Source organism: Perca flavescens, chromosome 18 (genome assembly GCF_004354835.1).
Source record: "Perca flavescens isolate YP-PL-M2 chromosome 18, PFLA_1.0, whole genome shotgun sequence".
Taxonomy (NCBI): domain Eukaryota; kingdom Metazoa; phylum Chordata; class Actinopteri; order Perciformes; family Percidae; genus Perca; species Perca flavescens.
In genome coordinates, this window is record NC_041348.1 from 28,611,345 (window position 1) to 28,755,523 (window position 144,179).

General features: G+C 41.7%; 7 protein-coding genes across 14 annotated transcripts in view; 3 read left to right on the forward strand and 4 right to left on the reverse strand.

The window, feature by feature from the left end:
• Positions 1–5,170: 5,170 nt before the first annotated feature.
• On the reverse strand, positions 5,171–23,291 carry flvcr1 (FLVCR choline and heme transporter 1). 2 transcript variants are annotated; one of them, XM_028605509.1, is made up of 11 exons: positions 22,208–23,291; positions 20,149–20,293; positions 18,949–19,089; positions 15,897–15,964; positions 13,357–13,460; positions 10,959–11,069; positions 8,050–8,155; positions 7,843–7,954; positions 7,543–7,610; positions 6,710–6,821; positions 5,558–5,633 (listed from the first exon to the last, which is right to left on the reverse strand). In XM_028605509.1, exons 1-10 carry the CDS (start codon positions 22,922–22,924, stop codon positions 6,756–6,758), a joined length of 1,638 nt encoding a protein of 545 aa, XP_028461310.1. In that variant the 5' UTR covers positions 22,925–23,291; the 3' UTR covers positions 5,558–5,633; positions 6,710–6,755. The 2 variants fall into 2 exon arrangements, with proteins under 2 accessions (XP_028461309.1, XP_028461310.1); XM_028605508.1 differs by lacking the exon at positions 6,710–6,821 and having other exon boundaries at positions 5,171–5,633.
• Positions 23,292–30,018: 6,727 nt separating this feature from the next.
• Positions 30,019–44,288, reverse strand: tatdn3 (TatD DNase domain containing 3). 3 transcript variants are annotated; one of them, XM_028605786.1, is made up of 11 exons: positions 44,110–44,288; positions 43,800–43,832; positions 43,301–43,374; positions 41,733–41,817; positions 39,732–39,794; positions 37,232–37,341; positions 32,932–32,987; positions 32,733–32,845; positions 31,615–31,695; positions 31,107–31,164; positions 30,019–30,313 (listed from the first exon to the last, which is right to left on the reverse strand). In XM_028605786.1, the coding sequence occupies exons 1-11, from the start codon at positions 44,164–44,166 to the stop codon at positions 30,126–30,128; spliced, it is 918 nt and encodes a 305-aa protein (XP_028461587.1). In that variant the 5' UTR covers positions 44,167–44,288; the 3' UTR covers positions 30,019–30,125. The 3 variants fall into 3 exon arrangements, 2 of the variants coding, with proteins under 2 accessions (XP_028461587.1, XP_028461588.1); XR_003694909.1 differs by having other exon boundaries at positions 30,265–30,313; positions 30,921–31,164; XM_028605787.1 differs by having other exon boundaries at positions 30,221–31,164.
• A 26-nt stretch (positions 44,289–44,314) lies between these two features.
• Positions 44,315–50,524, forward strand: nsl1 (NSL1 component of MIS12 kinetochore complex). The gene is made up of 6 exons (XM_028605788.1): positions 44,315–44,575; positions 45,924–45,996; positions 46,161–46,294; positions 47,244–47,298; positions 49,511–49,578; positions 50,084–50,524. Exons 1-6 carry the CDS (start codon positions 44,387–44,389, stop codon positions 50,321–50,323), a joined length of 759 nt encoding a protein of 252 aa, XP_028461589.1. The 5' UTR covers positions 44,315–44,386; the 3' UTR covers positions 50,324–50,524.
• Positions 50,525–53,507: 2,983 nt separating this feature from the next.
• batf3 (basic leucine zipper transcription factor, ATF-like 3) lies at positions 53,508–56,755 on the forward strand. The gene is made up of 4 exons (XM_028604412.1): positions 53,508–53,677; positions 54,523–54,624; positions 55,612–55,656; positions 56,474–56,755. Exons 1-4 carry the CDS (start codon positions 53,594–53,596, stop codon positions 56,627–56,629), a joined length of 387 nt encoding a protein of 128 aa, XP_028460213.1. The 5' UTR covers positions 53,508–53,593; the 3' UTR covers positions 56,630–56,755.
• Positions 56,756–72,842: 16,087 nt separating this feature from the next.
• Positions 72,843–78,954, reverse strand: atf3 (activating transcription factor 3). The gene is made up of 4 exons (XM_028605104.1): positions 78,817–78,954; positions 76,704–76,962; positions 76,208–76,315; positions 72,843–75,781 (listed from the first exon to the last, which is right to left on the reverse strand). Exons 2-4 carry the CDS (start codon positions 76,959–76,961, stop codon positions 75,470–75,472), a joined length of 678 nt encoding a protein of 225 aa, XP_028460905.1. The 5' UTR covers position 76,962; positions 78,817–78,954; the 3' UTR covers positions 72,843–75,469.
• A 52,684-nt stretch (positions 78,955–131,638) lies between these two features.
• On the reverse strand, positions 131,639–141,716 carry pex3 (peroxisomal biogenesis factor 3). Of its 3 annotated transcripts, none has more exons than XM_028605755.1 (12): positions 141,509–141,716; positions 139,672–139,803; positions 139,235–139,316; positions 138,571–138,614; positions 136,806–136,927; positions 135,994–136,060; positions 135,782–135,836; positions 135,317–135,455; positions 135,151–135,221; positions 134,340–134,462; positions 132,528–132,624; positions 131,639–131,729 (listed from the first exon to the last, which is right to left on the reverse strand). In XM_028605755.1, the coding sequence occupies exons 1-12, from the start codon at positions 141,579–141,581 to the stop codon at positions 131,646–131,648; spliced, it is 1,089 nt and encodes a 362-aa protein (XP_028461556.1). In that variant the 5' UTR covers positions 141,582–141,716; the 3' UTR covers positions 131,639–131,645. The 3 variants fall into 3 exon arrangements, with proteins under 3 accessions (XP_028461556.1, XP_028461557.1, XP_028461559.1); XM_028605756.1 differs by having other exon boundaries at positions 141,639–141,703; XM_028605758.1 differs by lacking the exon at positions 141,509–141,716 and adding an exon at positions 140,059–140,099.
• A 364-nt stretch (positions 141,717–142,080) lies between these two features.
• Positions 142,081–144,179, forward strand: part of adat2 (adenosine deaminase tRNA specific 2) — a 2,956-nt gene continuing 857 nt past the window's right edge. For 2 of the 3 annotated variants that reach the window (XM_028605656.1, XM_028605657.1), the window contains exons 1-4: positions 142,081–142,380; positions 143,275–143,379; positions 143,792–143,942; positions 144,052–144,158. In XM_028605656.1, the coding sequence (XP_028461457.1) occupies positions 142,285–142,380; positions 143,275–143,379; positions 143,792–143,942; positions 144,052–144,158 (459 nt within the window). In that variant the 5' untranslated portion in view covers positions 142,081–142,284. The remainder of the gene's footprint in view (positions 142,381–143,274; positions 143,380–143,791; positions 143,943–144,051; positions 144,159–144,179) is intronic. The other variant, XM_028605658.1, reaches the window with a different exon arrangement.

A 144,179-nucleotide genomic window follows, 5' to 3' on the forward strand; every position in this document is an offset into this window, starting at 1 on the left:
TTGTCTCGGCATCAATCGCACTACCATAACACATAATATCCTTTCATTCATTTGACTTGTAAAAATCTAGTTTTGGCCGTGTAGAGCAATGTTGAAAACATGGACACAGCGTAAAATATGGTGCACCAAACATGACACTGAAGAGACTTTATTATTACAAATGCTAAATAAAAAAAAAATATGAAAACATATGTCATGAAATGCCTCACAGGTTGTATCAAACAAGTTGAATTCTCAGTTGTTTTTAAGCCATTCATAATCTATTATAATAAGTAGCTTCACTTGACAAGATAAATAAATAGCAAGTGCTCTGTAAAAGTTCCTCTTGTCAAAAAAAGACAAAGAAACGTTAGCACTTCATTAACCAGAAAATAGGAGAATGCGTCAAACACTTGAGTTTAGCATGTTACATATGTTTTACAATTTGAAAAAATAGAAACAAATAAATATTTTCAACCAATAAGAAGTGAAACAGACTTAACAGTGGTTTGGAGAAACGTGCGACCACGTTAAAGGGGATATAAAGAAAAGTATAAGGTATGTCAAACTAAATAAGTAAAGGGCCTCTCTGTCAACATGGATTCCTATTCTCAGACTAGCCTGGTGAGACACACATTGAGCTGTGATAACTTTGTATATCTTTGTAATTATTTCCTTAAAATAACATGCCATAACCGTTTCTTTGAGGACGATCATTTTAAAATGTTGCAAACGTTTCAGTCTTGACAGTAGCAAACATAACATTGCTGAACCAGAGTGATCTTTTGCAACAGATGAAGTCGTTTGATGCCAGTTTCCAGTTTCAAGCAGAAGAAGAAGAAAAAACGTTAAGCTGACTTAAATCTAGTTAAGGTTGAAGATGACAATGTCTCATTAGAAAGGGGGTTGAACTGCTGCTACTCTTTGAAAAATGAAAGCCAAAATAAAGAGCCCTAAATATAAAAGTCTAGTGGTTTACATGTTTTTTTTAAAGGTTAAAGATCAACTAAAACTCATATTTAAAAAAAAAAGACATAGGTCTAGTTAAGTGTTTTACTTTAAAGTGCTCATATTATGCTCATTTTCAGGTTCATAATTGTATTTAGAGGTTGTACCAGAATAGGTTTATGTGGTTTAATTTTCAAAAATATTTTTGTTGTACTGCACATTTTTGCAGCTCCTCTTTTCACCCTGTGTGTTGAGCTCTCTGTTTTAGCTACAGAGTGAGGCATCACACTTCTATCCCATCTTTGTTGGGAGTTGCACAAGGACAGTAGCTATGTAAGGACTACTAACCAGTCAGAAGCAGAGTATGAGGGAGTGCCCTGACAGTACCTAGGTAAGGACTACTAGCCAGTCAGAAGCAGAGTATGAGGGCGTGCCCTGACAGTAGCTAGGTAAGGACTACTAGCCAGTCAGAAGCAGAGTATGAGGGCGTGCCCTGACAGTACCTAGGTAAGGACTACTAGCCAGTCAGAAGCAGAGTATGAGGGAGTGCCCTGACAGTACCAAGGTAAGGACTACTAGCCAGTCAGAAGCAGAGTATGAGGGAGTGCCCTGACAGTACCAAGGTAAGGACTACTAGCCAGTCAGAAGCAGAGTATGAGGGCGTGCCCTGACAGTAGCTAGGTAAGGACTACTAGCCAGTCAGAAGCAGAGTATGAGGGCGTGCCCTGACAGTACCTAGGTAAGGACTACTAGCCAGTCAGAAGCAGAGTATGAGGGCGTGCCCTGACAGTACCTAGGTAAGGACTACTAGCCAGTCAGAAGTAGAGTATGAGAGCGTGCCATGCTAGCAGCTAGGTGAGCATTATAACGTGTGTTCCAAAGTGACCACGTTGGTCTCTGAAGTAAAGGCTGGACTACAGTAGAGCTGTTTGGAGCAGTTGGTGAACAGTGTTTTCTGTTGGAGATGGTAAGTCCCTTTGGGGGGGACTTTGGGCTTTTTCACTTTGTAAATCTATAACATGCACAAAAAAAACGATATATGACACAATAAAAGAAAGGGAAAAAGCCAAAAAGCATAATATGAGCACTTTAAGCCTAAAAACAAGTCTGTTAGCTGTTCTGTCAGATAAATGTCAAGTAAACAGTTTAATTAAATTAAATTACAATTAAATTAAAATGAAACTATACTATATAATACTATAAATATTATATAGTATACAAATATATACATTTTGCATCTATTTTGAAAATGTTAAAGTTGGCCACATTTATTCATAATTAAAGGTACCGCAAAGGTATGTGAAGCAATTTCCATGTATTAATCGCTTTGTATGGCCAATGTGTGACCGGATTGTAACCAAGGGGGGTGAGCCAGCTGTCTGTATCTGTGTATTTGTGGTGTATGTTTTTTATGTAACGCAGTTCTGTTTTATAACTACGTATTTCGAAAATGAGATGCTACATCTCAAGGGGCTATCTTTCAATGAAATGGAATACATGTGAAATATATTGTCATTCTATTATATATATTATAATGTGGTTTGATCTGTTGGCCGATGAATGCTGACTGCAGTTCGCTTAATTACAATATCAAGGAGTTTCTAAAACATTCCAACATAGTACTTTTAAGTAAAATAAAATACCTATACTTCCGAGTAACAAACGAGAAAGCTAGAAAATAAAGCTAAAAAAAAAAAAAAAAAAATTATTTTACACGACATTAATAAAACCAGCTAGGGCTGCCACCTCTTAGTCGATTAGTCGACTAATCGGTCGTTTTGGTGTTAGTCGACTAAGATTTCCTTAGTCGACTAGTCATTTTTTATGCTTATTCATGCTTAATTACTTATTTCCAAGAAACTTCTGAGCACATTTATGGTAAACACAAGATTTAAAGTGGTGCTTTTGCAGAATTAATTGTGGAGAAACTCAGTTTTACAGATGGTTAATTAACTACATTTATATTGTGCTTTTCTAGTCTTAACCACCTCTCAAAGCGCACAGCTCTGTCAATTAAATCAACTAATCGATTAGTCGACAAAATCCTATAAGTGTTAGTGGACTAAGAATTTCTTTAGTAGAGGACAGCCCTAAAACCAACAGATGGAGCTTAAAAAAAATAGTATTTTTCTCGGTTACGAAAATAATTGAACTCTTGTGTGCTTCTCCTGTGCAGTCTGCTTGCTTTGTTTCTACAGTAGACCCCCCCCCCGATGGCACTGTCCTTCTGTCTGTCGGCTGTCACGTACAGAGGGTGATAACCGGCAGGGGTCGGCATTAAAAAAACGGGTCTGAAATCATGCCTTTCGGTATAAAAAAAAAAACGTGAAGTTGTGGGTTTGTTTTCTTATTGTGCACTGAACGTGTTCCCGTTCGGTTTTGGTCCGTCGTGGTTTGTGGAGGAAAAACACCGCAGCACGGTTGTGTTGTTGTCAGGGAAGCCATTTTACAAGCCAACAACGTAATCTATACAGTACATATTCTATTTTACTACAGCAGTTCATTATTTCTCTAATGTCATCATCTTTAAAAGGTATAGTGTTGTGATTGTTGGTGTCAGATATGCCAGGGCTCTTTTTTTGTTTTGAATGGCCTCTTCTTTCCTTCCCCTTCCCTCCAATCACTTTGTAAATTTTTTTGTCGAGAGTGAAGGGAAGGAAAAAAGGGGAAAAAGCTCAGGGATGCACCCCTGGAATTTGAAAGCCAAATGCAATTCCCTTAAATGTTTCTAAAAAGCTTTTTATTCTCTTTCTTTTGTTGCTGGTCAGTCACAAGTATTTCAGTCAAGTATTTCACTCTAGCTATTTATGGACCCCAGCGAATAAAACGCTATATTCATATGTAAACCTGCGTCAAAAAAGAAAAGCTGCAAATAAAAACCTGCGAGGATTTCCGTAGTTGTGTAAACATCCAAGGATTTACTATTTACACAAAAACTAGATGCAGCTGCTCCTTGGCCCGTCTAATATGCGCGCATCTTTGCAGAAAAATAAACATCGACGACTACCCCCTATCTCAGTCACAATTAGGATTGGGCATCGAGAACCGGTTCCTGCTTGGAATCTTTTGGAAAATTTGTTTTCGTATCCGATCATTGGTTCCAAATTGAACACGTGCAAGTTTGGATTTATAGCATCCACGCTTACGTCCAGGCGCTTGTGTTGCCGCCACGGAGCACAGTGAGCGGCTTTGTTTAAAGCGTGGCTTTATTTTACGTCACACTGTAAATCCCCAACGAATCAAAATAAAATGTTCCTTTTATCTGTGACCCCTCAAAGAATTCGGAATCGGTAAGAACCCGGAATCGAAAGGAAGAATCGGAATTGGAATCAGAATTGTTAGAATCCAAACGATGCCCAACCCTATGTCACAATGTGTGTGGGAAGTGTGTGAAGCAGCTTGCGAACTGGATTTCAGAAGCGTTCCTCTTCACTCAAAAGGAAGCCATGTTAACATTTACAGTGCGTTTTACAACTTCAGTCCATGAAAGGAGAATTCAAGTAAACTCGGGAGACGTTGGCCCGCTGGGCAGCTGACAGTGGCCGCCGGTTCCGAACCAACCAGAATGGCTCTCCGGTTCCTCCTCGCAGACACCCGGAGACTCCGAAGAAAAAAACAACTTCAGCTATAGTTATTTTGTTTCAACTAGAGCAAACTTTGTGATTGTGATGTAGGAACAGGGAGCTTGTTTTTCTTTTGAAACCCAGGTTTACATACAGGAACCAAACTAGGAGCGCCATGCTTCACAACAAGTGCAACAGTTATAAAGTGCAGTGGAGCTTCTTCTGCATGACATTGCATTCCTGTTTTTATTTTATTTTTTTTAACAAATCCTCCATAATGTAGCCTATATTGACGATGTTTCATTTCCCGGGACTGTTTCAGGTGCCGCCGGAAATTCTGCAGGATGGCCTTCAACTTCCGCTTTCTTCGTGTTGGCGTTCTAACCTCTTGTGGATTTGTGAGGACTCTGGTTAACTGCTCCTCAGATCTCTGCAGGGTAAATCCAGACAGCTAGCTAGACTATCTGTCCAATCGGAGTTTTCTGTTGCACGACTAAAACTTCTGAACGTACACATGTTCCACCAAAACAAGCTCCTTCCAGAGGCTATTTTGCAGAGCCACCGTCATTGTGTCTCACGCTCAGTGCTGCCCAAGACGATTGTGATCGGTTTAAAGAATTCCAATAAACCAGAGCAGGTGTTTCTCCCGTCCCGGAATGCTGTGTGGACTGGCGAGACCCTCCCCCGCAGCGCTGTGGAGGAGGGTCTGCCAAAGGACTAATCCTTAATGAAACCCAAAGTTCGGTAAATCTGAGGTCATCTTCTATGCAAGTGTTTGAGAGCAGCTTGGGGGGGCGCTGACCCTCTGGGCCTTGTTGGTCACATACCTGGCTTGAATCCACTCTATACTGTGGCTGTGCTTAATTAGACTTAGCGTCACATCCAGAGCCTCCACCTTTCCAAAATGTCGAGGAGCTTGGCAATAAAGAAAAACAAATCAAAGGGCACCGCGAGGTGTTTCACGTTTGTGAGTGCGGCGCCGACCAGTCTCCCAGGACAGCAGGGAGTTTCTTTGGTTGTGCTGCGATCCAGTGACTTGGCCGGTCACAGCGTCGTTTCACGGGAGAAGCTGATCGACGGTTCCATCTTGCCTCCGTTGGTTTTCGTTTCTGAAGGGCAGTCCCCGGGACACTCAGTAGGAACCTAGGAGACAGAGAGAGAGAGAGAGACAGGCATTCAGATAGCGCCCAGCAAAACAAAGTCCTCAAGCACTTGTTGCAGTTCAGAACAGCCAGGGATGAACCAGACAGACATTATAAAAGCGTTCACTTAGGGGTGGCTGTGGCTCAGTGGTAGAGCGGTTGCCTGCCAATCGGAAGGTTGGTGGTTCGATCCTTGGCCCTTCAGTCCCATGTCGAAGTGTCTTGCAGAGCATCAACTTGGGGTTCAGTGTCTTGCACTGAACCCCAAGTCGGAGTGTAATCGGAGTGTAAATGTGTGTGAATGAGAATCTGATGAGCAGGTGGCACCCTGTACGGCAGCCTCGGCCACAGTGTATGAATGTGTGTGAATGGTGAATGGATCCTGTACAATGTTAAAGCGCTCTGAGTAGTCGTTGAGACTAGAAAAGCGCTATATAAGAACAGTCACTTAAATGAGATAGATAGATGACATAGAGTCTTTATTGTCCCATAGGGATAATCATTTCCACACATCTTCTCTTCATGTTGCATAGCATATATAAAAACATATATAAAACATGTAACACACGAAAAACATACCAAAAAACTGGATGGCAGTGACATCTTCCTTGAAGTTGAGTTTATTGTCTATAATGAGTCCCAGGGATTTAAAACTGCTGACCTGTTCAACTGGACAACAGGGCGCTGATAAATGAAATATGATGAGGATGGCGTGAGATGAAGCGGAGGACACCAATTACAAATGTGCTTCATTTTCACAAAGTGGCTGATGACGCTAATCACTTCACTGTGACTGGCGGCTATGATCTTGTTTTTGCAAGGAAGTTCAGTTTTTTTTTTTCGGTGAAAATAGTCTTGTATTGCTTTCAGTCCATTCATCTCAAGTTCTTTCTTTATAATACCACCAGGTGGCGACAAATACAAACTAAATTGAAATCCTGCATAGTTGGACAAAACTGAGATTTCCACAAGTGAAAAACAGAAAGAAAAAAAATCAGAAAACATAAATGTGAGATATTATTATAAATTTCCTATCTCAGAATTTATCAAACTTGATTCTGTGATCTCTTAGCTTACGTTGGAAACCTCTTCACTGAGGATGACGAGAAAGGAGAGGATGGCTTTACTCAATGTCCTCCTCTGAAGGGCACTCCAGCAGTGACTCAGCAGGACGGTGGGAACATGAAGACTGATTGAAGAGTCCAGAAAACAGAAACAGATTTAATGGCCTGGCTTGTCTGAAGGGTGCTTCAGAAATCATAAGAGATCATCGGCTGGTGGCGAAGCGAGGTTCAAGAAGAAAAAAAGGATTTTATAGCTTTGTTTGTGTAGAGAGGGACGTTTGTTTGCCAGAACAGAAGGACAGACGAGATTGAATGTCCAAACTGACATGGGACTCTGTTCAGGGAAGAGTACAGAAAGGTTCAAGAACCTGTCCCGTCTGAAGGTCGCTCCGCGGGACGCCAGAAGGAGAAAGAAATACTGAACAAAGATTAATAGCTGTCCTCTGTAAAGGGGGAAAGAAGGGATGAGAGATAGAAAGAAAAAGGAAATGGTAGAGCAAAGTGTGTGAAAATGAATAAAGAATTTTGGGTACATTTGATAATAAAGTTGGTGGAGCGGGCGCCCATATATATATATATATATACACACATATATATATATATATATATACATACATACATTTACATACATATATATATATATATATATATATATATATATATATATAGAGGTTTAGTCCTTGACGCAGCAGGCTCAGGTTCGACTCCAACCTACAGCCCTTTCCTGCATATAATCCCCCCCTCTCTCTCTCTCTCTCTCCCTCCCCTTTCATTTCTTCAGCTGTCCTTTCAATAAAGGCCTAAAAATACTGAACTTTGTGTGTGTGTGTGTTTTTGTGTACTTACTGCTTGCAGCTGGTTGCTGTCTGCTCCCATGTTGACATTGTGTCTTTTCAGTTCTGACTTAATTAAGGCTGAAACATAAAACAAGGAAACATTACATTTCTAATGTTTAATTTGACATGCACAGATGAACAATTCTGGGAATTACTGTAATTGTTGGAATTGTTGGGGCTTTGTAAATTATAGAGTGTGGTCTGGACCTACTTTATCTGTAAAGTGTCTCGAGATAACTCTTGTTATGATTTGATACTATAAATAAAATTGAATTGAATTGAATTGAACACACGCACACACACAGCCTACCAGTGAGCAGTATTCCCAAGAAGATCCAGGCGCAGAGGAAGATATTTCCTATCAGTGGGTTGTAGTCTGTGGTCAGTTTGCCCTGAATCAGCGTGAAAATGATCCCAAATAGCTGTGGGCACATGCAAGCACACAGACACACACTTAATGAATGTGAAAGGAAGTGCCGTCGCACCTTTTGGTCACTTTTGAGGAACTTTGCGATACCTGAGCAAAAGCATTGAGGAGTCCCGACGACGTTCCTTCAGACTCCGGGTAGGTGATCTCCACTCCGAACTCAAAGCCCAGAGGCAGGTAACCCGTCATGAAGAACCTGGAACAGCAGACGTCAGACTCATCAGTTTCAAGTTATTCATTGTCATGTGCACAATATTAAAAAAGAAGATAAGATAAGATGGATACGATGACATAAACGTTCATGGCCGCTGCGCAGAGACCCATATAATGAACCTGTGCGTGCCACAACTGAAGGTGCTTTAGAGATAAGAAAAAAAAAGAAAAAAAAAATCAAGATAAAGGATAAATAGCTAAAAACAAGAATCGTTTAAGACATAAAATACTTACAACAGGACAGGTTAAAAAAAAAAAAAAAGCTGTCTGTGGCAATGAAAATCTTAAATCTGCGGCTTCTTCCAACGATGTTCATACAAAGATGTGTATTGTGCTGGTTATCGTTCAATACCATTATTGATATCAATACCAATCATGTGACTTCAATACCGGTTCCTGATCGCTACTTTTTTTTGCGGATTTTATAAAATGAAATTACACCATTACGGCAAAAATCTTATTTTATTTTTCAGCTCCTACTACGTTGACCACAGTGTTTCCTCTGTGTTGATTTTGTAGTGGCGGCCCACCATGGCAACATTTCTGCCACCACGCTATCAGAAATTAACCTGACTCCTCCAGATGGATTGCTTCGCATTTGCTCGGCATATCCATCTGGGAACTTACCGTTGGAGAACTTTTGGGAAGGGGCGAAAATCCTGGTTAGCTGATTGGATAAACTATCTGTCTATCACCACCTATAGTTGGTGATAGACGGGCCAAATCAACCAATCAGATCAAACTCTTGCCGAAACCAGTCGGGAGAAGAGCAAAAACATCTTTTCCTCCGAGAAAAGCCTCCAGTACTTGAAAAACTGAAAAAAATCCCTAAGGAAACACTGCCCCACTCTCTGCGGGTAACGTAGCGTTGTTCCTGCGTGTCTCTACGACATGTAACGTTAAACAGCCAATCACAGACATTATTAGATCTTGGTAGAAGCACGCTGCGTGCTCATTGGCTCACTGACGGTGATGGTATTTACTCCTAAGGTATTGAAATTTAGTATGACAATCACTTTTGGATACTAAGGAGGCAATTCGGTCTGCACCTAAAAAGTATCAAATTTGGTAACCAGCCCTATGTGTGTAAAGACAATCGTGCAGTTAAAACATGGGAATCTCCATGTTAATGTCAGTGCTGTAAATGGACATTTGGGAGGGAACGAGTTGTGCGGAATGTGCAGAGTCGTTGATCTTTATGAGCCCTCTGACATAACCGGACAAAATTACACCCCCAGCATTCCAGGTCAAACCTCTGGGGTGTGTATGACAATGTGCAGCCTGGAAAAAACAAGTCCCTCCGAACGACCCGCGCAGTCCGCAAAAGTCCACCCCAAAGAGCGACAGCGGCAAGGCAGGAAATATCGCAGCATGTGAGCTGCAAGGTCTGCGGTTAATTGAAAATGTAAAGTTTCCATTTTAGGGAAGGATATTGGCTCATTTTACACATCCACTCTAAAAGCATCAATGCATTATTTTAGAGTAATAGGCCATGGACATTTTGACCAATCAATAGAGACAGAGCGCATTTAAGTCCCGCCCACACCGGAGGTGGAAAACAACTCTCAGCTCTCCATTGTATTGCGTGAAGGTGCCTCATTGTCAATTCTGTTTGCTTGGCTAGCAAACAACGTGAAAATGCCTAAAAGCTGCTGTGTGGTGATATTCAGTACCAACAGGGTTAATAACCCATAACTGATGTTTTTATAAGCTGCCGACCAGAAAAACTGAGCTAATATGAAGACAAAAGTGGGTACAGACGTGATGAATCAGCAGAGAGAATGGGGACTGTGGGATCCTGACACTGACCTTACTAACGATATGTCTGATGTTACGTGTGTCAGCTTAACTTACAGACATATAGTTAGGCTAAAACTGACATTTGGATATTTGACTTGGTAACAAAATGCTTGCCGCAGACGTAACATATCGTTACTAATAGAGATGGCCCGATACAATTTTTTGCTTCCCGATACCGATTCCGATACCTAAACTTGCGTATCGGCCGATACCGAGTACTGATCCGATACCAGTGTGTCATATATTTTATTATGTTTTAACAGCTGTATACTACTATCCCTGTATGGATGTGATATTATTTCTATCTTTGCTATCGGTCTGGCTCAGGTTAAACTCTTTGTGAAACATGAACAAACACAAACAATGAATGCCCCAGAACTTTCTTTTATTTTCCAGTTTGACAGCCAGTTATAACAGAAAAAGAACCTAAATAAACTACTTTAACGTAGATTTTCTTTAGGGCTTTATTACGTGGTATCGGATCGGTGCATAAACTCCAGTACTTCCCGATACCGATACCAGCATTTTAGGCAGTATCGAACATCTCTAGTTACTAAGGTCGGTGTCAGGATCCCACAGTCTTTCCTTTCTTCCTGCTGATTCCTCCCGTCTGTATTCACTTTTTTTGACTTCATAAAAGTTCAGTTTTTCGGTTCGGCCGCTTACAAAAACTTAAGTCACGGGTCATTTACACTGTTGGTGGTGAATATCACCACACAGCAGCACTTAGGCATTTTTCTGTTGCTCGCTAGCAGACTAAATTGACGATGAGGCACCTTCAATACAAGTCAATGGAGAGCGGAGAGTTGTTTTCCCCCCCAGGTCTCTATGCAACATTGTAGATCGTACACTCTAAATATATAAGAAGATATACAGTACCAGTCAAAGGTATGGACACAGTTTCCGATTCACTTGAATGAGAATGTGTGTCCAATCTTTTGAACGGTACTGTATATAGAATATAAATCTATGATGTGCAGCCTTACCCCAGGGCTCCAGCAGTGACGAAGACCAGGTAGATGTTGTTGAGGTCCAGAGTGAAGGTGAAGACCACCATGCCCAGAAACGACAGGCCGTACACAATCAGGGTCGTCATCCTGTAGAGCACAAACACGTCAGAGGCTCTCAGTTATCGCATTGCTTTCTGTGACAGTAGATCAGTCACCAATCAAAAACTAACGTGTTACTTCTAGCGCTGCATGATATGAGGAAAACTCTAAATATTTAAATAATGTTGTTGAATATTGCGATAAAGATGTTGCTTGTGATAGATAAACAGACATCACAGTGTACTCTGTTCTGCTGCTTTCAGTATTCTGCTAAAATAAAACAATTTCTAGTTGAATTTAAAACAAATAAAGGAAAATCATTTCCAACTTTCTTTTATTGAACAAATTGAATTGAATATAAAAAGCAGCATCTCAAGCTAGGATTAATTTTCCTCCCACTTGTGTTGTAAAGTTGCGTTTCAATGGATAAAAACATCTCATTCTTTTGATTTGACTGGCAAAAACTACGGAGGCACATTAAAGTCTGCTCGCGGAAATAGAACCTGCTCGGGTCGGGATTTAATTTCTCTTAAAGTGCTCATATTGTGCTCATTTTCAGGTTCATAATTTACATGGTTTACATGGTTTAATTTTCAAAAAATGCCAAATCACCCTGTGTGTTGAGCTCTCTGTTTTAGCTACAGAGTGAGACATCACACTTCTGTTCCATCTTTGTTGGGAGTCGCACATGCGCAGTAGCTAGGTAAGGACTACTAGCCAGTCAGAAGCAGAGTATGAGGGCGTGCCCTGACAGTACCTAGGTAAGGACTACTAGCCAGTCAGAAGCAGAGTATGAGGGCGTGTCCTGACAGTACCTAGGTAAGGACTACTAGCCAGTCAGAAGCAGAGTATGAGGGCGTGCCCTGACAGTAGCTAGGTAAGGACTACTAGCCAGTCAGAAGCAGAGTATGAGGGCGTGCCCTGACAGTACCTAGGTAAGGACTACTAGCCAGTCAGAAGCAGAGTATGAGGGCGTGTCCTGACAGTACCTAGGTAAGGACTACTAGCCAGTCAGAAGCAGAGTATATGGGTGTGCCATGCTAGCAGCTAGGTGAGCATTATAACGTGTGTTACAAAGTGACCACGTTGGTCTCTGAAGTAAAGGCTGGACTACAGTAGAGCTGTTTGGAGCAGTTTGTGAACAGTGTTTTCTGTTGGAGATGGTAAGTCCCTTTGGGGGGGGACTTTGGGCTTTTTCACTTTGTAAATCTATAACATGCACAAAGACGATATATAACACAATAAAGGAAAGGGGAAGAAGCCAAAAAGCATAATATGAGCACTTTAAATTCCTCCAACTAGGTTGTCTCAGGTTTCATTTTACCTTATTTAACCTCCGAGCTGTTTTGTTCTCACATGAAAGCTGATATGAAATCTGATATTACACTGTATGGCCAAAGGTATGTGGACACGCCTGTCTTAGTTCCAACAAAGAGAAAATTGTAATGCTTCAGCAAACAACGATAAACTAGACAATACCGTCTTTCAAATCTGTGCTCCCATAAACAAAGCCAGCTCCATAAAGAAATGGGTATCGAAATGTTTTCAAATTAGCCTTTTTTTCATATCCTGAAGAGAAGCAGAGCTGGTTAAGGTTAGGCTTGTGAAGGCATGGATGTTAGTGATGAGCGGCGTCTGGAGAGGTTAGAAAGCAGATTTGCTGTGTGACTGAAATGAGAGGGTGGAGTCCAGAACAACGCCCGCCCGGGTTGCCGACTCCCGGGGGGGGAGAAGATCTCCAATAGGGCTGCAACTAACGATTATTAGAGATCACTTTCTCAATTAATCAATAACCTGTTTGGTGTATAAAATGTCAGAAAATAACAATTCTAAGATATTCAGTTTACTGTCACAGAGGAAGAAAGAAACTATTCACATTTAAGAAGCTGGAATCAGAGAATTTCTTTTCCATAATAAAGGATTCAAACCAATTAATCACTTATCAAAATAGTTGGTGATTAATTATAATAGTTATATTAATAATAGTTGACAACTAACAATAATCTTTGCAGCTCTAAATTCCGACTTGAATGTCCTGCACAAAGCCCCAACCTCAACCACATCCGACACTTAAGAGATGGACTTAAACGGCGACTGTGAGCCAGGCTTAACCGCACAACAGTAGCCAGTAGCCCTTCAACCAGGAGTGTTGTCTTTAAGTGTCCACATACTTTTGACCATGCAATATCTAAGCCTGATTTGTTTTTAGAGCCACTAAGTCTTTTTTCTGACTATTCACAAAAATCGGCTACATTACAACACAATCTATGTATGTGTTTGTGAGAAATTGTCCTGAAATGAACAGGTGGGGAATGTGTGTGAATGCGTTTCCTACTTGTATGTCTTTGTGTGGTCCAGCCACAGACCACAGAGGATGGAGCCGACCATTCCAGCAACAACCAGAGTCAGACCAATTCTCCCAGCATTCAACTCCTGGTTCTGAGGAGAGGAGAGGAGAAGAGAAGAGAGGTGAGGAGTATATAGCCTATGTGGGAACAAAGAGCTGTCATTTACAAATGCTTTTGTGCTCCTTTAAACTCATCAAATCTGAGCTGAAACGTTAAGGTTGCACTTACAGGTGGACTTTAAGCCGGTCACATGTGTGTGAGAGTGTATATATGTATGTGTGAGGGTTGTTAGCTCGGGGGAGTCGGGGATTTACAGTGTTTCTGGGGGGAGAGAGCTGTAAAGTCATCTGACAGGTAAGCTGAGAGAGTTTAAGAAGTTCATGGAGGGGTGAACATCTCTAAGTGTGTGTGTGACAGGGATATAGTGTGTACTGCTAAGAAAAACAAACTGACTGAGCATAAGCATTTCAGTAAGTCAGTGTGTGTGTGTGTGTGTGTGTGTGAGAGAGAGAGCTAGCGAGAGAAGGAAGGGGTTTAGAGTGAGTGAATCAGTCTTTCTCTCCATCCTTTTGCTTCTTTTGCATGTGCGTTCGTGCGTGTGTGTGTGTGTGTGTTTGTGTGTGTGTGTGTGTGTGTGTGAGAGAGAGAGAGAGAGGGAAGTGTTTCAGAGTGAGTGAATCAGTCTTTCTCTCCATCCTTTTGCTTCTTTTGCATGTGTGTGTGTGTGTGTGTGTGTGTTTGTATATGTGTGTGTGTGTGTGTGTGTGTGTGTGTGTGTGTGTGTGTGGGTGTGTGTGTGTGCGTGTGTGTGTGAGAGAGATAGCGAGAGAAGGAAGTGGTTTAGAGTGAGTGAATCATTCTTTCTCTCAATCCTTTTGCTTCTTTTGCATGTGCGTGTGTGTGTGTCTGTGTGTGTTTGTGCGTGTGTGTGTGTGTGCACACTGAGTGTGTTATGGCGGGCAGCAGGCATGCGTGAACACAGCTAATGAACTCAGACAATGAGCTCATGTCTAATCAGAGCCGTCAGACGTGTCTTTGTTGTTTTTGCTCTCACTGCCTCTCTTTCTCTCTTGGTCTGTCTTTCTCTTTCTCTCTTGGTCTGTCTTTCTCTCTTGGTCTGTCTTTCTCTTTCTCTCTTGGTCTGTCTTTCTCTCTTGGTCTGTCTTTCTCTTTCTCTCTTGGTCTGTCTTTCTCTCTTGGTCTGTCTTTCTTTCTTGGTCTGTCTTTCTCTCTTGGTCTGTCTTTCTCTCTTGGTCTGTCTCTCCATCCACCGCAAGGTTTCATCCACCTGTTTTTATGTAGTTGTCAAACATGGGAATGGGAACACCAGAGTTCAGGCGTTGCAAAATGATTTCACGTGAATTTCTGTCATTACCTTTTGAGGCATTCCGTTAATAACTGAGGCATTGTACAAGTGTAAACTGAAGCTCGAGATTCACCCTCCGCAGAAAATGAAGCTCTGCACCAAATGTCATTCTAGTCCATCTCGTATAGCTGTCAAGATATTCGCTCTGGACCAAAGGGTTGGATGGCAAACCAACCATTGGACCAAGTCAGCGACTGTCATCGTTCCTTGAGCCACTCCTGCTGTGTGAAGCAGCTAAAAAGCTTTAAAGATGACGTCCCAGTCATAGATATCAACAACATAATAGTTGTAAAGAGTGCCATCCTTTAACCCTTGTGTTGTCCTGAAAATTAACCCTTTTTTTTGGACAATTTAGTCACTTATTTTGCTGCTTTTTATTTTAAACGTTCTTGTCTCTCTGACATTTTTTGTAGCATTTTTCAACGTTTTCTGCACTTATTTTCCACTACCACCGGTATATTCTACACTAATACCAACTTATCACCATTTTCTCCCTCATTTTTGGAATTTATGGTCAATATACCTCATGATATTACTTTTGGGCAATTTGCTTGAAAGACACCCAAATGTTCTGACATGTTCTAAATACTTTTTCTTGTGTGGCCGCTCGTCAGTGGAATAAGTTGCCTACAGAGCTGATAAGAAGCACAAACTCTTACACGTTTGCAAGACAGACAAAGAAATGGCTTTTGTCAAATCAAATTTGTACACACATGTGACTGGATATATGTATGTGTGTGTAAGTGTGTGTTCAGAGGTCTATAAGAGTAGATCTGAGTACATGAAAGGTTCTTATATTTTATTTATTTGATCAATTAGTCAGTAAATTTTACTTTTAATGTATGCATGATGTATTGTGTATTTTAGTTAAGATCAGCCTGCCCAGGGACTACGGGTGAAAATTAGCTCTTGAGCTAAAACCTGGTACTATGCATCTCTCCCCTTGGGGTTAATGTTTATTGTACGCTGTCCCTGTTTTCTCTAAATAAATCAAATTTAAACTTTAAACATAGAAACTTTGAAAACGTGTCAAATGTGACAACAGCAGGGTTAAAACCCGGGATAAGAAGACAGAAGTGAGGCCAATTCTGAGATTAACGAGTCTGTTTTCATTCCCTCATTAACTCCCAGCTGTTTGTGTTTGTGTTGGGGTTTTTTTACCTCATAGCAGGACATGATCATCTGGTTGAGAAGTGTGGAGACAGAGTAGAAGGAGCCAGTCATTATACCTGCAAGCAAACAGATACAAAAGGCTGCGTTCCATTAGTAGTTCCACTTTCCCGCGTTCACTTCGCTTCTTGACATTTTACAGACCAAACAGCTAATGGATTAATTCATCGACAGATTCATCAACAATGGAAATAATTGTAAGTTGCAGCAACTTACCTACCCGCAAGTACAACGATCTAGGTCAATATGAACAAACATTGGCTATATTACATGTTTTAGTAAAATGGCAAGCTATCAATGAGGTTTTATTAAGAAAATAAACTATCTGCCAAAAAGCTGCAACAGCACTTATGATGGCCGCGGGGAATATGTCTGGCTTTTCTAACTGTAAATGCAAAAAAACGTCCATGAAAAACATTTTTGGCATACAACTACATCCATCCGTCTATCCCACAGCGTGTCTAGCTGTCATGACTGGCTGTCGAGTGTGTGTGTGTGTGTGTGTGTGTGTTTGTGACATTATGCATGCAGGTCAAATGAGTACGACATTAATACTCAATCTCTTCTTTTAAGTCGGCCTGCCAAATGCAGAGGAAAAGTCAGCTTTGACTGTGTGACAGATCATTTATACAAGTTGACATGGTTTTTCCTGGGGGGCTGGGGGAAGGGCGGGACTACGCACAGCAGTAAGGGTGATTGGACCACGTACAGTAAAGGCAAAAAGTCTGCGTTTCCTTATTTGATAGAAATCTATGCATGTGCCTGTCATTTCTAGCAATTTGATAAACAAAACTGTATATTATGCTTGAGTAAATAAAAAACCCAATTAACAAAACTGGTTAATCAAATCCTACCCGGGAGAGTCCGGTACAGCCTGAATCTAGAGAACAAACTGAGATTAGCTCTCATATTCAAGTATGTGTTCTGCTTTGCATTGTTTGGTTAAATTGCTCTTAAACACGTTTGAGAGCAAAATTCCTCTATGCAGGAAAAAAAAAAAAAACCCTGGTTGAGTTGTGAAGTGTGTGTGTTGTGCTACCTGTCACACATCGGGGAGTCACGTCACACAACGGGTGCCGTGAGATGGTCACGCGAGAAACGTGAGAGGGCAGAAGAACGCTGTCAGCCTCAGAGTGGCCCTAATGATGTCTCTCCGCAGGAAACGCTCCGTTTCTGGAGCTCACATTTCAGCAAACGTTCCTCAGCAGATTTAAACGGGGCCTGGTGGCCTTTCAACTTATCACACAGACACCTCCAGTTCTCAGTGCTAGTGGATTGTTTTAAGTGTTTTTAAGAGGCTTTTAGGGTGTGACGGTTTAAGGATTTAGTTAGAAATTGAGACTATAAACGAGAAATGGCTCCCAAGAATACAATACGGCAACAAAAATGGATGTGAGAGTCCACAAAATGCTGTAAAACAGGGATACTCAACTGGCTTTGCTTACACTTTTGCAAAATGACAGTTAATAAACCACCATATTTATCAGATCAAAACAACCTTGCATACAAAAATTGTAAGTTAAAGTATTCATCATCCTTTAAATTATGGGTAAATGTGGCTGCCAAATAGCCTGGGTGTTTGGGGGTACTCATCAGTCACCTACTCATTAATCACCTACTCGGCAGTCACCTACTCATCAATCACCTACTCATCAATCACCTACTCATCAGTCACCTACTCATCAATCACCTACTCATCAGTCACCTACTCATCAGTCACCTACTCATCAGTCACCTACTCATCAATCACCTACTCATCAGTCACCTACTCATCAATCACCTACTCATCAGTCACCTACTCATCAATCACCTACTCATCAGTCACCTACTCATCAGTCACCTACTCATCAGTCACCTACTCATCAGTCACCTACTCATCAGTCACCTACTCATCAATCTACTCATCAATCACTTACTCATCAATCACCTACTCATCAATCTACTCATCAATCAGCTACTCATCAATCACCTACTCATCAATCACCTACTCATCAATCACCTACTCATCAATCTACTCATCAATCACTTACTCATCAATCACCTACTCATCAATCTACTCATCAATCACCTACTCATCAATCACCTACTCATCAATCACCTACTCATCAATCACCTACTCATCAGTAACCTACTCGTCAGTCACCTATTCGTCAGTCACCTACTAATCAGTAACCTACTAATCAGTAACCTACTCATCAATCACCTACTCATCAATCACCTACTCATCAATCTACTCATCAATCACTTACTCATCAATCACCTACTCATCAATCACCTACTCATCAATCACCTACTCATCAATCACCTACTCGTCAATCACCTACTCATCAATCACCTACTCATCAATCTACTCATCAATCATCTACTCATCAGTAACCTACTCGTCAGTCACCTATTCGTCAGTCACCTATGGAATGATGCAGGTTGCACCCACATAGATCGAAGTGATGCCCCCAGATGGTGCGCTGGGAAAATTGTGGTGGAATTTTTATTTTATTTTTTTAAATGGATGACGAGTCGGACGTGGTCCCACATGAAATTTAAGACCTACTTATTCTAAATTCCAGACTCCAAGACATATTCAGACCTTAAAAATTGAAAATTGTATTTAAGACGTTTCAGACTTTTTAAGGACCCGCGGGGACCCTGCGGTATGAGCTGGCATGAAAAGTAAATTCATTAAATTGCCCCGGTTTCCAAGGTTTTTCTGTCCTCATGCGTCTTTGCGAGACGCAAATCCAGCCGCAGCACCGGCCCTCACAGGTCGGGTGTACGCAAGGGCGTTTCTAGGATTTGAGGACTTTCGGGGCTTGGAGCTTACCTTTGTCAGGCTTTATAAACAAGCTCTATTTTATTTTATTTTTTAATACATTCTGGTACATTGTTTATATTCAAAGTGCAAAAAAAAATCCCAGAGTGAAGCTGTTTTTTTTTTATTGTGAATTAGAAAAAGGGCCGGGGCCATCCGGCACTCTATCACGGCCCAGATTTAGTTAAAAAACACTCAAAGGCTCCCACTGATCTGGTGATGTTTCACACTTACCGTAGCTGACGAGCAGGAGGACGAAGGCTTTGTTCTTCATCAGGTTGAAGATGGACTGTTTGTAGGAGTAATCTTCAGAAAGGGAGCTTGGGAGGACAGCCTGCGAGTGACTGGGAGGGAGGAGAGGGCGGTCCTTTATCACTGCAGAACACACACACACACGCACACACACACAGACAGTTTGGGTGAGCTTGCTGGGCCTCTCATTTGTCAACCAGAGACATAAATACATAAATACAAAGACCGTAAATAACACAATGTATGAACACAGGGATCCTCTAAATGCAAAAATCCAAACAGCAGCATGTCATGGGACCTTTAATGGAGCAGTGTCAAGTCTTCCCTACATTACCACTAGTTACACTGGATGGATAGCAGCGTATTTTACAGATCAGGTTATATCTTTATGTGACCCATCAGTATGAAAATCAAAGGACAAAAGAAATGTGCATGAAATGGATAATCCAATAAACGTCATGTCTACTTTTATTATAGTCAAACTTACATAATCGCTGTGTAACACAGCAGTGAGGGTTACAGTGACTCTACTTTTTTCTGTGTTTGAATGGCCGGTTGAAACCACAGCTACAGTGTCAACATCGTTTCTTTGCATATCTTCTGATGTCGGTTCAAAGCGAGGGTGTGAGGTCACCCTTTCCACCGACACAAACTCCGCCCTTTTTCTCGCCAAAACACAATGCGTTGTTGACATACATAAAAGCGTAACCCTTCACCACAGGTCTTTCCTTAACCTAAACCTAATCCTACTCCTATCTTAATCCTTAACTCAAAGTGCTAATCCTTAACTGGTCATTTACGGATTTAAGGAGCAGCAAAATGTCCACTGTGGAAGATTTCTGGAATATTTCCATCCTTGTGGGGTATTCTGGTCCTGAGAAGGGCAAGAACACACACACACAATTCGTCTAGTCAACTCACATGACTTTGTGGTAACTGTACGACAAATCCCCAGCAACTTAAATCGTGAATCTGTTAAAAATCGATTTAAATGTGTAAAGATTACAACTGGTTAAGATAGAAGAAGAAAAAAGAAGAAGGCGTAGGACTATATGGGGGCTTGGGTTAGTAGAGTGTATTGTTAAATCCCTAATATGTATGCAAGGCAGTGTGTGTGTGTGTGTGTGTGTGTGTGTGTGTGTGTGTGTGTGTGTGTGTGTGTGTGTGTGTGCGTGTGTTTACCTATAACGGCGAGGATGAAGAGGAAGGTGGAGACAGCGGCGGTGCCGTAGAACATGACGCTGATGTTGTGACCCGTGAGTGCGACATCCTCGGGCGTGTTGGGAACCAAAACTGGAGGTAGCAGGAAGCCTATGGCGGTTCCCAACTAGGGACGAGAGACATAGAAAGACACAGAGAGAGAGAGAGAAATATTGTTTACTAAGCTGTTATACAGTGTGTTGTCATATTACACATTTATATGAATTGGTTGGTGATAACACGTGTGTATTAATCAATTATACAGCATTTTTGTTCCATTCTATTTTATTGTGTTTAAAATTCCGAAATCGATAACGTATGCCTTTTTGTTTTCAATGACTCTCATGTTAGTCCTGTAAGGTAAAAAGTACTACGTAGTATTAGTATTCATCAAGCAGAATAACCCACATCAGAATACTATATTAAAATTGATGCACTATACACCACTTGCATGTTGCAGCTAATATGGTGTGGCTAATTTCCAATACTAAATACCATCATATTGTTTGATTTAAAAAGGGGGACCAGAGGGTGTGTGCCAATTATAGGGGTATCACACTTCTCAGCCTCCCTGGTAAAGTCTACTCCAAGGTGCTGGAAAGGAGGGTTCGGCCAATAGTCGAACCTCGGGTTGAGGAGGAACAATGCGGATTCCGTCCTGGTCGTGGAACAACGGACCAGCTCTTCACTCTCGCAAGGATCCTGGAGGGAGCCTGGGAGTATGCCCAACCGGTCTACATGTGTTTTGTGGATTTGGAGAAGGCGTATGACCGGGTCCCCGGGAGATACTGTGGGAGGTGCTGCGGGAGTATGGGGTGAGGGGGTCTCTTCTCAGGGCCATCCAATCTCTGTACAACCAAAGCGAGAGCTGTGTCCGGGTTCTCGGTAGTAAGTCGGACTCTTTTCAGGTGAGGGTTGGCCTCCGCCAGGGCTGCGCTTTGTCACCAATCCTGTTTGTAGTATTTATGGACAGGATATCGAGGCGTAGTCGGGGTGGGGAGGGGTTGCAGTTTGGTGGGCTGGGGATCTCATCGCTGCTCTTTGCAGATGATGTGGTCCTGATGGCATCATCGGCCTGCGACCTTCAGCACTCACTGGATCGGTTCGCAACCGAGTGTGAAGCGGTTGGGATGAGGATCAGCACCTCTAAATCTGAGGCCATGGTTCTCAGCAGGAAACCGATGGAATGCCTTCTCCAGGTAGGGAATGAGTCCTTACCCCAAGTGAAGGAGTTCAAGTACCTTGGGGTTTTGTTCGCGAGTGAGGGGACAATGGGGCGGGAGATTGGTCGGAGAATCGGCGCAGCGGGTGCGGTATTGCATTCAATCTATCGCACCGTTAGACGAAAAGAGAGCTTAGCCAGAAGGCAAAGCTCTCGATCTACCGGTCAGTTTTCGTTCCTACCCTCACCTATGGTCATGAAGGCTGGGTCATGACCGAAAGAAGCGAGATCCAGGGTACAAGCGGCTGAAATGGGTTTCCTCAGGAGGGTGGCTGGCGTCTCCCTTAGAGATAGGGTGAGAAGCTCACTCATCCGTGAGGAGCTCGGAGTAGAGCCGCTGCTCGCTGCGTCGAAAGGAGCCAGTTGAGGTGGTTCGGGCATCTGGTAAGGATGCCCCTGGGCGCCTCCCTAGGGAGGTGTTCCAGGCACGTCCAGCTGGGAGGAGGCCTCGGGAAGACCCAGGACTAGGTGGAGGGATTATATCTCCAACCTGGCCTGGGGAACGCCTCGGGATCCCCAGTCGGAGCTGGTTAATGTTGCTCGGGAAAGGGAAGTTTGGGGTCCCCTGCTGGAGCTGCTCCCCCCGCGACCCGACACCGGATAAGCGGACGAAGATGGATGGATGGATGGATGGATGTTTGATTTCTATTTTGATTTAGTAATCTGACTCTGCCAAGTAACTAAACCTGTCAAGATAAATGCAGGCTACGTAGTTGAAGTATAAAGTAATATACATGGAAATAATCAAGTAGAGTAGCCTACATAACCTCAGAAGTGTGAGTAGCCTATCAATAATATGTTGCGCGCGCACAAACTGACCTGGTTCCCCAGCACGGCCGCGGCGCACGCGGTGGAAACCTCGCCGGGTCCGAACCACACCGAGGCGACGCGGGAAGGCAGGCCGAGGATGAACACCTGCGCCACGGAGCAGACGACCTGCGCAGCGACGGTGACTCCGAACAGCCCGGGGCTTACGCTGGCGCACTTCAGCCAGGCGCCGACGCAGTTAAGGCCGGCGCCCAGCAGGGCCGTGAGCCGCAGACCCTTCCGGTCCAGCAGCCAGGTAGCCGGGAAGATGAGAGGGATGTAGACGACCATGTAGACGATGGAGAGCCAGTCCACCTTGTCGTTCGTCACCCCGTAGTACCGCGTGAACACGTTGGCTATGATGCTGTACTGGATCCACTGGAAGGCGTTCACCAACGAGTACAGGCTGAAAACTAAGAGCACGGCGAACCGGCGCGGGTACAGTTTAGTCTCTAGCTTTGTCCCTTGCTTCTCCTCCGCCTCTCCTCCTCCACCACCGTTAGGCAGCATCGCCTCTCTCTCATCCGCGGCCGGAACTTCCTTCTCCTGCTCCAGCGCCCTGCTGTCGCTGTCTGTCTCCCCGGCCCCGCCTGTCTTTATTGCTTCTTCGTATGTCGGGCATCTCTCGGCCGCTCCTTCCAGCTCGGGAGTCTTCCTGCCGACCGTGATGTCGTCAGGTGCGCCGGTATCCGCGCGCAGGTGCTCCTGCACGAGGTCGCCGGCAACCATGATGCCTGTTTGATGCTCTTTTTCTTCTTCTCTTTCCCCCCGCGCTGCTGTAGATCTACGTCGGGGGGATGTGACAGCTAGGAGACCGAGCTACAGGAAGCGAGAAAACGCAGCACAGAGTGGTTTCCTCATTCGGTTAGGCGAGTCTTCTCGTAACCGAACATCAATGAAAATAATGTGAACCGGACTCTGGCGAGATACACATCAAAACGACGCACTTTAACACGCCATACTCGTCAGAAAATAGCCGGTTGCTCAGCTTCTTCTCTCCTCTCCGGCCGCCCCTAACCAGCACGCTGCCAGTCTGCCAGGCTTGTGTGCGTATACCTCTCGCTCTCTCTCTCTCTCTCTCTCTCTCTCGCTCTCTGTCTCTGTCTCTCCCTCTCTCTCTCTCGCTCTCTGTCTCTCTCGCTCTCTGTCTCTCTCTCTCCTCTGTCGCTCTCTGTCTCTCTCCTCTCTCGCTCTCTCTCTGTGTGTTTGCTGCTACCCTTCTACGTCCCTCTATCTATTGTTCAGCCGACGCTGACACACATGGCCTTCCGATGCTAATGAGCCAATAGTAGAGCAGCAAGCTGTGTAGTAGGACTATGTTTAGCCTACGGGTGTAAATGAAGGGTGATGTGGAAGGTGGGATACCATCCCATGATGCAACAGCTTGTACAGTGAATATAAGTTATAGTAAACTATAAAGTGTACTGCCCCATTATAACCCTAAGCCCTTCCTATTGTCTTATGCTCTGTGGTCTCTGTTGGTGCTTTTTGAAAAAGCGGCTGAAGACTCACTTGTTTAAACGTTTTGCTGTTTTTTTCTTATGGATGTAATTTTGTGTTTTAAGGTCTTTTTTAATTTACCAAAATTTCCATTGGTATTTAATGTCTTTTTTTTTGCTTGCTCAATGTAATGCAATTGGTCTTATTTTAACAATGTTATCATGTGAAGCACTTTTTTGACTTTGTCCGTGAAAAAGGTGCTTTATCAAATAAACGTATTATTATTATTACATATAATAAGAGGTAAATAATAATAATTCAGTTGAATAAGTCTACTAAGTTGCCTTATATTTAGACTGCCGCGTTAATGTTGCTGTTATGTTACTGTAATGTACTAATACAAATGAATTACAAATGTATGATTGTTATTATTCCATTTATGTATATTTAGACAAAGATGATTACGTATTTTGACTTTTCAACTATTATTGAAATGGTAATGGCTTTTTTAAATGAAAGGGTTGCTCTATTTTTATTTAAGACCTTAATAAACAGCCGAGTACACTTAAATATGTTTCATCTCAGTTTAAGCTCATAAGAATTTACACTTCGCTCTTCTTCAACACCTGATCAGCTACATGCTGAAAACATAAACAATTAAAGAAATAATGAAACAAATCCATAAAAATGTGCAGGACTGTGATGGTGCTGCTTGGTCCTTATACGCCAATTAGTCCGTCCATGTGCTCAGGCCATTATCTTCTCTAATCCTGATCACCATTTGACCCACTGGGACTTTATCCTGCAGGTACAAGCTGCAGGACAAAGTCTGATCCCACAGGAAATTCATTTTGTATACGCAAATTTAAACGTTTCATCCATGAATGTGGAATTCAGCACCACAAACTTGGCAGAGTAAGAAAAAGGCCAGAGTTAGTTAACCATGAAAATGCAGAAACATACATTTTATACCTAAGAACTTATTCTAGGTGTGTGTGGTCAGAGCTGTGCTCTGTTAAGGCTGATTCATGCTTCTACGGAGGCTCCACACGGAGCTTTCGCCGTAGCCTACGTAAGTGGCCTGAAGTTTATGCTTGTGCGTTGGTGTGTGCGTCTATCTCTTTAAGACAATAGCAGGGCCGGCATATGTGTGTGTGTGTGTGGGGAGTGTGTGGTAGAGCGAGTGAGAGAGTGACAGAGTCATAGTGAGAGAAACAAAGTGTCTCCCCTGTGTTTTCTGACCACGGTGGGAAATCTGGAGCAGGAGAAGTTAAATCTCTCCCTGATTTCATGTTGTTTACGGAGAAGGGGGAATGCAGCGCTGCCAAGCCAAGGCCGAGCGACGTGTGTCGCCGCGACGTGTAGTTACATTTTTTGAGAGGTGCCTGTCAGGCTCATCGTAGGGTCGTATCTCCATGTACCTTCATACGTTCCAACGGCGTCGATTTAACACAGAAGCATACATGTAACTCGGCCTTTACACTTGCACCCACACCCTTTTGTGATATTGCAGGGTACTGACAAACTTCAAATCAATGGAGCTAAAGTTCAATTACTGGGAAATATCGCCTTTAATCTGTGAACTCTACTTCAGCATGAACCAACAAAAAAAAAAGGTTTCAAGATAAGGAATGCTGTTTACGCTAAATTCCTAATCTACCTATGTTATGTAGCCTAACTTAAAAAATAGTAACATCAATTTTTTTGCATCTTTTTAGGTGGCAGGAGTGAAAATCGTTGCTGTTCTGGTTTCAGAATGATGAAGACAGTTATATAGTAGATTAGATACAAAATTGGGAAATTGTTTTCCATTACCATCATGTTTTGTGCCAAATGATGTGCAGATTTTTAGGCTTCCTATTATCAAACATTTTTGAAAAAATATAATAGCCGCCGTAAATGGGATAAAAGTACTGAAGTACACTAAATCACTGCAGCCAGGTGAGAAGTTGAGGTCAGCAAAAACTAAATTTTAAGCTGGTGTTGAAGGAATACTTTGTCCGTGGAAGCATAAGGGGAAAAAAACAAAGCTTTCTTCACAAATTCAAGGTAACACAGGGTGAGTAACTGATAGACATGAAGCTACACTCCCGGATTAATGGTGCTCAATAGGTGCTCACTGTTTTAGAGAGAAGTTTAGGGCGTTCCTAGTCTCCCTAGTAAGATTTCTAGAGTGAAATATTACCATTGAAATGGAGAAATGTGGCATTTTTCTAATTAGTAAATATCTTTCAGTTCATTTTTTTTATATATATTCTGCAGGGGACTGTTTGCCGAGGCAAAATCCCAAAATCTGACATTGGATATTAAAAACCTGCAATGAAAGGCTGTATATTTACATAAATATTAAATAGCATCTAATGGCAGACACTTGATATTAAGGAGTATTTACTCAGGTTGTAATGACTAAATTAATCTGTACATTCCTGGTCTACTGAGGCTACAATAAGCTACTCTTTGCACTAGGAATGTCTCTGTTGTGTGTAGGTCCATCCTGGGAGCAGTGGTGTAGTCTAACATTATACCCACCCATTACAGTGGGTATACTGTACTGTATATTGGCCAGAAACTGCCTTTGGGGGAGGGGCCATATCATAGTGGGGGGGTCTGGGTGTCCTCCCCCAGGAAAGTTTTGAGCATCGACTTCATTTCCTACTAAATGCACCAATTATGGTGGAAATACCTTTATATAGCCTATGCGAAGTAGAAAAACACAGATGACAATTCAAAATATATCAAAAATATAATGGAAAGCATGTTGTTGCGTGTCATTGGGCATTTTTAAGAGGGTATATGGAACTCCTGGAGCTTTCTTAGTGGATATACTGCGCATGCCTGCGTATCACTCAGACTACACTACTGCTCAGGAGGATCAGATAACCTTTGAGAGGAGAGAGTCTCACTCTGTCTCTGTTTTCAGGTACCAAGGGGGAAAATAATAATTTGCTCTCAGCGGATATTGTGATAAATCCTGTCATTTTGGCCAGCAATGTACACGCGTACACACACATCATCACACAGCAACCACCTTTCAACAGGTCAAAAGTTCACCTAAAAGAAACCGTATAAATGAGTGTTATCCACATTGTTGAAAGAGTAGGCTGTTAGGAGATACTTTGTGTGGAAAGATAATCTAATCAGGGGCAGCTGTGGCTTAGCGTGGTGGTAGAACGGTCGTCTACCTATTGGAAGGTTGGTGGTTCGATCCCTGACCCTGCGGTCCCATGTCAAAGTGTCCTTGGGCAAGACACTAAACCCTGACTGTCTCCCGATGCTGCTATGGGTGTGTTAACGTGTGTGAATGTTCATCTGAGGACAGCAGCCTCGGCCACAGTGTAAGAATGTGTGTGAATGGTTCCTGTAATATGAAAAAGCGTCATTAAGACTAAAAAAGTGCTATAAATATAAACACAGTCCATTTGCATGTATTACACTATACCATATTTTTGGGCCCATCTAATCTAAAGTCTGTATTTAAAAAAGTAATAGTCAAAACATGTATAGGGTTATTTTTCAGTGACTGTAAGATGAGCAAAAAGAGTGTGTGTGTGTGTGTGTGTGTGTGTGTGTGTGTGTGTGTGTGTGTGTGTGTGTGTGTGTGTGTGTGTGTGTGTGTGTGTGTTTGGGGGGGGTTCTCAAAGCTCCAACTTTTTGAAGACAGAAAGAACTCGTATGTGTTTTAAACTCTGGATGGAGTAGCTCATCCCTCCAAATATAAAAGATCTTTGGCGCTCTTATTCAGGTTTCCCTTTGCCATGGAAACAGCAGGATCACAAAGTGACTACACTTTGGATAATTTATAACCACAGACTGTATAAATAACTTCACAACAAGAAAAATAGGCTACACCAAAAAAAAAAACACAATGTCGGGAGCTGAAGAGCAGCGGGCTCTCCTGGAGCTGAACCAGCGGAGGGAGACGTGGTGTCAGGTGGAGATGACTCCCCAGCAGTCCTGGGAGAGGACCCAGAGGAGGCATTACAGGAGTCACCTGCGGACCAGCCCGGTGGTCCTCAGCGCTCTGACCGGCGGGCCGCAGCGCAGGGCGGCCCGCGGCGACCGGCCGCCCCCCTCCAAGCTCCCGCAGAGAAGGCACTTCGGAGAGAGCTGTGAGAAGGCTTGTTTTTGGATAATTTACTGAAATATATCCCTGTAGACCTAATGTCTCTTTGGGAACTTACAGTGTGTGTGTGTGTATGTGTGTGTGTGTGTCAATGTCTATAATTAATTCCATAATTAATAGCTGTAAAAGAAAAAATACTGAGGGCCTGGAGGGAGGTGATGCTCAATATTTAAAACTCCAACATTCCCACAGGGACTTACACAGATTAATGTAGTTTCTAAAAAGTGCCAAAGCTATAGAGGTGCACGATTTAGAAAATGTCACGATGCGATTCAATATCGATTTTTAGGCTCGAGATTCAATTCAAAATGGATTCTTGATTAAAATAACGATTCACCGTATGTAAATGTAGTTACTTTCCCATGTGATTGCAGTAGACATAAAATAAAAATAAAAGATATATAAAAAATATATATATATATATATATATTTTGTATTTGTTTTTAATAAAGAATTATGAATTGATTTTTGGAATTCTATGAATCGATTTTGAATCGGTAGAGCCAAATTGCGATTCGAATGTGAATCGATTTTTTTTTTGCACACCCCTGCAAAGCTATGCTGGGATATTTGTCCAGCGCCATTATAGATTTGATGACTGTATTTCCTTTGTGTGTATAGAAAAACTGGAATGAAAGTAGAGCTGCAAAGATTAATCTATTAGTTGTCAACTATTAAATGAGTCTGCAACTGTTAACATAGTCGATTAAATCGGTTTAAGTCTTTTTTTTTTATGAAAAGTAAATAATTCTCTGATTTAGGCTTCCTAAATGTGAATATGTTCTAGTTTCTTCTCTCCTCTGTGACAATAAATTGAATATATTTGAGTTGTGGAACAAAACAAGTCATTAGAGGATGTCATCTTGGGCTTTAGGCAAAACTGATTGACATTTTTACCATTTTATAATCGATTCATTGAGGATATAATCTTAATATCCTGTCTGTAATGCCTCTTTCCTTCTCTTCCAGATGAATCGCAGCTGGTGTAGGCGGCCGTAGCCTGACGAGAACCCAATCAACTAATGGAGCTCAGCGTAAATTCTTTCAGGAAGACTTTTTAGGGAAGAGTCTCTCTTCCCTAAAAAAAAAAATCAGCTGTTCAGTTAAACCATTCAGAATTGGCCATGAACTTCACGAGCCAATCACAGCATTACATCCCTGCCTTGAATCCGTTTCTCTCCCTGCTGCTGTCGGCTGTCATTTCAGGCGAAGCGAGCAACCTTCCTCCTCCCCTTCCACCTCCAGTCATCGTTACCCGCGGCGCCCTGTCCCGTCAGCTCCTTCGGTCTGGTGTTCGGTCTGGTCTTCGGGCACCTTCACCACCACCAGTGTCTGGACTCCATCGGGGGATGGGGGGATATGTCCTGTTTCTCTACCCCTTTAAAAATGATTTTACAACGATGGAGTCTAATCTCCAAAGAATCTGTACATTTCATTATGCATATGAACAATAAACCTTTGCATATCTGCAACAAAGCCTCTCGTGATTGAAATACACATGGGAGCTGACCAACACTTCAACTTTCAGTGTTTTATTCCCATAAACACAGAAAAGAATACATCATAGTGAAATATTTCTGTATATGTATGTATGAGTTACTGTTGTCCTATTAGTCCAGTGTAAAATATCTTAACCAGTATAATTACGCACGACTAAATCTTTTTCAGCCCTAGCTGTGCATTGAGCTAACTGATAATAGAGCATGCTATCACGCTTTCATTAGCGTCACAGTGCATTATGTGGTAAAACGGTTTGTTAGCATGCTAAAGCTAGTATTAAGCTCAGAATGCAGCAGAGTCTAAAGGTTTTTTCACACCTATAGTTTGTTCACTCTGGTCCGAATCAGTTGATGAGTTTGTTCACTTGGAGCGGTTTCCCCTTGTTTTGGTTTGGTTACACCTGGCGTTCTCTCACTTTTTATTCTGCGTGTATATGGTGAAGCAATAGTGTGTGAAATGCGAATCCACCAAGTCTGCGCGCCTGCGTAGAACCTTCCTTCTACTTGTCTCCCTCTCCTCCGCCTCTCTCCCTCTCCTCTCCCTTGTAGCACAAAGCGAACAACTAAAGCTGACAATATTGTCTGGACAGACGAGGAGGTGGAGTTATTGCTTCAAACAATGCACACACAGACACGCACACACACACACACACACACACACACACACACACACACACACACACAAGCGTTTTTAAGATTTCCACTCTGGAGGGTGGCTACTTAGGACAACAGAACTCAAAGAGCAAATCTGAGACGATAGATTCAAGTCAAGCAAAGTTTACTAAGTCCAGCAATAAAGTTTACAACACATATGTGGGTTCACAAATGTCACTAAGTTTCCCTAGCTTCAGACCCGAGAGTACGGAGCTCAGGTCAGCAAAGTCTCGGTCAAGTTGTGAGCCCCGTTCTGCACTATCCCTGTGTTCTTGTCCTCTTCTTGCAGGGCGGTGTCCTCCTCGGTCTCTAGGCAGAAACTGCTATCTTCATACATCACACACGTCAGGGTTGGGGCCTCTTTGTGGTGTAACTGTAACTTCCTCTTCTTGTTCTCGTAACCTTTAAAAAAATGCACTTTTATGCCATAAGGCCTACACTATTTTCATGACTTAAGCTTAACCTTCTGTGCACCAAGAGGTCATCCGGAATACTTTTAACCACTTCCTCAATTTGACTGCACACAGCTCTTTTGCAACTAGCACATACCAACATGACATCATACTCTTTATAAAATATTCCTACGGTACCAAAATGTGTCATTTTTAAATCACACTAAAAAAACGTTCCCTCCTCTTATTGGTCAGATGTGTCTGGGGGCGGGAGCAAGAAAGTTAATACAGGAAGAAGGTCCTGTGTTCCGTACTCGTGCATATTTCCTGCATCTCCATGGTCAAACCAGCTCATTTCATTGAAATTAAATCAGACATTGTTTCGCAAGCGATGTTGCTACATCTGCTCTGGTCGCCTACACCTCGCTCTGCTCTGCCGGTGTCTGTCTCCGACTTTAGCGGCGGCTGGTTTCTGCTGCATCGCATATTGCGAAGCCCACCTGACTACAGCAGACATTAGCTCAGACTGGGGGAATATAAATATAGTTGGTGCGGTGCAAGGTCGGATCACATTCTCACCACAAACTAACCACTCCAGAGTTTGATTGAAAGCGTACCGAGACCTGCAGGTGTGAAAGCGCCCTCACGCAGCCCGGCCTATAGTGATGAAATGTTAAGCCGATAACTCCTTTCTTTGAGTTGCCTCTGGCGCCACCCTCAGGCAGAAACACGTGTGTCAATTTTGGGAAAAAGTCGGCGTGCATTTTGTGCGGTGACGAGCTGAACAGTTTGTGACGACAGACCTTTGACGTCAGCGATGTACCGGCAGGACAGAACGATGTTACAAGGCTCGTTCCTCACCTGGGAGACAGAAAGAGACAGGAAATTATTAAAAAAAAACATCTGCAAAGGAGATGCAGCTGTGTGGCACAATTTAAAGAGCACATATTATGCATTTTTTTTACATCTTTAAGTGTGTAAACCAGTTTTTTTGTGTATGTAATAGATGTACAAAGTACAACAACAACAAAAATTTCACTCTGTCCATAGCTGCTCCCTGAGCAAGTAGCCCATTAGCTTGTTTGAATTTGATTGACCAATCAGAGCAGAGGGTGCTTTCCAGGAAACCACAGAGTGTTTCAAACAGAGGAGCTGCAGCTATGTGCAGTATGAGAAACATAATACGTTTTTTGAACCTCAAAGCAAGTAAGCCTTATCTAGGAGACCCCCCCCGAGTACAAATATGCTGTTGAAAAGAAGTATAATAGGGGCTCTTTAAACATGATGAAATGTAAACATTTGGAAACTTACATGCTTGTCGAGCCCCAGTGCAGGAGAGTCAGTTTCGAGACAGATGTGTTCCAGCGGGATCTGCTTGATCAGTTTGTCTCTCTGTATGGTGGTAATAAAATCTGTGTTATCGTCGTTATATTGGACTGATGCGACTTAAAGCAAAACTGAAGAACTTTTCCGCTTCGATCCCCCTACAGGTTGGAAGCGGAATTGTCTATTACCGTTACCATTACCAGTATCAAGGGTGTCTCATCTTTTCGCCCGGGCCCTACCACTGTCCCGTTTAGCTTTTTTTTGTTCTAACTTCAATTCTTGTCTTTTTCTCTTTGCTGATTCTGCACCAGTATCAGCCCTAACCACAAAATTAAATCTTCTCCTGCTTCCTTTTAACTGGCTAACGTACGACTCGCTGCCAAACTTTGCCTGGAAAATTGTAAACAATGTGTGGCGTAAACCGTTTTGGTCTGATTTGGCGGGAATCTGACCCGGGCATAGACATTAAGAATAACTTTGTAGAAATAGCCAATCTTCTCTCTGATTGTACCGTTTGCTTCTGTAGGTCATATAGAGAGGCAATGTTAGGCAGTATCAAACGGAAATTCAACTTGCACACTACTCATTCACATGTCGTCTCCTACTGCTAAACAGTGTGCATTCTATAAGTTGGGTGGGTTTCTTCACCAATAGTGCATCACGTGTCAGAGAGAACATACTAGACTTCATCTGCATATTGTATATGGCTGCAGCAGAGCCAAAGTTCAGCTCAAGTTTTATGGACTGCAAAAAATGCAGGAAAAATGCAGACATGAACGTTTCTGTTGCACAATCACATGAGACCAAAGACCATTTTGATGATGATTTATGCACTCATTTGGGTGCTTAAGCACATATTAACTTCTTTGGCTTGAACATAAAGTAAATTCCCCAAGGACTTACCCTACCTATATAATCATAAATACCATAAGATACACCTAAACACAAAATGGATCCTCGTACTGACGAGGGAAGGTTTTTATGGAACAACGGCTCAATAACTGTTTTCTGTTTGTTTTTTTATCCTTATGGCTTCTAAAATACATATCTGTAACATCTTTTCAAAATGATCAAACCCACGAGAAGTGTGATTTCACGCCGACCTGTTGGTTCCTGCAGACAGCGGGGGGGAAGGAGAAGAGGAATCCGGCCTTCACGCCCTCCAGAGCTACCGCCAGCTTCCCCGCAAAGTTATGAAGCAGAGCCCGACTGACACCTGGCGGACGAATCACAACACGCGGCACGTCCAAAACGTGGGTTTTTCAGCCGTGGAAATTGTACAAAGTAGAGCGGGACACCCACCTTGTTCTCTCATGGTCGCTATGACGACCTTCGCAGCTGATCGGGAGTGGACGTTCCTGTGCAGAAAACGGGGAAAACAAAAAGAGTCATCGTCAGCACTGGAGTCAGGGATTTAATTCACATTCAGAGAGAAAAGCAGAAAAATTGGTGGATAGCTACGGCTGCTAGTCTGAAGGCCAAAACGACATTTCACAAAAGACAATCGCATTTCCGACAACAACATTTCACAAATTTCTAGCCTGACGTGGTCATACTCGATGCTGCTCCATTGGGCTGTGATTATGGGGCATGTTTCATCCAAACCAGGAGAGAAAACGCCTCTGCACTCAAATGGATAGTCCTACAACCAATCAGAGCAACGGAGACAGACGTCACAGAAGCTGCCAGTCAAAGGCAGGCTTCGACAGAGCAAAGGCAGAGGCGGCAGTTTCCGTGTCGTGCGGACGGGTGTGGCGATGTGTATACCTGAGGAGTGTTGTTTTTGGCGGCCTGTTTTAATTTGAGTTTTAGTCTAGTCTTTGTGTCAAGCTGTCATTTTAGTCTTTATTAGTTTTAGTTACGTTCATACTCTTTTTAGTCTAGTCAAGTTCAAGTTTCAGTCGACTAAAAGTCTGAGCATTTTAGATTTTAAGAATTATCCATGACTATTTTAGTCTAGTTTTGATGACATTTAGTCTAGTTTTAGTCAGTGAAAATTGTATTTTAGTCTCTTTTTAGTAATGCAATTCTATTTAATCCACTCAATATAGTATAAGTACCTACTAGTATAAACACACACACACACACACACTTGTGGCACTATCTTTATGGGGACCCGTCATTGACATAATGCATTCCCTAGCCCCTTCCCCTAACCATCACAACTAAATGCCTAACCTTAACCCTTACCCCCACCCTAACCATAACCTAATTCTAACCCGAATCCTACAACCAAGTCTTAACCCTCAAACAGCCCTTTAAACTTGTGGGGTCCAGCATTTTGGCCCCACAAAGCTGTCAGGACCCCACAAGTATACTGGACTCCCGATTGTTGGATCCCACAAATATAGTTAAACAAGTACACACACACACACACACACACACACACACACACACACACACACACACACACACACACACACACACACACACACACACACACACACACACACACACACACACACACACACACACGTTTGTCTCAGTCGTTTTCAGCTCCAGTGGCTAATGTCTAAAGCTAACGTTAAAATGAGACACATTAACCACTGCCTCATGAGCTGGCATTAGCTTTCTAAAATAGAAAGTAACGTTACGTTAATGTCTTGACTTACCTCAATTTCATTATGGAATGGATTGAGATGTATCTTAAGGTTCGTGGTGTTTTTTCCTGTGATTTTGTGGCCGCATTTCTCCCCATCTTTTTCCAGAACACATTGCGTTTTCTTTTCCACTTCTATGTAATGAACGTTTTTCCAAATGCCGTTTATTTTTCTCCCAAAGACGAACTCCGTCTGGCCGGCCGTCCGGCCGGCCATCGGTCCCAGCTTTCCTGTGTCAGACTTCATTTCGTATGTTGTCGTTGACGCTCGTCTCACTCTCTAACTCACCGCTGCTTCTTCTAAATTAAATAATGCCGCGACAGGGCTTGAGGAAGTAACGTCGCCTGTGTCTGCGCAGTGTGACCCAAATAATACTAACGCGACTAAACGAGACGAAATAACGTTATAACATTTTGTCTCGTCTCGTTTTGGTCAACGAAAACAAAAGAGACATTTTACCATAGTTTGTATTTTGTAAACCACATACAGTCTCGTTTTTATTCGTCAACAACATTGCATTATACATTTAATTGTAATCATCATCACAGGACCAGCATTTACATTGTGTCTCGTCTCGTTTTCGTCACGTGATAACGGTTGACAACGATATTTAGTCAGAATTTTCGTTGACAAAAAAAACAAAACTATACATACGTGATCGCGGTTCTCTGTTCCTCTTTCAAAATTAATGCGCAGTCGATATCTTCCATAACAGACGCGATTGCAACCATCTTTGTTGTAAACAACAAATTCAACCCAAGCGCTCTTTGGTGACGTGGTTGATTAAGTTACTGTTGATCATCCGTCCATCATCGTATAAAGCCCGCTCTGACAACTTTGATTGGTCCAAACAGCTCTGGTTAGCGCATAGTTGCTCCACAACGGATCAAGTCCAGACCCAACTTCCCGACCTCAGATGTTGTGGGCGGGGCTACGTTCGGCTGGCATCCAAGGCTACAATATTTCACAAAACAACAACACTGTGGTGTTTTCTGAAATGTCGTTGTGTTTTGTTCTTCAGGGCCACCGTAATTTTCACATGTAATTTATGCTTTATTTATTTTTAGTATACATTGGTGTTCCACTCAGTCACTCATGCATGCCTAAGGGACAATTAGTGCTTGTACAGTATAATCACTTGCTACCATTGTAATGGAAAATGTTATAGTTATGAATTATGCTTACTTGAAACAAGAACACAAGAACACTGTTGTATTGAAAAGGTTACTAAGAGCAAACGGAAACTATTTTTGTTATATTTAATCCTGTCAGCATCTGCATAACACCCATAGCTTGTTCTGTGGTTCAGCCTAAGGTCATGAAGATGGCATGTTCAGGCTGTAAGAGTAGGACAGCTGTGAGACATTATCACACCCAGACACAAGCGCGCTTAGACGGTTCCTGTTTTTAAAGGTTTAACTTATGACCATGTGGGTGCTTCCTCTTTGAGTGTTCTTCTTGCTGTGTATAAAGGATGCTAACATTCTGCATGTACTTTGAGAGCTCTTTCTCTGCACTCTGCAGCAGTGCGGTGAAATCAGCTGTCCACTCTCAAGCAATAATACTTATGACTCTTCCACATTGCACTCTGCTGTTTTGTGAAAGTTGTGTTTTTGCTTGAAAGTTATGAAACAAACAAAGACAGTTTGACTTTCCTCATCTTTTGTTATTGAAGACATCTTTACTCACTCTGCTACATAGAAACTTCCACCACACCATGAAAATAAGCTTGCTAAATGGTGGCAGCACTGTTTATAATCACTTTATCCAAATGCTTGCCCTTGGGGTGTGAGGGGGGGGAATTGTTGGGTCTCTGTAAGTGTAGTCTATATCCACGATGTTCCAATTCCGGGATTGCTCCGGTGCAGCAGGAAATTCTGTCTGTGTTTTCGCCGATGTCCGTCCCCTTAGGGCCGGGACACATCAGGCCGATTATCGGCTGTGGGACAGTCTGGCGAGGTCGGTGACTCGAGTCTGTTCTGTGTCCCGTGCCGTCGTCCGTCTGAGGGGCTGTCGGCGTTCATTTTGGCCGACCGAGGGGCCGTCGGGACTCACCCGGAAATGACGAGCAGGATGAGGTGACTAGAGTCTCTCAAAATCTGACGAAAATCTTTTAAACTGACCTTTGTTGATCTGAAATGAAGACAGATTCAGCAACTGCACGGACTATTTCTCGCTTAAAATGTTTTCAGAAACCCGTTCCAGTGAACTATTTTAGTCCAATATGAGATCGTATTCTGAACGAGCCGCCATGACAGTCTGGCTTTGAATTTCCGGAGAAAACAAACCCATGTGACGCGTTCGTCCAATCAGCTGCCGGTTTTCATTTCTTGGGCAACATTACAGATTAGCGCCGCCTGCTGTTATAGAGACGACACGCCTCGTCTCCTCTCGTCTTTTGGTCTGTTCTGTGGCAGTTTTTTGGACCTCGGGGACGCGACTGATCATATCGACGGGGTCTTCTGTCAACGGTCGGCCGTCGGCTTTATGTGTCTACACCATTACTCTTTCTTTGTGTTGGCGTTCTAACCTCTGGTGGATTTGTGAGGACTATGGTTAACCGCTCCTCAGATCTCTGCAGGGTAAATCCAGACAGCTAGCTAGACTATCTGTCCAATCGGAGTTTTCTGTTGCACGACTAAAACAACTTCTGAACGTACACATGTTCCACCAACACAAGGTCCTTCCCGAGGCTATTTAGCAGTGGCTCCATGCGGAGCTTAGCCATGACGACTGGGATTGGTTTAAAGAAATGCCAATAAACCAGAGCACGTTTTTGTCCCATCCCAGAATGCTGTGTGGACTAGCCAGACCTTCCTCCGCAGCGCTGTGTAGGAAGGTCTGGCTATGCGAGACTAATGTAAGTGTGTCTGAGTGTGTTCTAGACCTACTCTACCTGTAAAGTATCTATGAAAACCAACCTCTCTGGTTCAGCAGCAGGACAATAAATAAAATAGATGTGAAAAACATGCAACGGTATTATTCTCTCCTACTGGTCTCACACAGGCAGGTCAAGCTCCTTGGCGATGTTTAGCTGCTTAACGAAGACATCCATCTGGCCGTCTCGGTCCTGCTGAGTGGGAGCACACCATGGCGTGAAGTCTAAACCAATCTGGAAACAAAAGTAGACAACGATATTACAAGTAGTATCCCAGGAGCCATTAGCCCACTGTCACAGCCTCATAGGAGCCCACGTGTGTGTTGTAGTTTTATTAGAAGGATTACTGTAGTTGCTCAAAAGTTCCTGTCCAGCACAGGAGATGAAAAAGTTCAAGAAGACGTTTCGTCTTTTGAAACGCTAAAACATGTTTTATTAATTGTACAAAGCAAGTCAAATGTCAAAGTTTTTAAAGGCCTCCTAATGGCCACTGTAAACATTATGCAATGACAATTACACGTGTAGCTATCTAATGGCTGCCTAGTGCTGTCTTCATTTTGTGTTTAAAAAAAAAAAGATTTTACAGGTTAAAAACTTTAGAATCCGAATCAGAAAAAGCAGTAGGGGCAGACCTCACTGTGCTTCTAACCCGATCCATAAAAATAACAGTTATGGAAATGGGACTCTGGGACTGTTGATTTAGCCCTGCGGTGCACACATTCCTCAACAGGCAGAGACAGAATGAAGAGTGTGTGTGTGTGTGTGTGTGTGTGTGTGTGTGAGTGTGTGTGTGTGTAGTATCAGCCAGTTTAGTGTTTTGGGACAGCGAAGATGTTAATAAAAAAATAAACTACTAGCTCCACCTATAATCATGTTTTAAAAAAAAAACTTATGCTTTGTTATTATTTTACATGATGACTTACTGATGGATATGTCAAACAAAAAGGCAACTAAGCTCTATTTTAAAGTTAGAATTGGTGAAACGACGTGGTAGTAAGTGGGTTTATTTTTCAGTTCATCTCTAACTAAGGTACCTTGTTTCTTATTAAATAAACTCGGAACATTATATGTGCAAAGTAGTAGTAGTAGTATTAAGTGGTTTTGCTTTAAATCGCTTTGCGATAATGGGTATATATATGCATGCGCCTAAGGCGTCAGTTAGCTTATCTTGCAGTACTGTTAATATGCAACCTGACTCCGGTGTGTGTCTATGTGTGTGTGTGTGTGTGTGTATGCATTGTGACCAACACTGCTCAGTGCTCATTCACTTTTCCTCACAAGGTCAGAAGGTCAGTTGGGAGTTTTAACTACTTTACTTTACCAGCAGTACCATTAAAGTTAGGATTTGTTAACTTTGTGCATATGAATGTGTGATAATGGGCTGTTGTTAAATTAAAGCCTGTGTGATCTCAATTCTCGTGGAATGGAAAGGATGCAACAATGTGTCTAAAACGCTGGTGTGGAGGACCATTTGGAGTTTGAGACCTTGAGAGCCACTCCTTTGAACAGCTGTTCAAAGGTTAAGGAGGGATTATGTTAAGGTAACAGTAAGGGCCTCTGGGATGTATTATGTCAGTATTGGTCCAACAGGTATAGAAATTAGGGATGGCAATCGATTAAAAACTGTAATCGCGATTAATCACACGAGTCCTAGTTAACATTTTTTCATCTGTTTTAAATGTACTTTAAATTGTCAAATGTGGTATTTGACACTCTGGTTTATTGGCATTTCTTTAAACCAATCACAATCGTCTTGAGCGGTGCTAAGCATCGGACGGAGCCACGGTGCCTCTGCAAAATAGCCTCGGTGTGGACATGTTCAAAAGTTGTTTTAGTCGTGCAGCAGAAAACTCTGATTAGACAGTAGGGGTGGGAATCACCAGAGGCCTCACGATACGATATCATCATGATACTTATGTCACAATACGATATTATTGCAATTTTAAACATACTGCAATATATTGCAATGTATTACCATTTTTCCAACTTCAAATTTTTCCCAATTTCAAATGATGTCCCCAAAGCACAATTTTGTCAACATCTCTTTTATCTAAACATACATTTCTCTGTCTGTTCATCTCACTTCAATTTTATTGCTGCAAAATGGGATTGTCAAGCAGACCAGTGAGACAGACAACACATATATCATAAAAGATTGATACTTGGCATCTGTGTATCAATACAGTATTGCCACAAAAAATATAGCAATACTATGCTGGATCGATTTTTTCCACCACCCCTATTAGACAGATAGTCTAGCTAGCTGTCTGGATTTACCCTGCAGAGATCTGAGGAGCAGTTAACTATAGTCCTCAGAAATCCACCGGAGGTTAGAAATACAACACAAAGAAACAGGAAGGTGACGGACATCGGGCTGAAATTAGGGACATCCGCCGGGATTTCTGTTCGGCAACGGAGCAATACTGGAAGTGGAACGTGGTGGATATATAGACTACTCTGGTGGTAACTCAGTTCACATCTACAGTACTTGCAAGTAACTTAAGTCTTTAGTTGAAACTAAACTTGCCATTCAAAAGACAGAAATACAAACTTTAAGAGAGCTCAGTGCGTGTGTGTGTGTGTGTGTGTGTGTGTGTGTGTGTGCGTGTGTGTGCGCAGTTTACCTCTCCGATAGTGACGAGGCGTTCCCTGTGTTTGAAGAACTGTGGAAGGGCAGCATCCAGCTCCTGTGGGACAGACATCATTCATTCAGCAGCTATTTCACCATTAACACACGACAGGTACATATGTGGATAGTGCACCACAGGGAATGGGTGTGCAGCCAAAGAATAGAGAGCAGTTATTTTCCCAAAGAAAACAAATGTGAATGTATCTCTTTATTATAACTATTAAAACACTGGGGGCTAGATTTACTAACACTAGCGCAGTTTACGCTGCGTCTGTTTATGCGAGTTCGGTAATAGCGCACGCTATGCCTCCACGTTTTGCGTAGTATTTATCAACCCTGACACCCATCAGCCAATCAGCGTCTTTCTCCGCCCACTATACCGTAGATTGCGCTGTAGCGAAGCGGTACTTGTGCTATGATACGGCTGAGTGCAGACTGCGATATTCCCACTGCTGATGCTAGGACTGTTTGAAATGATCCTGATGCCAATATCTGTAATATAGCGAGGAGTTTAACAACTGCTGGAATGGGATGTGAACGCTGAGTGGGTGATTCAATGTCATCTTTGATTTCTTCCAGTAACTCTAATATTGCATGGCTGCTTGATCTGTAACGCTAAATGATGTTGTGTTCACTGACAAAGTGTGATTCTTGTGTTACAAATATTTTCAGCCTCGCCTATGTCTTCGTCTTGCTCAAATTACTGTTGCCATTTCACCAGCGGCATAAAGGTCTACGAGGAAACTCGACTGCGGCTGGTTCAGACCTGCTTTTAAGAGGCGGAGAATTTCCCCCGCAGCTCTTACTGCCAGTCTTTGTAAATACCACGGAATATATAATTAGGAGCACTTTGCGCTTATCCTCCCACCTTTTTGGGTGGAACTCCCACTTTCCCTCCCTCCCACGAACGCATATTGAAAGCGCAACTTGTGTCTTCTCGCTCATGTGGAGGACAATCTGAGATTTTACCCAAGTGCCCCGTTTGTAAATAGCCCGCATCGGTTACGTCCGTCTTTGCGACCAAATAGCGCCTGGAAACAGGCGCAAACGGCTCGATAAATCTAGCCCTGAGTGTTCAACCAACTTATATAAAGTCAAGTTGCATCTTAACTCTCTTTAAATTGCTACATTTAGTTATGTTTTAGTTGCTCTCTGGAACTCCATCGGCAGCTTGTTTGAATTTTCTTCACATTTTCTCTTTATTCTCTTCTATGGGATAGATTTAATCACAAGAGGACCTTGTTCAGAGAAAACAACAACAGGAAACACAACAAAATAAGAATGCACAATGACATAAAAACCAGAGTAAAAGTCAGTTTCCCTTCTAAAAAATGATGGGTATTTCTGGTGAGCTTCAGTCTACTTTGTGCTTCCAAAACCCAAAAACCTTTAAGGATTTTTCAAAGATTGTGAGAGGCATAAAAGCCCCGGGGGTTTAATATTCTAGCTATTCTAGAGGACACGTTGTATACATTTTTGTACTTTCAATAATACCGTAGCTTAAAGTGCTCATATTATGCTAATTTTCAGTTTCATAATTGTATTTAGAGGTTGTATCAGAATAGGTTTACATGGTTTAATTTTCAAAGAAACACCAGATTTTTGTTGTACAGCACATTGCTGCAGCTCCTCTTTTAACCCTGTGTGTTGAGCTCTCTGTTTTAGCTACAGAGTGAGATATCTCACTTCTTTGGGATTTTTCACTTTGTAAACCTACAACGTGCACAAAAAAGATATATAACACAATAAAGGAAAGGGAAAAAGCCAAAAAGCATAATATGAGCACTTTAAAAGAAAAAACAAACACACCTTCATCTCCTCCAGAGGCTCAGAGTCCCACCCTCCCTCCCTCTCTCGGTCTGTCTCACACTTTGAACTCCCTCCCTTTGTGTTTTCCTCACCTGGGACACCACTGAGCAGGCTGGATACAGTTTTCTCTCAGAATCTGCTAAGTAAAATAATCAAAAGAGGGATGAGGTGTGGCCTGTTTTACTACCTGAGGCTTCACGCTGCGCTGTGCGGGGCCCTCGCCTCCCTGCAGCGGATGGATGCCGAAACATGGAGCCACCAGATCCGGATAACTGTGAGAAGAGAATTCCAACGGTAACACCCTGACTAATAAATACAATGCTCTCCAGCTGAGAGCAGCTGTACGGGAGCTGTGTCAACTGTTTTTAATCTTTACATCGTACATTTAAGTTCTGCACTTAGTTCTGGAACTTCACTTTTGCAATTTCTTTTAGTTAAGACTTTATACTTTTGTCTCTGTTCATCTAACAGGTGCAGTGTCTGCAGATACGTAACTCTCCAGTTAATATGGAAAGACATAGGAACAGCTTCTAAAATAACAAAAGCTCAGTGTTCTCAAATGGTTGTACGCACACCTCTAGGGGTACTTTGGAGTACGTGAGATTTTTGCAAAATGCTAATTTAAAATGCATAATTACTAAAATAATTCAAAATTCTAAACATTTGAAATGTAGCATTTAAAAAGGACTTCAGTTACAAGGTTGTTTAGTAAATCAATCACTGCCAGGGCTGTATTGTACATCTTTATATAGAATTTTTTTCTACCAAAAATGTTTAGTGTTGGTATGGGGGTTCTTGGCTTTAAAAAAAAAAAAGGAAAATTCGAAGGTGGTACATTATTGAAAATAAGTTAGTGAGAACCACTGGTTTAAATGACAATGCAGAATATGAGGTAGTGAGACCACCCAAAAAAAGGATTGCATGCATTATACTGGACTATCTTTTTTGTTTTCTTTTACCTAACCACATATTCTGCAGGCAGAACATGCATTCATTTGTATTCATTCATTTATCTAATCATTTAAAGTGCTCAGCATAAGTGAATACACCCATGCTAAAGTTGACTAAAAAGAGGAATGAAAAAAATCATCTTTTGGAAATTGATCTTAATGCCTTAATTAAAAACATGAGAACAAATCCAGCCTTTAAGGACACCAATTTTCTTTTTTCTCAATTTTCTACTTTCCATAAGATCATCTCTCAATGCAAATCATACCAGCTATTAGTCTAACTGAAAGTACCCCATGCCAATCTCTAGGTATGGTGCACCAGAGCACGTGTTTTTACCCATCCAAAATGCTGTGTGGACTAGCCAGACTAGTCCAATACTGAAATAATACATCCCAGAGGCCCTTAGTGGCGCTTTCCGAGACTAGTGCAATATCCTTATCGCAGGGGGTGCCCAATATTTGTTAAAGGAAAAATATGTGTAAATCCATTCTGAAATAAGCATTGTGGTGCTGCAGAAATGCTCCCGGCCTACAAATCGTATCCTACAGACTAAAGAAAAAACTAAAATCACACTATAATCATTTTCATTTTAATATGTTTCAATGAAAATGAGAATAATGATACAAAAATGATCATTCCCTCCAATATCGTGAATCATATCGCAATTGCAATGTCATTCTATTCATCTAAGTAAAGACTGGCCGACTGTACAAGTTTATCTACATCACACACTGTATCATATTTTACGAGACAGACACTATGTATTTCCTAAGACTGATTACATAACAGTGAAGACATACAGACCGTTCCTGCAGCTGGAGAACTCTGTCAAACTCTCTGGCTTCTTCTGTAACTGCAACTAAAGTCTTTACCCCAGCCTACACAAACACAAACACAAACACACACACACACACACACACACACACACACACACAGGTTTGTGGCACTATCTTTGTGGGGACCCGTCATTGACATAATGCATTCCCTAGCCCCTTACCCTAACCTTAACCATCACAACTAAATGCCTAACCTTAACCCTTACCCTCACCCTAACCATAACCTAATTATATCCCTAATCCTAAAACCAAGTCTTAACCCTCAAACAGCACTTAAAACTTGTGGGGTCCAGTATTTTGGCCCCACAAGTATACTGGGCTCCCGGTTTTTGGACCCCACGAATATAGTTAAACAAGCGCGCGCACGCACGCACGCACACAAACGCGCGCACGCACGCACGCGCACACACACACACGCACACACACACACACACACACACGCTATTTGTGATTGAACTATAACTGACCTCCCTGGTCCTTTGGATCACATCCTCTAGATCCTGCAAAGACAAAAAAAAGTTGTACAGTTTGCACAGAAATTATAAAATACTCAATTTATTTAAGAAAACCTGTGGCGAACAACTGAAATGATGAATGATAAATGATAACAGCGTGTGTTGTGGTCAACATACGGCTGTTATAAATAAACGCGAATATGTGTGACATTAACACACAGTATATAGCAGTCTACAACGGATGTAATGACACGAGAGCCAAATACTTTGAAAAACAACACTACGTGTTTAGGTTGTTTAACGTCAACTTAGCGCGGCTTACCTCTTCAAACTCACGGGCCGATATATGACAGTGACAGTCAACGAAGCCATACTCCATTGAAAACGTTAAAATAATGAGAGCTAAGTGCGCAAACTATACTGAAAAACTGCGACATTTGCCCATTTTGTCTTTCAAAAACATAGCTTACAGCGGGGCGGAACTCTTCTGCGACGCTGGAATTGTTGTTCCGGGGGTAACATTGGCAGTCGGACCGGGGCGTCACGTATTCAATTCCGGTTTTGCGTCAAAAAAATATAAACAAAGTTTGGCGGTAAAGATGGAGCCCGAGCAGAGCGAATCTTTACCCAGCGATGAACCAAATCAGGAGTACAGAGTGCAAGTGACGTCTAAGAAACAAGTAATGGAGCAGCTGGATAAATACAAAGACATTCTGAAGACGGCTCTCGACGGACAGACGGGCGTCGCGGAGGACACGAAGCGAGTTTTACTGCAGGAACTGCTGGCGGTTTGTCTCCATCCTAACGTTACCAACGTTAACTGTAACATTTGTTTGAGATAATGCAGCAATTAATTGTTCCTGTCAAGTATCAACCTCTTATATACTGTCTATGGTATCAGACGACTTTAAGGCAGGTTGTATAAGGACTTGTGTTACCACAAGCACGCAGCGTTGTCTCTCTCTGGCTCAGAGAACTTCACACCAAATCCCATTCGAAGAATGGCGTATTTAATGTTTGCTATGCTTCAGCGTTCATACACACCAGCAGAAACCCGATTAAAGGCCCTTTTAAAAACTTTTTACGTTCAAATGGTAATTTATAAATAAATAAAAAAATAGAGGGGGAGCGTGCCTATGTTCCCACATTTTTAAGACTTTTAGTCTAAATTAGGCCCTATGTTCCCACATAGGGCTGGGCGATATGGAAAAAAAATCAAATATCACAATATTTTTTGACCAAATACCTCGATATCGATACAGCAACGATATTGTAGTGTTGACTAATGGTGCTTTCACAAACTATTTACACAATGAGATTTTTGATAAATAATCATCAGTAATGTGGATGTAATAAATAAGTGCACAAAGGCAAATGATAAAATAGCTACAACAGTCTGGTAAGTTCAGAAAAGTACATCACTTTACTGTAACGCAGCCTTTAAAACCAGGAAAAGACAACACTTATGTCATATTACAATAATCTAAGACGATATCTAGTCTCATATCACGATATCGATAGAATATTGATATATTGCCCAGCTCTATTCCTACATTTCTAAGACTTTTTTTCAAAATTAGGCCCTATGTTCCCACATTTCCTTTTTCATAAATATGTATCAGATGTTATTCCCCTAACCCTAAAAAATGTTGTGGGAGGATAGGGCTCAAATTGAAAGGAAATGTAGGAACACAAGACCTCATTTTGAAAATGTCCTAGAAATGGGGGAACATAGGGCCTAATTTTATGAAAATTCTTAGAAATGTGGGAACATGGGGCCTAATTTTATGAAAAATCTTAGAAATGCGGGAACATAGGGCCTAATTTTATGAAAATTCTTAGAATTGTGGGAACATGGGGCCTAATTTTATGAAAAATCTTAGAAATGTGGGAACATAGGGCCTAATTTTATGAAAAATGTGAGAACATAGGGCCTAATTTTATGAAAATTCTTAGAAATGTGGGAACATAGGGCCTAATTTTCAGTGAAAAAAAATTCTTAGAAATGTGGGAACATAGGGCTGTGGGAATGTTTATATGAATGTGTATAATGTATTGTAGCTGAATTATGGACATTTAGTTTGATGTCATCTGATGATGGCTGCAGCTTTTTGTTTTGTGTTTGTATCTGCCCAGAATTTTGAAGCCGCTGTTCAGGACAACGTGTTGGTGAACGGACAGACTTGGGATGAGGCACCTGATGTTGAAGGTGATTCATGCTATGCCTCTTCAAACGCTATCAAATTAGTTTTAGGAGCTTAAGGTTTACATTGCATCCTCAATCAGTAAAAAGTGTTCATGTAGTCTAAAGTCCAGCTCTATTTAATGAACTGCGTTTTGTGTTCCTCCTCTCCCTCCACCGCCAACACTCAGCCGAGGACGAGGCTCTGAATCTGGAAAACCTGCTGGATGACACCATTGTTGAGACCGCCACGAGGCGGCGTGGGTACCCAAAGCAGATCCTGACTCATGCGGTCCGCTCCCTCAAAGCTGAACGTAAAGTCATGGTGGGTGTCGCAGTGTCTTTGTCTTCATTAAAGGAACACACCGACTTATTGGGACTTTGTCTTATTCCCCGTATCCCCCAGAGTTAGATAACTCCATACATACCCTTCTCATCTCCGTGCGTGTCCTAACTCTGTCTGATGCCCCCACTGCTAACCTAACTTAGCACAGATCCTGGAGGTAACCGCCTCCATCTAGCCTAGCTTAGCACAGATCCTGGAGGTAACAGGCTCCATCTAGCCTAGCTTAGCACAGATCCTGGAGGTAACCGCCTCCATCTAGCCTAGCTTAGCACAGATCCTGGAGGTAACCGCCTCCATCTAGCCTAGCTTAGCACAGATCCTGGAGGTAACCGGCTCCATCTAGCCTAGCTTAGCACAGATCCTAGAGGTAACCTGCTCAATCTAGCCTACTGCTCCCAATAAGTGACAAAATAACGCCAACATTTTCCGGTTACCTCCAGGATCTGTGCTAAGCTAGCGGTGTGGGCGTCAGACAGAGTTACTACACAGACGGAGATGAGAAGGGTATGTATGGACTTATCTAACTCTGGGGGATACGGGGACAAAGTCCCAATAAGTCCGCGCATTCCTTTTAAGGGCTGATAAATGTGCACTGAAGTGTGTTAATGGTGTTGGGTAATCACAGTTGAGTGGGATGAAAACTGCACTTCACAGAAAGTTTGCAGGCTGTTGGCCACAACCACAGCTCAAAAACATCCATTAGGGCTCCACGGACTGATGTTCAGCCTGTCAAATGACCGTTAACCAACTTTACGTGTATTGCAAGTTAGGAAAAAGGTGGAATAAACTCCTCGTTCAATACAGGTTTAACACATGTAAATGCACAAAGAGAAAACCAATCAAACAGAGCTCATTATATCTGCAGTATCCGGAGCCGATGTGTCCCTTTGTCCGCTTTTTCTGACACCTGCTGCTGTTTGTTTTTCAGGAGCTGTACGAGCACGCAGTCAAACCTCAAGAGGTGGTCAAAGATCCCAAACAAGGTTGCTGTTTTTTTTTTTAATCGCTTGTACACACGCAGTACACAATATTTCAGGGTTCGGGATCAACCGAAACGTGTTCTGTCGACACGGTCGTGTTCACCTAAAACACACAGGCGTGTAAAAAAATAACTAATTTCTAATTAACACACTTCATTTCTTGAGCACCAGTTAGAAAATCCTGTCCTATTTTGTCATAGGCCTAGGTAGACATGTTCTGATAATCAGGAAGAGCTACTTCTCTTTAAGCTGGACAGTTGAAAGTTTCACCCCCTCTGAACGGAAACGCCTAAACGCATCAGTGCTTTTTGTTCACCTTGTGAGTTTCAGTAGACTTTTGGGGCCAAGTGTGAATTCAAATGTAGCAGGGAAACACATTCAAACATGTCAGTCAGTGTTTGAATGCATTAGTATCTCAGAATATGCCTGTGTCAAAGGTTCCCAGATTTCGCCACACTAAGTCAATTTATTTATAATACGTTTTCAACTCGATACCTGTTGCCCTGAAGCGCCGAACAAACATACCGGACACAGTTAGTTGACCCAGTGGAACCCAGGGCCGGCCCAATTCAGTACTTTTTAGGCACCGGCCGAATTGCCTCGAAAGTATCTGGTATCGGAAAAAGCCTCGTCATTCGATACCCAGTTTCAATCCCTGAGGAGTAAATCTCATCAGCGTCAGGGAGCCAATAAGCACGCAGCACGCTTCTACCAAGATCCAATAAGGTGTACTTTACAAAGGGCTTTTCCTGAAAGAAAAAAAAAACAACAACAACACAACCAACAACAATGAAGTAAAATACAAAAAAACTGAAAATTAAAAAAAATATATGTATACATCCATATACATACACACATACATATATACAGTACATAAACCCATATACACACACATGTACATATGCCCATATACATATACCCATATACATTCACACATACATATATACATAAACCCATATACACACATATACATATACCCATATACAGACACACATATATGCTTATACCCATATACACACATATATACATATACCCATATACAGACACATATATGCTTATACCCATATATACATATACCCATATACATACATATATACATATACCCATATATACATACACACATACATATATATATATATATATATATATATATATATATATATATATATATATATATATATATATATATATATATATATATATATATATATATATATATCCATATACACACACATATATATACACATACATATATACACACACATACATATATACACACACATACATATATACATACAGTACAGGCCAAAAGTTTGGACACACCTTCTCATTGTGTTTCTTTATTTTCATGATTTACATTGTAGATTCTCACTGAAGGCATCAAAACTATGAATGAACACATATGGAATTATGTACTTAACAAAAAAGTGTGAAATAACATAATAAATAATAATAAACATGTCTTATATTTTAGATTCTTCAAAGTAGCCACCCTTTGCTTTTTTGATAACTCTGCAAACCCTTGGTGTTCTCTCAATGAGCTTCATGAGGTAGTCACCTGAAATGGTTTTACCTTCACAGGTGTGCTTTGTCAGGGTTAATTAGTGGAATTATTTCCCTTATTAATAAAAAAGCAAAGGGTGGCTACTTTAAAGAATCTAAAATATAAGACATGTTTTCAGTTATTTCACACTTTTTTGTTAAGTACATAATTGTTGTGAATGTGTTCATTCATAGTTTTGATGCCTTCAGTGAGAATCTACAATGTAAATAGTCATGAAAATAAAAAGGAAACGCATTGAATGAGAAGGTGTGTCCAAACTTTTGGCCTGTACTGTATACCCATATACACATACATATACCCATATACACACATATATACATATACACACACATACATATATACACACACATACATATATACATATACCCATATACATACACATATTCATATACCCATTTACACACACACATACGCAGACAAAAAAAAAGTGCTGTCATGTTGTAATTTCTTTTTGATTCATAAAATTAGTATGGGAAAAAAGTATTGTTTAGGAACCGGTATCAAAGTCACAGTATTGGCATTGGTACCGGTACCACTGTCAAACACCCAGCCCTAGTGTGTAACAACAGTGGTGTGTGTGTGTGTCTGTCTGTGTCTGTGTGTGTCTGTCTGTGTGTGTGTCTGTGTGTGTGTGTCTGTGTGTTCGACCAGAGAGCATCATGAACAACCTGTCCGCAGCAGCTCCTGGGATGGTGAAGCAGGCTATACGGGTCATAAAGGTAACACACACACACACACACACACACCAGACTGATCTCATTAAGTGGCGTATGTATGACACTCCAATTCGTATGCCATTATTGGCGTGTTACCAAGACGCATAATCGCTTTTTAGCGTGTTTATCAACGCCGTTTGGCCTCCATTGGCTTACATTACCTTGCGATTGCTTGTGAATTGCCGCCGTAGCGAGTAGTATGAAAGGGCGGAAATCCGCGTAGGGAGGTTGGTCGGGGTGGAGGATGGGTCAAACACAGGACTGTCACCCAGGAGACCGGGGGTCGGGTCCTGCATGTCACGTTTCCTAAACCCAACCCCGTTCTCCTTTTCCTAAACCCAACCCGTCCGCTGTGTACGACGCTCAAAATGCGTACCGAAAGTGGCGTGTATGTTTACGCAAAGTCATGATATCACATTGCACACACTAGAACACACCAAACCAGTTTTATAGATGGATCTATTGATGCTTTATTGGCACATGTATTTTTATTTTCTTTTTGCTGTAGTCAATCAACAAACTTCAGGAACAAGCCGAAGGCCTCTGTAAGATCCTCAACATGAAACCGAGCCAAGCCACTATGGAGATTGACAGAGAAGTGAACGGCCAATCGGATGCCGCGCTGCCTCCAGTGAACGGAACAACAAGGAACAGGCAGCCAATCAAGAGAGTTTTAGAGGAAGCAGCCGCCGCAGTGTGCTACAGGCCGCCCAGTAAGAAACCTGTGGCAGAGGGCACGCCACAGTGACGCTTCCTGCTACCGTCACCACGGAAACGTCAATGGTGAACCGACTTGAGTTATGCAGCTGGGCAGAGGACTTATGATTTCACACACTAAGGCTGCAACAAAGGATGGTTTTTATGGATGATAAATGATTTCATTGATTAGTTGTTTGGTCTCTGAAATGTCAGAAAATTGTGAAAAAATGTTTCCCAAAAAGCCCAAGATGACATCCTCAAATGTCTTGTTTTGTCCACAACTCAAATATATTCAGTTTACTGTCACAGAGGAGAGAAGGAACTAGAACAATATTCACATTTAACAAGCTGACATCAGAGAATGTTTACTGTTATTTCCTTTAAAAACATGATTTTTTTTAATGAAACCATCACCTGAATGTGTGAATAAATAAAGTAATGGATTAATAGTAAACATGTATGCTAGGTCAGAGTTGGTCCCCAGGTAGGAAACTTTTATTCTTGTATTTCATACCTGTCTCATTCTATTTAAGCTATTTTTATATTGTCTTTTTTAACCCTCCTGTTGTCCTTGTGTCAAATTTGATCCATTTTCTAAAAGTTTCCATATCAGAAATTTGGGTTTCTCTCAACCAAATAATATTATATTTTTTTTATTTTTTTTAAAGTATAGTGAATGGTTCCCTACAACGCTCTTCATGAGTTAAATAAATGATCAGTCCGATGCTTTCATTAAATTTTGTGTTTTATCTTTGGTTTTAAAGCATTTGAAAAAATCTAATTGATAAAAGAACGTTGAAAAAAGTGACAAATGTTGGAAAAAGCTTCAAAACGGGGGGGAACCCACAAATGTCAAAAGGCACAGAAACAAATCGACAAAAACGTCAGAAAAAGTGACAAAAACATTAGGGGGGGGCGACTACAGTGTCGAAAAAAGACGACCAAAACTTTTAAACGTTTTAATTTAAAATTTTGATAGATGGGATGACAACACACTGATGGTTTTAACTGCTCTTGAATGTTTTATGTTAAGCACTTTGAAATGAAATGTGCTGTTACAAATAAAGGTGCCTGCAGCTGCTTCTACTACTTTGTAGGTCTGTAGGGTTGTGATCCAGGACTTAGCCAAAAAAATCGGAACATCGACAACTCTTCAGTCCCTCCCCCCTTTCCGCTAAAGCCCAAAACTGTCTCCTAAGCCCCTCCCCCCACAAGGGAGAATGGATGCGTGTGCATGAGCAGTGATTGACACGCAGTTAGATCCCCCCCCCATGGCCCTGATTGGTGCATCTGAACAGGTAGCTGTGGATTTTTTCAAATCTCACTACAGGCTGTAGGTGGAGCCAGAGGAGCTGGATTTATTTTTTAAATGACCTGCTTCATGTAGTTCTACTGGAACATAGGGTCAGTTTCAGCAAATATGAGTTAGTACCTACTGCACCTTTAAATGCAAAGGACAAATTAAAATGTTTATTTTTTAAATCTAAAATTTGCAGTTAAAACAACTAAAGAGCTAATAGAACGGGCATGTGTCAGGGAGAAGAAAACAGAATTTTGCAGGGGAAAAAAAGCCTAAGTATGTATGATTGTTAAAAATAAAAACATACAAAGAAGTGTATTACAAGTTCCTAAAAATAAAACTATTCTGCTTGAATTAATCCAAAGCACTCGTTTAACACAAACTTCCTGCAGTTACTGCGGCCATTATTTGGGTTAATTATACAGTTTATCAGTTCTTCTGTACTGCTATCGTGCATCGAATATGATTTGAAATATCTATAAATATATGACAGTTTACTTAATGATTATCTATATCTTACCTTCCTCTTTCTTTGTGTTGGCGTTCTAACCTCCGGTGGATTTCTGAGGACTATGGTTAACTGCTCCTCAGACCTCTGCAGGGTAAATCCAGACAGCTAGCTAGACTGTCTGTCCAATCGGAGTTTTCTGTTGCACGACTAACTCCAGATATCCACTGGATGCAGAACAGCTGAGTGTCAGCTGCCGGAGTGGGAACGCAGCCGTTCTGCAGTCAGTGGAAATTGGGTGTAAAACAACTTTTGAACGTCCACACCTTCCACCAAAACAAGTTCCCTCCTGAGGATATTTCGCAGCAGCACCGTTGCTCCATCCGGCGATTGTGATTGGTTTAAAGCAGGGGTCTCAAACTCGCGGCCCACGGGCCAATTGCGGCCTTAGTGGTCCCCTAATACTGTATCTGAAGTCTCTTTTATATAGACCTTAGTGGTCCCCTAATACTGTATCTGAAGTCTCTTTTATATAGACCTTAGTGGTCCCCTAATACTGTATCTGAAGTCTCTTTTATATAGACCTTAGTGGTCCCCTAATACTGTATCTGAAGTCTCTTTTATATAGACCTTAGTGGTCCCCTAATACTGTATCTGAAGTCTCTTTTATATAGACCTTAGTGGTCCCCTAATACTATATCTGAAGTCTCTTTTATATAGACCTTAGTGGTCCCCTGATATTCCCGAAATTCAGCCTTGGTGCAGAATTACAGCCACTAGAGCCCGTCCCACAATGAGCTTTCCTCAGGATGTGCCATTTCTGTGTCTGTAGCTATTGAGCCACCAGGCTTGCAATACACTGGGGGAAACCCTGAAACAACATAATCATGATGAAGGAGTAGGTAACCAGTGGTGTAGTCTACGTGATACGCAGGTATATGCAGTATACCCACTAAGAAAGCTCCAGGGTTTCCATTTAGACCCACAACAACATACTTTCCATTACATTTTTGATATATTTTGAATGGTCATCTGTGTTCTTTGTCTTTGCATAGGCTAAATAAAGGGATTTCCACCGTAAATTGGTGCATTAAAGCGTGTCCAAATGCAACAAAAATGAACTTGCTGACGCTCAAAACTTCCCTGGGGAGGACACCCAGACCCCCCACAATGATATGCCCCCACTTCCCCAAAGGCAGATTCTGGCCCATATATATAGGCCTATATATATATATATACCCACTACAGTACATTAGACTACACCACTGCAGTTAACGATGTGGTTTAATGATGTGTTCTGTCAGTCCATAAAGTGCCCTGGTCAACTGTGCCCTGTGTCATATGACTTATGTGAATTGCCCTCGCTGCTTCTTCTCAAAACAGCAGCGGAATTGAAAAGTGAAAAGAAAGCTGAAGTGAAACTGCAGCCTGTTTTCTACCTAGGTTTATTTTAAACTTCTCCAGACTGAATGTCCACTCCACAAATACAGTAACTCTTTTTATAGTCGGACAGAGCCCGCATGCAGGATACCTTCCTGTTTTTTTCCTCCGATTTTTAATGTGAATGTGTAATGTCTGTGATGTCAGACTGTGATTCTTCCTGCCAGTCTCCTCAGAAGAATAGCAAGAATGATCTCATCTGTGAACAATGTGAGGTAAGATCCAACTGATGCTGTGTTATAGTGTCTTTATTATCTTATCTTATCTTATCTTATCATTATCATTCTGGTTCAACCTGCAGCCGATCCCAAAGAGAGGTCAAAGGTCAGGGTTGTGCTAACAGACAGAGGGTGATCTCTGTAGTCACCACAGGGCTCACTATCAAGTCTGTTTTGTGTGTGAGAGTTAAATGATTGTCTGTGAGGGCTCAGATTGAATTTATTGCTGCCAAAACAACGAAAATGGAAGTGTGGTTGCAATGACGCGTATAAAACCTCAACAATATATATTCATGGGTTAACATTTTAAACTACAAAAATGGGACTTGCTGATTGAATGAATAGAATACTGAGATTTTCAATGCACAATATGTCATTTTATGGCGCTTCCTTCAGTGTTCAGGAGGATTTTACCGGGAGCCGAATTAAGTTCTTCTCCTCTCCATAACAAACGGAACAGGGTTAGGGTTAGGTATAAAAAAAAGTAATCTGGATGGCTTGCCCCACTTCATCCGAGGACTGAGTAGTTAACGGGAAGCCAAAGGCAGATGAATTAGGGTGTTAGGGGTTAGGGCTTAAGGTGATAGGGTTAGGGGGTTGGGTTAGGGCTTAGGGTTTGGGGTGTTAGGGGTTAGAGAACCACAACACTGACACATGCACTAAACGGGATATGGTCCCGTTAACAGGAGACCAAATGTTATGGAGCGTCACCTTGAAATGAAAGGACTGATTTCTCCGGGTTTGAGCATTGTTGGAGACATTTTGGATAATGTAAGCACACAACTCAGCAACATATATAACATAGGTGTAGTTGCTTTCACACATTTGAATGTTTTTTTCAGGGTTCAGAGGATGAAGGCAGGAGGCTGAAGAGAGAGAAGAACAGAGTCTCAGCCCAGAAGAGCCGGAAGAGGCAAATACAGAGAGCTGACCTTCTGCATGAGGTACTGCGCGTGTGTGTGTGTCTGTGTGTGTGTGTGTTCTTGTACTTCCACCTTTGTGAGCACCAATTATAGACTCAGAGAGTGAAGACATAGTTTTCCGTTCCTCACCAAAAGTTATGCCCTTCTATGAATTTGTAGCTCTAACAAGACACCAGATTTTGTTTAAAATGAGCAAATTCATTACTGCAGAGCCAGAAATATATTGATTTTAAGTTCCAAGTATTGATTGAGCGGAGTCTCAATCACAATGTGAGATATCCCACATGGTATCGGGAATCATTTTTGTCAAACTAAGAACTTCTGCAGAGCCACTGAAGACATTGTACAACTGTTTTGACTGTAATCTCATTTTGATGTGTCAAATTTAGGGGCATCCCCTTTATGGTTAGGATAAGAGTAGGAAAAAAAAATGTATCCCCAGCATGGCCGATTTTAGACCCTTTTTTGGGGGGGGTTAACACTTTTGCAAGGCACTGTATCCGTGTCACATTGCGTGTCTTATCGTAGAATCGCCCCTGATCCCTGAGGAGTATATCTGCACTACATGTAAAAGAATCAAAACCTCAAAGTGATGAAATGCCCTCTTAAAGGTCCTATAACATTCTCCTTTTTTGATGCTTTTATATAGGCCTTAGCAGTCTCCTAATACTGTATCTGAAGTCTCTTTTATATAGACCTTAGTGGTCCCCTAATACTGTATCTGAAGTCTCTTTCCCGAAATTCAGCCTTGGTGCAGAATTACAGCCACTACAGCCAGTCCCACAATGAGCTTTGCTTAGGATGTGCCATTTCTGTGTCTGAAGCTATTGAGGGCCACTGGGGGGCCATAGACAGGCTGGGGGAACTCATATTAATGTTAAAAAACAAAATAAAGTCAAATGTTCATGCCATGGGACCTTTATACCCTTCATTCTTACATTCATCATTCCTGCCTCTTCCTGTTCTCTTCTTCTCTCCTCCCTTTTATTTTCCCTCTTCCTCCTCCAGGCATGCGAGCAGTTGGAGCAGAGGAACCGGAAGCTGAAGAGAGAGGTATCTACAACATATATTCATCTTGGATATTCATTTTTTCATTTCCTGTTTATTTGAATAGGGACAGATGCTACGACGTAGACATGTGTACAACAAATCTCCAATGTACAGCATCACAGCATTTATAGCTATTGCTAGTTTCCAATGCCCGTCCCTAGATATCATTTGTCCCTGCTGGGATCGGGGATGGATTATGAGACAATGGGCCCCTGCTTATTTTGCTGCCCTTTGTATAAGTTTTACATTGATTTTTAGTAATTTGTGATTGGGTTTTTCAACTATTGTTAGTCGTTTTGTATCTTCTCATGGTGGTTTTGCATCTATTCTTATGCATTTTGCATCATGCTGGGTGGTTTTGTATCTGTTTCCCGTCGTTTTGCATCTCTTTGCAGTAACTTTGGGTCTCTGTGGTCATTTTCTTTCTCTTTGTAGCTATTTATAGCCGTTATGCGTGTTTGTCTTGCATCTATTTAGCCGTCTTGGGTCTCTTCGTAGTCATTTTGTGTCAGTTTGTGGTCATTTAACACCTCTTTGTGTGTGTGTTTTTGAGCAACATGTGATCACTCCTGGCCCATGCGCCTGTGCCCGGTAGTCCCGTTCAGTAATCCGTTAGATCACGTCGCCATGTCCTTGTTCAGTGTTCTTCTTCCGTCACCATATACTGCACTGGTGTGCATTTTATTTTAAAACAACAAATCTTTACTTCATCTGTGAACCATTATGTAGTTTGCAGAAGACACAGAATGCATTAAAAACAACTCCTAAAAACAAACTAAAAGAAAAATGAATCCCAGGAATAAAGTCACTCTCTCTGCAGGTGGACTCTCTGCATGAGGAGCAGCGCCTGCTGTCCGAGACTCTCAGGGCCCACGAGCCCTTCTGTCCCATCATGCACTGCTCCTTTGCCTGCTCCACGTCGTCCAGCCTGCAACCGGACGCCACGGCGGCACACTGCGTCTGGGGCTACGAGTAATGGTTCTGTCTGCAGGGATGAGCAGTGTAACTTTATGTCTGAAGCAGAGATCTTCAACAGGGGGGCCCGGGACCCCTAGGGGGTCTTCAGAGTTACTGCCCGGGGGCCACCAAATTGTTGCTCATTTTTTGAAAGTTATGTCTTAACATGAATCATACTCAGCATCATTTAACTCAGCCTATTGTAAAAAACAAAAACAAAAAAAAAACATTAATGATAGGCTTACTGGCCTCTAGGTAAGGTAGTCTCTAAAGTAGCCATCCACAGATACAGTGAGGATTCACTGAGCCGCATGTATGTGTAACTTATAAAATCATGCCGACAATTATTATTTTAATGGCTTAGTATTCTATGCACTAAAAAGGTATGTAAAGGCTTTAGATTGCCCTACACTTTATTGTAGGTCCCGTTTAATACGCAACTTCATTTCATACAATATATGTAGTAGGGGGTCCCTGCTCTGTCTCTCTTTCAGTTAAGGAGTCCTTGTCTTAAACGTTGAAGACCCCTAGTCTGAAGCAACCAGCTATGTTTCTGTGATGAGCAGTATAACTTTCTGTCTAAAGATCAGCCCCAGCCTACATCCAGGACATGGTCAAACCTTACACCCCCGCTCGCCCACTCCGCTCTGCATCGGCCAACCTGCTTGCTGTCCCCTCACAGCGAGGGACACCCAATCCCTCAACGAAATCCCAACTGTTTGCTGTCTCGGGCAGCTAAATGGTGAAAATGAGCTCCCCCATTGTCATCAGGACGGCCCGAAAAAAAAACTCTTCCGACTGAACCTTGGATAAAAACAAAAAATAAAAATAAACATTACGGCTGCACTTTCAAATGGCTCTTTGTAATTTGTCTTATTTGAAGTTAATATACTTGCCCTTTCGTGTTGTCGGGAAATTGTACCTTCAAGGTTTGAAGCACTTAATTGTAAGATTATGTTAAAGTGCTCATATTATGCTTTTTGACTTTTTTTCCCCTTTCCTTTATTGTGTTATATGCACGTTATAGGTTTACAAAGTGAAAAAGCCCAAAGTCCCCCCCAAAGGGACTTACCATCTCCAACAGAAAACACTGTTCACAAACTGCTCCAAACAGCTCTACTGTAGTCCAGCCTTTACTTCAGAGACCAACGTGGTCACTTTGTAACACACGTTATAATGCTCGCCTAGCTGCTAGCATGACACACTCTCATACTCTGCTTCTGACTGGTTAGTAGTCCTTACCTAGGTACTGTCAGGGCACGCCCTCATACTCTGCTTCTGACTGGTTAGTAGTCCTTACCTAGGTACTGTCAGGGCACGCCCTCATACTCTGCTTCTGACTGGTTAGTAGTCCTTACCTAGGCACTGTCAGGGCACGCCCTCATACTCTGCTTCTGACTGGCTAGTAGTCCTTACCTAGGCACTGTCAGGGCACGCCCTCATACTCTGCTTCTGACTGGCTAGTAGTCCTTACCTAGTTACTGTCAGGGCACGCCCTCATACTCTGCTTCTGACTGGCTAGTAGTCCTTACCTAGTTACTGTCAGGGCACGCCCTCATACTCTGCTTCTGACTGGCTAGTAGTCCTTACCTAGGTACTGTCAGGGCACGCCCTCATACTCTGCTTCTGACTGGCTAGTAGTCCTTACCTAGGCACTGTCAGGGCACGCCCTCATACTCTGCTTCTGACTGGCTAGTAGTCCTTACCTAGCTACTGTCAGGGCACGCCCTCATACTCTGCTTCTGACTGGCTAGTAGTCCTTACCTAGCTACTGTCAGGGCACGCCCTCATACTCTGCTTCTGACTGGCTAGTAGTCCTTACCTAGTTACTGTCAGGGCACGCCCTCATACTCTGCTTCTGACTGGCTAGTAGTCCTTACCTAACTTCTGCACGTGTGTGACTCCCAACAAAGATGGAACAGAAGTGAGATGCCTCACTCTGTAGCTAAAACAGAGAGCTCAACACACAGGGTGAAAAGAGGAGCTGCAACAATGTGCAGTACAACAAAAATATGTTTTTTGAAAATGAAATCATGTAAACCTATTCTGATATAACCTCTAAATACAATTATGAACCTGAAAATGAGCACTTAAAAAAAACTACTCCTGTGTGATGCATAAGTAAACCAACAGAGGGCGCCGTTCACCATGCTCAGAGACTAATGGAGGGAGGGGGGATTGTGTGGAAGAGGGGAACAGATGTGTATACTCTCAGTGAAGAGTGTCCTCTGCTGGCTAAAGCTTTTATTCTGCAGCTCATGTCAGTACATGTAAATCCAGTCCTGCTGTACAGTTCCCTCTCATTACTGACACACGTTTGGCTCCCCTTTCAGCATGTGAGTCTGGTTTAAAGTGTAAATGATTCCATTAGCTTTTATTATAGATTTCCTCGCCTATGTGAGTGCAGGACTTTGATTCACTACTGTAATAAACTGAACCAAATACTTATTTTCACTAACGGTAAATAACAAGTCAGTTAAAAGTAAAATCAGACAATTTGTGTTCAATCAAACCCAAATAAAATTAGAAATAAAAACACAAAAGTTTGTATTATTATCAACATTTTTAATAATGTAGGCCTACTTGTTCATATTCCTTATGTTCCTTATATTATATTTATTATATTTTACTAACAAACATGAGACATGAATAAAAAAAAATAAAGTTGTTTGTAAAGTTGCAGCAAATCAGATTTAAAAAAAATAATGATCTATACTATATTGGATTATGACATTTTCAGTCTTTATTATTCATGATTTATGTATATTTATAAGAAAAACACTCGTGCTGGAGGTTTTAGCCAACTGTCGCGCCACTTCCTAACACTGCAATCTTCACAAAGGGTCTAGAAACTGCGAGTCAAGTCAATTTATTTATAGAGCACATTTAAAACCAACCTAGGCTGAACAAAGTGCTGTACAAAGTTATATTATGTTATAAAAAAACAAAAGGAAGACAATCAAAATATAGACACAGTGAAGATCAGAATCAGTTTTATTGGCCAAGTATACTTACATACACAAGGAATTTGACTTCGGTAGGTGTTAACTCTCTATACATTTAATAAATAGACATGTAGTAGTAACATATTGCACAATAGAGACAACAATATACATAAAGGCACATGTCAACATGATATACAAAAATACAAATATACAAATAAGACATAATATCAAGACAAGTACACATGGAGTGGGATGTAAGGTGCAAAAAGTAATAGAGCAAAGTAGTGTGCAAAACGCATATTGGAATGATAAGTATGTAATGTGTAGAGAAGCGGGTGAGTGTAGGTGAGTGGCCAAAGTGGGGGTGACCCCACTTATCGGCCGTTCAGGAGAGTGATGGCGGTGGGAAAGAAGCTGTCTGTCTGGTAGTTTTTGTGTGCAGGGATCTGTAGCGCCAGCCAGAGGGGAGGAGGTTAAAGAGCGCGTACGCATGATGTGTGGGGTCTTTGGTGATGTTCTCATACAAACAACACACTTCTATACAAATGTCCCTAAACTAAATCATACGCCAAAGAATACAAATTTTAAATTGAATTTAAGACGAGACTTAAAGATCTCGGGCAGTACAGGAGGACATAATACAAATGGGAAAATTGTTCCAGAGTCTCGGGGGGCCACAACGGAGAAGGCACGATCACCCTTTGTTTTCATCCGAGACTGTGGAATAGCTCAAAGGAACTGATGACTGAACATGTATATGTTATCAACATGTTAAAAATAATGTATTCTTCATACATGTCATAACTTGGAATTGCAGGCTCGGACCCAAAAGTGCAGAGTGTAGAGACGTGGAGGAAGTGAGACGATTATTAAGATTAATTCACTGAAAATGGCTTACAGGCAAAAAGTGCCCAGAATCAGGCAGGCAATCTGGGAAGATGTAATGGAAGATCTGACACAAAATCCAAAGCGCAGGGAAATTAACACGTTGAAAAGCAAAGGCACACTGGGGGAGACACTGGGGGAGACACAGGGAACGACGCAGGAAAAGACAAGCGACAGAGACTAAATCCACAAGGTGACGAGGGTAGTAACGAGGGACAGGTGACCCGAGGGCTGATGAACAGGTGGAACCCATCAGGGCGGGGCAGTCAATCACAGAGGCGGGAAAACACACAAACAAGACATGACACGGGGGAAATGACACTACAAAGTAAAACACGAAAACTGAAGCATGAAAACATAAAGCCCTATAGTGTCGCATTGCCAGACCTTCCTCTACAGCGCTGCAGAGGAGGGTCTGGCTAGTCCACGAAGCATTCTGAAATGGGAGAAAAAACGTGCTCTGGTTTATCGTAATTTCTTCAAACCAATCACAGTCATCTTGGGCGGAGCTTACCGGCAGACGGAGCAACCGACCCCACTGAGAGAATTATTTGCCGACAGAACGGATGAGAGCCCGGGAGATGGACAGCAGGGTTAGCCATCTCCTGGGGCTGGCTGTTTGTCCAGCGGAGGGCGCAGAATTAAGAGGTAGCGAGTAGTATGAAAGCCCGAAATTCCGCGTAGGGAGGGTGTCATCTTAGCATGCAGCTTGGCTGATCCAGGGAGCGTCATCAGAACAGAGCCTTCATCGCCACGTATAACTGTATATGACACATACAGAAGCCAAGTTAGACTCAAAACCCACAAGAAGTTGTCGAAATGTTACCAGAAAACAAAGTGATGAATAAAGTCAGCATTCCGGTAACTGATGTATAGAAACTATAGTAAGTGTGTCATTTTTTCCTGTGATTGTGGACCAACATCATCTTCTGGGATGTTACTCGTTTTACTGAAGCTTTCGAGGTAATTAGGAAGTCACACACGTGTAAACTCTGTCACCTGCATCAGCACCCGAGAGCTGTGGTTTGGTTACGTTGGGAGGACGATCGCTGAAGGGAATAGTTCCCTAAATTTGACCACAATCACATCAAACTGGTCGGGGATTTCTTTTTCATTTCTTCCTTCCTCTTCCACGCTGAATAAACCTTTATCTCGATGTGGAAGAATTGGCCCAGATATTTATGTCAGAACTAGTGGAATAACTTTAACCCTCTGAGGTCTTTGGGCATAACTGATTCCCATGTGTAGCATATCAAAATGTTCAAAACAAACTCAGCTTTCTGTATAGTGACGCCCATATATGGCCTAGAGCAATGACTAAAGAGATCATTTGGCCCTAAAGCTGAACAGTTGAAGTTCGCTTTTTTTCATAAAATCTCGTAAAGGTGAAAACATGTAAAGACGTTTTGGTGTCTGGAATGAGTTAACAAATGTGTTAGGTTCACAAACGTAGTGTGATATATGAATACATTGGTAAATAAATATGTATATGTAGTATAATATATGTCTAAAATAAAAATGGTGTTACATCGCTTTTTGAGCAAAACAGCAGCAAAAACAGCAAAAAAAAAATCATTAAACATAAAATATATACGCTAATTGTGCTGGGTTGGTGAAAATAATCCAAACTAGTCTGTTTTGTCTGTGTCAGAGGTTAATTAGTGAAAATGTTTCACCATGTTGAGCCCGCTGAACATTACATAGAGAGTCATAGAGCTGATCATCAGTTTTTCTGAAGGATAAATGTAATAATAATAATAATAATACATTTTCTGTAAAGGCGCCTTTCTCGGCACTTAAGGACACCGTACAGGGATACATAAGACATTTAAAAGCAGCAAAAAAATATAAAAAATAAATGTGTGGCCAGAGGCGTGGCTAGAAGGGGGGCAAGGGGGTGGCACCACCCCTCCCCCCCAGCCTAAAATATGATTGCCCCGCCCCTTGGTGCCCCCCAAATCCATTGGGGTAGAGTGCTCTCAATCTGACTACTGTGATTTCCATTGGATCAGAGTACTGTCACTTGGCTGCCTGTTCTGCCAATCTTCCCAGCCCTTGTCACATGACCAATTAATGTTTCCATGACGACAATCCAAAATTCTGATACCACGAAACCAGCACTCCGCTCCGCTTCTGAGAGACGGAACAAAACCGTAACACAGCACAGACGCCAAGACCCGTCCCTACGAAGCAGCTTGATTGGTTGGGGTTAGGCATTTGACCTCGAGTGGTTAAGGTTAGGATAGCTGTTTGGTCAGGAGATAGGACCTGTAATGCTACTGAAGGGCGGGTCTTGGCGTGGCCATAGTGGGTTTCGTAATATCGCCTCCCGGTGGAGAATCAGAGTTACTTTCCCCATACTGCCATCACTGTCTATGTGGTAAGGCAAACTGTCCCTGAAAACATATATACCTGTCAGTCTTTTAAAAATCCATAAAGCTGTCTGACAAAAGGTGCTCTGAAGGCATCACCAGAATCCTCAAATGCTCTTCTCACATTCAGACTGGAGTTCCCAACTGGAAAAAAAAATGAAATTGTTTGACAGCTAACATCAGAATCAGAGTTATTGCAGGTTTTCCACATACAAGGAACTCGCTTCACTGTTTTGGTGCAAGATTAAAAAAAATGACAGTAAAAAAACACGTACTGCAGTGTCAAGACACAAAATATAGCAATTTACAATCAAAAATACTATTAAAAATGCACAATATATCTGTTTTAAAATCAAAGAGATGGACAATTTTGGAAGAACCTAAAGCTAAATTAGCCAATAATGTTTTATAATCAGTGACATTTGGCTAATGCCAAGTTACTTTCCTATGTTTTATACTTTCAGAGACAATAAAGCATTTCTATTGGTCTTGGACTGGACCAGAATCATTCTGCACTACAATGTTTTGTTTGTACAAACATCAGTAAGTTGTTGCTTGGAGACTTTCCAGGTTTTTATACTGAGTTGTTGGGTAAAACGTTTGAATTTCCAAAGACTTTTGGCCATATTCTATGTATTTTATTATCAAATTAACTCTGATTGGTGACTTTGATTGGACAAAACCTTTCCGTTATGCAACAAGAAAAGTTTCTAGATGACCCCCACAGGAAGCCAGGTTTGAGCTAATCTCCAGCGAATGCGCTTGATCCTCCCAGGAGACGTTGCTCAAAATGCTTTGTCAACCTGCTTTTCAGGGTGTGTTTGTTTATTTTTCACCTTGGTGAGCACCAGGTGGGTGGGGCTTGTCGAACCGGATACACACCACAGGTGAGAGTGTCAAAAGAAAAGCTTGGAAAATGACTATAAAACAAAGCAGAGTTGGGTCCGTGTACTTTTCACGCGAGTGCAGCAAAGACGCAGCTGCTGCGTCTGTCTCCACCCGCCTGGGTCTAGAAGCAGGCTAAAACAAACGCTCCGTGTTTGTGTACAGTATCTGGTTTCACTCGTTCCAACGCCCCAGACTTTCCGCAGGCGCAGAGTCATTGTGAAACTCAACTGAACTCAGGTCAGTTTCTAAATCACCACCGTCATGACAACACCGGTCGCCTAGCAACCCAGGAAATACTGCTGGCTGCAGGAAGTAACCCAGTAGTCATGAGCGAGCCTACACAGACACACAGGGCTTAAACAAAAGGACACAATAAAGACACAGACATGCAGGAAGACACGTTCACATGCACATATGTTGACATATACACACCTGACACCCAGCACACATGCCACAGTGACTGTACAGTCGCTTAAGTAAAAGTCTTAAAGTATTTGATATATACTGTACTTAGTAAAGCATAAAGCATATTCAGGGTTCCCATATCTTCATCAAATCAAAATCACATTCTTTTCCGGGACTTTTCAGGCACAATTCTCTTAAGCTCAAAGGACAAACAGCATGTTTTTAGAGCTGATGTACAGAAACATTTCTTGCAAATACGGCCACGGGTGTATGACGTTATCTTCACCGCTACCCTGTTCACCGAGTTCACCGCTATCGTCGGGGTGTCGTCTACGATAACGGGAGGTCCTCCAGTAGGTGCTCGTGCTTCCATGGCGGTTTCAGTTGTGCGTCCTCCTCCTCCTTTAGCAACAAACAAGCGCTGAAATAGAGGCGGCGGCATGGAGCGTGCGTAATGCAATCTAGGAGCAGTGATTCGCCAAACCTCCCTTATTGCAGTCGCACACATTTCTTCTAATTACATTTTTTAGTAACGAGTAACGAAGATGCTTAGTGGAAATATAACGGAGTAAAAGTATACATTTTATCTAGGAAATGTAGTGGAGTAAAAGTGAAAGTTGACATAAATTTAAATAGCAAAGTAAAGTACAGATACGTGAAATTTCTACTTAAGTACAGTAACGAACATTACAACACTACTCGCTACCGTAGACGTGCTGTGACCACGATATATGCTTCCCATTTAAATACATTAGTTTACATTTTCGTGCTGGCCACCACGAAAAAAACGACAAAAACGTCCCCGTGATTACGGGGGATATTAATAGATTAAACAACGTGACCATTTAACGTACTGCCGTGACTCTGGGTTGGCATATGACCTGATGCCCATGTGTTATATGTCAAAATGTTCAGAACAAACGCAGCTTTCTGTACAGTGACGCCCAAAATTGTTCCAGAGCAACGTGTATACAAAATAATTTGGCCCTAAAGTGGAAATATTCCTCAAAAGTACATACTCAATTGTTTTGGAACTTGAAATGAGTTTGCAGAAGTCTTGGGTTAACAACAGTAGCGTAATATATGAATGAAATAGTAAATAAATATCTAAAATGATATTTTGTAATCTCGCTTTTTGAGTGCGAGAGTTGTCAAACATCGCTCGGACTCGCCGGTGCGTCTTTTGTCCTCATTTGTCCACTTGTGGGAATTTAATCGAGTTCTGACACTTCCATTCAGCTTTTTTAATGCGATAATTCAAAATGTGCATGGAAATATGCCAATGTAAACATAAGTGAAGCGATTAATAATCATAATAATCACACAGCAACACACACAAACCAGGAAGAAAATGAATGTCATTATGTGTCCAATTACACACGCATGCATGCACACACACACACACACACACACACACACACACACACACACAAAAACAGACCAGCGCATACACACCTCCCACTCTACAGGCACTTCCAATGAATTGTGGAGGGATTCTTAATAACTTCTCTGGAAGAGTAACACAGGAGTGCGGATATATTTCATCACAGGGTTGTTTATTGTTACAAGCGGTTCCATTTAAGAGTTTTATGGCTTTCGTGATGCATGAAAGCTTTGGGATAAGCACCGCAGCTGTACTTCTCACTAAATGATTACAAAAGCTGTTGAATGTTTTGTTTTCTGACACTCATGCTCCCCTGTGTGGTGTAATATTTTAGCGGCCAAAGCCCAAAGACTATCTCCATGAAAGTTTAAGTAACATCCTCAGGAAGTTACATAATAACGAACACGTTAAGTTTAAGTTAAGTACTGATGTTAAAAAAAGTTTGTTGCTGAATGTTGCAATGCAAGTCATTATCTTCAGAAATGTTGCTCTTTTGATGGATTCGAGCAGTGGTGGAGGAAGTATTCACTTACTGTATAGAAGTTAAATACCACACTGTAAAAAGTACTCCATCACAAGCAAAAGTCCTGCATTGAAAATGTTACTTAACCCTCTGAGGGCGAAGGACGCGCCGCAGCATCCAACGGTGTTTGGACAACAGACAACACTCCTACTCAAAAAGCCACGTTACAAAATTTCATTTTAGACATTTATTCTACATTTATTTACATGTTTTCACCTTTTTACGAGATTCGAGGAATTCCAAAAAGCCAACTTCAACTTTTCAGCTTTAGGGCCAAATTATGTCTTTACTCATTTCTCACATTTTGATATGCAACACATAGGGATCAGGTTATATGGAAATACCCTTAAAGTGCTCATATTATGCTCATTTTCAGGTTCATAATTGTATTTAGAGGTTGTACCAGAATAGGTTTATGTGGTTTAATTTTCAAAAAAACACCATATTGTTGTTGTACTGCACATTGCTGCAGCTCCTCTTTTCATATCAAAATGTTCAGAACAAACTCAACGTTCCGTATAGTGATGCCCACATTTTTTCTAGAGCAATGTGTAAAGAAATAACTTGGCGCTGAAGCTGAAACGTTGATGTTGGCTTTTTGAAAGTCCTCAAATCTCTTTTTGAAAACAAACCTTAACTTATGATGTGTTGTTGGAATGGTTTGGGTGCTAGAAGTGAGTTTACCAAGGCCTGAGTTCATACGTATATGATTAAAATTGTAAATAAATGTCTGAAATGCAATGTTGTTATATTGATTTTTGAGTAGGAGTTTAAAAAGGAGTCCTCAGAGGGTTAAACAAACGGACAATCTTGTGTCGTGGTCGTTGCATTGGGAAGCCGGTGTGAAATTAGGACTTTGTCACTGCAGCCTCAGCAGTTACGCAACATGGACAACATCTAACTGTAAGATAATTGGTTTTCCCCATCACAGTCCCCTTATGCACCCAGGAACTCTTTGAAAACCCAGAATAGGTTCACTTCCTTGTCCTCTTGTGTTTGATTTATTGCTCTTACTATGGTCTTCTTTGTACTTCTTTGATTTTCTTATCTTATCTTGTTTTACCCAATTGTTTCACAGATTCTTTTAGCCTTTGCCTGATTAGTTTTAGCCTTCCTTCTTCCGTTTATTTCACACTGCCCAGTGTTTATCCATGATTGTATTGCCTGTTTTACTTCCTTGTCTCTGTAAAGGCACTTTAAAGGCATGTCATGCATCACTAATAATGTTTTCAGTGCTTTCTATTCAGTTCAGTGCAACTTCCTTCAAACAGGCATGTACAGTATGTTCCTCGTACTCTGTTAATATGTAAATAAGCACTTCTGAAGTGTCATTCCCCCGGCATGCACAACGGCTTTTGTTTTACCTGGCGACTCCGGCGTCTGTGATCAATGTGATGAACTTTTAACACCTCTGAGTCTCTGTGCTCGTGTGTTCAGCGGTGATCTTTGACCCCCCCATCGCACAGGATGTTGCTGGTCAAGGATTATGACACCGCCGTTGCATCAGTCACCTTGCCTCCGGTTGTCACGGAGTTGCATCAGTTTCACCCGGGCGGGTGTGTGTGTTGTGTGTGTGTGTGTGTGTGTGTGTGTGTGGGTCGGTGGGTGTGTGCGTGCACACCCAGGTCACATATTGGCCAATATCCCGTGAAGGATGACAAACGGTTGGTCTGGGACCACAGGCCACAGTACTTGTAGCTTTCAGGTTTCACTCCAGTGAAACAAAAACAAAAACCAGCGGAGAGCATCCTGGTGAGTAATCAATGCAAGGAAAGTTAGTGGTAAAAACTGTAAAAAAAGTTCCTGGTACGAAACCCTGGTGAGACTTACTCACCAGGGGCCTCAGTGAGCGAGTGACCTGGAGCTGACCCGAGAATAAATGGCAATGTTCTGTATCAGGGTGTGTGTGTGTGAAACTTCCCACTTCTGCTTCCGCTTCAAGTGGGAACCAATTGTACTTCTCCTCCCTCTGAGTGTTAGGCTCTTGAGTGTCAAAACTGGACTCACACACGTATCTTTCGCACCACATCTCAATCTCAATATTCTTGGCCAATTTATGCACTTCAATATATATCAATTGAAAATAATCGACAAAAAAGTGACAAAAACTTCAGGAAAAATGACAAAAACCTTGAAAGAAAGTGACAAAAATGTCGAGGGAAAGCGACAAAAGTGTTGAAAAAGACGACCAAAAAGTTGTTATTTTTAATTTTGACCCAGAAAAATGGGAAGATAACACAAGGGTTAATCCAAACCACAATCTTTTTCCTAAACTTAACTTGTCATTTACATATAATAATATATGGTCTGTTGGTGAAGTAGCATTAATCACTTGAATGACTCCAAAACAGAGGAGATTCTTTTTGGTCCCCCTAACACCACAGCGAGCGTAGCTAGCCACCTGGGTCCGCTGTCTCTTAACCTGCACGCCCATGCCAGGATTTCTTGGTGTCATCTTTGAGTCATCACTTCGTCTTGAGAAGCAGATCAATTCAGTGGTGAAAAGTTGCTTTTTTCAACTCAGAAAGATTGCTAAACTGAAGGCCATCCTGTCTTCTGATGACATGACATGAAGTCACCATTGCATTAATCTCCTCCAGGCTTGATTATTGCAACTCACTGTACCTGGGTGTTTGCCAGTCCTCTTTGTCTCGCCTACAGCTGGTGCAAAATGCTGCAGCGTGACTTCTGACTGGCATAAGGAAAAGAGAAAGCATCACACCGATTCTAGCATCGCTGCATTGGCGAATATATATATATTATATAAATATAAATAAACTTGACTTGACTTGACTAATTCAGCAGAGGCAGGGATATGTAGACCAAAAAGGGGGGAAATCCCACGCATCCCCTACCAGGAAGTCACACTCTGAAGATATGTATTGTTACTTGATTCCAGCTGATGGTTGTACTTTACTATGAACCATGCTACCAACTAACTAACATCGCAACGTAACTAACCTAAGGGCGAATAATTGCGAGTTGTGAAGCAATACTCCGTATTCGTGCGAATAACCCAAGGTGAAAATTTGCTTTGCATTTGTTCTGAACACACCTTAAGAATCTGCTTTTGAGACTTATGCAACACTACCCATCACTGCATTGATGAAAACACGTAAATATAATGATCTGATGAGTTTGTGTTTCATCCAATCAAAAGAAAAGTTCCAAATGCTTTCATGTCAGATCATGTTCACGCCGCCAATGTTCCTGCTTCAAAACATTTCATTAAAGAATTCAGAACTGGCAGCTGAACCTTGGCTCACCTCTGAAACCAGATACATTATTATCTTCTTATTTCTTTCTCCTCTGAAAGTGGGTAGGCTTGTGTTCTCATTGGTTAGTTTTAGCCAAATCCACAACAATTTGTAGATGCATATAATGTAACGTGATAAAAAAAGCCCTGCTTAAATTTTGGAAGCCAACTTTTTTTAAGGTAGAGGATGAAAGCAGAGGAGAGCAGAGGGGAGGATGTGATTCCTGGTTATGTTATAAGTTATAATTAACATACCAGCTGTGTATCAAACAATATCGAAGCAGGTTGAAACATTTCCCTTCAGCAAACAGAACACCGCCCACGTTCTCACAGTGCTGTGGTTGTTGTGGATGTTACCCAGGGCATAGTCTTTAAAGTATGAACATGTCTGAACTCAATGAACTTTCTTCTAGTCTTTTATGCTTTAATGAAATGATATACGTTTTAGGACTCGATATTAGACAAACTGACTTCATAAGATGGAGAACGACCTAAAGATGATGTGGAATCCAGTGTCAATCGGCATTATATCTGTTAGAATTACTATAGAAACTCATGACAATAGCAGCACAATATCGACAACCGTTCTGACGTATTTCAGTATCTGCTTTCATAACTTTGCGTAACTACTTTGCGTACTAGATGGGTGGGGTAACATTGCATGAGATTTTGACTTTCAAGCAGAAACGGACAAACCTGGATCAAGTGATTCTCTTCTGTGTGTTTAAGGTTGGTACAGTAAGAGAGGAGGGCGGGGTTTACCGCTTCAAGGCAATTAGCTGGTTGTGCAACCGGGTCATTAGCTTCAAATCAGGAAATCTATTAACAGACATTTAACAACTATGTGTCACTTTGATGTTGCTGGTAAAGGTGGAGCTAATTTTAGTTATTTTAAATAATCTAATCTATAATGACACAGCATGACACACACATATAAGTTGATTTATATTGAATTAATTAAAAGTATTAAGTAAAGCTGTCAAACAAATGTCGTGAAGCAAAAAGTGCAATATTTCCATCTGAGATGTACTGTAGTGGAGTAGCATAAAGTTGCATGAAATGGAAATGTTTGTAAAGTAACTCAAAAAGTGTATTTTGCAGATTTAAATCCAGCTCTGTGTCATCTTTGTGTGGGCAGTGTGTTTAGATGAACACTATGCTGCTTCCCTTTGGGAGCACAGAGAAGCTGACATCCGCCAAATAATGTGAAATGATGCGTTTCGGGACAGATCTTAGAGGACCTCCGTGACGCGTTATCTTATCTCGGAGTGTGTGACTTGTTATCTTATCTCGGAGCTCCGTGACATACCATACATCTAATCACACTTCACACACTGCCATGACACAGAGCTGGATTCAAATCTGCAAAATATCCCTTTACGTACAAATTATATATAGCGATTTAGTTACATTCCACCACTGCACAGCTTCTGGGTATTTCATCAAGTTTTCACCAAATTTGGTTCATTGTATGTTTGAATGAGCCCTTAAAAAGCTTTTTTATGTTCCACACCATTTTTGTCATTTTTACCAATGACTGCATGTATGTCTAACTTGAAAGAAACCTGCCATAAACACAAGGAATACATAGCAAAAATGAAATGTATAAGAGAGGAAATGAGCCCTTTTTGTAAAAGCTAACCCTTCAAAAATGAAAAGTTGTTGAAAATTTTGTTCATCCAGGGTGTGTGTTGTACATTTCTGTACATCCATTGGTGATATTAGTGTAGGTCAGAGGGTTTGTTGTTCTCTGAACAGTATTTCACAGCTTATCTTCACAGATAACAGCAGTGAAGTCATATCTCTCTCTCTCTCTCTCTCTCTCTCTCTCTCTCTCTCTCTCTCTCTCTCGCTCTTTCTCTCTGTCTCTGAACAGCTGACATGTCCAGTCTTGTCTCTCTCTCTTTAGCTCAAACACAGCTGCTCTGAGTTAACATGCAGGACATTTGTAGGTGAACTCACATTATGTAGGTTTTCTACTTGTAAAAAAGGCATGCCTGAAGGGATGACCCACCAAAATAAAAGTTTATTTCCCATAACAGAAGCTTCCTTGTATTTATCTGGGAATGCATGCTTTTTAAAATTAGTATATTCTGAGGAAACATGGTGTTTTTCCTCATATATTTCTTTAATCTTTATATAAAACATTGCAGGGTTGGTACTGATGTAACTGCAAACCTGACAAAACTTGTGTTGGTACATGGGCGTAAATATCATTTAACATTTTGAGGGGACAATAAAGACCAATTATTGAAGTGGACACAAATAATACATACAAAATTGTACTTGTATAGGATACGTGTAGTTGTGGAACTCCATTTTATTTACTTTAAACATTGGATGATGTGATTCTTTTCTCTAATACAGAGGACGCTGAACTGAGAACTGAGCCTGCTAGCGAGCAAGCTAGCTAACTAGCAAGCCAGCCGGCCACTAAATTACTCAAGTTAACAACTTAATGTTTCATTTACACACTCTTATCACAGTTTAGAAAAGCACAGCGCTCTCGCCATATTAGTATGTTCAATTCATTTTCAGTAACCAGTGTGTAACATGAAAGCATGTTGGGTGGAATTAGCAAGCAAGGTAATTAACTATTCATCAAGCTACCAAACAAGCTCAAGTAACTACATGACTGCTAACATAGTGGACTCGTGAAAAAATACATAATTTCTTTTGTCATGACTAATTTATTAATGACTCGGCATCATCTGTATTAGAGACAAGAATTATTTCATCCCAGTCCCATCGGACTTCTGTGTATGCTAAACTTTGGCAGGTAAAGTCAAGGGAGAAAACCATAGACAGTATATAATGGACCAACAGATCCCGTTGCTCTGGACGGAGACCAGTGAAGGATATTAGAAGCACTTTTCCGGTGAGCGCTGAGCGTTACTGCGCAGCCTCCAACTGAGAGAGACGACGTGAGCAACCTGTCTGAAAGTTGTAAGTCTTCTGGTAGCTGTGCCGAGAGAAATCGTAAGCGTAATTATATGTAAGGAGATAACATAGGCACAGGCTAATTATTGCTAACTAAAGTGCTAGTTAACATTAGTAATTAAACTTAAACAGCTAATGTAAGGCAAAACTGCCTGCGAGCTTCTCCTGTACTATACGGTAATTTCTCTACTTTGCGACAGTAAGTCGCGTGGTTATGACACAATTGTTTTTATAAAAGCATCTGCTACGGAGCCATAACATGTGGTACAAGGTAATGGAGCCTTTTATACGTTGTCATGTTTCTTTAGAAATAAACAACGGACAAATAGAGTCTTTAAACGCTTCAGATGTAAAGTTATTCACTGTCAAAGTGACGTCAAAATGAATGGCAGTCAATGGGATGCTAACGGGGGGTGAGTGCTTTTTAGCATCAAAATAGCCTTTAATAGACAGGACAGCTGTAGACAGGAAAGGGGGGGAGATGAATGAAATCAGAACCTCTAGTTTGACAGCATTATTTAGCACTAAACATTATTATAATGAATCCAATGGGGATAGGGTCCTAGGTCCTAAAAGCAAAGTGTTACCAGACTATTTAAAAAGAAAAGAAAGAAAACGACGACACCATGAGCGGTTACATTGGCAATACATATTTTTAATTGATGAAGTATCAAAAACAAAAGTTGACCGATCACAAAGATGGAAGTACACATTGGTGGCAGCAGTGCATTTGTACCTTACAGCCTACGGTTTATTCATTCGGGCTATATGATGCTCCAACAGTCGAGCAGCTACAGAGAAAAACAAAACAAAAACTTCCCCCAGTAGAAGTAGGCACTATAGAATATAGAACTCAGTGCTTAAAAGCTATCTAGCCATGACCAGCAACGGGACAATGAACAACCACAAAAAACAACACATGAACACACGCAGACGCCTGCGTCCCTTTAACCGTGTGACTCTCAAGTTCTTTGCTTTCATAAGACACACGACAAACAATATTAAAACCTTCTTCTACCATGCAAACATAATATATAAAACTTCAGTCCTCGTTGTGACCGTGATGTGCTGTTCATACAAATTATTACTCTTCCATTGTGAACTGAAAACATTTCCTATTAGCGACAAAAACCTTTGAGATAACCTTAGACGCTAAAGATGCTAACATGATGTTCTCTTTTCACATAGTGACAATTATTGAAATACTGATGAGCAGAGTTTCCCTTTTGACGTATTGCTGAATTGCAATGACTGAGGGAGAAGAGAGTTTCAGTGTCTTGCTCGCAGATGATTGGCTGTTGATGGACACTTTAGATTGATGCTTCGATTAGTTATTGACAAGAAAATAGCCTCTTAACTCTCGTTAATTATGCTCCATCAGTTTCTGTTTGTGTGCAATACACCACACTTCTCTGGAAGGATGATTTCACTCTGAAGCAAACAGGTCACAGAGAGGCAAAAGGGGGGAGTGGAAGAAGGGAGAAATATTTGGCAGTGAGTTGAAGTCTGGATACTTATAAAGTTAATAACACAGTATAACATTACATCATCTTGCATAACTCAGAGTTAGGCGTGTTAAAGGACCAGCCGAAAGCTGATGCAACACTTCTGATACCTAGCTAATGATATCTAGTGAACACAACTTCCAAACCAAATCTTAATAATAAAAATACAATTTTTTTTCTTTTTTTTTTTTTTAGAAAATAACAATCTTTGTTTTGCCCTGTCCAAGACCAAAGGAGGCATCTGGTGTTTACATACAGTAGCACAGAGTTAATGCACAGCCGATAAGAATATACGAGATTTTAGGTAGAAAACAAACACTTCTACTCGTGGAGCTTCACCGTCACAGAAGATGTATAAAAGCAACACTAGCTATGTTTACCTTAAGATGGAACGCAGTGATAAATACTTGTGTACGTGTGAAATTATATAAATAATTTTTTTCTGGGGTCAATTTTGCTTGACATCAAATTTCAAATTGTTAAGAATAGTAAGGTATCATCTGCATATATGCGTATATTGTATTTTTTTACTATGCTTTTTCAGTAAGTGCAGAATTATAAACCCTGCCTGCAAAGTACATTTCCCTTTTGTAACTGCTACTTCTGCCCTAATAGCAGACAACCTGACTTTTCTGAGATGTTAGCTCTTAAAGGTTAGCTCTTAAATATGAGGCCATTAAAAAAAGAAAAAAGAATTCTACAGCCAGCATAGGTCCTGAGTGGTTAGTAGTAGCAGCAAATTTAGTAGTTCATGTTAGGGCTGGGCAATATATCAATATCATATCAATATCATGATATGAGACTAGATAGGTTGTTAGATTTTGGAAATTGTAAGATCGTAATATTACAAAAGTATTTAATTTTTCTGGTTTTACAGACTGCATTACAGTAAAGTGATGTCATTTTCTGCACTTACCAGACTGTTCTAACTGTTCTTTTATTTGCCTTTAACCACATTGTCATTATATGCATATTACTAATGATTATTTTTCACAAATCTCTGTGTAAACATTTTGTCAACCCTGCAATATCGATATCGAGGTATTTGGTCAAAAATGTTGTGATATTTGATTTTCTCCATATCGCCCAGCCCTAGTTTTTGTTGTACAAGCAGACAGGGTTGAAACGGCAATGACAAATCATACAGTAGTTATTTAATAAATATACTTTTTTTATACACTGAGCACAAACAATGTCTTCTTTTTAAAGTCAGTGACTCAAACACACTCGGTACACACTCACACGGTCAATCTGCGTCTACTTTCTTTGAGGGTGAACTTTTAAATGATGTGCCTTGATCACCTTGAAATCACGCTCTGCTTTGGTACAAAAATCGGACTGTCATCTATTCAAAAAATACCAGTAAATAAAAAAAAAAGGGTCTGTTTTGTGTTTTAGTGCTTTGGCATCTGTCCTTGGCCTTGACGGTTTGTAATGTTCAAAAAATATGAAATAAACATAATGCATGTCAAGGTGCTGTCATGTACATCGTGTCCAATCAGCAGCTACAGTTTCATGGAGAGGGAGGTGATGAGGTCACTTTGTGCCTCTCTCTCTCTCTCTCTCTCTCTCTTTCTATCTCTCTCTCTAGCAGCTTTGTGAACAGTGAATGAGACTGAGGAGTCATCCGAATGGCGTTTACGATATGTCATTCTGTCATTCTTAGCTCGTCTATGTGGAGGCTCCAACCAGCCTCTCGAAAGCAGGATGGAGGCATCGCAAGTCTTTGAAAAGTAGCAGAGACACCACCGGTGGCTCATAGGTGACCGGGACAGTGAATGTGGTCGAGGGTCAGACGCCCTCCGTCCAGAGGCGCTAACGTGGAGACGGATTGAGACGAGGAGGTGGATGTGATGGAGGTGGTGAGGTCGTGCAGTTGTAAGGTGCTCTCCTTGATGTGTTGGATGAAGAGGTTCCTCTCGTCCTCGGGCGTTTGGCCGTTTTGGGCTCGGACGATGCAGGTCGGCCGGTGCAGGTTGAGCATGTAGACCAGCTGCTGCTTCTGCTGCTTCAGCTCCTCGATCTGAGCCTTCAGGTCGGCGTTGACAGTCTCCAGTTTCTCAGACTCCTGCAGAACAAAGAGAAAGAGAGAAGGAAGAATCAATTCATGCTGCACTTTTATGTTGGATGTAAAAGCTTTGTACTTTAGCCGGAAATGTTAAAAATCACCACAAATTGTAGAGCAAGAGCAAAAAATACAGAAGCATATCTGTACAGGAGCAGCAAAGTGCTTTAGAAAAGATTAAAAAAAAAGCTAAACTTAACCAACCATAGATGAGTTCTACATTAGGGCAGCACGATATGATGAAAATATCTAATTGCGATAATTTTGACTGATATTGCGATTGCGATAACTCACGATATTGGAGGGAATTATCATTTTCGTTAAAAAAGATTAAAAAGATTATAGTGTCATTTTTGCGAGGATCTGTAGTATATATTTTTTTTAAACAAGTATTTGATGATGATTAAATTGATGGAGGTTGAAAATTACCTGCTGCAGAGTCTCAGTCTTCTCCTTCTTCTTGTTGCGGCATTTGGCAGCCGCGATCTTGTTCCTCTCTCTCCGTCTCTTCCTCCTCTCGTGCTCCTGAGGTGTGATCTGAGAACCAGAGAGAAATATAAACTGTCAGTATTTCACCCCTAATAAAAACCTACATACTCATATAGAAAACACACTTCATAGTTGGGCTGGGACGATATGCTTTTGTCCCGATTCGATTCTTTACAAAAACAATAAAACTAAAGTTGTATGATACACTTTTAGAGTTATTTTATTCTCCAGTTTGACAGTCAGTCATAACGGAAAAAGAACATAAACTACTCTAAAGTAGATTTTTCTTCGGGGCTAAATTACGTGGTATCGGATCAGTGCATAAACTCCAGTTCTTTCCGATACCGATACCAGCGTTTTAGGCAGGATCGGAGGCTTCGGAATCAGAACATTTCTAAAAGCTAAAAAAAACAGCTGTAGTTTCCCTCTGCCTTACCTCTCTCCTGACTCCAGATCCGCAGGCGTGGTGCTCCGAGGCTCGGTCCGAGCTGGAGCTGGCGCCGTCCGAGCTGATGTCTGCGCTGAGCCCGTTGGACTGACGCTTGGTCTGGATGGCCAGCCGCAGCTCCTCTTTCACCAGCGGGGTGAAGTTGGTGAAGTCGTCCAGGGTGAGCGTGCCCGGCGGCGACAGGCAGGGCACCATGGCCGAGCAGCTGATGTCAGCCAGCGAGGGACCCGAGTGCTGCAGCATCATTCTGGAAACACAAGAGTCAGAGATTATCAGCACGGCAGATATTGTCAGTTTGTTCTAAGTCAGGGGTCTTCAACGTTTAAGACAAGGACTCATTAACTGAAAGAGAGACAGCGCAGGGACCCCCTACTACATATATACTTTACATACCGTTTTAGTGCATAGAATACTAAGCTATTAAAATAATAATTGTCGGCATGATTTTATAAGTTACAGACATGTGGCTCAGTGAATCCTCACGATGAACTGTAGCTATGGATGGCTACCTTACCTATAGGTCAGTAAGCCTATCATCAGTGGGGATTTAGATTTGCTAATAATATATGATATGACATTTTATATTTTTTTAAACTTTCGAAGATTAACAATAATTTCGAGGCTCCCCCTGCAGTGACTCTGAGGACCCCCTATAGGGGTCCTGGACCCCCTGTTGAAGATCCCTGATCTGGGTAGACATAATAATAATAATAACATCTTATGAAGCCATATTCTTTTCTGTGTTGTTGTTGTTGTTGTTTTGCTGTCGTCTTTTGTAATTTGACTCGATGGCATAAATAAAGGTTGAATTAATGAATTATTATCATGTTAGTGGCTGTCACCCAGGTCTTGTCAGTGTACTCTAGGTAGACATTTAAAAAAAGATATATATATATATATATATATATATATATATATATATATATATATATATATATAAAATATATATATATATATACACATACATATATATATTACAGCTACAAATAATACAATTTACATACATATTATGTATTATATCCAAGATTGCTTTATGAAAAAGTTCACTGAAAAGTCTATAAAGATATTATAATGATAACATAAAGGATTAAAAACACAATAAAACAAGTCAGTGTTTTCCTTAATATGAAGTACAGCACAAACTAAGTTACTTATAGCCTATTATAGGTGATTCATTTAGAAACTATGGAGAGATTAGAGAGAGGTTTGTTTTTCTTGCTGCGTAATACTGATCTCAAAAATTATACAAACAAAAAGTTGTTGCTTGTGTTTAAGTGCCAAGATAGCATGCAGATCTGAAGCCATCATTTATGGCCACAGAGGCCAATGTGCTTTAGTGGAGAAACAAATATTTGCCTTTTGTCAGAACCGCCAAAGACAATTAAAGAGAATCATTAATACTGTAGGTGTGAATGTGTTATCTAATCAGAGGAGTGAGTCATGGAGAATTTTTGACTGACAGCTTGATAAGATAATTATGTTCTTATCAGCTCTTGGAGACCAAAACAAACGCATTCATATAGAACGGCATTCAAATAAAACTTATTCTCCCTATAATATCTCCAAAAGGGTCTCAACGCGCTGATTCGCAGTTGTCAGTTATTTTCCATAACATGTCTCAGGTTCTGATATATATTTGTGGTTAGGCTATCATTTACAAGATTTGTCGGAGAATGAATAAGTTATCAACAAAAAAAGAGCGAAATCAACTTCCAAAACCTACATCCTGACAAAAAGCTCAACTAGATCTTCCATGTTTTCGAAGTTATCATAATGCTTAAACAATGACCGAGCAGAAGAAACCACATCAGAGTAAAATCTCTCAAAAAAGTGTTATAAATAATAATAAAAAAATAATAATAAAAAAACGCTTTACAATCACAAATCATTGCTGAAATTTGAGCCAGAATATACATTAATAATGAATAAGTCAATGTGTATAATAGCCTAGAAGCCCGTTTAGAAGTTGTAAACAGTCCCGGGACAGCGCCGGGACTTCTCTGCTCTACAAACCGGAGCAACGACCGTCAACAACAGCGCTCTTCTCCCAATGAAAGAAGAAGAAAAAACCTCCCAAAAAAGGAATAAAAGTCCAACCAACCTGTTGAAGCTTCGGGTGACAGGGTTCAGATGAAGTAGACGCCGAGAGAAAACAACCTCTTCTAGTCGTTTCACTCTCTCTCTCTCTCTCTGTGTGTGTGTGTGTGTGAGTCTCTCGCTTCCTTGTTGCTGCGTAATGATAAAGTTGCGCTTGTGGCCCGCTGCGTTGCATCACCCGCTTATATGGTGGCTGAACGGCATGGACGGAGGCGTGGCGTGGTGACGCAAGCAGGAATGTTACTAGAGAAGGGAGGGGGGGGGGAGGGGGGGGGGGGAGGGAGCACAGGGGTGACGTCATCCTATTTATAGAAAGATTATCCTGCGATGATGCAATCGAGCAACCTCCGAGGTGCTCTGCCATAACAGGGCAGGCTTCCCCCGCCCCCTCCCTTTTTTTTGCTCTCTTTTTTTCCCTTATTTCCTTCCTTCCTTCCTTCCTCCATCTCTTCACATTCTTTTCCTCACTCCTTTCTTTTTAGATCCCGGCATCATTGCCATGCCCCTTCTTTCTGGTCCATTTATTTAGTTTCACCCTCTTTCTATGTCATTTACTCCTTTCTTTTTTTCTCTCTCTCTCTTCCTCATTGTCTCCCCTATATACCCCCTTCTCTCTCTCCCCCCCCTCCTCTTTCTCTCTTTTCCTTCCTTCCTTCTTTCCTCCATCTCATTCTCCTCACAGTCTTTTCCTCGCAGTCTTTTATTCTTTTCGTCTCCCGGTTTCTTCCTCTTCTACTTAGATCCCACCATCATTGCCATGCCCCTTCTTTCACTTTTGTTTCTTTCATGTCATCCTCTTCCTCCTTTTTTTTCTCTCTCTCTCTACCCCCGTTATTTTCCAGTTCTCCCCTATCTACCCCCTTGTCTCCTTTCCTTTTCCTCTTTCCATCCCTTGACCCCCCCTCCCTTTTATTTTTCCCTTTCATTTCTTTAGTTTCCTATTCCTTCCCCTCTCTTTATTTCCTTTACCATCCATCCTTGTATCCTTCTTCCTTGTTATTCCGTCCCCCCTTTTCCCAACTCCTCCCCCCATCCCATACAGTCCCTCGTCCCCACCTCTCCTTTTCCATCCCTCCATCATTCTAGAATCATCCATTCCATCATTGTGTCACCACTGTTTTTCTCTTTGCCTCTTCATCGTTTTTTCTGTTACTGATCTCTTCTCCTTCCTCCTCCTTTCTTTTTTCGTCCTCCCCCATTCCCACCCCTTTCATTCTCTCTCTGCTCCTTTCCTTCCTCCTTCATTTTCTTCTAACTTTTACACCTTTCCTTCCATTTCTCCATCAGGCCACTTGCTCTCTTTCCCTCTTCCTATTTTTTCTTTCATTCATTCATTTCACCCCCTCTTCTCTCTTCTCTTCCTTCCACTGTCTTCCTTTCATGTCCGTCCCTCTCCCCGTTTCTCTGCTCGGTTTTTTTTCTCTCTCCCCAATCGTCTTCCTCTCCGAAGTTTCTTTCTTTTCTGTCCCTCTCCTCCATCTTTCCTCCTCCCCTTCTCATCCCTCTTCTTTCTCTCGCAGTATCTCAGTATTTCTTCCTCACTCCATCCTCTCTTTCCTCCCCTCTTCTCCCTAAAAATTTGAGGAATAAATTTCTTCTTCTTCTTCAACATTCAAAAAGGTGAATAAACCTTATGAACATACACTCATACACACACACATACATAAATATACATACATACACACACACACACACACATCCACAAACACACACACAAACACACACACACACACACACACATACATCCACAAACACACACACACACATACATACACACACCTACACACATACATACACGCACATACACCCATACATACATACATGCAAACACACACACACACACATACATCCCATACACACACACACACACACACACACACACACACACATATACATACATACATATATACATACACACACACACACATACATACACACAAACACACACACACAACTATTTAACATTAAGAAGGAAAAAAGAGGCTGAATGTTAGTGCATAAACAAGTCCTAACTCTTCTCCCTCTTCCTCTTCTCCGCGTCTTGACGCTGACGTGGACTTCCATTCCAGTCATTCCACACCAACGAGTGAAAAACGCTGTCCGAGCTGAGTGACACCCATCGGTTATTTATTCTGTGGTGACATCTCATCAGCCGAGCTAGAAAACTGGGTGGTTGGACGGAGAGACGGGTGATCGGCTCGCTTTCCTTCGTACAGCTGATTTCATGAAGTCAATTTAGTTTATCAGGGTGACATGATCTCTCCAAAGGAGCGAAGTGATCCTGAAGATCGGCTGGCAGGTAGGTATACGTTTACAGTTTTTCTTGATTGCTTTGACCTGCTTAAAGAAACTGGGATCCACTCGGTTCCATCACTGTCTCAGCAGAGCAGAAGACACCTCTTGCAAATGTGTTAACCCTTTCTCATTGGATTGACACATTTTCTCCACGCTTTTGCAGAACAGTTAACACGGATGTCATTCAAGCAGTCCAAACTCCATTGTTTTAGCTATGGTAACCAAACAGAAACCATCTGTTCCTAACTATTAGAAACTACCTACATCAGTATGACATCACTGAAGCACCTGTTTGACACTCCTTGACACAAATCAAGTATCAAGTATCAATAGTGGCTATTTTTTATACTCTACAGTAATAGATGTTTATACTTTACTGTAATATATTTTATTTTTATTTTCTTAATTTCTTATACTCTAATAGATTTTATTTTGGTTTGGTTTACATGTATTTTGTGTAATATTTACAGTATTTCAGTTTTCAGCCACAGTTTGAAAATAAGAATCAATGGAATCAATAAAATTTGCATCAAATCATTTCTGATTCTGGATCCAATTCTTGGCAAGAAGGCAAATTTGACAACAAATGGCACTGGCATGAAAGCTCCGTACAGTAATAGGCTACAATGACAAGCAATGGTGCACTGATTCGCACTGATTGCTCTATTTTGTATTTTGTTGTCCACTGTGTAATGGTTGATTGGAAGAGCTCATACACTTGTTTGCAAGTTGTGTTGTTTGAATGCAAAATTTGCTTTTGTTGCATATTTTAAATGTTTTGGCACGGTTAGAGCCTTTTGCAAACAAAATGCTTCATTTTGACCATGAGTGCCACTGTTTCGGCCTGTGTGTTAACTCTTTTGAAAATGTGGAGTTTGAGTTGACTGCTGTATCAAAGCAATCAAGAAAAACTGTAATTCAGGATCTGGCGTGGTTTGAAGCGTGTTGTCGCAGCCCGGTGGCTTTACTGTGATCTACAGCTCCTCTTCGTCTCTTAATTGGTCTTCATTTGTTGATCTTGTTTACTCACCTGCTGAGACAGATGGGGGATTTTCTGAGAGGGGCAGTGAGTAGTTGCTACCGAAAAAATTACAGATGTTCCGATACCGATACCAGTATCGGCAAAGCGTGGTGGTTATGACCAATGCCTTTGGTGTGGGAGATCTGGGTTCGATTCCCACTGCGATACATCAACCAATGTGTCCCTAAGCAAGGCACTTAACCCATAGCTGTTCCAGAGGCGTTTGAAGAAAAGCATCAGCTAAATAACATGTAACCTAATGTAAACCCCCTCCGATACTGCCTAAAATGCTGGTATCAGTATCGGAAAGTAGTGGAGTTTATGTACCGATCGGATATCAGGTAATTTAGGGGGTTGAGATTTCTAACTGTCTAGGGAGGTCCCGGAACAGGTATGCACATATTGAGGAAAGCGACAAAAACATTGAAAAGATTGTTTTAAATAAACTAAAAAATAAAAAAAAGAGAGACAAAAACCTTGGGGGAAGAAATGCAACAAAATGTCCAAAAAAGCAACAGAAAATCCCCAGAATGGATTATTGAGGGGGATTTTAACACCCCTCCCCCCCATCACCCCTGTGAATTAAGCCTATGGGTTAAATCCCCCATTGCAGCTGGTAGGCTTCTGGGTTTTCCAGGCTTCTGCATGGTTGGCCATTATCTTCTTCTTTGACAATATGGCTTCAGAGTTATTAATATTTTTGCTGGATATTGGTTTGTCAGGCTCTTGACAGTGCTTCAATGTGTTTTTTTTTTTTTTGCATTTGCTTTGGGATTCTTTAAATAGTGCTTGTGCGGACGTGATTTTTGAGGGAAAAAAAAACATGTTTACAAAAATGCATGTGGACCGGTCTTATGAAATATAAACTGCCAAAAGAATAATCTTTTGTTGAAAGAAAAAAAAAAGTGGTTTTATCCTTCGTATAGAACAGCAACTTCGCTTAACTTGAATTTATGTGTTGGTTACAGAATTCAAACCGTTTTCACCCTCGGGGAAAAAGCTCAGTTCATCCATACGCTGAATATGTTACAATAAACATTTTGTTTAACAAAAATATGCCTAAAATATGCTCCAAAATCTGTGGCTGCACCATCTCTTTTCTGTTCTTTTTGAACAAACAAGCTTCAAACTCTTCACCACTCTTCCAGCTTCAAAAGAACTAGTAAACCACCGGCTGGTATTACTATATTTTATGAGTACATTGAGCTCTTTCCTCCTCTGCCTTCCCCTTCTTTCGTTCTTTTCCTTCCTCATCATCCATTTCTTGTCATTTCCCGCTCAAAAGCCTCCGGCTGTGGTAATCTCGAAACTTCCAGTTTCGTCTGTCTACAACCAAAAAGTTCAACTTTCACTTTCGCTAAATCCAGTCTTTCTCAGTAGCAATGTTGCATAAAGAGTTGGCTAGGAATTGTGAAATGTCAAAATCAACCCTGCATATGTTGGTGTAATGTGGGGTCACGGCTTTACTTGAAATGAATTGCACAAGAGGAAATATGACTTGCAGCAGGACTGATGTTGAAACTTCCAGCTATCTATGTAGTGTGTGTGCGTGCGTGTGTGTGTGTGTGTGTGTGTGTGTTTTTATCCACCGTGGACCATGCCTTGTTTCTGGAGAAGCCTTGACTAAGTTCTGAAAACACCTCCATGATATCTTCCCATCAGGAAAGCCTTCGCATTGTGTGTGTGTGGTTGTGTTTGTATGTGTGAGAGTGTACCTGTTTTACTATATTCGTGGGGTCCAAAAACCAGAGAATACAGTATACTTGTGGGGTCTGCACAGCCTTGTTGGGCCAAAATGCTGGACCCCTCAAGGTTAAAGGGCTGTTTGAGGGTTAAGACTTGGTTTTAGGATTAGGGTTAGAATTAGGTTATGGTTAAGGTTAGGGTAAGGGTCAAGGTTAGGCATTTAGTGGTGATGGTTAAGGTTAGGGTAAGGGGCTAGGGAATGCATTATGTCAATGATGGATCCCCACAAAGATAGTAAAACAAAATAATGTGTGTGTGTCTGTGTATTTTTATCCACCCTGGACCATGCCTTGTTTCCAAAGAAGCCTTGACTAAGTTCTGAAAACACCTCCATGATATCTTCCCATTATGGAAAGCCTTCACATTGCGTGTGTGTGCATGCGTGCATGCATGCATGCGTGCGTGCGTGCGTCTGTATGTGTCTGTGTGTTTTTATTCACCCTGGACCATGCCTTGTTTCCGGAGAAGCCTTGATTAAGTTCTGAAAACACCTCCATGATATCTTCCCATTATGGAAAGCCTTTGTGTGTGTGTGTGTGTGTGTGTGTGTGTTTGTGTAACTGGGATGCCATGGTGCTTAAGAGCCTACAATAATAAGCCATAAAACAGTTAATATTTAAACTAACAGTGTTGAGATATACAGCCAGCCTTACAGAGTGGAAACCCTTACGCAAACACAAAATATGAGATAGTTTCCATTTTCGTTTGTGTAACTGAACCTAAGGGAGGATCCTCGACCCAGATTTCATCTTATCTCTCTGCCCTCAGCCCTTTAACCTCAAACTGGGATTGTGAAGCCAACAACAGTTTAACTGGAGTGTTTTTAAGGTGCAATTGTAAGGTATAGTTATGCAGAAATAACGTCATTCAAAAGATTAAAAAAAAGACCTTTTGGAATTTTAGGCACGCAAACATTTTATAATTAACTAGACACCACACGTTGCAGGTGTCGTGTGTCTGAGCCTCAGTCAAAGCAGTTGCTGGCGACCGACATGTATTAACAACCATTGATAGCCTTCCCACGTGTCCCTTTCTGTCTGCTAAATATGGTCACAACATATACATATGTGACAGTATGTCAGAGCTCACAGAGCAGGAGCTCCACTTCATGTTTTCAGTTCTGATTTTCTTCTGCTTTTGATTCGTGTGAAACTGCGTCAGGCGTGTGTGTGTGTGTGTGTGTGTGTGTGTGTGTGTGTGTGTGTGTGTGGGAAATGATGTAGAGTACTGACGGATACAACAACCAGATCTCACAGAATTCTGTGAAATGAACACTGCCCCTTAAGTCAGTGGTTCCCAACCTTTTTTCCTTGGCGCCAAGGAACAAAAATATATAGTTTTTATACAGACTTTTGTATACATTATATATTCTAGTGTATTATCATAATTATACAACCTTATACAACCTCAAACCAGATAAAGACTTGCGCACCCCCTGTGATCTTTGCCGCCCCCCTGATGGGTCCCCGGACCCCAGGTTGGGAACCACTGCCTAAGTTAAGGAAAAGGTTGTGGGTGGGTTTACGTTTCCATTACATGCGGGACAACAACGGGACGATTGGGTTTAAGAAAAGAAGAACGGGATGGTTGGGTTTGGGAAAAGAAGAACGGGACAGTTATGGTTGGGTTTAGGAAAAGAAGAACGGGACAGTTATGGTTGGGTTTAGGAAAAGAAGAACGGGACAGTTATGGTTGGGTTTAGGAAAAGAAGAACGGGACAGTTATGGTTGGGTTTAGGAAAAGAAGAACGGGACAGTTATGGTTGGGTTTAGGAAAAGAAGAACGGGATGGTTGGGTTTGGGAAAAGAAGAACGGGACAGTTATGGTTGGGTTTAGGAAAAGAAGAACGGGACAGTTATGGTTGGGTTTAGGAAAAGAAGAACGGGATGGTTGGGTTTGGGAAAAGAAGAACGGGACAGTTATGGTTGGGTTTGGGAAACGTGACACACGGGACACGATCCCCGGTCTCCTGGTTGTACGTGCTGTGTTGTTGAATGAAACATTCTGGAGGAGGCAGCGTGTATGCGGCCATCTTTGTTGTAACCAAATTCAACCCAAGCGCTCTTTTGGTGATGTGGTTGATTACATTTCTGTCCGTCATCGTATAAAGCCCGCCCTGACCAATTTTGATTGGTCCGAACAGCTCTGGTTGGAGCATAGTTGCTCCACAATGGATCAAGTCCAGACCAAACTTGCCGACCTTAGATGTTGTGGGCGGGGCTAAGTTCGGCTGGCATCCAGGCTAGATAAGACCCAATCAGGCGGCAAAACATCGGCGTCAGTGTCGGTGTTGCCAACGGTCTCCGTTGAGACTGCAACAACAACCCCGCAGATTCCAAACCAAAACGGGGTGAGAAGTGTTTTCAAATGTCTCCGGTTTAGGGGCTCAGAAACACCCAGAGCAGTGTGAATCCGAGGTATAAACATAGCAAAAAGATATTCATTTTTAAATCAAAATGTCTAAGTGCCTTGAGGCTGGAAACCTCTTTTGCATCAGAGGCCTTGTCAAAGACATCAGCACCAAATGTGGCAGACAAAACAGATGACAAATTATAGAATACACCAATTAACAAACATTTACCATGGAAATGACAACAGAAAACAGAACTGTCTCTCTCTCTCTCTCTCTCTCTCTCTCTCTCTCTCTCTCTCTCTCTCTCTCTCTCTCTCTCTCTCTCAGCAGGCAGACAGTGTTGAAAGGTTTAAGAGGGCAGTGTGGTATCCAGATTGATGCTGCGATGTGAAGTCATCGCTGACCCTGTTGACTATTAATACCGTATGATCGGAGCGCTAACCCGCCGGCTAAATATCACATTCTCTATTTTTATATTTGAAGGGTTTCTTAGCGAGCTCTGTGTGTTCACACCCACCAAACTCCTGTGTTTGTTTGCCAAGATTTCAAAAAACTAAAAACAGATGGTTGTCATATTATTTTGACATTATTTATGTAGTCATAGAATAGAATAGAATGCCTTTTATCGTCACTATACACATGTACAATGAGATTAATAGCAACTCCTCTTCCAGTGCCAACATGTACGTAAAAAACATAACATGGAATATGTAGTGCAAAAAAGAGGGGTACGGTGCACAGTTCTGAGACGCTATAAACATATACAAAAAAAGAATATGGTTTTATATATAGTGTGATATGCAGTGTGGGTTATTGCACATTGTTTGAATATCGCCCAATAGTGGTGATCACATTCAATGAGTAATAGATATTAGACAATGAGAGTAATGATATTGCACAGTATACAGGTTTTGCACAGTAGTGGAATTGCACAGATTATCAATAGTATTAAGAGACTACACTCCTACTCAAAAAGCGATGTTACAAAATATAATTTTAGACATTTACTATACGTGTATTTATTATTTTATTCACACATCACACTACTTCTGTGAAACCTAACACTTTTGTAAACTCATTCCAGGCACCGCAGCAACGTTTTTACACGTTTTCACCTTCACGAGATTTGAGGAATTTCAACTTTTTAGCTTCAGGGCCAAATGATCTCTGGGGATCAGTTATATGGAGATACCCTTAAAAGGAGAAAATTATCATTTTCAAGTTATGTCAGTGTTGCCTAATGTTCAGTAAATCACACATGATGAACAAACTGTAAGAAGCAACATAAAGTCATCTCATTAGCCAAATGTAAGAGACCAACACTACCAGAAACAATCAAAGCCCTGTTTATAATAACCATTGGAGTTGAGTCTGCGGTTTTCTCACTGGTTCTTTTTTTGTCTTTTAAAGTTGTGTTTCCCTCGGGACAAAGAAATCATGTTTTATTGTTTTCTACCAGTTGGGAACCTTGAGTCTTAAATAAACACATTCAATTCAAACTTGGAGGAGACCGCAGGGCAAAAAATAAAAAAACAAAACCACATTGGCTAACCACTGTACTATCACTTTCACCTGCTGCCAGCTGTTATTTGTCTTCATGGACTGCAGAGTGTGTTTTTGGTTTGTGGACTTTCAGCCTACACATGATATCGGAGCGGTTAAGTTTCACTATGAGGGAACAGAATCGGGATACTAGGGAGTTTCTTATAAAGAGAGAAAAAGAGAAAGTGAAAAGAAAAAGGAGCCGTGGGATTGTTTTTATCAATGTGAGCCATAACTGGACAATATTCTGCACTATACATATTTATTTATTCATCACTCTGTGTTACCTCCAACTGTGCAATATGTCATTCCTATTCATCCGCACCTTACTCATCTGTATATCTGTGTTTATATACTGTCTGTTAATATATAAGGGTGTTTATTGTGTAAATACAGTAAGTTTGTTTTATTACTATTATTATAACTAATTCTATTTTTTTATTTCTTATACTTTATGTATATTGTTTTTCCTATGTCTACTTAATGTGTATTTGTGTTATTATTATTATAGACATTTTTTTTGAGCTGCTGTAGCACAAGAACTTCCCCAGTGTGGGATTAATAAAGTTTATCTTATCTTAATCTTATCTTATCTTTATGAGGACATATCACATTGATAGTTGACATTTTATATAGCCTTGTTGTTCGAACTTTATGCCCTTATTAAGTCGCCCTAGCTAGTTTGGAAGCAGCGTGTGCATGTGGTTTCTTTCTTCGACGTTTTTCTGAATGTCTCAACTGTCCCTTTTTTATTCGATTTCTACAGAGACAGCCCACACACAATAATGTGTCAGCTATTTTAACCAAATTGTTTTTGTAATGTGTTTGCAGGTTGCTATAGCGCACTGGTTTTCAAATTTTTTTAACCCAAGGACCCCTTAACTCAGGGGTGTCAAACTCAACTTCACTAAGGGCCACACTGGAAAATGAGAATCACATCAAGGGCCAGACATGTTTAGCTTATTGATAGGCTTTTATTTAATCGAAAAAGTTAAATATATTTGACTGTATTATCGCATGTGTCATATAGTCTTCTCACTTACAGTTTGGTCGACATAAAGTCCTAAAGAAGTCAGGAAAAAGTTCCTCAACCATTATAGAAAAGAAGTGCCCAAAAACGTCGTAAAAAGTGACAATGTTGGAAAAAGTGACAAAAACGTCAGGAAAAAATACAATTTTTTTTGCAGAAGTGCCCAAAAACGTCGTAAAAAGTGACAAAAACGTCAGAAAAAGTGAAAAAACTAGGTGGGCCAAAATGTATTGTGAACCTAAATTGATGTGCGGGCCGGATAATAATCTGCAAGGGGCCGGATTTGGCCCGCGGGCCTTGAGTTTGACACACATGCCTTAACTGAAAGAGAGATGGAGCAGAAACCCCCTACATATGTTTTATACAATTAAGTTGCATATTAAACTGGGCCTAAAATAATATGTGGGTGTCCTAAAGCCTTTATACATCCATTTTTTATGCATATAATACTAAGCTTTTAAAATGATTGTTGCCATGATTTAAAGATGCAGTAGGGGTGTCTAACTGTGTGTCAATCACTGCTCATGCACATGCATTCATTCTCCTTTGTGGGGGAGGGGCTTAGGAGATCGTTTTTGGGCTTTAGCGGAAAGGGGGAAGGGACTGAGAAGTGTTTGATGTAAAAAATGTTTGGCTAAGTCCTGGATCCTCCCAATCCTACCTACGGCACCTTTACTAAATCATGTTTTAATGTTAAACATGTGGCAGAGTGAATCCTTAGGATTAACTGGACCTGTGGATGGCTACCTCTTGGCGTTTTTCCATCACGTGGTACCTGCTCGACTCGCCTCGACTCTACTCGCCTTTTTTGGTTTTCCATTATGAAAAAAACAGGTCCTTTTTTTTTTAGTATCACCTCCGTCGAGGTTCCGGCCCATATCAGTAAACTTTACATGGCTGGCCCTGGATGTGATTCTCATTTTCCAGTGTGGCCCTTCATGAAATCAAGTTTGACACCCCTGCCCTAGGGGTCCCGGACCCCCCTGTTGAAGATCTCTGCTGTTGTGGACTCATCCAGCCCTCCAGCCACAGAGTCCAGGAAACAAAGGATTGGTTGTTCTACGGTTGTTTCCTGAGACTGCAGTTTTGAAATGTTCGGATGAATGATGAAATAAAAAGGGCTGATAGTGATGATGAGAAGTGTTGTTGGTGAAGAGGAGGATGAGGAGAGGACGCTTCCCGTACACCCTAACCCGGTGTCTGTTTTCCTGGTTCCCTGCTGGTTGCCCGGTAAAGCCACTGAGAGGATGAAGGGCATTATTTCCCGGAAAGGAAGAGGGTGACGTAATCCGCTCCTGCTGAGAATAAAAGAGGAGGAGGAGGAGTAGGAGGAGGAGGAGGAGACATCAACACGATAATCTATATATTTATGCTGCAAAGTTACAAAAATATGAGGCAATTAATTCATTATTTTATAAATCAAATATGATATTAAATCAAAAAAATCCCATTATATAGATGAATATGAAATGAATTATGCTATTTCTTATTATAGCCTATTTAACATTAGTTATTATTTGTGTAGGACATGCATACTTCATAATATATATATATATATATATATATATATATATATATATATATATATATATATAAAAAATAGTATTCATAGGTATTATAAACGGAGTACTTCTAATTCAAGTGTGAATATGAATTAATAATCTGTAATAGTTAGATTTGATCACATTTTAATAAATACATTCAGATCAAAAACAATAACACACCGAAATGAAATGAGGACTCTTTTATATCACCTTTTTTTTTATCTTTTTGGAAATATTTTCTTTCATTTTACTTTCTATTATTTGGGTTGTAAGTGTCCCCCTCCCCCTCTTTTCCTTTAGGTCCAGGTTGCGTCATTCTTTCCGGGAAGCTCTTCCTACTCCTCCTCCTCCTCCTCCTTCTCCTCTTCTTCTTCTTGTCACGGGGGGTCCGGGAAATCTCCCTCCCTATCCCTCTCCCCCTCCCTCCCTCTCTCATTCCCTCTCTCCCTCCCCCAGCATCATGCCACTGAGAAGAGGCGGGTGGATGGATGGATAGATGGATGGATAATGCATTGCATCGCAGCTCATGTTAATGTGGTAAACGCAGCCGGCCGGGATCATTTGCATTTTCGATCGGAGTGATTCACAGCTTTCCGGTAACCCTCTGCGATGCTGAAACGGAGCTGCAAGGCGAGCTGAGGACCGACCGTAACACCGAGAAGAGCTGAGAACACGGCAGCTTTCAGAGAATCCAGTCAACGGTTGACTGTGTTCACATCTCGTCGTGTCTGATGGCCTCACTGCATTAGCAATGAGCCTCTCTGTGCTCGATGAAACCTTAACCCTTGTGTAGTCCAAAAATTTGAAGTTTTTTTATATCAGAAATATGGGTTTCTTTCATCCATTTTGCCCAAAAATAACATGGATGTGTGGAAGCCATAAAACATTCTTCGCAAGTAAAATGAACGATTAATTCCATTGAATGTTGGGTGTTTTATTACATTTAAAAAAAAAAATGACATAAACTGTGATCCACTCAACATCCTCTGATCTTAACAATTAGTCAAAATAATTGAAAAATTAAAGTTCTGTGTTTTTCTTTAAACAAAAAAAATTAAGGTATAAAGTAATATAAATTACGTTCATTGACCATGAAAAAAAAAAAAAAAAAAAAAACGTTGGAAAAGAAGTCACAAAAACGTTTTAAAAAGTGTCAAAAGCAGTGAAAAAACTTCGGAAAAAGCGGCAACAAAAGTTCATTTTTCAATTCAACAAGTTCATGGTCTACGGGAAGACAACACAAGGGTTTAAACCAGGACCTGAATGCTGTTATATATTTCTGGGGCTCCAGCCCCAAAATGTTTTCTCAAAATCCCTGAATAAAATAATAATAAAATAAGTTTAACTTTGTGTCATTCCCCCCTCAGTCTCTGTGACTGGAGCAGCAGATGAAAGCCGGCCAAATCCTACCCTATGTTATGTAACATTAGTCAATTTTGAGCGGTTTTTAGGTAGCAGGAATGAAATTAAGTCATCCTCTACATTAGTTGTGTTTTGGTTTCAGGATGATGAAGACAGTTGGAGAACAGATAGAAAACAGGATGTCGGCTCTACAGGATGATTCTTGTCCTTGGCAACGTTCATGTCTTTTCCAAATGGGGTACATATTAGGCATTTAGGCATTTTATTATCAAATGGCTTGAACAAAATTTGCATATAACTGCGGAAAATGTTGCACGCCACCCTAGATTTTGGGCTGAGCCCCGAAATTCCGCCGGATGCATGTCTTTTCGCCGATGTCCGTTACCTTCCGCTTTCTTTGTGTTGCACGACTAAAGCAACTTTTGAACGTACACACGTTCCTTCCCGAGGCTTTTTTGAAACTGGCTCTGCGCGGAGCTTGGCACCGACCAAGACAATTGTGATGTTGTGTGGACTAACCAGACCCTCCTCCGCAGCGCTGTGGAGGAACGTCTAGCAAAGCGAGACTAGGCTAGTGTACCAGAGTCTGGTAGGACCAGGCTAATGGACCAGAGTCTGGTAAGACCAGGCTAGTGGACCAGAGTCTGGTAGGACCAGGCTAATGGACCAGAGTCTGGTAGGACCAGGCTAATGGACCAGAGTCTGGTAGGACCAGGCTAGAGTACCAGAGTCTGGTAGGACCAGGCTAATGGACCAGAGTCTGGTATGACCAGGCTAGTGTACCAGAGTCTGGTAGGACCAGGCTAATGGACCAGAGTCTGGTAGGACCAGGCTAGAGTACCAGAGTCTGGTAGGACCAGGCTAATGGACCAGAGTCTGGTAGGACCAGGCTAGTGGACCAGAGTCTGGTAGGACCAGGCTAGTGGACCAGAGTCTGGTAGGACCAGGCTAGGCCAAAATAGCAGCAACACAGTGTTTCAAACAACATACATCACACCACTAGATTAAATGAGAGCACAAATCCAATCTTTTCACCGTTCTATCAACATGCCAACGTCTCGACAGCAGTGATATTCACAGCAAACAGAGCAGAGATGAAGACCAGGCCCATGTGAAACTAGATTGATGTGATTATGATTCATCATATGGACCAGACATCAGAGTGATGATTCAGTGTTTCGGAACAGGCTGAAGGTTGTAAACTAGGGAAGTCAGCAGCTTCACGTGACAGAATTGGCTGACCTGGAATATATGTGGATGTGTATAATTCCCATCTTCGACATGGAAACATATAATGTCTTCTCTATTTGACTCGTGCGGGGGGCGGGTTTAGACACGTTTGACTTCCAACCAACTTTACACCTTCATTAAGAGTTATACATTGTTTATTCGGTGTAGTGAATAAATCAATTCCAAATAACCAACTTTAAATATTGCGGTATGTAATAAAATAAATAAATTGCTGCTGTTTGTGACTCCAAAACCGTCTACAGCCAAAAACAGATGAGACAATGAGACCCTTGATTACAGACATGTAAAAAGTCCCCCCCACCCTTCCAACATCCAGACAGAAAGAGAGCTCATTTTGCTTCCCTCTGTGGAGCCTCTGTCTTTTTGTTACTCTGTGGTTGTTTGGCGTCTTTTTGTGGTCATTTTGTTTCTCTTTGTGGTCGTTTTGTGTCTCTCATGATTGTTGCCTTTGTTTGTCGTTGTTTTGCATCTATTTTTTATTTTTATGAACCTTTATTTACCAGGAAATAATCCCATTGAGATTCAGAATCTCTTTTTCAAGGGGAGTCCTGGCCAAGACAGCAGTATAATAGTTTTATATTAAAATATACATTGAAAAACAGACAACAGAAAACAGAAAAAGACAGTTGGCAAGATAACATCATCTCAACATAATCACCAGCAGCGCTCATTAACAGCACATGTGCATTTAGTACTCAAATAGTCTAATTTTAAACTGTCTTATTGTTGGTAGGTAGTCTAAGATGATTCTGCAATATATATCACGATGAGGGTGCAAAAACTTTCAAGGCACTTTCACCGAAGACAGTTTGCGTTTGGGGAATGTCCTACGTGATTTTCCCCTTTGTATGGTGTCATTTTGTCTTTTTGTGGACTTTTATTTTCTACTTTGTGGTTGTTTTGCGTCTCTCTTTGGGCTTTTTGTCTTTTTCTGGCTTCGTGTTACTTTGTGATTCTTTCGTGTATCTTTGTGCGGTGTTTTGCGTCTCTTTGTTGTTTTGCGTCTTTCTGTGTTCGTTTATTCTTTCTCTGGCCTTTTTGAGTTACTTTGGGGTTCTTTCGTGTCTCTTTGTGGTTGTTTTGCATCTCTTTGTGGTTCTTTGTTTCTCTTTTGGCGTTTTTCCATTACATGGTACCTGCTCGACTCGCCTCAACTCACCTGTTTTGGTTTTCCATTATTAAAAAAAAGTCCCTGGTACCTGCCAAAAGGGCCCTTATTTATGGCATTTTCCCATCACATGGTACCTGCTTGACTCGCCCCTACTCTACTCGCCTTTTTTGGTACTTTTTTTAGTATCACCTCTGTCAAGGTTCCAAGCGAGCTGAGGCGATACCAAAAGGTGACGTGAAAACCTGCAGACTGCTGATTGGTCAGAGAGGATCATCACTAATTGAGCCAAGCAGAGCCGAGCAGAGCTGGTACTGGCGGTGGGTAAGCGCCATTCGTGTCATTTTGTGGCCTTTTTTTATATTACTTTGTGCTTCTTTTGTGTCTCTTGGTGGTCGATTTGCATCTGGTTGTGGTTGACTCTTATTTCTCTTTGTAGTCAATTCACATCAGTATTTTTTTTTTTGCGCATGTATGTTTGTGGTTGCTTCATGTCTCTTTATGGTCGCTTTTGCATTTCTTTGTTGTCCTGCACCCAGTGAGCCTGTTCACTAATCCAGCCACGATGCTAATAAGACTTGTTAAGAGTTACATCAATAATGTATTGCCCCTGGACTCTTGTATCACATGAACTCTATTGCATACTTCTCGACATCTCTGTTTAAAGTATGTGTTTGATCTTTGTGATGATTTTCTTTGTTTCTCTCACTAGAAAAAAAGCAATATTTGTTGCCTTGCGGCTTTTTTTTTCACGAAGAGAATAAACTCTGGCTCCCTAAAAAAAAAAGAGGAAGCTTTTTATGCTAAAGTTGATTATCCTGGTCCTGAACCTAACACAGTGGGTGGTTGTGGCTGCGTAGGCGTCACTTGTGGGCTTTTAGTAATGCCACCGCTGAGTGTAACAGTGTGATGGAAGTGGACTGTGTCAAAGGTACAGGCGCCATCTTTTAGAAAAGGAATCACATTGTGCCGACTAATGTGAGCGGAAGGCCGTAGAAGACAATAAACAGTGTGATTCAAGTGTTTTTGCCTTTGCAACAGTTCACTGACCAAACAAGTCCCACTGTTTGATTTTCCCACTGCCCCCACAACACCTTCACCGTCACAGTAAGGGGTTTTTTTTCCCCATGAAACTTAATTCACACCTCAGTTGCAGTTTGGTTTAAAGCCAACAGATACAGCACTGCGTATCTGATACCAGCCGCAACAGCAACAAAGGGATTGTGTGTGTGTGTGTGTGTGTGTGTGTGTGTGTGTGTGTGTGTTTTCCAGACACCTAGTGAACTGCTACACTAGGGGGGCCCTCAAAAGATAAGATAGACTATATTGATCCCACACTGGAAAAATTTATTGGATTTTGATTCCATTCTTGTAAGCAGCTCAAATGCAACACAACAAATAAGAACAATACTCATTAAATATGAATAGAATAGAAATATACACAAAAAAATATAATAGAAAACAGAAAATTAAGAGTCATACTGGTAAAATGTACACTATAAACACTTTATACAGGTGCCAAGAACATATACAGATATACAGATGAATATACAGATGAAAATGAAATGGCATATTGCACCGGTCACAGATGAAAGTACAGAGTATTTCATAAATAGCCCTACATAGTGCAGAATATTTTTAAGTGCTGGCTCATGTTATGGTGTAAAGCCAGTGTTTATCACTTTTATGTTTTGAACTCTACAAAATGCTGCTTTTGGGCCTTGGCTGCGGCGAATGCTGCCACTATGTCCTCCAGATCCAAGGACCTTTGCACATTTTGCTCTATTAATAATCAATAATGGATTTTGAGACTTACGGTTTTTATAATCAGCTGCATTTGGAGGGGGGGAATTCATCCTCTTTTGCTGCTGTAAGAAACTTCAATAATGATCCTGAGGAGAGATAATAAAAGTGATATAGTATATGATACTTATCATAGCAGCATGTTAATAAAGTCAATTGAAAATGCTTTCACGTTAGAATTAGAATTAAATGTTCTCCTTAGACATGGCTTTTATTATTCATAGCTTCCATAGCATTCATAGCTTAGCTCGGATAAAGCTTTCACAGGGTTCTTGACGTACATTTTGCAAAGTCAAATTCAAGCACTTTCAAGATAAATTTTGAAGCTTTTTAAAGTGCTCATACTATGAAATAAATCATGTTTTCTGGGATTTGGGGTGTTATTTTGTATCTCTGGTGCTTCCACACGCATACAAACTTGAAAAAAAAAACATCCATGCTGTTCTAAGTGAGATACGGTTTCTGACTGTGTCCGGCCTTCAGTCTCCGGGTGAGCTGCTCAAAATCGGCAGGGCTTTCTACGTCATCGCCAGAAACATTTGGCGTGTGCTAACCACTTTAGCTAATACCACATCAGCTAGCTGTTTCTCCAACTTCAGCCTGTACAAGGCAGGATTAGCCGGGAGACTTCTTCTAAATGAGGGCACACTTCCAACTTTGCGTGGAATACCTGCAGAACAGGGACATGGAAGTAGTTCTATACAGTTTCTTTTGTAGATTAGGGTGAACTGGTGTGTGTTGTAAAAGTGTTTTGCCATTGAGAACGAGGTGGCTAGCAGCGCTAGCTTCTAGCTAGTAGTCCTTACCTAGCTACTGAGCATGTGCGACTCCCAACAAAGATGGAACAGAAGTGAGATGTCTCACTCTGTAGCTAAAACAGAGAGCTCAACACACAGGGTGAAAAGAGGAGCTGCAGCAATGTGCAGCATGGTTGTTTTTTTTTAATTAAACCATGTAAACCTATTCTGGTACAACCTCAAAATACAACTATGAACCTGAAAATGAGCATAATATGGGCACTTTAATCACAATGGTGTCTGCCTAACTCTAAGTACCTACGACCTGCTTCATATAATTTAAAAGGAAAACCGTCTGATCTACATTTATGTGTGATTAGTTTTGAATTTGTTGTCTTTTAGCCAACACTCGTTGAAAGTGTAACCTCCAGGCATTTTGTCTGAACAGACTAACAGGTTGCACGCACAGTGGAAGGCGAGCCGTGAGCCGTTTTACATGGATAGCTCCTCGGAGTGACCAAGCAATGAGCTTGTTTTATATTTAGCTTATTTAAAGTACTACACGTGACTTTTAACTCAACCCCAAGCTTTCTATTTTGTAAATTATGCTGATGGGATATAGAAATTTCAGAGAATATTTTACCTTTTCAGGCCGCAATCGGTTCTCATTCACATCCATAATGTGGGTGCGAACCTTCAAATATTACCGCGTTAAATTGCCTTCTGTTGAAAACTGAGTTAAGTGAAAATACAAAAGCGTGGTCTTCTTTATCTCATGAAATGCCGTCAATAAGCACTCCTCCTTCCCTTCATTCCTCCTCAACCTTTCCATCATCAAGTCCCTACATCATGACCTCCTCTCTCTTCATTTCTTCCTTTTCCTTTCTCTTGTCATCCTTTCCTTCTCCTTCCCCCCCTGCCCTTTCTCTTCTTTACCCTCCTGTCTCCTGTCCTCCCTTTCTTTGCTGTTCCTTTTTTGCCTTGAGTCAAAGATCAGCAGCCTTTTGTGGTGTTATTATAGAGCAGCCACAGTTTGGTGACTAAACCATGTGTGTGTGTGTGTGTGTGTGTGTGTGTGTGTGTGTGTGTGTGTGTGTGTATGTGTGTGATGTTCAAGTGATCACAGGTCATGGGATACAGACTGTGGGTTGTGGTTCAGTCATATCACAAGTTTGTAATCAAGTTTGGCAGCTGACCTTTCATAAATGTGTTCTATATATAAATAGGAATGGGGGATCATTCAGTATAATGTATAATGTATTCCCCCTCTCTGGCAATGCGGGACTTATTCTGAACAGATATATACACGCATCTATTACATGTCTGCTGGAAGAGGGTTCTGTCCTCCATTGAGCTTCATGTTTCCCGTGAAACGTAACTGAGAATGCACTTTGTATCGGAACAGGATTTCTAAGAGACAGGGCTGACAGATTGTTAAAGGTGCACTAGGAGTTCTTGCGTGGTCACTTCTGTTGACGTTCCAAGTAAATTCAAAACATAACAGAGCAAGCTCCCCCCTCCCCCCCATGTTTCCGCAACTGTCATGACTAACTGTCACTAATCCCCTCCCCCAACCATCTTGTAGGTGATTGGCTGGAGTGTTTTGTTGTATTTTGGTGCACAGCCTGTGCCCCTAGTGTTTTTATTTGATGTTTACGACCCCTGTGTTGTCTCCTGAGACCGGGCTTTTTCACAGTGTATTCAGGGGGCAGGCAGCCAGTGGATCAAGGAGAGATGCCTACGATTTCAGACAAAAATTAAATTGTGCTGACACCATGCAGGAACTCAAAGTGCACCTTTAAGCCCCTTGAGCGACATTAGTGATTACGGGCTGTATAAATGAAATGTCCTCAACTATTGAGACATTGAGGCTCACAGCTATTATTTGTAAACCGTGTGTGAGGTCTGAACCGCTGAAGTTTTGGAAATCCCAATATTTTATTCTAGTGAAAAAAACGTAAAATTGAATAAATATTTCATATTTCAAAACATTTAGATGTCAAGACGACTCTGTGCACATTGTTGTGAAAACACAGTTGGATAGTTCATCTTTTTTAATGGTTGCCGTGAAGTTGGAATTTGCATGTCATATTTAAAGTCTGCGGTGAAGCTCGACGACAGCCGCCAGGCAGGGAACAATATGAAAATGTGTTGTGGTGACTTCCCAGGACGCACTGATTAAAGACAGATGTCTAAAGAGTCTATAGAGGTCAGGGTTAAAACTCCACTAGTAAGAAACTGCTTCACATTGAAATATGGTCAATGAGTTTCTGTTAAAAAGAAACTTAAATCTATAAATATCTTTCACTTTCCAACCAGATGTAACCCACTTTTACTTTTTCTTACTGGGTTTTAGCCTGTCCTGAGTTTTCTTTTTATGCATTACAGCTTATGTTTTATTTTATTTCTATCTTTATTTTTAATTTAATACATACTGTGTACATATACTTATATTGTTTATACCTATACTTATATTGTTTATTACATTTAGAGAATGTGTGATGTGCACCAACAACACCAAAACAAATTCCTTGTATGTGTTAAAAAACGTACTTGGCAATAAAAACCCTTTCTGATTCTGATTCTGATTCTTCTGATGCTTTTTTTTTCATTTAATGAAAAATCTAAATTTTTGCGTGTATAGTAAGTATAATTACGCTATACTCTTTCTAAAATACTTTAAAATATATTATCTCTCTATTGTTTATTGGTAGAATTAAACCAAACCAAAGTGCTGTGTTAGTGTGATGAAGCTGCAGAAGCTGGAATCTGTAAATGTTCTCCTTGTGGACTCATACTGTGCTGCAGTGACCCAGTTTCCCCCTCAGGTATCATTAAACTTTTAATGTTTTAGATCTCACACTTCTTCACTGCTTTCTAACCGCAACCCAGATATTGCTTCATTTTTTAGTGTGCTTAGGAACGAAACTCCAAACAGGAAGTTCATTATGTTCGTACTAGATGTAATTTCAAACATTACATTAATCATCTTCCTGCTATCAAGCTGCAGAAACGGTTGTGTTGCAACCTACTCAAGGCTGACAACTTCTCGTTTGACTTGTTTCTGCTTCCGCAAGCAATTTAACCTCACAGGTGAAGTTAATGAGCAATCACAGCTTTGTTTTTCTGCCAATGTCGTACACAATCCCATCCTGTTTCTGTCCCGTTTGACTTCATTGTTTGAGAGTCAGCAGGACATTTTAAAGAGTTAATAAAATGTAATTTGGTGGAAAGTTTGGCCTGGGGGCAACATTTAATGTTTCTTAACATTCTGAGACAGGATTTTTAGGGTATCCACACTTATTTAAATGAGAAGAAAATAATACATTTGGATTGAAATGCATGTTGAAACTTGCTAATTTCTGGAATTAACATAGCAGATTTGAAGAATTGTGCAGTCTTAGTTGAGCTCTCACTGCATTTTAAGCTTAAATTCAAATTTGGTTTGCTTTGTGATCACAATAACAGTGATGTTATTAGAAATTAACCTCCCAAAGTGCAAATAAAACCTTGTTGAGTAATGGTTTACTTATATAGCACCTATCAAAAGTAGCTGTCGCAACAAAAGACAGAAAAGCAACTAAAAAACAGACAGGAATTACAGTCAGAGAAATACGCTTAAATAAGATACAAAAAAACTTAACAGAAGCAGGTCTACATAAGTGGGTCTTGAGTGGCTTTTTAATGGTATGAAAAATACAATAAATATGTGAATAATCATTTCCGTGTCAGCTATAGAGACACAATGGGGCCTGAGTTTAGCAAAGTTCCTCTGGTCCATAGATTATGGTTTAACAGAAGAGGAAAGATAGCGAAGACTTTCTGTTGTCGTCGGGACAAAGCCAACAGAAATAAGAACTTCTGTTTTTGTCAGAATTTTGCTGTTGAAAATGATCTGTCATCCAATTTTTCATGGAGTTGCAGCAATTTTCTTTATAAAACAGACACTTTTGCAACATTGTGAGGCTATCGTCTGCATAAAAACGGTAGGAGATATCTTGAAAATGACTTATTATCTGCCACAGAGAAAGGCGTATACATTGCAAACAGAAATGGACCCAGGAAAGAACCTTGAGGAACACCATAGTTTCAGTTGATGAGGCATAGTTATGAACAGTAACTGAAAACTCCTGTCCGAAAGGTCAGAGGAGAGCTTCTCTAAGACTGATGCCGAGATATCTCACTGGACAGGTAGATTGTTTTTCCCGTAAGCCAATAGGACTTTTAGGACTCAACAAAAATGACTTGATGGTGTGGAGATTGTTGCAATTTGGTGAACTTTAATCCTGCTGCAATCCGAAAATGAAAGTAAAATACTTACATAAGAAAACATTTACTTCCATTTCTGTATACAACTGCATTAGCATGTGCAAATAGTTTAATACCAGAAACATGGTTTATCCTTCGTTGCCCAACAATGAGCCTATAAAGCTGCAGTGTGACAAAGTGAGATAAATACGCCCAGTTTCTTGAATTCTTATTCTGCTCTTTTGTTCTTTCTCTCATTTGCTGCAGCATCCCATTTTTCCTGAAGGGATTATTAAAGTTTCATTGTACTGTATCTTCCATAGAAACAGCAGGAGGTCTGCATACGTTTTCTGCATTTCAAATGAATTTGGAGCTTGTATCTGTGGCTGAGTGATCAGATTGTATGTGTCTTTTATCTTTTATCTGTATTTGAGGTTTGTGGCTACTACATCAGCCAATTTAGGAAATTGCTTCACATTGGTTCATCCAAGGCTGTATGTACTGTATGTAAATTATGTTGTATTTGTGTTTAAAGAGTTAAATTAAAAACATTAAAGTAATATTTCCAGGAAAATAAATTTACAAGTGGTTGTGAAAAGTAGCTAAGTACATTTACTCATTTCATCTGAATGCACAATTTTTCTTTTTAATCTATTTGACAATACACAAGCTTGACCTTGAGTTTAAGTATAACTGCTGTACTTTTACTTAACTTGAGTATTTCAATTTTAAGCTACTTTATACTACTTTATACTTATCCACTACATCTCAGAGGTTATAAAAATTATACTTTTTACTGCTCTACATTTATCCGACAGCTGGAGTTACTTTACAGGTTCATATTTTACAAACAAGACATATGGTCAGTTCATAAAATATGATGCAGTTTTAACTATCCGACCGTTGCTATATATAATAGTTAAAATGGTCTCCAGCAGTAATATAAAAATGCTGCTTACTATTAATGAAGCTTCAGTAATAATACACAGATTACAGTTTACAGGAACGACAGCCTGAGGATGAGGAAACGCATGGTGTCACTGACGAGAAGCGACAACCATCTTTATCTTTGATTGTTATTAATTATGACAGTGAACTCTCATATGAAGCAACAGAGGAAGAGCAAGATGTTGCAGAGATATTTACTGATACTGAGAGGCAAATTAAGCTTGCTGGAGATTCCTGGAAAGATTTTCATTTTTGTCATTTCGTATTGACAGCGTGAGCCTTTTAGTTTCCTGTTTTTTTGCTGCTCCTATATCAGTTTTGTCACCAAAATAAAAGCCTTTCAACAACCAAGAAGTGTGTAATCTGTAGTTTGGGCACATCATTTTCTTAGAAATCAACAGATAAACAAAAATGAAACACTCCTAAAACAAAGGACCCCCCCCAATAATCAAAACTGGCCTCAACCGCTCCACCTCTGTATCCACCTTGGTTGCGCCCAACTCATCGTCTGCGTCTTTAACGGCAGGCGGGTACGACTGGTGAGCGGTCGCGAGCGAATACGTATGAAGAGAGTTCATATGTTAAATTGTTGGTCCAAAGTCTGCACTTCTTTTCCCGGAACTTGTGATTCTTTCAGAGACTTTGTGCAATAAATCCAAACTCTTAGATCCAATATTGAGAGTCGTTTGTCCATATTTATTATACAGTTTTAGTCATTTGTCGAAAGCTGTGATGCTAAAGTTGTTTTAGCTTTCCCATGATGCTCTGGAAGAGTCTTTTTACCCACAAAATAAAGTCAGAAAAATACAAATTTGACAGGACCCACAATCCTGCAATCATTTTCACAGAATAATATTGGATTAAGTACAGTTGTACATTGTAGCATGACTATCACATTGCTGAAGATAAATATCCATTTTACTAATACGGGAACAAGGGATTGATACATTACATATTTGGTGCTTTTATACAAAGTGAATGATTTAATGCAACTGAACTAGTTGAGATATGTAGAGCTTGTTGTTTTGCTTATGGCAGACATGTCCCGGGACATGTCCCCCATGTTGAACCCAAAGTTACGCCCTTGGGCATAACATGCTTGTCTTTCATTATGTGTGTTTTAAAACAGATCTGATTTCTAACACCTTGATAGGATTGTGCCGCCTTAGTAAAGGTATGCACTCTCTTCTCTGTAGCTCCAGTCAAACATTAGCACAGCGGTGTAATAATAGTCGGTTGGTGACGCTGGCCGTGACGATGTGGTTTTAGGGGGACTCTAAACTCACGGCGAGAGAACGCAGCGCAGACTGATGACACCATGCCAGAAGAAATAGTTTAGAGCTGCCCATGCAACATTCCTCCCTTGTTTCCTCCCTGCTTCCTTTATTCCTTCACTTCATTTCTCCTTTCATTCGTCCCTGAACTAATCGTTCCTCATTTTCTTCCCTTTCTCGTTCAACTTTTTCCTTCCTTCCTCATTCTTTGCTTCTTCCGCAACTTTCTTTACTCCTTTCTCCTATCCCTCCCTCTGTTGCCCTCCTTCTCCCACTCTTCCTTTTCTTCTCTTCTGTCTTTCCTCCCTTTTCCCTCTTGGCACCCCTCCCTCTTTTACAGTACTCTACTAGCATACTCCAGCTGCTCCAGTCATAGTTATTTATAATGTCTGGTGAATCGGGGGGGGGGGGGGGGGGGGGTGTATTTCTGTCATTAAACTAATAATAATAATATCGAAAGCTCCAGAACAGCTACTGAATGGAGCTTGCGGTGACATTGTTTTCAAGTATTAACTTTGAATCTCCACGTGTTAGCTAATTCGTCCTGAAAGTGCTCCGAAAAATGTTAAAAAAAACAAATACAAATCATCGGCATCTGGGAAACTATCTGCTAATGAAGGAAATGGCCAAACGCTCCAGAACAGCCAGCCTACTAAATGGACTTTGTTCCGACAATTTTTCTTTAACTATTTTCTTTAACTCTTTATTTTCATTTAAAAGCTGCTTTATCACGTATGTAAAGCTGGTTGAAATGCTTTTGTGTTAAAGTTAAGTAAAGTTAAAGTGTTATTATTTAATCTTAATGTCTGGGTAAAGCCAAATCTGGGATTATTTTCTAAACATTATACACTGAGCGCCCCCTGACGTTAATGCTGGCTGGCTAAAGTTATTTAAATGTCTCCCCAATAGTTAAGGTTAAATGACAGCATTCAGACAGTTACTGTTGCACAAGGTAATCTTCATTATCTGCTCAACTAGCCACTGTTTTGCTTTCTTTTCTTCTCATCCTTATTTTTTCTCTCTCTTTTTTTCACTCCGAGAAGGATAACTCGATGCTTCGACGGGAACGCCACGGGGCCCCTTCAGATGTCATCGCAAATTGTCCTTTGTTTGTTTAACGGGGAGGGGGGGTTGCGTTCACTGTGGTTGCCACATTTTGTGGTTGCAAGTTCAATGCCCTTAAACACTCTCAAAAGTTCCACAAAATACCTTAAGAACACTGTGGGAAAGATTCAAAAAAGTCCACTCATTTTTTCTCAAGTGTTTAACGTGCAGCAACAAATAACTCAGTTTCAGCGAGAAGATTGGGCCTTTCCGTCTCAAATCTTTGCCATGACAAAGTCAAAGTTCCCTCCTACTCTGCACCTTTTTTTAGAAAGTCTCTGCTGAGCTGAATAATGAAGCCGGACCGGTTTGGGTAGCAGGAATGCTTTTGCAGGCTTTGTGTTTTTATTGCTTTGTTTATGCGCTACTAGATGTCTGCACGAAAGATGACGGTGAGTTATTATGATAGCAACGTGTTTGAATTCCTGCCATGCCTTAAGTCACTGTGTCAGTACTCGATGATGTAAATGCTTGCATAATATATGGGTAACCTGTATCCTACTCGTACGCTTTGTATTTGTTGTATTTGGTGTATTAATTCAAGTGGCCATGGTAGCAGACCGTACATGACAGCTGCTGTCCTCAGACATCTTCCTGGGAATTTGGGGGTTTCAGTAACCAAGAGGAATTATGCTACAATTAAAACAGAAACACATAAAAAAAAAAAAATTAAATACAAAATGTTGAATGGCTAATTTAGGCTGATGAAAATATATAAAGGATTCTTAACCTGTTAACATCCACCTCTTTTGCCTGATTTTCGCCTATTTCTCGTTCCCAAAGGGAAAAGCTTATAACAGAAGATCTGCAAGGCCAAAATGCATGTATGAGGCTTCATTTGAAACCTAGATTCTTCTACTTTAGGGACATGTGCTTGATTAGCATGTGATTAAAACACAACATACACTACAGCAGTTCAAACATGGTTCAAAATAGTCATTTTGGTCCCGTCTAAAAAAAACGTAATTTTTGAAAAAAAAATATTTTGTGCCACACTATGCAGAACACAAGGCATACCTTCTAGACCTTGTCAAGAAGACCTCTATAAAGTTTCAGAACTCTAGTCCTAACCTAGTGGGAGCTAGGGAGTTTTCAGTATTAGGTATAACAAGTGTCACCGGTGTGCCAAAACCTCTCCAAAACTTCTCCAAGTGACAAAATGTTGCTTAATGCTTTTACTCAATTCTATGCTATTAGAAAAAACATACGAAATACTTAAAATGACTTAAAAAAACTTTTTACATTCATTCAAACACTGTTGATCATATTTTCATGAATAATGCTTTGGTGCTTATGATTTCAGTAAAATGAACTGAATGATTCAATTGCAGAGAATTTTACCAATCAAACGATATACAGCATGTCCATATTGACAAAAGTTTTGAACTTTTGTGGTTAAATACTATTATGTAACACATCAGAACACGTCTGTTAACGAGGTTAACAGGTTAATTTCCCTACCAGATTTGTTTTCGTGGACATGTAAAGTAGGCATGGCAATAGAGTGAGAGTTGAACCAAATGTGTTTTTGACTGAGGACAATGAACATGAAATATTGAAACCAATGAAATAACTTTGACCAAAGTTAATGGTCATTTTATAAAAGTTAAAAAACAGGACAGATTTAAACGCCTTTTTGAAACACTAAGTCAGGACATTGAGTAACAAATATTCCACAAAATACAGAGATTCATAATATATATATATATATATACACAGTATATATACACAGTATATATATATATATATATATATACATACATACATACATACATACATACATACACACACACATATATATTTATTTTTTTAATAGTGTTTATACAGAACATAATTCTTCATGAATCTCCTGCCAGCTGACAGCTCATTCATTATTAATGATGTAAGTGGATCCCTGACTGAGGCTTTAGGCTGCAGGTCCATTCCTCTCTCTCTCTCTCTCTCTGCTCCACTAACCCCTCTGTTTGTGTTTACATGGCTGTTACCGTGGCAACGACACCTTCACGCCCTGCAGACTTCCACCCCTGGAACGCAGACAGACAGACGGACGGACGGACAGACGGGTGGGCGGGTAAGGTCGAGGCCCAGAGGGAGTGTCGAGGGAAAAGAGAGAGAGAGAGAGGGGAGAGAGAGAGAGAGAAATAAAAGAGGGAGGGGAAGGGAAACCTCAGCTGCGTTCCATTCTGAAAAGTTGTGCTTCCTTTGTTTCCTTTCTTAGTCTGTTATCTGGATTTTTGCTTTCCTTGTTGTTTTATTGTTTTGGGTTATTCATTCATGTTGTGTTCTGTTTAATGTTGTGTGACGAGGGAGCGGGAATTCGGACCCAAATGCAGAGAGGAGGCAGGCAGGCAGGAGGCGGTCAAACTGAGGTATTTATTACAACAAAGGGCGGCAGTACAACGACTGGAAACATACAAAATAAAACACTGAAGGCAGGAGCGAACAGAACACACTAGGGAACAAACAACAGACATGGGCGAGCACACAAGACGATCTGACAAGAGACAAGGGGAACACAGAGGCTAAATACATGAGGTGACAGGCAAATCATAAACAGGTGAGACAACAGGTGAAGCACATCAGGGCAGGGCAAGACAATCAACAAAGGTGGGAACAGAAAGCAAAGCTAGACATGACAAGACAGAAGACCAGACTATCAAAATAAAACAGGAAGCAGAACATAAACCGGGAAACATGAAATCAACTAAACACAGAAACTTGACAACACTAAACACAAGGGAGAACAACAAGAACAGGAAACATACAGAAAACTACGAAGCAACAGAAACGGCACAAAACACAAGGCAAAATACAGAAACCACAACAGAACAAAACACAAGGCAAAATACAGAAACCACAACAGAACCCCCCCCTCAAGGGTCGGATCCCAGACGACCCTAAAACAAAGAACGGCCCAGGGAGGGCAGCGAGGGAAGACAGGAGGGGGAAACAGTCACTGGGGCACCAGGAACAGAGGAGCCCGGGGCACAGGGAACAGAGGGGCCCGGAGGCACAGGGAACAGAGGGAACAGAGGGGCCCGGGGCACAGGGAACAGAGGGGACGAGGGGCCCGGGGCACAGGGAACAGAGGGGCCCGAGGGCACAGGGAACAGAGGGAGAGCCCTGGGGTTACGGGGAACACAGAGAGCCCCGGGGGCACGGGAACACAGAGCACTGGGGGGCATAGAGAGCACAGAGCACTGGGGGCACAGGGAACACAGAGCACTGGGGGCACACAGAGCACAGAGCACTGGGGGCACAGAGAACACAGAGCACTGGGGGCACAGAGCACTGGGGGCACAGAGAACACAGAGCACTGGGGGCACAGAGAACACAGAGCACTGGGGGCACAGAGAACACAGAGCACTGGGGGCACAGAGCACTGGGGGCACAGAGAACACAGAGCACTGGGGGCACAGAAAACACAGAACACTGGAGGCACAGACAACACAGAGCACTGGGGGCACAGACAACACAGAGCACTGGGGGCACAGACAACACAGAGCACTGGGGGCACAGACAACACAGAGCACAGGGGGCACAGAGCACTGGGGGCACAGAGAACACAGAGCACTGGGGAACACAGAGCACTGGGGGCACAGAGAACACAGAGCACTGGGGGCACAGAGAACTGGAGCACTGGGGGCACAGAGCACTGGGGGCACAGAGAACACAGAGCACTGGGGGCACAGAGCACTGGGGGCACAGAAAACACAGAACACTGGGGGCACAGACAACACAGAGCACTGGGGGCACAGACAACACAGAGCACTGGGGGCACAGAGCACTGGGGGCACAGAGCACACAGAGGACACTGGGGGCACAGGGAACACAGAGGACACTGGGGGCACAGGGAACACAGAGGACACTGGGGGCACAGGGAACACAGAACTGTGCCGACTTCGACAAGACAGACTAGGATAGAACAGGGACAGACAGAACAGGGACAGACTCGGACTCAGACAAGACAGACTCGGAACCAGACAAGACAGACCCGGGCAGGACAGGGACAGACTCGGACAGAACAGACTCAGACAGAACAGGGACAGACTGAGACTCAGACAAGACAGGCTCGGACAGAACAGGGACGGACTCAGACGGGACAGACTCAGACGGGACGGACTCAGACGGGACGGACTCAGACAAGACGGACTCAGACAAGACGGACTCAGACAAGACGGACTCAGACAGAACAGGGACAGACTCAGACAGAACAGGGACAGACTCAGACAGAACAGGGACAGACCGAACAGGGACAGACTCAGACGAGACAGACTCAGACACAGGGGAAGTAATAGGGATACAGACAGTGAAGGGGACGGAGACAAGGACGGGCACGGTGACGGGGACAAGGATGGGTACGGTGACGGGGACGAGGATGGGCACGGTGATAGGGACGGAGACGAGCACAGTGACAGGGATGGAGACAGGCACGGAGACAGGGACGGAGACAGGGACGGAGACAGGGACGGAGACAGGCACAGAGACAGGGACGAAGACAGGCACAGAGACAGGGATGGAGACAGGCACAGAGACAGGGATGGAGACAGGCACAGAGACAGGGATGGAGACAGGCACAGAGACAGGGATGGAGACAGGCACAGAGACAGAGGTGGGCATAGTCTTAGGGGCGGTCTCTGGGGCGCCAGAGACCGGCAAAGTCCCAGAGGCCGGCGAAGTCCCAGAGATGGTCCCATGGGAGCCGGAGACCGGCGAAGTCCCAGAGGTGGTCCCAGAGGCCGGCAAGGACCCAGAGGCCGGCAAAGTCACAGGGGTGCTGGGCAGTACTGGGACACTGGGCAGCTTGGGGACACTAGAGACACCAGAGGACTCGGGACGCTAGAGAGGCTGCTGGCTAGCTGGGACTCGGAAGAGCTGCTGGCTAGTAGCTGGGACTCGGGAAACTGCTAGGTAGCTGGGACTCGGGAAACTGCTAGGTAGCTGGGACTCGGGGCACTGCTAGCTAGCCTGGAGTCAGGGGAGCCGCTAGCTGGCTGGGAGTCAGGGGAGAGGCCGCTAGCAGGCCGGGAGGCTGGGAAGAGGCCGCTAGCAGGCCGGGACTCAGGGGAGAGGCCGCTAGCAGGCCGGGACTCAGGGGAGAGGCCGCTAGCAGGCCGGGACTCAGGGGAGAGGCCGCTAGCAGGCCTGGAGTCAGGGGAGAGGCCGCTAGCAGGCCGGGAGGCTGGGAAGAGGCCGCTAGCAGGCCGGGACTCAGGGGAGAGGCCGCTAGCAGGCCTGGAGTCAGGGGAGAGGCCGCTAGCAGGCCTGGAGTCAGGGGAGAGGCCGCTGGCTGGCCTGGAGTCAGGGGAGAGGCCGCTGGCTGGCCTGGAGTCAGGGGGGCTGCTAGCTAGCTGGGATCCTGTGGGGCTGCTAGCCAGCTGGGAGGCAGGGAAAGAGCTGTACGTCAGCCCAGGGACAGAGGACCTGCACGCCAGCTCGAGGTCAGGAGGGCTGCACGCCGGCTCGGGTCAGGAGAGCCGCACGCTCGGGGGTCAGGAGAGCCGCACGCCGCTCGGGTCAGGAGAGCCGCACGCCCGGGTCAGGAGAGCCGCACCGCCCGGGTCAGGAGAGCCGCACGCCGGGGCCCGGGGGTCAGGAGAGCCGCACGCCGGCTCGGGTCAGGAGAGCCGCACGCCGCCCGGGTCAGGGAGAGCCGCACGTCGCCCGGGTCAGGAGAGCCGCACGCCGCCCGGGTCAGGAGAGCCGCACGCCCGGGTCAGGAGAGCCGCACGCCGGCCCGGGTCAGGAGAGCCGCACGCCGCTCGGGTCAGGAGAGCCGCACGCCGGCTCGAAGTCAGGAGAGCCGCACGGGCGATCCGGGCGGCTGCACGCCAGCGGCGATTTCCCGGCGGTTGCACGCCAGCGGGCGATCCCGCGGCTGCACGCCAGCGGCGATTTCCCCGGCGGCTGCACGTCAGCGGCGACTCCGGGCGGCTGCACGTCAGCGGCGACTCCGGGCGGCTGCACGTCAGCGGCGACTCCGGGCGGCTGCACGCCAGCGGCTCCGGCACACAGGTCGGCCCAGGCTCAGGTACCCGGTCAGGTCAGGCTCAGGTCCGCTGGGCAGCTTGGGCTCAGGTCCGATGTGAGGCTGAGTAGGGACCTGGCGCTGAGAGCCACGACGTCCCTTCCTCCGCCCACGGCCTCCACGGGTCCCCGCGGAGACGGCCAGGCGGGTTCCTTCATAGGACTGCTGGTGGTTGGTTGTGCATACTGACCAGGTTGCGCCGAACGGACTGCTAGTTGAAGCACTGGGTCTCTGACTAGCAGCTTGCCGGCTGGCTCTTTCAGCTTCTTCGGTCCGTTTAAGCCACATGGAAAATTGTCCAAACAAAGACGTGCAGGGCCTTGGTTCCTCTCCGGGTGGAGTGGGGGCTCGACTCAGAGGAACGGGCGAGGAGATAGACGGAGCGGCAAACAATGCCCCAGTAGCCACGGTGTTAGTTGGCTGAGAGACAGGCGGGCAAGTGGGTGAGCCATGGAGGAAGCTATCCAACTTCTTCTTCACAATGTTTAGGCGTGGAACAAAATGGCTCACCCACGGTCTCTCCTTAAACCACTGTTCTTGCGTGGAGATCCTCTCCAGAACTGGGGCACACCGACCGGGTCTTGAGTCCAAAAGGCTCTCCACAGTGCGCTCAAACTCTGCTACTTTCTCCTCGAAAAGTTGCCTCTCTGCTGGGTCCATGCTGGTCAGATCGTTCTGTGACGAGGGAGCGGGAATTCGGACCCAAATGCAGAGAGGAGGCAGGCAGGCAGGAGGCGGTCAAACTGAGGTATTTATTACAACAAAGGGCGGCAGTACAACGACTGGAAACATACAAAATAAAACACTGAAGGCAGGAGCGAACAGAACACACTAGGGAACAAACAACAGACATGGGCGAGCACACAAGACGATCTGACAAGAGACAAGGGGAACACAGAGGCTAAATACATGAGGTGACAGGCAAATCATAAACAGGTGAGACAACAGGTGAAGCACATCAGGGCAGGGCAAGACAATCAACAAAGGTGGGAACAGAAAGCAAAGCTAGACATGACAAGACAGAAGACCAGACTATCAAAATAAAACAGGAAGCAGAACATAAACCGGGAAACATGAAATCAACTAAACACAGAAACTTGACAACACTAAACACAAGGGAGAACAACAAGAACAGGAAACATACAGAAAACTACGAAGCAACAGAAACGGCACAAAACACAAGGCAAAATACAGAAACCACAACAGAACAAAACACAAGGCAAAATACAGAAACCACAACATTGTGTATGTTATAAGTTCGGTTTGGATCTATTTTATTGCGATGGGTGTATGGATTTGGAACTAGGCCTTTATTGCTGAGGGGGCAACAACTGAAGATATGAAATAAAGAATGAACAACTATCCTTTAAAAGTTGCTGTTATAAAAATGCATAACTATTTTTATTTCAACAAAACAGCTATAGAGCAGGGATCTTCAACAGGGGATCCGGGACCCTTAGGGGGTCCTCAGAGTCAATGCAGGGGGGGCCTCCAAATTATTGCAAAATGTTGAAGTTTTTAAAAAAATTAAAAAGTCTTAACATGAATCTAACATTTTATTAGCAAATATAAATCCCCACTGATGATAGGCTTACTGGCCCATAGGTAAGGTAGTCACTTAGAGATCCATCCCCAGATACAGTTCATCCTAAGGATTCACTGTGCCACATTTATGTTTTAACATAAAAACGTGATTCATAAAATCATGCTAATAATTATTAGGCTACTTTAATAGTATTCTAGGCAAAACAATTATGTATAAAGGTTTTAGGCTGCCCTACACGTAGGCCCAATTTAATATGCAACTTAATTTTATACAATATATGTAGTAGGGGATCCCTGCTCTGTCTCTCTTTCTGTTAAGGGGTCCTTGGCCTAGAAAACGTTGAAGACCCCTGCTCTAGAGATGGCCCGATACCATTTTTTTCTACTTCCCGATACCGATTCAGATACCTGAACTTGCGTATCTGATACCAGTGTGTCAAATATTTTATTCTGTTTTAACAACTACTACTATCCCTGTATGAATGTGATATGATGTATAACAGCTGTATTCTACTATCCCTGTATGGATGTGATATGTTTATATATGTTGTCGGTCTCTTTGTGAAACATGATCAAACACAAACAATGAACGCCGTACCGATACCAGTATCGGTATCGGAGTATCAGTATCTGACCCATGTCATGTTGAATGGTTTGGAGGACTTGTCGACAACAAAACCTTTTTAAAATGCCATTAATCGCAATCACTTTTTGCCTGGCAGTCGAGATCAAGTATCTCTCCCTGTGTGTCATTGGTGATACTCACACACCTGTTTCGTATTGGCACTTAAGAGCAGAAACAAAGAGAAGCGACGGCGTCATGAAAGGAAACGCTGTTTGGAAATGGGACGTGTCCCAGGATTCCCAGGCTCCCGAGGCCTATGCTCTCCAGGCTCTTCGTGGCGTCACATCCTCTGTGGCTCTGCTGTTATTTATAGATCATGTGTAAACCGGATTAGATGGCCTTGGCAGCTGCAACGCACACACACCCTGTTTTAATTTTCAGTGACGTTAAAACACTGTGATCTTTATTCGTCTCAAAAGGTGCACAGCAGTGATGTATAAAGCCATTACATCACTGTGTCGACATTAATAAGTAGGGAGATTTTAGTTTATGTGTAAATAGACTCTTAGTCATCATAGATGACATTACTGGGCTACTGGCTATTATTAGCATCTGTATAATGTATATTTCTACTTTTATATTTCATTGTATCAGACATAATGAAAATATTGACGACTCCAAACATGACGACACTCAAAAATTAAAGAGCCTATATCATGAAAATATCACTTTTTCTGGGATTTGGGGTGTTATTTTGTGTCTCTGGTGCTTCCTCACGCATACAAACTTTGAAAAAACAAACATCCATGGTGTTCTGAGTGAGATACGGTTTCTGAACGTTACCTGACTTCAGTCTCCGGGTGAGCTGGTCAAAATCTGCACGGCTTTCTACGTCCCAAGCCGAGATGAGGGGGCTAGGGGGCTAACCGTTAGCATGCTAGCTTGTTCTCAATGGCAAAACACTGCTACAACACACACAAATTCACCCTAATCTACAAAATAAATTGTATAGAACTACTTCCATGTCCCTGTTCTGCAGGTATTCCACGCAAAGTGTGAAGTGCGCCCTTGTTTAGAAGAAGTCTCCCAGCTAATCCTGCCTTGTACAGGCCGAAGTTGGAGAAACAGCTAGCTAGCAATTGCGAGTTTACCTAGCTACCGCGCATGTGCGACTGCCAACAAAGATCTTACAGAAGTTGAGGTACCTCACTCTTCATCTGTAGCTAAAACAGAGACTTGAACACACAGGGTGAAAATAAGAGCTGCAGCACTGGGCAGTACAAAAAAAATATGGTGTTTTTTGAAAATTAAACCATGTAAACCTATTCTGGTACAACCTCAAATTACAATTATGAACCTGAAAATGGGCATAATGGCCACTTTAAGAAAGTCAGCTTTAAAGGCCTCGCAAACTTTTCAATTAAAGGTTCATATTGTACACATGCGTTAATCTTTATACCTCAGTGACGTCAAGCGTGACCGGTTATAAAAACTCATTTAAAAACAAAAGAGGAATCACTGCACTTCCCTTTTGACGCTGCCGTCTCATCAATAAAGTTAACGTTTAACTTCCACTCATTTCTGTTGATGTCAAACTGCTTCCTGGTTCCAGCCTTGGTATCAGACAGGCACGGCGTTATGGGTGGGCCTGACGGGCGTAGGCCCACCCACTTTTCAACAAGGCCCACCCTAAACATTTCCTCAAAAAACATTAATTAATTAATATATTATAATTTGTTGAAGAATTATTAAAAATCGGCAAATCTCATAATTTGTGCTAAAATTGTCTAAATGTTTAGTTTTCAAAAACAAATTTAAAAAAACTGGTCATGTCTATTTTTATGTTTCTGCGCAAGTTCAGCAGACAGTGAGGTTCGGATCGGATGTAGCTTGTAGGTATGCTAGGCTAGGCTAGGCTAGGCTAGGCTAGGCTAGGCTAGGCTAGGCTAGCTTCCAGTGATCTGAGAGTGTGAAAATCATTTCCAGTAAAGGACAAGGTTGCAACAGCCGTTGTTTAGGTACCTTAAACGTGCACGAACGGTCTCAGAGTCATCGCTGCAACCAGGAGATGAAGGAGAGCTGAGATCCACAACGCCGAGCACATCTTTGTCTCGGACACCGCAGGATGCTAGCGATGCTAGCGCGGTTAGCGCGGTTAGGGCGGTTAGGGCGGCCAGCGCGACCAGCGCCGGTGCTAATGCCTTTGCCTCTGCCTCGCGAGTGGATGATATAGCTCCTACAGATATAGCCCTGTGATCGGTCTTCCGTGGATGAGCCCGCAACTCAACCAGTGCTAAAGTATCCGGTCACTTCTTCTGCTGAGTTTAATTGTGTAGGACCGCCAGAGGATAACAGTAAGGTATGTGAAGGCTACTCTGCCTGTATTGTATTATGTCGTTATATGAGATATATGGATTAAAATAATCAATTCATAACCCGCTACAGAAGCTGCAGGCGCAGTTCTATTTCTATAACAGCTTGTTACTGTTGTCAAGTTGTTGTTCCCTCATGGTTTTCTCTTGTTATGGCCAATAATGTTAATGCGATTTATTTATTTTTGTTAAACATGTTTTTAACATGAATCATCACACTAAAGTAAGGAAATAACTTGAGTCTTGTTTTACATGACAGATGACGTTGTCAATGAACACGTTCTGTGGCCGAGTATTGATTGAAACTGTCGGGCAGTGTTGTTGATCTGTATATTGTTGAAACCTTGAAACAGTTGAAAAGAATTGTGAAATATTCGGCCTCATGTTATACGAGCAGAACTAAACTATGTTTTGGGGAAATATTAGATTCCTGACCACTTTTACAGTCTATAGGCCTTAGGTTAGGAGAGATGCGCTATAGCACAGCCAGGTATGGTGCGTAATGGAGAGTCCAAAGCGCTCTTCTTTTGGGCAGAACCAAGGCGAGCGATCGCGGATAAGTCCGTCCTTTGCACCGAAACTTTTTACAATGCAACAACATATAAATAGCATCAAGCTATTACAATCTTTATTATGTAAGCACATATAATATATATAATATAACAGTATATTAGCCAGTCATTTGTATTAGGTTAAACAGGGATTTGATAACGTTTTTAATTTAAGGCCCACCCACAATTGGTCTGGCCCATCCAAAACTGGAATCCTGGCACCGTGCCCGGTATCAGATACAAACAGAGACACACACTGCAGCCGTGTTGTACAACCGATATGCTGTTTCGGTCTGCTGATCATGACTCTGCATGTTTTTCTTATTCTTTCCTGTACGGGTAACTGTGATTTCGTGAGTTCCCTCTTGCCTCCTCGACTCCGATGGTCTGCATGACGCGGCAGGTTTCAGGCTGCACAGACTGGAAACGTGTCTTGTTGTTTATTGTCTTGTCATAGCTTTTTGACATCTTAACTCACTTTATGTGTTCTTAGTTCAACTATTCTCACTCTCTCCTTATACTCAGAAGAGTAATGTGTTATCTTGTAAATTTGGGGGCATTTGAGTTCAACTGAATTCAAACATTCCCTAACCGGGAGAAGCCTAACGCAATAAAGACTGCAACTCCCATAATCCTACTTCACAACGTCACCAAACTGCGTCTTTTGGTGCTGTTTTGATTGAGAGACCCGAGCGGCAGAATATGACATATTGTGCACTTTGAATTTGCTTCCAATATTTAGGTTTGATAGAGCTAGATATGTAACTGTAAGTCGCTAAAGCCTCTCCTCAATGAATGTAAAGATATCACTGATGTAAAGAAACATCAATATTTTATATGCAGCTATTGTGTAGTCTTGTTTAGTCATATATCAATGCTGTGTTTCAAATGTTGGCACAATCCTTTGTTTGGATCACTGATTGTACCTTTAATTTCATAACATGATCATTCATTTCATCATATGGCATTTGACTGTGCTTTATCTAATTCTTATGATCTCATTTTGACTTTTTTGTGTTAGTTTATTTCACTCGCTTTTGTTTATATACATGTCTTTAATTTCACCTAACTTTGGCGTTGTGTGTCACGTGCGTCATCTTTCCTCATTTCATATCTCATATCTAATGTTTATGTTTACATCCATCTGCCATATTTTGCTGTACACATGTACGGCTCAGTTTAGGCCAATCAAATGGCTCAGGTGAGGTGACATCACCCCCCCCTGATCAGTAGTGTGACCTCAGCCTGCCGCATCATGAATTCCTAACGCGGGATCTGACTGCCATCCAATCACCACAGGCCCGGATTATCAGGTAATGAGGCCTGACGGCACACAGCCAATCACATTCCAGCACACAGATTACTGCCTGATGGTGCTTAGAGGGAATCAATAATACACACACACACACACACACACACACACACACACTTGCCCCGAGACTGCCCTTACTACCATTACCTCAGAGACTTCTAGAGAAAGGGAAGGAAGGACAGACACACACACACACACACACACATACACACACACACACAAGTGAGGAGAGAAATAACGGAGTGAAAAAAATGAGAGTAGATTGAAAATCAAAGAGGACAGGATGATCTCAGTGTGTATGATTCATTGCCAGTTATTGTTGTGAGTCACCGCTGTAACAGCGATGTAAAACCAGCGAGATTGAGTCAGATTCCGTTCACCTGTCACTCACTGTTTGGTGCTGTAGCAGCTTTGTTGATACTACAAATCTGATCTGCTGGCTCACTTCTCACACTGATTATTTAGTTTCTTTTTCTTTTTTTCTTCCTGTCTGGGTCTGGAGGACAAATCGTGTAGGTTTCACAAACGAGACTGTGTCATAGGTCAGATTATAGATTACAGGACCAAAGGTAGCTGTGCATACCGTGTGGGCTGACATTTGTTGTTTTAAAAGTAGCTAATATAGTTATTTTCCTTCCTGTGATATTCAAGTATTTTGTCCATTATTAGTTTGAATAATGCATGTTCTTCTACTCGTAAATATGCAGTGGTGGAAGAGTTCCTTTGATATGAATACCACGGTGTAAAAATACTGTATTGCAAGTACAAGTCCGGCATTCAGTACCTCACTAATTTGAAAAATATTAACATCATTTTTGTTTTACCTTTGCCAAAGAGGTCATGTTTTCTGCTTGGTTTGTCTGTCTGTCTGTCTGTCAGTCAGCAGATTTACAGAACAACAACTGATATGATTTTAATGAAATTTGGTGGAAGGCTGTGGTATGGGCCAAGGCGGAACATATTACATTTTGGAGCAGATCACTTGGAGGATACCCAAATTATCCTCACTTTTGTTAACAATTGCGCAATAGGGCTGTGCTGATTGTGCGGCATTGATGTGGAATCGGAAGAAAATTGTAAAAAATGAGATCTCGACTTAGCACAGATCCTGGAGGTAACCGGCTCCATCTAGCCTACCGCTCCCAATAAGTGACAAAATAACGCCAACATGTTCCTATTTACATGTTGTGATTTGTAGAGTCACAGTGTGTACAAATAACAAGGACACTATGCTTTTACTATCTAGTAATTTTTGACTCTATTCCTCCAACTCTGAGCGAACTCCAGGCGAACTCTCTGCTCCTCACCACGGGGCTTCTCAGGTGCTGCGAGCAAATCCCTCCAAGATCTGTGCTAAGCTAGGCTAACGGTAGGTGCCTCTGATAGAGTTATGACACACATGGAGATGAGAAGGGTATGTATGGACTTATCTAACTCTGCGGGATACGGGGAATAAGACAAAGTCCCAATAAGTCTTAAGTTTAGGAAAAAAATCGTGGTTTGGATTAAAACCCTCCAGAGGAACAAACGTGTTTCCTGGGTGAATGTATTTTATATATATTAGCTTATATATATATATATATATATATATATATATATATATATATATATATATATATATATATATATATATAATATGTATATGTGTATATACAGTACAGGCCAAAAGTTTGGACACAACTTCTCATTCAATGCATTTTCTTTATTTTCATGACTATTTCCATTGTAGATTCTCACTGAAGGCATCAAAACTATGAATGAACACATACGGAATTATGTACTTAACAAAAAAGTGTGAAATAACTGAAAACATGTCTTATATTTTAGATTCTTCAAAGTAGCCACCCTTTGCTTTTTTTGATAACTCTGCAAACCCTTGGTGTTCTCTCAATGAGCTTCATGAGGTAGTCACCTGAAATGGTTTTACCTTCACAGGTGTGCTTTGTCAGGGTTAATTAGTGGAATACTTTGAGGAATCTAAAATATAAGACATGTTTTCAGTTATTTCACACTTTTTTGTTAAGTACATAATTCCATATGTGTTCATTCATAGTTTTGATGCCTTCAGTGAGAATCTACAATGTAAATAGTCATGAAAATAAAAAGGAAAAGCATTGAATGAGAAGGTGTGTCCAAACTTTTGGCCTGTACTATATATATATATATATATATATATATATATGGCTTTTGCAAGATTTTGCGTAACTTCCAGCTGTAGCCGTATGCCTTCTAGCCACAACCTTCTGACCCTGACGAAGGGACCCCCCCCCCCCACTAAAGACAACAAGAATGTGCCGTTTGTTCAACAGGATTGTAACAAGTATGAGCTCAACGGTGACACCGTTTACAGAAGAACTAGTAGCCTACTAGGAGTGGTACTACAGTAGCAGCCATTCAACCAAACCTGAATACCTGAACTCAACTTGAACCCTCACGTTGTCGTCCTTTGTGTTTTTCTGGGTCCAAATTTCAAACTAAAATCGGTCGACACTTTTTCTCACTTCTCCCGACGTTTCTGTCACTTTTTCCGATGTTTTTGTCGGGGGGTTTTGCTCTTTTTTTAAAGTTTTTGTTATTTTTTTCCCCCACTTTTTTTTATACTTTTTTTGTAGACATTTTCTCCATTTTTTCAATGTTCTTGTATCATTTATTTTCCCAAAATGCTATAAAATTGAATAAAACACCCAAATTCAATTAAAGTAGCCAACTGATCATTTATTTTACGGAACTATCCACGTTATTATTTTTTTTTGCCAATGTGGGTTGAAAGAAACCCAAATTTTCTGATATAGAAACTTTTTTTTGAAAATGGGTCAAATGTGACCCGAGGTCAACAGGAGGGTGAAGATAAAAGTGCTGAGTCACTGTGATGGTGGAAAACGTTTTGGACACAACTGACGTGATGGCCAAGGATCCTTGTCTCTCTGAGGGGGAAATTAACAGAAAGTGACTGCAGGTCATGTTCCACGGTGATTATGTATAATTTGATGCCAGCTCAGCAATCACATGAGCTGAATCACCGTGTCACTGAGCAGGTTTGACAAGGAGGGATTAAAGCTGCGTTTGGCTGATTCTCGTGGTTTACAGTGACACCGGTACTGTGCACGTGGTTATCAGTTGAAAGCGGGACATTACTGCGTGATGTACGAGTATGCTCGTCTCTCCTACACAAGTTTCACATCATCAATCACGCCTTCAATTACAACAGTATTATTTTTTGTTGTTGTTGCTTTTGTCGCCCACTTGGAACCACTTCCTGCATCACTAAGCTGCTGAAAATGTGAGAGGGCGGAAAGATTTCATTGAATAAAGTATTAATTTTGTCAGTGGCAACTGCAAATACCGCAGCTATTACTGTCCCCTGTGCGTTATGGGATAGTAAAGATGGGTCATTTATACAGTGATGTTGAACTTTATAGGATCTCGGGCATGCTATGAATCCAAAAATATTGTTGATTATGTCTATCCGTAGTGTGTATTACGGCAGTGCAACTAATCGGATTTTGATTGATCACGTTACGTTTTGCGCGTAAACTCTTAATTTTGTCTCGTGTTCTGACGGGGTATTCAAAAAAGGGCAACAGGAAAAGTATTAAGGGAAATGTCACAGTTCAGGGTCTTTTCACTGTTGATTAGTTTAACTTTTTCACTGTTTTTTTTTCAGTTCAATAAGTCAAAATGAGTAATGCTTTTAAATAATCGTGATTACAATAATGACCAAAATAATTGTGATAATGATTTTTTTTTTTTTCTCCAAAATCTAGCAGCCCTAGAGTGTATGCTTTGTGAAAGTAAAACAGGGATTAGATTGGATTGGGTTTTTTTTGGGCGCGGGTTCATTATTACAAGGCCAAAAACGACAGTTCTGCGACTTATTTATAGAAATAAAACAAATAAGACGTTTCTATATTAGATTTTAAATGTGAGATTTCTCAAAGCTTGAACTGAGACTTCATAGAAGTACTATGGATCAAGGGGTAACTGCAAGAGTAGTGTAAGGAACAAAGGGTTAAGCCTCTCTCCCCAATGCGTAGCTCCTATGGAGCCATTTTGATGCTAACAAGCCATCACCTCCCGTTAGGATTCCATTGACTCCCATTCATTTTGTCGTCACTTTGACAGCGAATAACTTTACATCTGAAGCGTTTAAAGACTCTATTTGTCCATTGTTTATTTCTAAAGAAACACGACAATGTATAAAAGGTACCTCACGTACCCCATTACCTTGTACCTCACGTTATAGCTCCGTAGCAGACGCTTTTATAAAAATAGGCTAACGATTGGGTCATAACCAAGCGACTTACTGTCGCATAGTAGAGGAATTACCGTACAGTACAGGAGAAGCTCACAGGCAGTTTCGACTTACATTAGCTGTTTAAGTTTCATTACTAATGTTAACTAGCATTTTAGTTAGCAATAATTAGCCTGTGTCTATGTTATCCAAGGGGGTAAGCTTCGCTTCAGAACTCGAACCTCCTATGGCGCCATTTTGATCTCCTCCCATTAGCATTCCATTGACTCCCATTCATTTTGACGTCACTTTGACAGCGAATAACTTTACATCTGAAGCGTTTAAATACTCTAATTTGTCCATTGTTTATTTCTAAAGAAACTGTGCTTGTGCCCATGTTATCTCCTTACATATACCCACGCTCTCCGTCTCTGTAAGATTGGCGGCTGCTCAGTAATGCTCAGCCATCACTGGAAAAGTGCTTCTAATATCCTTCACTGGTCTCCGTCCAGAGACACAGGATCTGTTGGTCCAGTTTATTTTACTATCTATGGTACGGAATCTGCTTTGTTCCTGTTTATTTTTTAGCTAAAACATGATTTTGAGATTCTGTGCAGAGAGAAACTAACTTTTGTGGTGTTTTTTTTGAACATCAGAACAGCTTATAGAGAAGTAGCGTAACGTGTTCCAAGGTATTTCCTTTTTTGCTGTGTACGTCAGTGGTTCAGACGTGCGCTGCAGCATGCAGCCAGACTTTCCTCAAAAACACAAGCAGCTCAGACTTTTGGCTCAATAACGGTGGGGATTACCAGCTCTGTGCCACAAACCGGGCAAAGACGATCACTCACTGTTGAGCAAGAGCAAACGGCACCGCGGCAAAAGTTCAAACAGTGTCACGCGGTCATTTGCTGCAGGCTAATTTGAGCTGAACCTGTTTTTGCTGAATGTTGATTGTGACTCTGCCCAGCAGCGCTTTAATAGAAAAACCGCACGCAGTTACTCAGCAAATAAAGGCCCTCTTTTTTTAACGGAACAAAGGCTCTTTTCTGCCACTCTGCATGATTCGGCTTGTTTATGTGGGGCTCCGGCTCTATTTTAGGACGCAAACAAATATTTCGTCAGCATGGCGGGCACGGTGACACATTTCAGACCCGAGCATCAGACAATCAGCAGGGCGGTGTCATGAGGTCGCGAGGCTGCAGCTGACTGGCAGCGCTGTGTTGAAACTCTGATGAAAACTTACTGGAGGTCAAGCACATCACACACTCATAGTGTTGCAAAACACATGGCAGGCTGTTGGTTAACCACACAGAGTGTGTGTGTGTGTGTGTGTGTGTGTGTGTGTGTGTGTGTGTGTGTGTGTGTGTGTGTGTGTGTGTGTGTGTGTGTGTGTGTTTCTGTTCTTCCTTATAAGGGCAAATGTTGGAGGGTGAAAAGATGATGAAGTCATCTTTTGAGTCACACTCCGGAACCAGGAAGAAAATGAATGTCATTGTGTCCAATTACACAAACACACACACACACACACACACACACGCACACACACACGCACAAACACTTGCCTACATGCTCTAAAATTGCTGTTTGATGTTGACTGTTTTAAACTGATTTGTAATTCAAAATCTTGAGTCTAGTTTCAAACATGTTTGTATGAAACATCAAAAATCAATAAAGCTGACGATTAATTGGTGTTTTGACTCTTGGACTTGCGTGTGATGTCTCTTTCTGTTTTGTTTTTTCTCAGCGCTGCTGGTATTTGGTTTGCCAGCTTTTTCCACTGTTTGCACTTTCGTCCTGATAAGGGCTTTCACCTGCGGCCTCTTCAAAGTTACACCGAGAACGATTTGTTGCCACCGATTCCTGTTTATTCAAGGTCAGAAGGGGGGAATCTGTGGAATATTATGGCTAATTTCCTTTGGCAAATGGACAAAAAAAATACCAAAACTATCAGTAAATGAGCGTCACAAACCACTGAAAGAGCAGAATTCATTTCAACCAGAGAGCGAGAGACAGAGACCTCGTGAATGAGTGAGAGCGTGAAGAGAGTCTTCCTCCAGGGAAGATGTTCATCTGATGACCTGAAAGCCCAGATTGAAACTCGATCTCCTTCCCACCCAAAAAAAAGACCTCACGCAGAGACCAAACCTAATGATGCATTCAGGCGTCAACCTGTACAGTCAATCATTCACAACTGTATCACCAGAAAGTTACCTCAAAAGGCTGACAAGGTGTTAAATACCTTTAAAGTTTAATGAGACATGAGTTAGAAGTCTGGACTGCGATGCTGAACTTCAAAACGTGAGAGGTTGACGTTTGAGTCAAACATCTTAGCTATTCAATTCAATTGTATTTATAGTATCAAATCATAAGAAGATAAGTTATCTCAAGACACTTAGAGTAGGTCGAGACCACACTCTATTAGATAGATAGATAGATAGATACTTTATTGATCCCAAAGTAGAAATCCAAGGTCCCAGTAGACATCACACACAACATACACATACATCATAAACAGGATTATAAATAATAAATCCATAAGAATAATATGGACAATAAAAGAAAAGATACTAAATAAATAAGTAAGGGCCTCTATGAGAGCGTGTGTCATGGTTGTAGCGCAATACATAGTAATATCAAAACTATAGCAGTGCAAGGATAAAGTTAAAAAAATACAGCATTAAATATGGGCATTATAAGGGATTGGATTGTTTGCTATCCAGTTTGGTGTATACATTCATGTTTCCCTCAGGATGATGAATTGCTCTAACCTCCCTGACTTTTTATCTTGGGCCTTCATCAGGTCAAAAATGGTCCTGTTTCTGCTAAACTAACTAACTAATTACATTCCTAGACCTTTTTCACAGCAGACATGTTGACATGTCATAGTAGGGAAAGCACAGGTGTATTCAAACCCATTACTGATGGCTGCCTTCCACTTAGGAGAGACCCTGGTATTAAACCTTTACTGATGGCTGCATTCCACTTAGGAGAGGTCCTGGTATTAAACCATTACTGATGGCTGCATTCCACTTAGGAGAGGTCCTGGTATTAAACCATTACTGATGGCTGCATTCCACTTAGGAGAGACCCTGGTATTAAACCATTACTGATGGCTGCATTCCACTTAGGAGAGGTCCTGGTATTAAACCATTACTGATGGCTGCATTCCACTTAGGAGAGGTCCTGGTATTGGGCATGCTGACTCACTGAAATATCTTACTGGGACACTTGATGGAACTGAGCCATCGTCAAGGTTATCAATTTCAGCTGTGCTTTTCCTACTATGACAAGTCCAAATGCTGCGTTCCAAACACAATTTTTAGCCTGTAAGTTACGACTTTAAGTCACGACTCACGACATGGTAGCGTTCCAGGCAAAGTCACTACAAACCCTTCTAGCAAGTGGCTACCTAACGTTGACGTTAGCTAGCGCATATTTTAGGTTTCATTAAATAAACATAGCCTGTAGTAGTACACAATCGTATGTGTATTGTTTTGATTACAATGTGCGGAACTACTTTACGTTGCCTTTTTATGTCTATTTCTCACCATTAATCACCGCTTCTTGGATCTTCTTCTCCAGTAGTCTTTTCCAGCAATGCTGTGCTGTGCTCCGTGCATGATCTTGCGCGGTAGCAGCAAAGAGGAGTATCCATCAGGCAAGTGTAATTTAAATATAATTCTGGTGTAGTTACAAACTTTATAATGCCTCATTTTATGAGTACAGAAACTATTTGTACTACTGTAGACGTTTGGTATCATTCCGGGCATTATTAGTGGGGTACTTTACAAGATACAAACGTGGATCCATTAGCGCCTGCACTAAGCTAACCAGCTGAGAACGCTAACTCGGCCAACATTATAACAAGGGGAAAAAGCTTATAGGGGGGTTGTGTGGCTCGAGGTCAAGGTGCAAAGCAGCCTAGGGTGAAATTACTCCAAACCATCACTTTAAAGCTCGTAGAGCTGCAAAAAAAAATAAAAAATTCCAAATCCATACTAAATTCTGAAACTAAGCAGGCTTCGAGTTTGTGGTAAAGGATATGAAATATGTTCATGGGCACTATTCTCCCACAATGCAATACACAAAGGAAATGAGATAAAATATACTTTATTGTTCCCAGAGGGAACTCTTGCTTGGGAAATAGTAGTTTACACAGCTGCAATCAACTTCAAAAATAATATCCACAAGACGCAACAGTGGTACACAAAAGAGTAAATTAGTAACATACAACACGGATATGTCAAATATTGCACGATATGTAAAAGGTTTATGTACAGCTGGAGCTGTCAAGGTAATCTCTTTATCTTCTCCATAAAAACTACAATAGAAACAGCTGTTTGTCTGGAAACCCACGCCCACTTTGATTATAAAATGCCATATTTCCATTATCCAATGTTTTTCCGAAATTCATTAAGCAGTGATTAATAGATATCAACCGCTGTGTTATGTGGTTATGAGTCAGCGCTCAGCAGTTTCCAAGACCAGCATTTTCCAATGCAGTGCTTATCTTATGATCAAAGTGCTTCCTGCTACAGTAATGGTGATGCAATGTCGGTTACCTGTTGAACAATTGGACTAAAGAATCCAAGTAAACACTTTTCACATATTCACCAAAATGTTTGTAGCTTTAACATTTTTGAAACCCCAAAGCACAGAGGAAAGAAACACAAAATTATTTAAATCATTTTACTTTTATTAGCTCTTCAATAAATTGCTACAAACATACATTTTAGCGCTCATTCAGGATATTACGCTTCAAAAAGGCATAACATCGTTGATTACATACAGAGATTTACATTCTCGCTTGACTGTTTATGACGCAATCTGGGAATCAGTTAGAACAAAATGTTTTCTAATCTCCTGAGAGGTAAACTAACAGAAATCTGACGGGTTATTGTGCACACCTGCCCTGACAGAACACATCGCTCCACAAACCATCATCAGCCACCAAAGCATGCATTTTTAAATCGGCTTTGTTCATTTGTCATTGGACTTGTACAACCGGGAGCATGCCTATGTTCCCACAGCCCTATGTTCCCACATTTCTAAGGTTTTTTTCAAAATTTGGCCCTATGTTCCCACATTTCCTTTTTCATAAATTTGTATCAGATTTGATCCCCCCTTTGTCCCAATTTGGTAGCCAATTACACCCAACCTATTATCCAGTAGCAATGGACTACAGATGGAATGTAACCCTAAACCAACCCTAACATGGGGCCTAATTTAAACAAAAATCTTAGAAATGTGGGAACATAGGGCTGTGGGAACATAGGGCTGTGGGACCATTGGGCTGTGGGAACATAGGGCTGTGGAACCATTGGGCTGTGGGACCATTGGGCTGTGGGAACATAGGGCTGTGGGACCAGTGGGCTGTGGGAACATAGGGCTGTGGGACCATTGGGCTGTGGGAACATAGAGCTGTGGGACCAGTGGGCTGTGGGAATATAGGGCTGTGGGAACATAGGGCTGTGGGACTAGCGGGCTGTGGGAATATAGGGCTGTGGGACCATTGGGCTGTGGGAACATAGGGCTGTGGGAACATAGGGCTGTGGGACCATTGGGCTGTGGGAACATAGGGCTGTGGGACCATTGGGCTGTGGGACCATTGGGCTGTGGGACCAGTGGGCTGTGGGAACATAGGGCTGTGGGACCATTGGGCTGTGGGACCATTTGGCTGTGGGACCAGTGGGCTGTGGGACCAGTGGGCTGTGGGACCAGTGGGCTGTGGGACCATTGGGCTGTGGGACCATTGGGCTGTGGGAACATAGGGCTGTGGGACCACTGGGCTGTGGGAATATAGGGCTGTGGGAACATAGGGCTGTGGGACCAGTGGGCTGTGGGAATATAGGGCTGTGGGAACATAGGGCTGTGGGACTAGCGGGCTGTGAGATCAGTGGGCTGTGGGAATATAGGGCTGTGGGAATATAGGGCTGTGGGACCATAGGGCTGTGGGACCATAGGGCTGTGGGACCATAGGGCTGTGGGAATACAGGGCTGTGGGAATACAGGGCTGTGGGAACATAGGGCTGTGGGAATATAGGGCTGTGGGACCAGTGGGCTGTGGGAATATAGGGCTGTGGGAATATAGGGCTGTGGGACCAGTGGGAATATAGGGCTTACCCCGTACAACCAATGCACCAAGGGTCCTATGTTCCCCAGCTAAATATTGTCCTAGTATGACGCATTAGGGAGACTTTTTGAACTATTTTATGGTCTCAGCAATGTTTTTCCCTAAGTCAAATGTATGAATGTAATGATCGTTTCCCTGGGTCAATATGTCGAAACTCCCCACAGTTTGAAGTTCAATACTCCCACAAATTTCGCAGGCACAACCAGTTTTCTTTACTTTTGACATTGATATCTCCACAGTTGCTGAATGGATTTGATTCCATTTGAACTGCATTGAAAACGCCAATCTCCCTTTGCAATTTGAACTTCGAAGATAGCCCTTATCGATGACTTACAATGTTAGTTTATATCAAGAGACACACACATCACCTGGGAACATGGGGATAATCCCACTACAACGGAATAAAACATGTAGAAACTAAATCATTTTGTCATGTGATTGGTAGATGAATGAGCTGTCAGTAACAGGAAGAAGAAAAAAACAGTATGCATGCATGGCACTGATGTGGGACAAATCAAAGAAAACAGGACTAATAAAGTGACGCTAAAGGGTTATTTTGCAATGTAATCAAAGTAAAGAGCTGAAACGTTTGTATATGTAGTGTATTTCCACCGCTCCCTGCTCGACCCACGCGTGATTAGACTCGTGTGCGATAACGAGCTCTTGTTTAGCGTTCCACAGCTGATTTGAGTAACTGATTGGACGAGGGAAAACGTTCAGCACTTGCGGGTCGACTGGAGCAGCACTAAGAGAACCTGGCTTGGCTCTGAATAACAGTCTTGTAATTTCTTCACACAAGACTCTAAAATCATTTCAAATTTGCAAGAAGTCACATACAAATTAAGTCCAAAGAGAACTGTCAGAAACAGAGAAATGGGGGGAAACACTGTTTAACATATTGAAGGAGTTCACTCCAAAACATTATCTTCCATTTGTGATTGTGTTATCTTTTTAAACGGGAAAAGAAATAATCACAAAAGGAGGAAGTATTAATTTATCTTAACCCTCCTGTTGTCCTCGGGTCAAATTTGACCCATTTTCAAAGAGTTTCTATATCAGAAATTTGGGTTCTTTCAAACAAATTGTCCAGAAAAATAACATGGATGGTCACTACAACGCTCTTAACAAGTTAAATAAATAATCAGTTCATTACTTTCATGAAATTTGGAGTGTTTTAGTCAATTTTATAGCAATTGAAGAAAAAAACTGTTTAAAAGAACTTTGTGACAGACGTCAAAAAGTGTCAAGTGTCAGAAGAAAGTGACAAAAATGTCAAAAAAAGTGACAAAAAAGTCAGAAAAAAGTGACAAAAAAAACTTCAAAAGGCTCGACATATAGCATTTGAAGAAAAAAACTATTGCTAAAAGAACTTTGAAAAAAGTGACAGATGCCAAAAAGTGACAAATGTCAAAAAAGTGACAAAAATGTCAAAAGAAAGTGACAAAAACATCAGGGAAAGCTACAAAGGTGTCCAAAAAACACGACCAAAACGTTGATAAAGGTTTTTCAATTTAAAATGTTGACTCAGAAAAACAAAAAGTTGCAGGTTCGATGGGAAGATGACGCGAGGGTTAAAAACAGGAGAAACATTTCTTTTTGGAATGAAGCCCTTCATCTAAAGACAGGAAGAGGACAACACAGAGGGCTTCTCACTCCAGCTGAAGGACAGCGACACCTTCTGGGCCAAAAAAGGAACTACATCGGACTAATAGGATTTCAACTCTACACGACGTGCTCCAAAACACTGATTTAAAAACTGGAACATTTTTAAGTCTGCTTGTCCTATTTTGTTTGACTCCAAACAAACTGTGAACTGCTGTCTGGTTGTCTTTAAGATGAACAAACAGCCATTACACACACAACTTCTGTTGGACCCATGAGTTTGTTTAATAATGGTGTTTTAGGTTTTTAAACTTAGATGTTGACCACCTCTGATAAGTTGCCGGTTTGATTACACATTTAATTTAGAATAATTATTGACACTGGCTGTGCTAATAGGACATTTTAAACTGCTTCTTCAATGTAATTAAATTTTCTTTCAAATTTCAAAAAAAAAAAAAACCACTGATTAGGACACACAAAAAAAAAAAAAATAATCACTGACTACGTTCACATGCACATAATATTCTGTTTGCCCTTACTCCGCAAAAAGACGATATTCCGACTAAGCTGTTTGCATGGCTAATGAAAGTAAATAGTCCACTAATATTCCCGTTTACATGCAGCCGTGCAAAATAAGTTTTTTTTTTTTTTTTCCCATAGTTTACCAGCGGTGGTAAACTGTTGTTGCCAGACAAGGGCACCTGAACCTGAACCAGGCTCTGAAGTTCTTCAAACTGGCCTACAACATTCACCAGAGTCAAAACTTCTTGCTCAGACTGAAGCCGAGGATGAAGATGAAGAGTCCGTCAATGTTAACGACAGCGGTTTAATGCTTTCCAAAGAGTTATACGACAAGCTTTGTGGCTACCAAAGAAACAGAGTGGCCTTCTTATACGGTCTCTACGGAGATGGTCGTAAAGGTGTGGGATCTTGGCAGATGGTAAAACCTTGGTAAAACCGTCCGGGTGATATCATTTCTCTCTGGCATGTACGACAACGATGTGGCCCAACACCCACTGCTGGTCACGCCAACTTCATCGCAAACTGGACCAAGTAGTTTGCCAAATGGACTCCTGGCACAATGGTGAAGGAGTTTGATGGTGCGGGCAAACAAGAGGACCAGGGATGTTGGAGAAAGTTCAGGGAAGAAATGGCACCATCATCACCACATGCACTATGCTTATGAACAACTGGCGGAAATTGGCATCATTCCACGGCGATGTCAAGTTCACGTGGGACTACATGATCCTGGATGAGGCACCCAAAACAGCCAAAAGTGCCGCCGCCATACCTTCAAAAAAACAGAGTTCTTCTCACAGCCACTCCAGTCCAGCTGGGCGATATGGAAAAAAATAAAATCTAATATCACGATATTTTTGACCAAATGCCTCAATATCGATACCGCAACGATATTGTAGTGTTGACTATTGGTGCTTTCACAAAATATTTACACAATGAGATTTCTGATAAATAATAATCAGTAATGTGGATATAATGACTGAGTGGGAAAAGGCAAAAAACAGAACAGTTACAACAGTCTGGTAAGTTCAGAAAAGTACATCACTTTACTGTAATGCAGCCTTTAAAACCCATCTGTGCCATATTACGATATCCAAAATCTAAGATATCGATATAATACGGATATATTGTCCAGCTCCAGTCCAGAATAACGTAACCTTATCGGGGTCTGCAGCCCCGCAAACTGTTGGCTGGTCGGTTTGTGCACAGAAACCACAGCAACGCACAGAGCTGACCATGAGCTGTAAACAGGCAAGAGGCCGTAAACTGCAGTTAAAACCCCCGATTGAGACGTGTATTCCAAATGCGCTGTATACATGTGCAAAGAATGCCTCTAAACCTGAATAATACCGTAATATCCCACGTCTTAATGGGAAAATGCTATATTCGGAAAAAGGCCATAATCGGAATATCCAACCGGAATATGCTGTTTACATTACCTGTATCAAATCGGGAATACTAGTGGAATATTGGTGTGCATGTAAACATTGTTGTATAGGCATCAGCCCACATCGGTCCAACACATCCCCTCTACCACCTGGATTCATTTGTGAGAAGAAAAAAAGAAGAAAAAAGGAAACCCTTCTGATGTCCAAACACAGCCACGGTGCAGAGGAACAGCTGGAATGTAAACAAGACTTAAAACACTCACCACTGCTGGTAGAAAAGGGGGGAAATAATCCTAAAATGTGTAATGTGAACATAATAAACTGACAACGTTTCAGAATCATCTCGTTTGGGGGAAGAAAAAAAAAAAAAAAAAAAAGTGGAAAACAGTCGGGAGCGATCCTTCACCACACTTTCTCCGACAGTCTCTGTGTGTTTGTTCCTAAACGTTTCCCACCTCTTAAAAAAGTGCAGTAGGTACGACTTATAAAACTAACTTTGTCATATTTGCTGAAACTGACCCTATGTTCCAGTAGAACTACATGAAGCAGGTCATAAAAAAAAAAAAAAAAAATCCAGCTCCTCTGGCTCCACCTACAGCCTGTAGTGGGATATGCAAAAATCCACAGCTACCTGTTTAGATGCACCAATCAGGGCCAGGGGGGGGGGGGGGTCTAACTGCATGTCAATCACTGCTCATGCACATTCATTCTCCCTTGTGGGGGGAGGGGCTTAGGAGAGCGTTTTGGGCTTTAGCGGAAAGAGGGGGAGGGACAGAGAAGTTGACTATGTTCAAATTGTTTGGCTAAGTCCTGGATCTTCACAATCCTACCTACGGCACCTTTAAGGGTGAATAAAACAACAGGACCAGGTTAAATGAGACTCCAATTCCCAGGATGCAGTGGTCCTAGGGTTAAGCACAGGCCTCTGCCGTGACTCCAAACCCCGGTTGCGAGTGTCCTGTCCCTCCGCCAGCTCAATAATCCATCACGGCTCCGCTCACAGGAGGGAACGCAGCCGCTGCTTCGACGTGGACACTTCTGCCGCGAATCAGCACCGGCGCAGAGCGAAAACGTCTGCGGGGATTTGGAGGAGAAAAGGTGTCTCACAGAAAGGATGGAGGGATGAACAGTCCAGGGGCTTAGGTATCATTTCAGTGCACATCCCTCTTTTCTTCCTCTTGGATTCCCCCTCCTCCTCCTCCTCCTCCTCCTCCTCCTCCATTATTTCTGCAGCTCCTGTGGCGTGCTGAAGCTCTCGTAGACGTTGGCCGCAAACTCCTTCACCTGGTCGTTCATCAGCAGCTCCTGAGAGACACACGGACACAAAGTTAGAGACACTTACATATTTATTCTGATTGGACTGGTTCTGTGCTTTAAAATGTGCTCTCTTTCTTTTATTTATTACAAAAGGAACTGCAGGATGTTGGACATTTCTTGATATTTTGTGGTATTTTCTGCCTTCCATCCACCCAACCAAATGTTGTGGCTGACTGACCAGTGAACAATTCACAACAAGTGTACTTGGCTTTAAAATTTGGTCGGTATTTGAGTATTTGGCCATCTTTTAATGAAAGAACACAAGATGGAAATATGAAGAGGGTGAAAAGCCAGTGTCCCATACTAAAGTAATGTCACTGATATCAAGGTTCATACGCATTTTAACCAATACTTTTCGGCAAATTTCCATGACTGTGTGTTCCTGAAAATGTCAGTCGACATTCTACAATAAGAATAAAAATCTGTGTTAAAGTTGACCCTCAGAGGTTTAACTAGAAAATGAATGAGAACGTATGTGGTTCATAGTGGGATTCATAATATCGCTCCACAAATACAACGGTGAGGTTAAGACGACGTGAAAATACATTTATTAATCGCATATTATTATTATTATGCTGTGTTAAAAAAAATTCCAAGACTTTCCCAAAACTTTCTGGGTCTTTTTATGTTTCCAAAACCTTTCCAGGCCTGGAATTTGCATTTTTCAAATTCCATAACTTTTCCAGGTTTTTTCAAAACGTATGAGCCCTGCGATATGTCGTAGGGGTCTCGGTTTCTCCCCGTGTGAAGTTTGTGTTCGGCGAGAGACTGGACGCCTGGTTTCACCTGAACAAAGTGGCTGGGAGTCTCGCTGCAGATGGTGTTGATCTGACCGTTGACGATGGGGATGATCTTCGCCAGCGGCAGACTGACCGCAGACAAGCTGGACAGACGGAAACAAAAAGGAGTCAACACGGAGGTTTGTGTCCGGACTAACAAACTTTCTGTTACAACAAAAAATAACAAAAGAGGCGGCATCTATTCCTTTGTATAACTCATGAGACAGTCCAGGGTTTCTACAGTCAAATTTAAGACTTTTTTTAAAGACCATTATGAATGAAATTTAAGACATCAAAAACAAAGTCAGATGTCCGGAAACATTTTCTGAAACAATCCCAGATTTCCTCATTGACATTATAGGACTGGTGTCTAGATTGGCTGCAATATAAGTTGCATGTTGGTCTCATCTGTAGTCGTAATACAGCAAATTATTATTATTTTTGACAGAAAGAATTAACACCACAGAATAAATAAATTAAAAAAATCGCGATCACAGAAGGCTTGTATCATGTGGACTAGAGCCAGACCGATAAAGGATTTTTAAGGCCGATATCGATACAAATATTTGGCAATTTAAAAATCCGATATTCCGATATATATATTTTTTTTAAATAATCCAGAAAGGCGTACCATGAACATGAACAGATTTCCCCAACATTAGTTATTTGTAGTTATTTATGAGTCTTCACTAAAATAATATGATAATGCAATTTGTTTTAGTGTCACAACAGAACACAGGACCATCAAAATATATTAAAGTTCTGATAAATAAAAATATAAACTTAGGATATGAAATTTAAAGACCTTTGAACAAAAACACAATAACAAAACAAAAAAAGCAAAGAGTTGCCAAGAGGGACGTTGTAGAGCGCCCTCTGATGGACAAACTACGCAACGCCAACACTCAGAACACGGTTGAAGGGTCTTTCGTCCGTTTTTATTTTATTTTCTTATATTAATTTATCAGCCGTTAAATATTGATACAGATGTAAAATGCCTATATCGGCCGATAATACAGTACAGGCCAAAAGTTTGGACACACCTTCTCATTCAATGTGTTTCTTTATTTTCATGACTATTTACATTGTAGATTCTCACTGAAGGCATCAAAACTATGAATGAACACATATGGAATTATGTACTTAACAAAAAAGTGTGAAATAACTGAAAACATGTCTTATATTTTAGATTCTTCAAAGTAGCCACCCTTTGCTTTTTTTGATAACTCTGCAAACCCTTGGTGTTCTCTCAATGAGCTTCATGAGGTAGTCACCTGAAATGGTTTTCACTTCACAGGTGTGCTTTGTCAGGGTTAATTAGTGGAATTTGTTCCCTTATTAATAAAAAAGCAAAGGGTGGCTACTTTGAAGAATCTAAAATATAAGACATGTTTTCAGTTATTTCACACTTATTTGTTAAGTACATAATTCCATATGTGTTCATTCATAGTTTTGATGCCTTCAGTGAGAATCTACAATGTAAATAGTCATGAAAATAAAAAGGAAACGCATTTGAATGAGAAGGTGTGTCCAAACTTTTGGCCTGTACTGTATCTAATAGTGTTGTTGTCATTAATTAGAATTCCTCATGGGGGCGACAGAAACTACGTACTATAGCTTTAAGACCTGTTACAATTATTTAAAACCTAGAACACAATACTTCAGCACATTTAAGACTTTTTAAGGCTTAGGAGACACCAGCGGAAACCCTGCAATCAGTCAAACTATTACTGGTTCACATGAGTAAAGACATTGGCATATAAATGTATCTGGGGGAAAAACTAAAAATGAAAACATTTGAGTCAGCGGAGCAGCTGACCTGTCAGGTGCAGAGCTGGGGGCAGAGTCACAGGGAGGCGTGCGGAAGAACTCGGCCAGATTGTCGAGAAGACGAGAGAAACCCCGGTTGAAACTGGCGTTGAGGACAGTGGTGAAGTCTGGACTGGAGTCCCAAATAAACACATCAGAATCACAGAACAGACACATAACACACACAGAACACACACAGAACACACACACGTTTGTTTTTCTGTCTTTGTGGGGACCCAACATTGACATAATTCATTCCCTAGCCCCTTACCTTAACCATCACAACTAAATGCCTAACCTTAACCCTTACCCTAACCTTAACCATCACAACTAAATGCCTAACCTTAACCCTTACCCTAACCTTAACCATCACAACTAAATGCCTAACCTTAACCCTTACCCTAACCTTAACCATCACAACTAAATGCCTAACCTTAACCCTTACCCTAACCTTAACCATCACAACTAAATGCCTAACCTTAACCCTTACCCTAACCTTAACCATCACAACTAAATGCCTAACCTTAACCCTTACCCTAACCATAACCTAATTCTAACCCTAATCCTAAAACCAAGTCTTAACCCTCAAAGAGCCCTTTAACCTTGTGGGGTCCAGCATTTTGGTCCCCACAAGGCTGTGCAGACCCCACAAGTATACTGTATACTCCGGTATTTGGACCCCACGAATATAGTAAAACAAGTACACACACACACACACACACACACACACACACACACACACACACACACACACACACACACACACACACACACACACACACACACACACACACACACACACACACAGGCGTGGCGTTTACCTTTCCAACATGTCTCTAGTCTCGTTTAACAGTCGGATGGTCCCAACATCGTTTTCCGTCAGCCCGCATGCCTGCAGAGAAGAGAGGATGATATATTTGTTGAAGACGCAGATGCTTTACCTGTGCTGCATATCGTACACTCTGTGTGCGGTACGTGTGCAGCGACCTGGTCCGAGAGCGCGTTCTCGTCGTCGGCGAGCATGTACCAGGACATCGGGCGCTCGGAGCCAGCCTCCACCTCCGCCCTGATCCAGCTCAGCTGCTGCTCCAACTCCAGCAGAGACAGGCTCTGCTTCAGAGACACGCTGGAAAGGAAAAGTCACTTATTTAGGCAAAAAAGGACAAACGGGCTTTGCCGTTTCTTTCACTATTTGACATCATTGTAGGTTTGAATATCTTGGATGTTTTGGACTGTTGGTTATGATTTGAAAATGTCACATGGAAAAATCAAATGAGCATATTTCACTATTTTCTACGGCGACAGGATTACGTCTTTATAAGTGTCTCTCATCGCGAGATGTGACATAATCCTGACGCCATCATTTGCTGACATTTTACTGTTTCGAAAAATAAAATAGATTTACCAAAAATATAATATAAATGCAAATAATCATTAGTTGCAGACACTCACCCTCCCAGTGAGTTCTGTACTGCTTTCTTCACTACTGTCATCAACTCTGTCAAACCTGGAGACAGACAGTTGACACAAATAAGGATTAACAGGTAAACAATGGTGTGCTCTTATTAGATTTATGTTTATGTGTGTCTGTGTGTGTGTGTGTGTGTGTGTGTGTGTGTGTGTGTGTGTGTGTGTGTGTGTGTGTGTGTGTGTCTCCATCTTACCGTCTCCCAGTAGATGTTGGATACTGGACAGGTACTGCTGCTGGACGTCTGGGGGAGCCAGAGGCATCTGAGAGAGAGAGAGAAAAAAAAGAAGACATTCCTTCAGTTCTAATCTCAACATGAAAACAACTGGAACTTCTTTGAAACACTAAAACTTTAAGGACACCGTGACATGAACAAGTTCAATTTTTGAAAACAAGGCAAATACTTTACAGTGACCTCATCCTGCACTCGTACACGTGAACATACATCATCCCTTCTTTACTTATCTGATGCTCCATTGGTTAACACTTCTGGATCTTATGTAACAAGTCAAAGCAATTAAGGACACTCTGAAAAGGGGGATTTTATTATAAGACTGAAATAATGTGTCCCAGCAGTGGAACTCTCTCATGTGAATATTTACATAAACAAAAATATGTCAGCAGTTTTACACTTAGGGTGCAGTAGGTAAGACTTATAAAACTAACTTTCTGTCATATCTGCTGAAACTGACCCTATGTTCCAGTAGAACTACATGAAGCAGATCATTAAAACAAATAATCCAGCTTCCCCGACACCACCTACCACCTGTAGTGAGATTTGCAAAAATCCACCGCTCCCTGTTCAGATGCACCAATCAGGGCCAGGGGAGGGGTGTCTAACTGCGTGTCAATAACTGCTCATGCACATTTATTCTCAGAAAAGGGGGGAGGGACTGAGAAGTTGTCAATGTTGTGAACAGCAGAAACTAACAGTGCTGCGTCAAAGCTGATACTGGGACCGTACTGGTTGTGAAGGTGAAAGGAGCGTATGAGTGTTGTGTTCCTCACCGCGGTGTTCTTGCCTACAGAGTTGTCGAGGTACAGGTATCCTCCTATGATGTTCAACTGGACTCGGAGTAGAACCACCAGCATGCAGGTGCTGTACACCGCCACGATGGTGCGGGTGAAACCTGAACAGGACAACAAAAGGTTCACACGCTTCTGATCTGATGTTGGACTTCTAATCTCAAATGAAAAACTTAACAAAACATGATTGTGTTTTTGTGCAGCAAAGTATTTAAAGTGCTCACATTATGCTCATTTTCAGGTTCATAATTGTATTTAGAGGTTGTACCAGAATAGGTTTATGTGGTTTAATTTTGAAAAAACACCATATTTTGTTGTACTGCACATTGCTGCAGCTCCTCTTTTCACCCTGTGTGTTGAGCTCTATGTTTTAGCTACAGAGTGAGACATCTCACTGCTGTCCCATCTTTGTTGGGAGTCACATGCGCAGTACCTATGTAGGACTACTAGCCAGTCAGAAGCAGAGTATGAGGGTGTGCCCTGACAGTAAGGACTACTAGCCAGTCAGAAGCAGAGTATGAGAGTGTGCCCTGACAGTACCTAGGGAAGGACTACTAGCCAGTCAGAAGCAGAGTATGAGGGCGTGCCCTGACAGTACCTAGGTAAGGACTACTAGCCAGTCAGAATCAGAGTATGAGGGCGTTCCCTGACAGTACCTAGGGAAGGACTACTAGCCAGTCAGAAGCAGAGTATGAGGGCGTGCCCTGACAGTACCTAGGTAAGGACTACTAGCCAGTCAGGAGCAGAGTATGAGGGCGTGCCCTGACAGTAGCTAGGTAAGGACTACTAGCCAGTCAGAAGCAGAGTATGAGGGCGTGCCCTGACAGTACCTAGGTAAGGACTACTAGCCAGTCAGGAGCAGAGTATGAGGGCGTGCCCTGACAGTAGCTAGGTAAGGACTACTAGCCAGTCAGAAGCAGAGTATGAGGGCGTGCCCTGACAGTACCTAGGTAAGGACTACTAGCCAGTCAGAATCAGAGTATGAGGGCGTTCTCTGACAGTACCTAGGGAAGGACTACTAGCCAGTCAGAAGCAGAGTATGAGGGCGTGCCCTGACAGTACCTAGGTAAGGACTACTAGCCAGTCAGGAGCAGAGTATGAGGGCGTGCCCTGACAGTAGCTAGGTAAGGACTACTAGCCAGTCAGAAGCAGAGTATGAGGGCGTGCCCTGACAGTACCTAGGTAAGGACTACTAGCCAGTCAGGAGCAGAGTATGAGGGCGTGCCCTGACAGTACCTAGGTAAGGACTACTAGCCAGTCAGGAGCAGAGTATGAGGGTGTGCCCTGACAGTAGCTAGGTAAGGACTACTAGCCAGTCAGAAGCAGAGTATGAGGGCGTGCCCTGACAGTACCTAGGTAAGGACTACTAGCCAGTCAGAAGCAGAGTATGAGGGTGTACCCTGACAGTACCTAGGGAAGGACTACTAGCCAGTCAGAAGCAGAGTATGAGGGTGTGCCATGCTAGCAGCTAGGCGAGCATTATAACGTGTGTTCCAAAGTGACCACGTTGGTCTCTGAAGTAAAGGCTGGACTACAGTAGAGCTGTTTGGAGCAGTTGGTGAACAGTGTTTTCTGTTGGAGAAAAGTCTCTTTGGGGGGGACTTTGGGCTTTTTCACTTTGTAAACCTACAACGTGCACAAAAAAGATATAACACAATAAAGGAAAGGAGAAAAAGTCAAAAAGCATAATATGAGCACTTTAAGAGGGATTATTAACAACCAATTTGTTACGACTGCGTGGACTTACTGATGATCTTTAAATCTTCCCAGATTTCCAGCTTGTTGGTCGGTCTGTGAGACGACGGGAAAAAAGAAAAGCGAGACCACTTGTTTGTTTAATGCATGAGTCCAATTTCACTTTACCGTCACTACATACAGTAAAGTAACACTTCAACATGGAAGACTGGTACACAAAAACATCTAAAAATGACGACACAGTGGCATATTGGTGTTAAATAATGAATACTAGGGCTGGGACGATATGCTTTTGTCCCGATTCGATTCTTTCACGATACACGGCTGCTGATTCAATATGTATTGCGATTTTCATTCATTGCGATTTGATAGAATGGAATCCTTTGTTGCCACATAGCATGTTGTGTGTAAAAGTGAGCCAAAAAAATAATAATAATTACTTCTCGTGGCCTGCGAATTCACAACGAGCACAGATGCAATGCAGATTAAGACTAGAAGATTTCCTAGGCAGATATTGACTTGGGACTATATTGTTATCGCAAAATTCAAAAAACCTTATCGCATATTTCCCTCATATCGTGCAGCCCTAATTAATATAGAAGCAAAATCTACATATCTTAGCACTACACATATAAGAATGTGTAGACTTGGGTCTATGAGTGGATTAAGAATCGTTTGAACTATTAAATCTGAAAGTCAAAGACACGTCTACTCACTTAGCCTTGAGCAGTGCCGTGAGGCTTTCTGAATTTAGTTGATTGACGATGGCTTCTTTCAGTGGAGGGAGCATGGACAGCACTGCAACACACATACAGTATAAACAGTCACATCAAAAATGCAAAGATCAAGTCTCATCTGGGGGGGGGGTAACTAAAAGGCAGTGTTTCCTCTATGTTGATTTTGCAGTGGCGGCCCGCCATGGCAAAATTTCTGCCGCCACGGTATCAGAAATAGGGCAGACGCACAATGTAGTCGCGGTTGCCCTTTTAAATGATCTAAAAAACTTTTAGTAGCTTATTTGGGGTTCCCCATTTCACGGGGCTTATATATGATCGTTGTACCTTATGAAATTGTGTTAAACGAAAAAAAAAAAAAAAAAAATCTTGAAGGAAATAGTGAAAAGGATTATTATTCAGAAGTGTGAAGTCATCACCGGTCATGTTGCAGGTTCTCTGGTTGCTTTCAAAGTGGAACTGTCGTCTGGCCTGAGCGATGTACTCCGTCGCCTCCTTCTCCTGGATATCTCTGATCTTCTTCTGGGCATATTTACCCAGAAAGTACACTCCTGGGGGTCACCGACAAATATTTATTAATAACTTACATCGAGGAGCTTAGCGAGAAGTTAATAATATTAGGGTTTCATTGCGTTGCAATATCAACTTTAGGGCTGAACGATTAATTGCATTTGCGATAATATCGCGATATGTTAAAACACGATTTCCTAATCGCAAAGGCTGGCCGATTTGATGACTCGCGAGAGCTAATCAGTCTGCACTACGCAGAGAATGCATCAACTTAGCAAGCTAACGCTACACTGTACCTTGAGCTGATCTCTGTCATTCAAACAATTCTGACTTGAAGTTTAAAACTTTTACAGCCAGTTTAATAAAATGAAGGGTTTTGTTCGGGCTCGAGTCCATACATGCAGTTAATGGATACAGGCACGCAGAACTGAAGGCTCGGTTGGCAACGAGCTAGCTCTGATTAGCGGTTAGCTCCGGTTAGCGGTTAGCTCCGTTATAAAGATATGGGTGGAGGAGCTGCCACTGAGAGGGGTAACAACCAGACTGATAAATGACGGTTTGGGGAGCTTTCACAGCAGCGTGGCCGCGGGGTTTCAACGGTTTTATTAGTACAGTTAATCCCACGGCAAGACCAGCAGCAGCTAACGTAACGATAGCCTCTCTGAGCTAGTGCAGTGTTGACGGTGTCATGCACACGGCATGCAACTTCACGAGGGGGAGGGGCTGGAGGCAGCTCCTCTCTGTGCACTGTAAAAAAATGTGTATATGTATATGTATGTGTGTGTATGTATGTATAGGTGTGTGTGTGTGTGTGTATATATATATATATATATATATATATATATATATATATATATATATATATATATATATATGTGTGTATGTATGCGTTTTTACTTATTTAACTGTCTAGTGTGTAATTGTGTGTTGTTCATACTATACAATGATTTATTGTTTGTCTTTGTTGAATAATACAGAAGACAAAGAGCTTAAAAAAATAATCGAATATCGAATCGCAATCGCAATATTTGGGGAAAAAATCGCAATTAGATTATTTCCAAATTCGTTCATCACAAAATATATTTTTTTAATTAGTTGAATAGAGACTATTGATACATTTTTTTTTTAATGGTGCCTTTTGTGTTCAGCTCAATGTTCAATTTGTTCAATAAAATAATATCGAAAATAATTTCCTTTCAGTTTTCTTTTTTATTCAACACGTACTTGTTGCATTTAAGCAGAAATATACTAATATAACAGCAGCAGAAAGGCAGAACTGAATACATTTTAATATCGGTTTATTTATCGCAAATAATGTAGCATTCAAATGCATGGATTGAACGTCACGCAAAACCTCATTCAATTTCCTGGCAATTTAAAGATGTCTTGCTCATTTGCAAAGTATCAAATCCAATACAACTAACTAAATACCATCACTGAAAGCGTTTTCACGCGGTATACAAACAAAACATTACGCAGCGTTAGTAACGTTGTAACGTTGGTTGTCTCAGAACAGTTAACGTTACCTGTATGTTGGAAATGATGCGGTTTATTAAAGAATATAATATAATATGTATGCCGAACTGTAAACACATACGGCTCGATTCGTACAAGCTTTCTGGACATAAAAGCATTAACTAGTACCGGTAAATAAAACAATATAAAACATCAAGATTTTTAAGTGCAGTCCGGCGTGTTGCTAAAGTTATTAGTTAGCTCAGAAGCTAACATGGACGTCACTCGTACCTCCAACTACAGCTCCGGTGAAAATAAATTTCCTTTTGTGGCGTTTAACAAAATTCCAGACTGATGAAAACATAATCGGACAGTGAGGGGTTCGCAAACCACAGCTGCAAAAAAAACTCCGTACTTTTACCTTTGTGCTGACTAGTTTACGGACATGTTATCTAAGGACTTTCGGCTAGTTAGCAACTCCTTGCTACCATGCTATCTGTCAGAGGTGCCAAAGTATGTCAGTTAAGGTAGGTAGAGCGAACATGATAGTTTCCGGTAGTCGATTTCAAAATAAAACAATAATTGAGCTTCAGACGTAAGTGGGTCATACATACAGACTCTATCGTAAATAACATAACCGTACTACAGTATTACTCGAAAAGACAGAATATGAATAAATAAATAAAAATAATGAATATATAATAAAGATGAGGACAGCTCCCTAAAACTTGGAGGCATGTTTAAATGTTGGAAATAGACTTCAGGAAATTAAGCTTTTATTTTACATGCAAAATCCATTCATTTCCGGTTTACATTGGGCCAATAGTAGGTAGCTTGACGCATCAAAAACGTCAGCAAGAACGTGGGGATGCGCAGCGCTATCGGGGAGCTGATTGGTCATGTCTGAAACTGGTCCGTCCAATATTATCTTCCCCAGTGTAGGTGCGTGATAAGTAAAGTGCAACGTGCGAAATTGTAACAAAAAAAGTGAAGAAATAAGCTGCAAAAGCCTCGCCGTACGCGAATAGTATGACTTTTGTTGAGTAGAGTTAAGTAATAGCCTTGCCATGGGAACAGAGGAGGGCCGTAAAGCTGATTCGGCGAAGAGTTTCTATCCGAGTGAAGAGGAAATTGAGAGGTGGATGTCCAACGCCTTTGACATGGTGAGTCAGTCGTTCACTTAACGTCTGTGTGTTTTATATATAATTATAAAGTATGCATTTAATGTAGGCGGAGACAGAAATGTCCTGCCACTTATTAATTTGATTCATTTGCTCCGGAGGGCCGCAGCAGGCTTTAACTATCGGGTTTGGTATATTATTGAACTTTTACTGTAGCTTTTCTTAATTTGTCGCCCAACAAGTCTAAAAATGCGTCACAAATATATGCAGAAACGATCACGTTACATGACTTGCAGATAATAGATAAGCATTCAATTATTAATGGAAAAATTCCAAATATTTGCTGGTTCAAGCCTTTACTAAGTAAATGACACATTATTATTATGTGCAATAAACGTTGCAACAGTGCAAAACATAATGTGTGCAAAAAACACACAAAAAGGACAGAAAATTGATGTTAATAACATGAAAACAAGCAAGCAAATAAACAAAAGTAGTGAATGAAAAAAGGTTATTAACCCTTGTGTTGTCTTCCAGTCAACCTTGAAAAAAATTAATTTATTAATTAAATTTTTTGACGCCTTTTTTTCACAGTTTGTTTTTGCCTTTTCCAACATTTTAAATTGTACATTTTTTCTTCTACACATTTTCAGCGCTTATTTCTACGTCCCATATTTACTGATGTGAAACAAAAATTTGAAAACGGGTCAATTTGACCCAAAGTCAACAGAATAATTGATAATAATAATTAGTTGCAGCCCTAATCTACTACATATTCATAGATGTGTCGGCGCATGAGGGTGCATTATGTCGGCAGGATAATTTAAAAGGCAACGCCTGCCCTATTTCTGATACCGTGGCGGGCCACCACTACAAAATCAACATAGAGGAAACACTGTGCTGCACGTTGACATGCTTTTGATTGTTCTCCTGCAGGCCAAAGACGCTCTGGAGAACGGAGAGGTGCCGGTCGGATGTCTGATGGTCTACGACGACCAAGTCGTGGGCAAGGGGCGGAACGAAGTCAACGAGACCAAAAATGTAGGGAATAAAAAAATGGAAGCGTGTCCTTGTCTTCGGTTGGTTTCCTGTTCTAATGGCGTGAGATTCATCTGTCCGTTTACTAAACATGCAGAACAGCGCAGAATAACATCGAATAACATTTCTGCTGTTTGTTGGTTCGTCATTTTAGGCAAAACGCAAGCCGGTAAAGGTGCCAAAAAACCGCCACAATAACTTCATATTTGGCTACCAATTTCTACATAGTAGACATTTTATCCAGCAAATACATTCATTGTTAAAACCTAAAGAAAAATGTATTGGCATTATCTTCATCCAGCTCAAAGAGAACATAAAACCTAAACTATGCATATCATATGTTCCTCTGTGTTCGATTTTGTGTGCATGTGTGTGTGTGTGTGTGTGTGTGTGTATGTATGTATGTGTGTATTAGGCTACTCGCCACGCTGAGATGGTGGCCCTGGATCAGCTCCGGGACTGGTGTCGCCGCGGCAACCTGGATGCGAGCAGCGTGTGCGAGCGAACGGCCCTGTACGTCACCGTGGAGCCATGCATCATGTGTGCTGCAGCCCTGCGCCTGCTCAGTATCCTCCTCCAACCTGTGTGTGTGTGTGTGTGTGTGTGTGTGTGTGTGTGTGTGTGTGTGTGTGTGTGTGTGTGTCTGTTAGCTGTTGTTCCTTCACCAGCTGTCAGACATCCCGGTGGTGGTGTACGGATGCAGGAACGAGCGGTTTGGAGGCTGCGGCTCCGTTCTGGACGTTTCCTCTGCAGACTTACCTCAGACCGGGACCACGTTTAAGGTGTGTGTGTGTGTGTGTGTG

What these genes read in the sequence shown, in the direction of transcription:
- tatdn3 (XM_028605786.1), bottom strand. Translation starts at nt 44,166, where the DNA reads ATGGAGTATGGCTTCGTTGACTGTCACTGTCATATATCGGCCCGTGAG. An exon ending in CGGCCCGTGAGTTTGAAGAG is followed by an intron (nt 43,833 to 44,109) that starts GTAAGCCGCGCT and finishes TTGTCTTTGCAG; the next exon opens with GATCTAGAGGATGTGATCCA. An exon ending in AGCGACCATGAGAGAACAAG is followed by an intron (nt 32,846 to 32,931) that starts GTGGGTGTCCCG and finishes TTCGTCCGCCAG; the next exon opens with GTGTCAGTCGGGCTCTGCTT.
- batf3 (XM_028604412.1), top strand. Translation starts at nt 53,594, where the DNA reads ATGTCTGTGATGTCAGACTGTGATTCTTCCTGCCAGTCTCCTCAGAAG. An exon ending in GAGCTGACCTTCTGCATGAG is followed by an intron (nt 54,625 to 55,611) that starts GTACTGCGCGTG and finishes TTCCTCCTCCAG; the next exon opens with GCATGCGAGCAGTTGGAGCA. An exon ending in ACCGGAAGCTGAAGAGAGAG is followed by an intron (nt 55,657 to 56,473) that starts GTATCTACAACA and finishes CTCTCTCTGCAG; the next exon opens with GTGGACTCTCTGCATGAGGA.
- pex3 (XM_028605755.1), bottom strand. Translation starts at nt 141,581, where the DNA reads ATGTTTTCATCAGTCTGGAATTTTGTTAAACGCCACAAAAGGAAATTT. An exon ending in CTGTAGGCAAGAACACCGCG is followed by an intron (nt 136,061 to 136,805) that starts GTGAGGAACACA and finishes TCTCTCTCTCAG; the next exon opens with ATGCCTCTGGCTCCCCCAGA. An exon ending in GTACAGAACTCACTGGGAGG is followed by an intron (nt 135,456 to 135,781) that starts GTGAGTGTCTGC and finishes TTTCCTTTCCAG; the next exon opens with CGTGTCTCTGAAGCAGAGCC.
- nsl1 (XM_028605788.1), top strand. Translation starts at nt 44,387, where the DNA reads ATGGAGCCCGAGCAGAGCGAATCTTTACCCAGCGATGAACCAAATCAG. An exon ending in TACTGCAGGAACTGCTGGCG is followed by an intron (nt 44,576 to 45,923) that starts GTTTGTCTCCAT and finishes GTATCTGCCCAG; the next exon opens with AATTTTGAAGCCGCTGTTCA. An exon ending in TGAGGCACCTGATGTTGAAG is followed by an intron (nt 45,997 to 46,160) that starts GTGATTCATGCT and finishes GCCAACACTCAG; the next exon opens with CCGAGGACGAGGCTCTGAAT.
- flvcr1 (XM_028605508.1), bottom strand. Translation starts at nt 22,924, where the DNA reads ATGGTTGCCGGCGACCTCGTGCAGGAGCACCTGCGCGCGGATACCGGC. An exon ending in TCCTCAATGCTTTTGCTCAG is followed by an intron (nt 7,955 to 8,049) that starts GTATCGCAAAGT and finishes ATGTGCCCACAG; the next exon opens with CTATTTGGGATCATTTTCAC. An exon ending in ACAGCAACCAGCTGCAAGCA is followed by an intron (nt 5,634 to 7,542) that starts GTAAGTACACAA and finishes TCTGTCTCCTAG; the next exon opens with GTTCCTACTGAGTGTCCCGG.
- atf3 (XM_028605104.1), bottom strand. Translation starts at nt 76,961, where the DNA reads ATGATGCTGCAGCACTCGGGTCCCTCGCTGGCTGACATCAGCTGCTCG. An exon ending in GATCTGGAGTCAGGAGAGAG is followed by an intron (nt 76,316 to 76,703) that starts GTAAGGCAGAGG and finishes TCTGGTTCTCAG; the next exon opens with ATCACACCTCAGGAGCACGA. An exon ending in AGACTGAGACTCTGCAGCAG is followed by an intron (nt 75,782 to 76,207) that starts GTAATTTTCAAC and finishes TTTGTTCTGCAG; the next exon opens with GAGTCTGAGAAACTGGAGAC.